General features: G+C 33.4%; 2 protein-coding genes across 2 annotated transcripts; one reads left to right on the top strand and one right to left on the bottom strand.

The window, feature by feature from the left end:
• The first annotated feature begins 37,553 nt into the window (after positions 1 to 37,553).
• Positions 37,554 to 104,485, top strand: LOC123680563 (elongation of very long chain fatty acids protein AAEL008004-like). Its single transcript, XM_045618523.1, has 8 exons — positions 37,554 to 37,791; positions 89,551 to 89,615; positions 89,676 to 89,866; positions 96,327 to 96,407; positions 96,462 to 96,518; positions 98,663 to 98,905; positions 99,609 to 99,788; positions 103,662 to 104,485. Exons 2-8 carry the CDS (start codon positions 89,555 to 89,557, stop codon positions 103,863 to 103,865), a joined length of 1,017 nt encoding a protein of 338 aa, XP_045474479.1. The 5' UTR covers positions 37,554 to 37,791; positions 89,551 to 89,554; the 3' UTR covers positions 103,866 to 104,485.
• LOC123680264 (jerky protein homolog-like) lies at positions 41,351 to 42,991 on the bottom strand. Its single transcript, XM_045618067.1, has one exon. It carries the CDS (start codon positions 42,989 to 42,991, stop codon positions 41,351 to 41,353), a length of 1,641 nt encoding a protein of 546 aa, XP_045474023.1.
• Positions 104,486 to 125,954: the final 21,469 nt, after the last annotated feature.

Here is a 125,954-nt window from a genome sequence, read left to right as displayed (position 1 = left end):
AGAAACCATTGAGCACTTGGTGAATAATTGTCCAAATTATTAATTTCATGGTGGTTTCCAAGCTATCCATTCAGTTTCAGATTTTTTTTTAGAATGATTCGCTAACTTCAAATTGATATAATGAAAACTAATATTTAGTACTGCTTTCTGGTTCTTTTTTTTGTTTTAGGATCCAATTGGAAATTATAGAGTCGTCAACCGTTGGTGAAAAGAGAGGATGGAGAAAATTTTGTTTTGGTTGAACAGGAAGCCCTTCAATATAAAGTATGTCAGCTTATTCTGTGAAAGTTTACACAAACCAGTCACTACACCGATACGGGGAGACAGAGTTTTTGCTAAGGTTTTTATCTGTTCTCTTGTATCATACGTTGAAATGTATGATGCCCCGTTTACATTTCCTCTGCTAATACTGAAATTACATCTACAAATCTGAACAAGATCTACCAACATTGAAGCAGTGGGAAAAGGCGACCTGTCCTTATTTCCAAACATCGTCATCAAGTATCAAATCATTTCAGTCGAACATTTGATTATTCTTGCCCATTAAAGATTCTCTTCAGAAATGGAATATTTCTATTCAAAAAATGAAAAACTTTTTGGGAAATATTCGACTTTCATTTTAATAGTCATTTTCAATGATTTTTTTCATTCCAGCTATTGTGTCATTAGTTGAAATTGAAACACCTGGATAGGAGATCGAATGCAGAATCTGAGAAAAATGAATTTCCATTCAGTTAAAGAGGAGACCGGGGAATTATGGGGTACTTAAGATTCATCTGCGAATAATGCTATACCCTATTACTAAATAAATGTTTCAATAGTTTACATCGATTATGATGTTTCATTGCTATATCAATGAATAATCGAGTAAAATATCATTTCAGGGTACAAAGGTGGGTACTCAGTGGGGCAATGTGGGATATCAGTTATTGAATGAAAAAATATTTTTATCGATCTTAAAAAATGAACAGAAACATATAAAACACAAAATATATTATAACATTAAAATAAATACGCATAATTGTTTATACAATTAGGCGTCACTTCATCACCTTCATCGTCTTCGCCTGCATACGAGCAATGTGCCCAACGACTGAACTTTTTGCACCTAATCCTGTAACGTTACAATTGCCCTTAAAGGTTCTAAGGGTGGTTTGGCTTATTTGGCAACAAAACTCCTACCCAGGTTTTTACAAATTTAATAAAATTAAAATATAGAAAGATCGATCCTTCTCACTCTAAACAAATAATTTTGAAATAAAACTTAACTTAAATCGGTTTTTAATGAATTACTCTGCTATTAGGATTGAACCTCTTTTGATAATTTTTTTCAGCCTTCTGAACACCAGATCTTAATATCAGGAAGCTACAGCACTCCAATTTCCATTCAGCGAAGTTGATGTAATAAAGCCAGGTATTACACATATATTATCTTAGTTTCAGGAACTAAAAGTGGTAACGTACGTACTATTCCTACTTCTATATCTCAAGGAAGTACTTCCATATATTTTTCAATCCCAAGAGAGGTTTCTATCCCACGGGAGGTGCGAGAACCCGACACAATTCCCGCCGATAAATTAAATTCAAAATCTCGAATTAAACTACCTGTAATAATGGCTGAAATCCAAAACAAAGTACGTATTCTTCATGAAGTCTATATAATTATTCAAAATCTTTCAGAAAATTCTGTTTCCTTCTGTAGATATGCGCATGCGCATCCTGATCAATGGCATACGATGAATTGACAAATTAACGCGTCTTTGAAAATTCCAATAGTGTAACATTAATTGGAGCGTGCAAAATCGTTGCAATCCACCCTTTATTGGACTGAGACCATAGGTACATTTTCAATTTGCCTTTAAGTTAGCTCAAGAATGTTAGCTTAGATTGCGGCATAAATACTGAACACTTGTTGTCAACACGAATATTTCCTAAATATATATTCAAATGCCCTTTGTTGTGAACAGAACAACAAAGTAAAGTTTCCGTTACACATTGATTGTTTTTATCTGATAATTTTTGAATGGTTTTTGCAATTTTAATTTAGTTTGCTAGTGACTGGCCTATATATCCTCCAGCCACGTTGATAGACCGTGTATTTTCAAATTTGTGATGTTTCTATCATTATCAGCACAAATGTCGCTGAAGTCAATGAATGCTGAATGGCCTGTGTAATTTTTAGGATTGGGTAACTGTAAGTACCAACAGGCTGAATCGGACATTTTACTTTTTTGTAATTCACGAATAAGTTATGAGGAGTATGAGATGGCCGTAAACATAAATATTGCCTATAAGCAGTAGATTTTCTTGCCCAATTACAACAGAAGTTCTTTCAATATGTGTTTTGGAATCTGGCATTTTTAAATGTTTTTTATGTCGTTTACCAGATCAATTGACATTCTGTTCTTTCCATCTATACACGCACCGGCTGATCCAATAATTGTAGCCACCTGAAAATAAAGCAAATTAAGGTGATATTTTTACTCGTATATATTGCAATCATTATAGTTTGTTAAAATTACCTTTAGCATTAGAAATGATACATTAACTGCTTCCCTAATGAACTTGTCGATTTGATCTCCGCTGAAGACATCTGATTTCTTTGCTTTATAACTAACACTTCCTTTCAAGAAATGACTGAAATGATAGTTCTCTACATGGTCAAGAGGGTGGAGGATTCGACATCTACAGATTGTTGCATCAAGTAAGCAAAAATTACACTCTCTGTAATAGTTAACTGATAATAATAGGACAACTGATAAACGTTTTCGCAACTGGACTTTGATTTTTCAGGCAGTAGTTGCTGCATTGGAAATTTTGTAAGGCACATTTTTAAACTCACTATTGCTGATGATTTCTGTAGTATATTGCGATAAATGCGACCAAATTCCATGCAAACTTACAAAAATCAAAATGTCATCTAATATCAAATAGGTGTCAGTCGTTATTTCGTTGATATTGCATTTATCAAAATCATACCTACCAAGATTTTATGTAGACATCTACCACGGTCTATACAGGGTGTTTCATTGGTAAATTAACATAAGTAACCTGTGGTAGAGCTACCCTAGACGAGTCCAAAAAACCTATATAATGATCTAATGGTCTTCATAGCCGAGATACAAGGTGGTTTATGAATTCACCAATATTTTCAATTCCTTATAACTTTTGAACCACCCAGTATATTCGATTGATATTTGGAACGCGCAATTCACTCCATTAGGTCCATCGATTAATCTCTAAACAAATTAAAAAAATCAGGTCCGTATCAGAAAAATATGGGACTTTTGAAAAGTTCAGATTCAACACCCTGTATAGAGGAATATTGGAATTTCATGATAACATTCGGAGAGAGGAGAAATTTTTCAATGGGGATCAGTAGATTTTATTGTCCCGCACATCATTCAACTCATAGAAAATTTCGGCAAAAAATTAAGTTCAATAGTGGAATTTGACTTACTTCTCTGTAAAATCGTACATTGCCGATAATTGATTGATAGTTTCAATCGATTATCGGTACTTGCAAGTATCATTATTGATTAACTATCAGTGGATACTAAATTAGTATTAGTTTGATAATCGGTAGTATCGATTATCAAATTATTATCAATCGATAATAAATAATCCAGATCCAGGATCCAGACTCAGATGCGGTACCAATATTCGCATTTGCCGCGTTGGTTTGTGCGAGCCTTCATTCTTAGAACAAAACAGTCCATAGGTAAGGTACATCAGTTCAGCGCGTGTCGCAGCAGAGAACAGTTCTTATATCACCGGTGAAGTAGTGAACGAGAGGATTTCTTCTCAGAACTACTTAAAATTCAAACTCTCCTTTTTTCACTGCAACTTATTCTCAAAGTTTGCATACATCTTGCTGTCACAATCATAGCATTTTGTTCATTGAACATACAAACTGTGGTTTATTACTAACGATAAAGTATATATGTGCATTTTATTACATCATATTCTTACATCCAGTATCGAGTCCAGATCAATAAATCGCTGGTTCCACAACAAACGTTTTATGATCTAATCACGAATTTTATTTTTCAAATAACTCTTCTGCAAGCGATAAGAAATTCGTCAGAAATTTCGTGAACGAGTATAAAAATCGGCTTGTGGCGAAAAATGCCCAAATATCAACTCAAGCTATGGAAGCCTAAGTGTTGGAAGAGATGATCGAACAACTAAATGAATTTGTGGCTGAACTAATTTCCAATATCGGTAAAATGAAAGAAGGCATCTTCCCGGCCAGACAGCAGAGCAAACTGCTAAGTGACGAAAACATATCGCCTGATGAGGAAGATAAAGCACCCACAAGAAATTCAAAACCAGCAAACTCCAGGTAAGGATGAAATGACCAATTGTATGTTACAGGAGATGCCAATAAAAGGAGAACTAACCAATATAGATAATGGAGTAATGAGAACAAAACACTATAAAAAAGATGGAAAACTGCAAAAGTTGAGTTCCATAAGCCAGGAAAATTTCCAAGAAACTCTTGGCTAATAAGTCTTATCTCAATAAATGTCGATGCAGAAGCACTGAATCTGATACCACCCTAGCAATTCGAATTCAGAAGAGATCATTGCACAGAACTGACTCTTTTAAGGGTTACTGAATATGTCACTGGAGGATTTCGGAACGAACAATTCATAGCACCATAGCCAAGAGAAGTTGAGAGAGCCTTCGACCGAGTTTGCAGTAGGACTAGCCTACAAACCATACAGTATGAGGATGCCTGGCAATACTACCAAAACCTGAAAAAACAATGAGAAACTACCTGAGACAGGAATTTGAATGAATGATTGACGCAGTATCTACCAATAAAGAAGTAGAAGCAGGAGAGTCTCAAGGCTTAGTTCTTAAAAATTTAGAAGATCTATACATATAGAATTCAAAAAACCCATGAAATCTGTTAGCCCCAAATGAGATGATACGGGAATAGTATTCTCAAATCGACGAACATGCATAATATGCCGAGATTGCAGGAAACAATAGGAGATATAGATGGAAGGATCATTAAATGAACATTTATAGATATGAAAGATGTTCTATATTCTATGGATATTATGTAAGGGCACCACGTTCAATCAACTGAACCAAATTGGATAATTCTTTTTTTTTTGTTCATGACTGTTATGAGAAGGTTTATACAACAAAATATTTTCGAAAAAATCGTACGGAAAACGCAGCAATGAGCAGACTTTAGTCAATTGTAGAAATAAATGGCTAAATGAATTGAAAATGATCAAGTCAATTACAGGACCTCAAATAACATATGAATTGGCAGCAAGGGTCCATGCAGCCAAAAGCCATATCAACAAGATACAAGTGACAGAAAATAAACTGTTATGAGGTATTATCAGCACGTAGCTTTCCGCGTATTAGTCAAACAATCATTTCCCCTTTCTTGCGCTCCTGCGATGACCAAACTTGTACATTCACTTTATCTTCTTTCTCTTCACAAAGCATAATTTTTATACATAGTATATTTATATATACACGTATATTTAAAAAAAATATGAGTGCTTTGTACATTGAACATATCATCAATTTTTTTGTGAAAAACGAAAAGTTACCAAAAATTTCTTTCATTCGCAAATTAAAAATATTGTCATTTACACCATGTAGATTATTGTTTGAAGAAATTATGTGAAAACCCCATAAAAATTAATTACGTTTTGAACTGGTGGTATTCCCTCTTTACACCACATGTACCTCGTAATCTACCAAAGTTTAACTACTTCTTTCCTCTCAGCGTTTTTGAGATCCCACCAATTTTCCGGATGAGTGAAGCAATCTCAAACGTTCCTTTGATTAACCGTCCTTCTGTAACATATGCAAGAATTCAAGTACATTCGTTTTCAAGTCTTCACTTTTAATTTTATAGAAACCGGATTTTCTGCCTTTGAAAAGACTCTTTGTATAATATTTTTATGTGAAAATTAATAGACAAAAAAGTGTTTGTACGGTAAGTTATATCATGCATATATGTATATTAATTATTCAATAAAAGTAAGCAATTTTTTTTTTCGATTCCAAAAAAATTAATAAAAAAGGACTTTCCGCAATGACAAACTCTATAAAATGAATAATAGTGAAAAACTCATATAAATCGATGGCCTCTAGCGTAAAACATAGCTTACTTATTTTTGAATTGACCGCTGAAACGTTATAGACTAGCAATGTACTCGTATATATCGTGGTCCGAAATATACGGATATCTCAACCCGATAGGATTCATAAGCACGAAATACTGTGTAGTTCGTTACAATATTCCTCTTGTATTTTAGAGTTTCTGATCAGCTTGAATTGTTATTTCATATCAACATCATATCAATCATGGAATAATACGCTCTATTAGTGATGACGTCACACACCGCCATTTTAGTTCTTCTGTCAGCGTTCGGAATCCAAACAAACAAATTGTCATTCAAATTATTACGTTGTCGTTGAAGAAATTGGCTTATTACGATAAATAAGATTAATTAAGGAACGATTTTACTATTAATTGATAGACAGAAGGCACGAGATTAATAACAGTAAGTTCGAACTTGAAGTTCAAGTAATGAACACGTCTTTTTACAAAATCAAGGGAATGATACAGGATTCAAACTTACTGGTATTAACCTCGTTCCTTCTTTCTATCAATTAATACCGAAATCGTTGATCAAGTACTCTTATTTATGAAAATAAGCCATTTCCTTCAACAACACCGTACTAATTTGAATGACAATTTATTTGTTTGGATTCCGAACACTGACAGGAGAACCAAAAATGGCTGTGTGTGACGTCACACTAAAAGAGCGTATTGGTTAATTTTTTTTCGATATTCTTTTACCATTCTCTATGGTTCTGCTCTGGTTATGCGATAAACATGAAATTTTGCACGAGAATTCAAATTATGATTTCACATCCAAATATCAATTCTCATCCCGATGGAATCTGCAGTTTTGAAATCAATAAAAAAACAATATTTCTAACGGCTATATTTACTCAACCCCTAGTCGAATTCTGCCGATTATGAAATCAATCGGATTTTTGAACCATTCATGCAAATTTCAATTTTTTTGCGCCTTCACCTTCTGTTCGAAAGTCATCGTGAATAAGGACGGACTTAGGACATAATCGAATTTGTGGAAGTATTCGTCATCAGGGAGTCGAAATATGCGTTATGTGAAAATCATCTGTTTGTTGTAGACCTAGGTTAAATTTTATCTACCTACTGTACTGATTCTAAAAGTGAAACACTAAAAAACGTACTGGAATGCCGCAGGAGCAGATCGTTCACTAATATCACCTGTAATTATGATCCACTCATTCAGATAATTACAGAGTGTTTTTATTTCATTGACATTTAAAATAGTACTTATATGTATGTATTGGGGTAATGCCATCAATAGACTGAATTTTAAGGTGAACCGATTCAAAAATTGAATATGTATCAGTTAGGGGACAATGAAAAAAACGAGGAGTCTTTATAAATATGATTGTTAAAATTCATCCAGCATGGAATTTGATTTCAATTGGTTAATTGCAAAGTCACTTCTGATAAATTAAATTTGTCAACTGCCTCGTTAGCAAAGTACGACGTTTTCAATCATCACCTATGAATGTTTTGAATTTAAGTTGAAGTGAAATCTTGACTTTTCATTATCATATCTTTGAATGGCTAAATTTCGTTTAGTTGAAAAGTTTTGGTAGCAAATGCATGTTTAACCCTTTTATTGAATCACAACGAAATCGAGAAATATTTATAAGAAGCATTTTTATGCACACAAAATGCCATTCCTTCAACACTTAAGAAATTTCAGGATAAAAATGAATTTTTTTTTCTTTTTTGTAAGCAACTATCTTCTCAAGGAAAGGCCTAAGTTCATCAGTTTATATGAACGACCCCCTTTAAATTTCGACAAACCCTGAAATATTTCGCACTTTTTCAGTATTACAAGTACCCTGTATAGTAAAAGTAGGAAAGATATAACATATTATTAGGTAATGTGCCTGCTCGCTCAGTTTTTCTTTCCTTTCAAGATGATATGTTTTTTCTTTTTCTATATCGTCTGGATTTGTTTCTCTTTGGGTGTCCTTTTGTTTTTGAGTAAATGAAATAATCATTTCCCACACAAGGCAGATCCAGTGGCTTGCCTATGGATGTGCCTTCGGGAAATATATATATATATTTTTTCTAATTTTTTTTTGTTGACATTTTGAGGCTTAAAGAAACTCTTGTTAGTTTAATTAGTTCATAATGTTATACAGATTGTAAGAAAGTTTTGTATGTGGATCAAATAAACATTTCAATTATTTATTAATTATTTATTATTATATCATAACATTATATTACAAATATTTTTCATACAACTTAATTTCAAGAATACTTCATCGAATGAAACCCTAAAATAATGATTAAAATTAACTCTAAAATCTTGATGGTGCTCTTTTTTTTTAGATTGACAAAAATTGGAAAAACATGTGTAGGTATGTGTTGTAAATCTTAGGCATTACCGAAATAAGTTTTCACATTTGAAGCAGATATATGTCAGAAAAATTTTAAGTATTGCGGTGGCGTTATTGATTTTTTATGTGTAGAATTTCAAAAATTAAAAAAAAAAGAATGTTAAATGTTACAATTTTGACTGATACCGCGGATTGAAGCTGAATATGCTCTTTTTGAAATCTAAACAATGATTTTAAATTCGGAATACAAAGTGATATTTTTAACCTGAACAATTGGATTGAGGAATAATGAGTCTTGTCCTGGAATATCGAAATAATTAATACCTCTGTGATTCGATCCCACTTTGTGTCAATAAATTCCGTATGGTTCTGATGATGGTCTCAGTATTTCCGTAAATATGGAAATTCACCCTGTAGCTTTCTGAGGAAAGACAGAAATGAATTTTTAATTGTCAATCGTCCGTACTAACCTAGTTTCATCTAACTTCTGATAAGAGTATGTGCAGTTACCCCCGGAACCCCTGTATATACATAGAAAATTTCCTAAACACTCTACGATTGTTACTTTAACGCAGGATGGCTTTGACTATGATCCCTAACAAAAGCTACATGCCCAGGAAGAAAATTTATGTTGTTTTTACCCTAGTAATATTTTGCATGTTTCTCATTAGATCATTCCTCGTTTCTAATGATCGAATAAAAGTTTCTCTGAATACATTTCCCTTTCCGAATAGGGTCTACTCCGGTAAGTAATTGAGTAGATATCTCACTCATAAGAGTTTTAAGGATATTCCTTTATTAATAGGATCCTTGAGCGCTTTTAACAATTTTTATTTACTGAATTTTCAGCGAAATCATTCAAACTATGATAAAAGGTGGATTTATTATCTGCCAGATGCAATTTCTTTTAATAATTTCAAATTGAGATGAGGTAAATTATGCTCCACTATTTGATATGATAACGTTGAGTGAATCATAAGGAGAAAAAATTTCCCTAGATTAATAATAATAATATAATAAACTTTATGGATTATGGATTAACACATACCAATGTCTAAAGGACAAGTCAAAGAGAAGAAATGAGAAAAAAATCAATGCGGATACTATAACTAAGTTGCAAATTAGTTCTTATCAGTTAGATATTCACTAATGGTATAAAAGCTGTGCAATTCACATTTAATCAACTTCTTGAACTTCATAACAGTCAACAGTTCAATAGAAATAGGTTAATGGTTGAAAGTCCAAAATAATGACCTAATAAATAAATATCTAAACATTCAAATTTTGTAGTTACATGAGCAGGAATACACAAATCAGTAATATTTCTAGTAAAATGTTGATGGAATCCTGAAAATTTGACCATGTCGTTTTACATAAATTGAACATTTTTATATGTACAAACCAAGAAGAGTAAAAATTTATATCCCTTAAAAAAAGGGTTGCATGAATCAGGTGAATCAATTCCTCATAACATCACATTATAATTAAGAAAAAAATTAATTAAACTGCTTCAAATATTTACAATGGATTCTATCAATAAAAAGTCTTCAATCCTGCGTAATAACAACTACCTAACTTTTTACAGACTGATTTAACTTGATGATTCCATGTCAGAGAACAGCCCTAGTGTACTATTTCTGGATATGACTTGCTTTCTTGCTCATTCAAACATTCCAATACCAAAGTCTTTCGAATGCGGAAGTTTATACCTTCGGTTTTATTGAAATTTAAAATCAATGCATTCGAGTTACAATACTTCACAAGCTTATAAATAGGTTCAATACATATTGTTGTGAGTTCAACAGGACTCCGTGCTGAGACCGTCATCAACGTGTCATCAGTCAATAAGATAAGATACCAGGATCCATATCATCCGGTAGATTATTATAAACAAAAAAAATGAGAGAGTTTCCAGTACAGAGCCCTGAGAACTTCTAAATTGATTTTCTTTCTCAATCACACTTTTTTCTGGTTTTCTGTATTCTTTTTATTTTTTTTTTGCTTTTTTTCTCACTTCTTCTTTCTCCACTGTCGCTTTTTTTAAATAATTTTTTTCTGCGATATTCATGCCTGCTTGAAGAAAATGCAAATGCATTCAAAATTTTCCCTTTGTTTTCAATTATTTCTGGTTGTTGCTGGATGTCTGAAGAAGACCAGAACAAAGCATCCTTGAAAGGTTGGGGATATTTTTTTTTCCGGATATTCACTTCATTTAGGTTTTTTCTATTGAAACTTGATGAGGATTTATTTTTTTGGTAGACACGGCATTCTTCGGGTGTTCTTCTGTATACTATAACCTTCTGGTCATTTCGGCAATGTTTTTGTGACTGAAAATTTTTTTGAAAGAATGGTCAATGAAAATACAAACAAATCAACACAATCAAACACATTCATAATAGAATGTCAATTGATGTTGGGGGAAATTTCCAATATTCTTTGAACTGACTATAATAACAGAACTTGAATAATAATTAATAGTTTTCTGTAAAATATATAATTAAATCGTATGTATTCAGTCTTAGTTATCGTCATAAGGTCACATTATTGACCGGCATTAAGTTGTAGGTACCTACGTAGTATCGAATTTTTTGTACTCCTATTTGATCATTTGACGAAAAACAGTATGTCAATAATTGGTACATAGAAAATTGGGGGCTTATTGAAAATACCATTAAAATGTTATTCGGTGGAACATTAGAAGTTCTCAAGTTACTGATCATGAGAAAATCAAAAATCATCTTGCGAGGCCCTTTTATCTTCATGTTATTATTTACAAAGCAAGTCGAAATTGTCGATAATTGGGACATTTACCCAATATCTTATAGTTTACTCTCAATGAACTCACCAGAGAAAACACCGAAAGCTCCTAACAAATGGAAAAAAAGAGGCTTTCGACAAAAAGCTCCTTGTCAAGTTTTTTGTGAACAAAGTTATCAAATGAAAAAGCAGCTGTCTGTGGACCTACCTTCTGAAACCATGTTGGCTTTTAGTAACAATCATTAATCACGACAAAATATAAATCATGGTGCCATAAAAAAATCTATTCGAATATTTTGGAGAAACTTCTCTTTGGTTTCCTTACTGGTGTTTTTTGACATGGTAAGAACCTTTGAATATTTCGATAATAATGAGAAAATATTTATACAGTTCAATGACCCCCATAAAATCAATGTGAATTTGTTGTCAAGTTCCCAATCTTTAATCAGCTTTACCTTAGGAGGACTTGCTCTATCCGTCATACATATCACATCAATTCACCTTTTTTGTGACTATTCATTATGAAGACATAAAATTCAATACCCTCTTTTGGGCGCTGTGTATGAATATAAACTTTAATTATTTCTAAAAGTATCTGATCATAATATGGCGGTTGGAATTTTCCACGCAACAACCTGATTAACATCTTCCAGTCTACAGCTAACTTATTATTCGCGTGAAACCATGTTAATGCTCTTCCACTTGAAAGACAATAAACTGAATTGAATAGTTCTTCAGTGTCAACGTCACGAGCTAACTTCAATGTATCAACTCTTTGCAAGAATGCACATAAAGACCTACCATTCTCCTCCGAAAATTTTAAAATTTATTTTGAATTGCAATAGATTACAACTCCAATGCCTGGAATGAAATCCTTGATCCTCCCATTTGAACTAGATTGAATCGGCACTAGCGTAGCTAGGGGAGTTTTGGGGCGACAGCCCCCCCAAAAATACCAAAAATTTAGAGAAAGTCTGTCAATTGAAAGAACATTATGTCTCTAATGGATTTTCGTTTATTAATCTATAACCAAGCATTGCTCGGCATAGACAAATTTCTTGGAGGTTGCTTCTAACCTAACCATAAAATTCGAATTGTATTGCCACCAGGTAGTAGTTCGGAAGTTGAACACCATGATATAAAAATATTATTATTATGCCTGACTTTAGCCTGAAAATTTCTGACTTTCTTTGCAGACGCAGTACCTAAGATAATAGCTTTTTGCATTATATTTCATATATACTCACTAAGTCCTAGTTGCTTGATATTTTTCTTGAGATCTTTGGGTACTATTTCTGTCGTTGAGATGATAATTGTAATCGTTCTCGTTGATATCATTCCCCACTGCTGCTTTATCTGAAATTTTTTCGACCTCCTTTTGACGCATGTTGTTGTTATTGCTACGTCGATGAGTATTGCTGTCTTTACCCACTAGTAGTATATCTGGTCTGTTTACAGTTTATGGCGTTCATTTTCCAGGATGGTCTCTGGTTGGTATGTGTGCTATGGCACTTTTACAGAATGAATTAGTTCTTATTTATTTGGTATCTCTCTTTATATTCATTTCTTGCAAACATCTGACATCCTCCCGTGATATGTTGGATTGTCTCATTCGTTGGACCCCTAATCGTCATCGATCGTTGGTAATAGTTTGATCCTTTATGATATGCTCGCAGCAATTTCTCGTTGGGATCACTTGGTCTTGGATGGCTGAAAAAAAGCCTTCCGTTTCGGAATATATTGCAACTGATGTGAGCCAATAGTTCGAAGCTTCAATGTCGACATGATCCTGGTTCATCTCGTTGAAATGTCGTCCAAGTAGGGGCTTCTCTATACATCTTTGCAGTTTTTCTTGGATTGTCTGGTGGTTGTATGACAATTGCTCCTCGTGCAGTGGTGGAGGTGTTCATAGTTCTGCTTCACACAGTATTTTGTAGACCTCTGATGTGTCTGCTTTGTCTTTGAAGCATTTTCCTAGGCATTCTATTTGCCATGAGCAAGTTCCATGATGTCTAGCAGATCTCTGCCTCCCTTATTCCTCAGCAGTGTCGTCCTCTCAATGCTTCTTTTTGGATGGTGCTTGTGTGATTTTGTCATCAGGGTTCTCAGTCCAGTTTCGTATTATTGAATCAATCATGGTGATTCGTGAAAAAAAAATGAATTCGATATTTCTACTCATTCATTACGGATTTTCATTTCTCCACTATTTCTTGAAGTTTTTGTATTACTCCACAGTTCCAACTTGAGTCGATTTACTTCAGGTTAGCAGTATTCTTGCGATATTTCAATGAAGAATCAATCAATCAATGAAAATATTCGAAATAATTCGAAACGAACAATTTAAAGTGAATTCAATTAACAAGTTATAGCAGGTAGGCCATCTAGCGTTTGCATTTTGTAGTAGGGTAGTACTTCGAGTCTGGTAACAGCTTCGTCATTCGTGATGTGACAGAAATTTAATTTGATATTTGAAAGTTAACGATTCACGCTTGAAAAAAAAACGGGAAATATTAAAAACTTAGTTCCAATGTGGTGAATCTTCTGTCCAAACTTTAATTCAGCAGCAATTAATTCAAGGCAATTTGTGAAACGAGTTCGTGAAACTTGTTCGTGAAACTGCATCGTTATTGGATGAAACAATCCGTTCATGTTCTCGTCCAGTGCGTAAACCTGATGCCAATGCACTCGTAACGGATAACTATTTGGGGACGTTTTTGGTCTAGTCGTCAGGTGGCATCACTGGCATTTTTTAATGTTACGCTAAGTTGCCATTCATAATATTAAGCCCCAAACAATCGACATAGGTATACAGAAAAATCTAGCCGTGGTAGTCAGTCAAATGAAATTTTTTTCATTCGTGAATGCCGAGGTCAACCTTTCTAATAAATATTTGATTTCGAAAAAAATATTCATTAGTTTTTTATTTATAGCCGATCAAAAATGTAAATTTTAACTGGCCCACCTTTAAAATATCTTGACTATTTCCACTGCAAATCAATGAAATCTAATAATTCAGAATACAGTATTTGCCAAAATTAAATGATCAATTAGCTACGTTATCTCTTACCATACGATTAGCCTAAAAAAACAACCGAAAAAAGAATGATGCATTTGAGAAAGCGATAATAAAATGCCAAAACAGTTATCATGTTGAAAAATATGGCAACTGCCAGCCCTTATAATATTATAAGTGGAAAAAATAAAGAACAATATATTAACAACAAATTTTTTTGTAAGTGTGTAGGTATCTTGAGTTTTTAGAACTTGAAAGGCTAGAATAGGGCGAATTTGCAAAAAATGAAAAATTTCTCGTAATGTCTGTTGCACTAGAAGAGAAATATACGTAGAAACAAAAATGTAAGAGTTTATTCAACAATTATCAGTTTTCGATATGAAAAATTTAGTACTATACTGATTCAGATCTCTTTATCTACTATAAGTGAGTATAGTCAAAATGTAGCAGCTACAAATATCAATGAAAATGCAGTTTATTCGGACAATATAGAAAATTTTTTAATATTACAGCCAAAAGTAATTCAACATTAACATCAGGCGGAGTTCCCCAAGGATCAGTGATAGCACCGCTGTTGTTCAACTTATACATGGCGGACATACCAACAATGAAAAGATGCAAGATAGCTCAGTTTGCTGATGACACCGCTATTTTCTATCATAGTAGAATGCGGAAAACAATTACTAGGCTGTTACATATAGACTAGATAAACTGACGGAATACTTCAAGAAATGGAGATTCAAAGTGAATACATCGAAAACAGTTGAAATCTACTATGGAGGAACAAATAGAAAATCAGATAGATAGAATGAAAAAAGAAAGCAAAATATATGGTAGTAATTATAGATAAAAGAATGAATTTTAACAAATAAAAGAAAATAGAAAAAAAGCAAGGCAATTGCAAGGGAGGCTGTACCCGCTGCTCAATCCAAAAAGTAAACTTTCCTCAGAAAACGAGACGAAGATAATAAAAATAGTGCTAATACCAAGCATGACGTATGCAGTAGTACCCTGGTATAATACAAAAGACAATAATAAAGATCAATTGCAAAGTACGCTAAATACAGTAATCAGAACAGCGGTTGGCGCCCCATGGTATATAAGCAACCAACAAATCAGAGAAGAATTGAAAATTGAAACTATTGAGGAAATAGTCAAAAAATTCAACTTTGTCAACAAAGTCAACAAACAATGAAAGGAGACAATAGGGACACTGAAAGAGCATGAGAATAAGAAAGGAATAAAGAAAGATACTACAAATTTGAAAAAAAATGACAGATAAGAGGAAATAACTCTTTAGAAGAACCGAATAGAAGAAAAAAGTGACATGAAGTAGGGAGAAAAATCTCCCAATTATGCAACAGTAGGAAATCGGAAAAATATCGGGAATATATCTAATTCCAGTCCTTATACGAAGAGAAAACCGGATAGAGCGATTAAAAAAATAGTAATTCAGGTAACAAGTCCGGAAAATAGGTTTTTTTTGGACGAATAGACATAGGAGCGAGTCCTGGAAGTCTGTGAGTCCAAAAAAAAACATTTTCGGGCGTGTTGCGTACAATATTTTTTCGGCAACCGTGAAGAATAACACTATCGCTGCTTTCCATATTTTAATGCGATTGTGATAAAAAACATGCATATTTTTGACAACTAATTTCATATGAACTGTCAGCCAATATCTTGGTGGCTATGGTAATGATCAACTGCATTTATTAAAAATATACCTACCAAGATTTTCATATTCACAATTACACGAACGACGTGATTCTTTTCCGGCCTAGTCCGGGAAGTACGTACTTTCCGGACTAGGCCGGGAAATGCTACTTTCTCAGAGAAAAAGCGTCCGGGAAATGAGCACTTTCCGGACTGTTGCCGAAAAAAATATTTATTGAAATGTTTTTTAACAATGACAGAGAAACATTTTAAGGACTTACTATAATGGCTAACATGAGCATGTTTTAAGGCGCCCAATTTCTCTAAATTTGGTTAAATATTAGAAATTACCATTCTGTATTCATTTTCTATTTGAAGGTCCATTTTTGTATTCGAATTTCGAAGCAGCAAGTGCAGAAAATCAAATTTCGCAGATATAAGACGTTGGAAAAGGCAAGAAAATCCTTAAGCGCATTGGCTTTTATAACAGAGAAGTTTGTTAAAGATTTATTAACAAATTTGTACTTTTGTAACATCTATCCGTGGTCTTCTTCTTGTAGTGGTATACTAATAGGTCTCTTTTCAAATGAAGTGTAATTGTGTAATTTGAATTCCTACAGGGTGTGCGAAGAGCAAAAATTTGAGAGCCGCTGCATTATACGATTTGTATCTTATAGATGTTGGTAGCTGTGTCGATATAGCGGAGAAAGAATTAATCAAGAGAGAGCCTTCGATCTTATGCTACTCTTAAACTAAAAAAGTATTTCAATGTGTTGAGAATTCCTTTTTCAGGTATCTATGCTTGTTTACTTATGTACTTTTCAGAGCTTCAAAAGCTCTCAATTAGTTTTTGATTTCCAAATTCAAATTTCATTTTCTGTATGAACTCAAATTTCTTAGAATTCATGTGAAAAATGTTTTTCATAAATTTAACAAAAATTTTTTTACATGTCTTGGCACAGCGAAGAGAAAATTTCATCCGAAATTCTTGAAATGTTTCACGATTGTACCTTTTTTATACCTAACACTAATATAAAAACAATCGAAAAATATGACACGTTTATTTTATTAAAGCTATTAAAATCCTTGGATTTGTACAAATTTACATTCCACAGGTTATCCTTCAAGGACGAGTGTTCAACTCTCAACAGAGGTTCATTGAATTACAGTGAATTTTTTTTGTGATAACTTAATATATTTAACCTTCTGCAATAATTCGACAGGTCAATTTTAAAATTTTGGCACCCTTACATACCAACCAGTTTTTTTTTTCAATTTTGTTTGACGACCGAAGGAGGAATTTGAGTGGCTTTAATCAAGTAACCGTTTGATATTTTTCGATTCTGTTTTCGGTTTCGTGTTAGGAATAAAAAAAGGACAATTGTGAAACAATTCAACAATTTCAGGTGAATTGTAGGCTTTCAAAAAAATTTTTGTTCAATTTATGAAAGAATTTTTTCACAGAAATTAAGTGAATAATGAACATCCCAGGTTTTTCGTCATTTTGAATTTTTTTAAAATATTTTCCGAATTGAGCGTTCAAAAATACTCGGAAATGACCAGAAACTTAAAAGGTTATATACAATAGAATAGAATATTGCTCAGAAATGTCGTGTGTGCTTTGAAAACGAGGTATATGTCATAAGGAAAAAATTATTCTCCTGGTGTCATCTACTCGACCAGGGTCGCTGCCAGGACCGGCATACCGGACATTTTGCTGGGGCGCCAAATTATAAGGACACAAAGACAGTTAATCAAACAAGACATACTTTTTGACACAAAAAAATTGTAGAGGCGCAAAGTCAGTTAATTGAACAGGATAAATTTTTTTACACGAAAATGTTTGCTCAGTGAAAAAACCACTCTTGGTAGTAAAATGAGAAAAATCACCGAGAGTCAATTTTATTAGAATCGAATATTTTTACTAAATGTATACTTACTTATGGAGGATAAATAATGCAGGACGATTATTGATGAAATAGAAAAAAACCTCCTTTGATAATTTTGACAATGTGATTTTAAGTTAAAAATACGATTCCATATAAAATTAAAAAGATGCATAATAAAAAGAGGCTTATTCAGATAAATTATTATTTAGATAAATTTTATTTTGCCGGGGCACCAAAATGTCTGACGGTGGACCTGTATGCGACTATATATTATATTTGTCCAGTTTATGATGTAACTACATGAATACAATTTTAAGACAGCATACTGAATAATTTTACTGTAATGCATTTCAGGTTTGATACTTATGAAACTCCTCTCGAACGAATTCTTATCTTATCCATATATTACCGAATTCCCACTTCTGAGATCTAAACGCACCGATGTCATTCATTTCCTTAAATCAGGTCCAAAGTTTGGAAATGAACCGTTACAACTTTCGTTTCGAAAGAAGAGAAGAAGAGTCGGCAGTAGTTTGATATCGAAGATCGCTCTGATGTTCGCGGTCAGGCTAGAGAACGCTTAACTTCAGAAGAGATAGCTGGAATGTGGAAGACCCTTTTTATACTTTATCCAAAGTGTAAATTTCGAGATTTTTTCGTGGTGTCTGAAACGTCTTAGAGGAACCGATGAGGATTTAGGGAAAAGCTCAATCCTTCGACTTCGATAATGCAGTCTCTCCCGCTAAAGCTCCTCTGGTACGCTTTGCGAAATTATTATAATTTCTTCGTATCAAGTATAATGGTTGAACACGTCCTATAAAAATACTTCCTAAAGCCGTTGAAGTGGCTGACGGATGCTGGGATTGTTTGATCATAAAAAAGGAGTAGCATAATATGGAATTATGCTAATCCGATAAGGTTCCGAAGCAATAGAAACATCTGGCTTCAAAATTGATTGAATAGGGCAAAAAAAATGTTGATACATTTTTTACAAAATTGTTAATAAAAAATTTGTGTTTAACATTTACCATTCCATTTATGTCAGAGTGGAATTCAAGGACTCCGCTCAAACGTTTAGCAATATTTAATAACTGAAAATGGAAATTTCAACCTTGATTATTAGTTCTTGAAATTGTCAGTGCAAAGTGTCTCATATCTCCTAATAACGGGTGTTTTTTTTCGAGGTATATAACTTTAAGTTGACATTACTGTTCAAGATGGCGATCGATTTAACAGCTGTCAAGTGATTTATTCTCAGTTTGGTTTGGCAATTCATCATGAATAGACTCACGCCTGACCAACGCTTGCAAATAGTGCAATTTCATTTAGAAAATAATGGTTCTGTGCGGAATACGTATCGCGCACTACGTCCATTTTATTTTGTTTAGCGATGAAGCACACTTCTGGTTGAATGGCTACGTCAACAAACAGAACTGCCGCATTTGGAGTGGAGCTAATCCTCAAGTGTATGTCGAAACACCGTTACATCCAGAAAAACTGACTGTTTGGTGCGCTTTATGGGCTGGTGGAATCTTCAAAAACGATGATGGCCAGAACGTTACAGTCAATGGTGATCGGTAAAGAGCCATGATTACTAACTTTTTCATTCGTGAATTGAACAACCATGATGTCCAGGAGCTGTGGTTTCAACAAGACGGCGCAACATGTCACATAGCTCGTGCCACAATCGATTTATTGAAAGACACGTTTGGTGACCGCCTAATTTCACGTTTTGGACCTGTGAATTGGCCTCCAAGATCTTGTGATTCAACACCGATAGACTACTTTCTGTGGGGCTAAGTAAAGTCATTGGTCTATGCGGATAAGCCACAAACCCTTGACCATTTGGAAGAAAACATTTGCCGTGTTATTGCCGATATATCGTGAATTGAACAACCATGATGTCCAGGAGCTGTGGTTCCAACAAGACGGCGCAACATGTCACACAGCTCGTGCCACAATCGATTTATTGAAAGACACGTTCTGTGGGGCTATGTAATAAAGTCATTGGTCTATGCGGATAAGCCACAAACCCTTGACCATTTGGAAGACAACATTCGCCGTGTTATTGCCGATATACGGCCACAAATGTTGGAAAAAGTCATCGTAAACTGGACGTCCAGATTGGACTACATCCGAGCCAGCCTTGGCGGTCATATGCCAGAAATCATATTTAAAATGTAATGCCACAACATTATCTTGCGGATAAATAAAATTCATGTCAATCTTATAATCCATCGTTATTTTATTGCAATTTAAAGTTCTATAACTCTAAAAAAAACACCCTTTACATAGGTGTACAGTGCATCCCATTTTGGGTGAGACTGCCAGGTTTCTCGCTTGTTATTTAAGATAGAGCCTTGCGGTTTTCACGTTCCTTTCCACCTTTTTCTTGAAAATCAAGTTGGTCTAATCAGATTTTACATAACTGTTTCCGTTCAAAAGATACAGGGCGATTTTGGAAATTGATACTATTCGGACCCCTCCTTTATCTCCGAAGTTATTAGGAATAATGCTGAGGTAAAAACTACATCTGATTCAGAATTCTGCGAAGAATCCAGTGGCGTACTCAATTTTTTTTTCTCGGGGTATGGTTTTGAAGATTCGATACAAACCTATATTTTTTTAAATGGAACACCCTATATATCATTACTTCGTTGAATTCGATATTTTTTTCCCTTCAAAATGATATATGATACTATATAGGTAGGATGGTCAGAAATGTTAAAAAAATATTAAAACATCAAATAATGATGATTTTTTGTTAATGAGCAATGGATTTTCCATATGAAAAAAGGATAAATTGGATAATTTTCATTTGTGATTTTCATTTATAGTAGACTAGGCAAACAAAAATAATATACTCATCACTAATATGAAAAACAAAACGTAGGTACCTACCTAAGAGCAACAAATAAATAATACAAAAATTCATAAACATTGCATAATTGAAAATCTTACAGATTAAACTGTTCAAATTACTGTCCATTTTTCTCTAATACATAATTGACAAAATTTTTCAATACGCCTGAGTATAAAAGAGCGGTTTTGTAAATCCTGGAAAACTGCCTCTGTTGATGCACGAAGTTATTCGGGACTGTCTTTTACTGTAGTAAATTATATGTATTAGGGAAAATGGACAGTAATTTGAATAGTTTAATCTGTTAGATTTTTAATTATGCAATGTTTATGAATTTTTGTATTATTTATTTGTTGCTATTAGGTAGGTACCTACGTTTTGTTTTTCATGTTAGTGATGAGTGTATTATCTTTGCTTACTCTACTATAAATAAAAATCACAAATGAAAATTATCCAATTGATCCTTTTTTTCATATGGATAATCCATGGCTCATTAACAAAAAATCATCATTATTTGATGTTTTAGTGTTTTTTTAACATTTCTGACCATCCTACCTATATAGTATCATACATCATTTTGAAGGAAAAAAAATATCGAATTCAACGAAGTACTGATATATAGGGTGTTCCATTAAAAAAAATATAGGTTTGTGTTGAATCTTCAAAACCATACCCCGAAAAAAAAAATTGAGTACGCCACTGAATTTTACGCAGAATTCTGATTCAGACGTAGTTTTTACCTCAGCATTATTTCTAATAACTTCGGAGATAAAGGAGGGGTCCGAAAAGTATCAATTTCCAAAATCACCCTGTATCTCTTGAACGGAAACAGTTATGCAAAATCTGATTAGACCAACTTGAGTTTCACGAAAAAGTAGGACAGGAACGTGAAAACCGCAAGGCTCTTTCTTAAATAACAAGCGAGAAACCTGGCAGTCTCACCCAAAATGGGATGCACTGTACAACCGCTGGCCACACAACCTTCGTTTTTGACAAATTATTTCAGACCATCTATCTATGTAGTTGTTTACCTGTGTGTTTTCGTACATCTTTGTAACAGCCTTTACTTGTACAATTCCTACCCGATATTAATGAAATTTTGTTTGAATATTCAGTTTACGATGTATCAGGTGACCCAAATTCGTTGTCTACTGACAACCCTTTGAGCTAGAAAAAATGAATGGTATATTTTTGTGCTCGATTTTCTAGAGAATTATTTCGGTGAAAATCGCAACCTCACAAATTCAATTCATATAAGAATAAATTGGAAAATGGCATGAAATGAAAAGTTCTCATAACTTCTTTACTATTGGTGCTATTAACATGAAACAAAAACTTCCTATAGGTATTTTTTTCAATAGAATTGGTGTAAAAATTTTTTTATTATTGCCATTAGTTTTGGAGTTATATCACAAACATGTGTTTTAACGCCATTTTTCATTTTCTTGTGTTTAATTAAATGTAAATCATAACAATATAATTTCCATAACAAAAAAAAAACACTTTTTTCTTCAAAAATATATAAAATATTATATAAAATCCTTATCAAAATCATCAAAAGTTTCAGTTTCTCACTGTAAATCAACTAATTGCCTATCTATAATAATTTGTGAAATATTCTTCCACCAGGATAAACCATAACAATTTCATTATTTTACATGACCTATAAATTTTTTATCAAACTATAAAAATCATCAAAAAATTCAATTTCAAACTGCAAATCTACCGAATTCCTATCTTTAACTATCTGTGAACTCTATATAATTAAAATATTCGGTGGCGAATAAGATCTCTGGATTTAACTTCGTTAGATTTCTTAGTTTGGTCTCATTTGAAGAACAACATTTATCAATTTGAAAATAATGAAACGTTAAAAAAATCTAACTGTGTTAAATACGGAGACCTTGGTGGCTGAATATTTTAATAATCTAAAGTTCACAAATTATTATAGATAGGCACTTGGTTGATTTGCAGTAGGAAACTGAAACTTTTGTTGTTTTTTTGTTGTTATAGTTTGATAAGGAATTTATATAACGTGTGATATATTTTTAAAAAGAGAAAAAAGCGATTTAATTTGTTATAGAAATTTTATGGTTTGAATTTTAAAAAAACACTAAAATTAGTGCCTGTATAGCCTTTATAGCTTGAAAACAGTTGAATTATGAGGTTGCGGTTTTCACCAAATTAAATCTCTCAGAAATAGAGCCCAAAAATAAACCATTAATTTTTTTCTAGCTGAAAGGGATTCTGAGTTCTGATCACTAGACAACGATTTTGGGACACCAGATACATGTTCCCATACAAAATTCGACATTTCCAAATAAAGACAATGCCTTGAGCAAGTGGACCGACAGATAGAAAATCAAGGTTTTTCAGAATAACCTGAAATGCATTTTGCAAGAGTAAATTTCGAAATTGGAGAAAAACACATTCATGATCCCGAAAGTTATCATCTACTTTCGGCAGACTTGGCAGCAAAACTAATAAAAATAGCTCAATATCGAGCTTCATCTTGTATAACATCCTTTAACTTCAAGATATCTTCAATATTCGGAGCTTGGCCTCACTTTCAACAATAATATTTCCCGATTGTTAATTACCTATTAGTTTTACACTTCCGAACTCGAATGGTTAATTTGGTTGGAGATACGCACCTTGAACCAAAGGTCAAGTGATCTGTTCACACAAGACCAACCTAAACAAAACTGATGAAGAAATAAACGCCACAAGTTTAATTCATCGCAGTGATTATATGAATGAACCGGTAGATGTTATGTCATGATATTCTGTAGTCTGTATTCTTTAAGAATACTATCAATAAAGATTAAAAACATACAGGATGATTCCGGAGGAGACCTTCAGTTTTTAGGACAAGTTCAGACTAGTCAAGACAGTTTAGAAACAATGTTTGGTTTATGGTGTGAGCCCTCAATTGAGACTCTACAGGGTGATTTGTCCGATTTTACTTTAATAAATAACTTGAGTATGGCTCATTCAATTTTGATGAAATTTTCAGGGTAGTACAACATATATAGATAGAAAGATATACGTTTATTTTACATTCAAATGAAAATAAACAATCCACAGAGAAGATACTTACATAATATATTTTTTTGGACATGATAAAAAATAAAATCATTCAACAGAAACTGAATGCATCAATTCCACAAATTATTCATAATAATCTTTTAGCACATACAAAACTGTACGCTGCAAAAATTTGTCATCCTGGAGTCTTCTAAGGGACTCGTGTCTCAGTTTGTTGATTTTTTTAAAATGAATAAGTACTGGGTTGTCGAGATAATTTTTTTCACATGGCAAAAATCTGACATTTTGGTGGTTTCAACTGATAGCAATACTGCATTATTCTAGCCCATAATTCGGGATTATACTCATGTTGTGATGAACCAATAAAATTCATGAGTTTCTCATATAGTTACGGTGTATTGATAAGTGAATATATTTTTGGCGACGTGGTATAAACGTTTTGGGAGTTCGTTTTTTGCAAAAACCTAAATCATGTTTATTAAATAACTTCCTATTAATAACATGATCTCGCTGATACCAACATTCTACATAGCGTACAATTGGCAATGTCTGGAGAAATTGTTCTACATTAATAAAAAAACTCAAGTGATGATTTCACATAACAACTGTCAACAAAGTTATTTGATAATTCTGATATTTCAAATGGAATGGCTAAATGAAAATACATTGTTATACCAACATGATAAATGATTCACATTGTAGGCTAAAGCCAGAATTGTCAAATAACTTTGTTGACAGTTGTTATGTGAAACCATAACTTAGTTTTAATTATGAAGAACAATTTCTCCTGACATTGCCAGTTGCACGCTATGTAGAGTGTTGGTATCAGCAAGATCGTGTTTTTGATAGGACGTTACTTATCAAACAGGATTTAGGTTTTTGCAAAACTTAAGTGGTGGTTTAACTTAACAACTGAACCAAGTAAAAAGTTATTTGACAATTTTGGCACCTACTAATTGAACAATAAATAAAAAGGAAGTTCAAATTTGCTTATCTAGACTCGATATTTTTGTAGAGTGATACATTGTCGAATTCGTAATTATTCATCACCTCATAAGGAAAACCAATATGGCTCCATAAGAAAAAATGGACTATCGCTTCTCTGAAACAATGGAAAACCGAAAAAATCTGACGACACCATTTGAATCTCTATATTGGATAATGGTTGGATAATGGCTACAAACCGAATTTCGTGAAGTTATCTCCAGAAACAAATGAGTTTTACGGAAAACAAAATCTCGATTTTCAGTTTTTTCGAGATATCTCGGGAACCATTGGAGATATTTTGGATCTGTTAACACCAACAACAAATAGTGCTAACCCTGTATAATCGTAACGAATACCAACTCGAGCAAAGACAATATATTTTGATTATACAAACCTCTTCACTCGAACGTACTTCGCAAAACAGGTATTGTAATTTTTTTTAAACATCTTCGGTATTCCGATATAATGGAGTGAGCTATACGAAAGTTATTAGTTGGAAAAATCACCCTGTAGGCCCCAACCATAAACCAAACATTTTTTCGAAACTAGTGTAAATTTCTCCTAAAATCTCTGTAATCAACCTGTATAATTCTGTAGATTCGAAGCGTTTTTTATATTTGGCAAATGGACAGAAGATGTCAATTACATTAGGCATAATTATTGAACATGTTTAAAGGTTTCCATAACCATTCTCATTTAGCGATGGAAAGCTTCGTCCTCTCATAATTTACTCAAATTAAACTGAAACACGAGCCTATTGTATTCAATTTCTGTAGATATATTATCATATATATTGAATGGACGACTGATCGTCCTTATTACACTGCGTAATATATCTTCAGCGTAAATAATATTTTTTTGGCAATCATCCGGGAAGTACCCACTTACCAGACGGTCTTTGACATTTGACATTTTGATTTTTGGAAGTTTACATGGTTTTTCGTCTTATTTATCGGAATAAAGTAAGGAAACCATCAGTGATACTGAGTTTTAAAATATGCCTTACGATATTTCCAATAGAGCAACTGCTTCAGCAAAATTATTTCTTGAAAAATCAAAGTCCAGGTACGAAAACGATTTGTTCATGAAATGGATGGTTATTAAGAAATGGAATGTAATTTCGACTTACTTAGCGCAACAATCTAAAACTGTCAAATCCTCTACCCTGTGGAGAATGTACTCTATGTTAAAAAGTATCATTTTAGTGAAAAAAATGTAAGTATACTTTTAATTTCCCGAAGGGAGAATGTTGGAGAAACCAAAGAAACCAGGTGTCTTGGAAAGTGAGAAAATCAACAAATTCATTAGGGGAGCAGATAATGAAACATACCTATTTAATGCTGAAGGTAATTGTAACAAAATTGCACGATAAAAAAATATCAACTTATTTTGCTTTATTTTCAGGTAGCAACATTTAATGGGTTAGCTGGTGCATATAGACGAGAAAAACAGTAGATATGTCAATTGATTTAATTGATAACCAATATGCAATTTTCATCCAGATAAATGGATTTCGCATTTTGTTGCAAGTATTCTCTGTATTTACCACAAAATTATGATCAATTATATTCTTCTGTTTATCAATAACTAATTATTTTTTGTAATGTTGTTTCTGATTGACTCAAATCAAGGTGCTCTCTAGCCAGTTCAAAAATTATTATCCAGACTGATAAATTGGTTGATTTTGATTTTGGTAAAAATGAAATCATTCAATGATTCTTTGAAGGTCGTTTTTCACAGGTGTTCCTCCACTAATAATCGAAGCTGTAATGATTTGACTTCTTTTTACTACGTAATTCTTCTTAGAGTACCTACTGGGAGAAATACTCAAATTAAATAATAAATGTGTGCTCAAAATTGATTCGATTAATTTCGCAATTTTATGAATGAAAATCAATAACACAAACAGATCTAATTTCAAAATATGTATCTTTTGTCAATGATATTTTCAATATACAGGGTGTACACTTTTGAAACGGCCTAACTTCAAGGTAAGGTTATACAAGTGATTTGCAAGAAAAAATTTCATATAACACATGGTCGAAATGTTGGTGGTTATTCTTCAATTTAACATTTTTTGATTTCACGGAATTTATCACTTTTTTCCATAAAACCAATTATATCTTATTCATTTCAGCATCCTCATCGAATTTGATCATATATTCCGAAAGAGCATTATACAGGGTGAGTCTTTGACTTGTACATATATTTTAACCGAAGATTCTTGAGGTCAAAAGAAACACTTTTTTCATTTACCATTTTTTCCGATTCGGCCCTGTTAAAAAGATATAGCCATTTTAAATTTTCATAATGAGCTAATTCACCCCTGGTAACCGGAACACCGAAGTTTTCGCAATTATAAGATCTACAATTTGAAACTTGGAAATAAGCTACTAAATTGGAAAAACCATCATAAACTCACTTTTCACATTCCATTTGTTGAGAAAGTAGTATTTATAATACAATAAATGAGTTATTCCAATTTCACTGACGATAAAGATTAAATATTTTTCTCTTGATTTTCTATTTCATTTTCGATAATTTTCTGATTTTCTGATATTCATATCCATTCATTTATTATATCGCATTCATAATATATCGTTGTTTATTTCAATTTCGTAGAATTGCAATTTAACCTTACATTCTCAAATAAATAATATTCATCTGTGACAGTTCTAACACAGACTAGTAGTCTGTGGTTTTAAGTTTGAACCCAGCGTTGCCAACCGTACTTGCCTCAATATGAGAAGTCATGAGTGGCGAAAAAGTTTGAATATAGGTATGGTGAAGTGGCAAATATAAAGATTCTGAAGACAGCGAAATAAGTCGTATCTTTCCAATTGTTTTATGAATGAAAAACTATAAATGAGCATATGTTTTCTTTGCAGTGAAAACTTCTCCATTTTGCAGGCTTTCGAACGACATATCAAGTTTTGTGCTATCTACTTTCCATCTGCTGTAATATCATGGCTAAAGAGATGACAATGAAAAAGAAAAAAGTACTCAAACTTTCCTTTGCTCTATTTCGAAACTGCTTATGGTTGGATATTGAAATAATTATTATGGAAATACTTATATCTATTGAACCCAATATTTCATAAATAAATGAATTAAATTCCAGTTATTTTTACCGAATAAAATGATTAAACCAAATAAGTTCAACTGGAAAAGGGAAAACTCACATGCGACTGTTGTTACCCTTTTCCAACATGAGTTAAGAGTAAACGTATGGTTGGGATTGATGAGGGGCGAACTTTTTGGTCCAGTAATTCTTCCAGATCGTCTCAATTCTGAAGAATTCAAAAATATAATCATAGAGAACCTACCAGGCATATATGGCCAAATGCCCCTGGTTACCAGACAAAATGTTTGGTTTCAGATGGATGGTTGCCCGGCCCATAATAGTCGGAATGTAGCGGAATTAATGAACCAACATTTTGGAATGAGGTGGATCGGAAGATACGGTCCAGTGAGATGGCCACCCAGGAATCTCGATCTGACTCCTTCAGATTTTTATGCGTGGAAACTTTAAAAGAGAAAGTGTACATAATTCGCGTTCAGACTCAAGAAGATCTTATTGAAAGAACCCACTCGTGTTGTGAACAAATGCGTCAAAAAGGTAGTGAATTTCGAAGGGTGTTGGATTCAATAAGAAAAAGATGTGGCTAATGTATTGATCAAAGGGGAGGACATTTTGAACAATTACTTTAATGTCTTCATCTGTTTCGTTCATTTTTTTTTTGTATTTAATAATCAAATTTGGTTATCTTTTTAAAATACCAGTATGTATGAAATACTAAGTTATGTAAAAATTAATAATTCCCATGGGGATTATCTCATTATCCAATCGAAAAAATGCTGTGAAATAGGTCAAAGGAAAGTTTGAGTATTTTTGTCTTTTTCATTGTCATCATGTTAGCCATGATATTACAGCAGAAGGAAAGTAGATAGCACAAAACTTGATATGTTGTTCAAAAGCCGGCAAAATTGAGGGGTTTTTACTGCAAAGAAAACACATTCTCATTTATAGTTTTTCATTCATAAAACGATTGGAAAGATACGACTTATTTCGCTCTCTTCAGAATATTTATATTCACCACTTCACCACACTCGTCACTAAAACTCTTTTTCCACTCATGACTTCTCATATTGAGGCAAATTTAATCCTCTTCCGGAATATATGATCAAATTCGATGAGGATGCTGAAATGAATAAGATATAATTGGTTTTATGGAAAAAAGTGATAAATTCCGTGAAATCAAAAAATGTTAAATTGAAGAATAACCACCAACATTTCGACCATGTGTTATATGAAATTTTTGTTGCGAAGAACTTGTATAATCTTCCCTTGAAGTTAGGCAGTTTTTAAAGTGTACACCCTGTATACCAGCTCGAATTCTGCAAATTAAAATATTACTGAATGAGCCATTACCAAATAAATTTCTATTTTCCACAGCCGCCTGGGACGTCAATAATTCCTGAAAGGACTATATGTATATACAATGTTACTTCCCTAGTTGATTTGAGGTGCACATTGAAGACTTTCCAATCTGACCAGATGGTTCGGTTCGATAGGCTGTGCCAAACAGGCCAGTAAGTTTTGGTTCCTTGAACTCTTCTCTGCTTCAAAGTACGCGTACAAAGCTTCCAAACTCGAGCAATAAATAAAATGTACAGGAGGTACAGCAAATAATCCAGGGGAAAATTCAGAAAAATAGTACAATCAACAAAATATACTCGAAACACGAGGCAACCTCACTTGATGGAATCAAGAAAGTAAGAAAAAAGTATGAATCTCATCCGACACATACGAACGCACACATGACAACACATTGACATAAATATTTCATCAATTTTCTTCATTCACCGGCCTTCTCTATGAAATGAGAAACCAGCGAATGAATTCGCCATGCAGAACGTTACAATCTTGATTATATTACTGAACGCTTCCTGTGTAACCAGCGATCTATTGATCTATAAGGAGTAATAATATGTACGTAATCTTTTATCTTTCTTAAAAAAACCACAATTAAAATGTTCTGAGAAGGACAAATTATCTTTGCATTGCATTTGTCCACCAAAGAAACTATCATCAGGATGTAAGAAGCAGTTACTGTTCCAGAAAAAATATGACCCTGTACATTCAAAATTCCACATGATGAAAACTTCAAAATGAATATCTGTTCCAAATTTGAGTTAAACATTTTGTGAGAGATTGATGCTATGATGAAATAAAAAAATCAAACTTTAACACCCCACCCTGTATATTTCGAAAAGAAAGCGTTTGCGGACACATGTTGATACGACTTTTTTTCTTTAAATGATCCGAAGAATCTGTAACTTTTGTTTGTACCTCCAATTGTAGTTTGTACTTTAAATGTACTTTGTACTTTCAATTCAAGTTCAAAACCAGACATGAATAAAAATTGAAAAATTTTTCGAGAATAAAAATTACCTAGTAGAATCGTTTGAAAGGTACCCATATTTTTGACTGTTTTGATTGTTGCCAAATTGTGCTTAGAAATGCTTGAGAATAATGAATCAAACTAAAGATTAATCCATTCAATTCAATTATAATATTTTTATAAGGGTTTTTTTTGTCCATTAATTATTATATCGCTAGAATCTAGTTCACCTATTGTTGGCTGAAAATGAAGTTAACAAATCGACAAAATATTTTCTCAAATAAGATGTTAATGAAACTGTAGATTTGTCAGTTCGATGTCATTGAGTATGATATACTTTTCTCCGAAGTTATTGCCTAATAGTTTCGAAATTATGAATTGTTGAAAATTTTATTTTTAATAAGAAATAAAAAGTCAATAATAAGCCTAATATTTATTATAATATTTCTTGTGAGGTATTGAAAAACTAGTAAACAATAAATCACTCTGCGAAATTCACAGGGATTTCCGAAACAATTCTGAATATTTCAGGACAGGGCAAGGATATGCACAGAATAATCCCAAATTTTCCTACCTATCTGTATTGATCCATTTGATATACCAATAATATGTGCAAGGTCTCTTCTTCTCAATCGTCTTGGTTTAGGAGAAGTTTTCAACAGAAGCTGAGGTTGATGGCCTTCCTGATCAAGGTTCATCTTAGATTACTTCACAACAAACGAAATAATTTATACCTACCTGTCAAAATCGTGTTTTTCTCGAACAATAATTAGGGAACTCAACTAGTGATAATAAAGAATAGTTATTTATAATACAAGTGCAGAAGGCATTGATATTCTTCCACGAGTTCAAAATTCAAAAACGAGCCACGAAGTGGCGAGTTTTGGAATGAACGAGTGGTAGAATGAGCCTTCTGTACGAGTATTATACATTATTTTCTCTAATTCATTGCATTTTCATTGAAATCAATGAAATATTTCCATAAATATAATTTAGTGATTTTTGCATTGAAAAATGTTGGTTGGCAGAACTGATTTCTTTAAGGTAATTTGATGAATTGACAGATAAAGCCGTAGCGGAAAGTTCGGAGTGCCAACATAGAATAATAAAATAAAACCATGAAAACTGTGCGTTTCTGATATATTCTCGCACGATTTTATTCTACAAGATGTGGAAGAATGAACGGAATAACCTAAGAATTAGAGAAACAAAATTATTATTGCAATTTTTTTTATTTGATAGGCATTTTTGAGCGGTCGTTCCCCGAACAGATCACTGTATGATTTAGTCACGATTTTAGAAATTTGAGACAAGAATGGTATCAAACGATAAGTTTCGCGGATGCCGAATGTGGCTCCAAATTCAATTCTATCCGTCCGTCCAGCTGGCTATAAACACAATAATTCTCGAACGAAAAGACGCATTTCGACACTATAAACTCAATGGAGATAAAAATAAATGAATAAAACCAAAGCTATATATTCTATTTCAATGAAATATTCAGATGAAGAATAACAACTTTTTTCATGTAGATCATGTCACTAGAATCAGAGAATATTGTAGAAGATTATCACCCAATATTTTCGTGAACACATGGCGCAGTTAAGCTTTTGAGTGTAGATAAAACATAAAAATATCAAGCTTTGTGATACGATATGGTTGATATTTTTATTGTATGAAGTTTTCATAGTTAGTTTCTTAGGTAGAATACACCATTTCGATCGCAAATAACTCATGATTCGACGATGCTTGTTTTGAAGATACAGGCTGTTTCATTAAATTTATCCATATTTTGTCAGGAAACCATTGCTTTTGAACCGCTAGAGATATTATTTTTTGGTGAACATATTTTATCTGAACATTGCAATCGACTGGTATATCAAAGAAACCTCTAGCTCAAAAAAATTTCATAAGACGGAAAGATAAATGAGTAACACTACTTGGAGACGAAATTTTCGAAACTTAGATGTCAGATTGATACATTTTTATTGAGTTCTGATAGTGTATATTAACAAATCAAATGAAAATAAATATACAGAGTAGGTATTTTAATTGAGTTTTTTCCTTGAAATGAAAATATGAGTTCGATGATTCTTAAACAGAGTGAGCAACAATACCTATAAATTAAAACAAGCAAGAAAACGACAACAAAAAATTATAAACCATTTATCTACCAGGTACGCATTTTCACCTTTTTGCACTTGCATTTATAATAACGAATGTTTAATCCCTAATTAGGCCCAATTCACTAGGAACAGATATGAAATTTGAGAATTACATATTTTTGGAGTGGGAAAAACCCATATATGAATATAAAATTTCGTATAATCGTTTGATGTTTTATTCGAATAGTCATACATGTTTGAATAGTCGGTTATCAATAATTAAAAGTAGAATATTCGACTGAATCCAAATATTTCTAGGATCGTTCATATTTATTATTCTAGTATTGTTTCTCAATACACATAAAGATTTTCAATATGTTATCTCAAGTCATTATTGAAAGGAATTATTTGAGAAATATATTTCACCAATAAGATTGTTTCTCTAATTCTGTGGTTATTCCGTTCATTCTTCCACATCTTGTAGAACAAAATCGTGCGAAAATATATCAGAAACGCACAGTTTTCATGGTTATATTTTATTATTCTATGTTGGTAATCCGAACTTTCCGCCACGGCTTTATCTGTCAATTCATCAATTTGCCTTAAAGAAATCAGTTCTGCCAACCAACATTTTTCAATGCAAAAATCACTAAATTATATTTATAGAAATATTTCATTTATTTCAATTAAAATGCAATGAATTAGAGAATAGTTATTTATAATACAAGTGCAGAAGGCATTGATATTCTTCCACGAGTTCAAAATTCAAAAACGAGCCACGAAGTGGCGAGTTTTTGAATGAACGAGTGGCATTCTCTAATTCATTGCATTTTCATTGAAATTAATGAAATATTTCCATAAATATCATTTAGTGATTTTTGCATTGAAAAATGTTGGTTGGCAGAACTGATTTCTATAAGGCAAATTAATGAATTGACAGATAAAGCCGTGGCGGAAAGTTCGGACTACCAACGTATAATAACAAAATATAACCATAAAAACTGTGCGTTTCTGATATATTCTCGCACGATTTTGTTCTACCAGATGTGGAAGAATGAACAGAATAACCACAGAATTAGAGAAAATAATGTATAATACTTGTACAGAAGGCTCATTCTACCACTCGTTCATTCCAAAACTCGCCACTTCGTGGCTCGTTTTTGAATTTTGAACTCGTGGAAGAATATCAATGCCTTCTGCACTTGCATTATAAATAACTATACTCAATACCTAATTATGTTTTGTTTTCTATTAGGCAAATTTTTTCATTTTTTCGCAATCCTATTTAGCCCTTTTTTCGAGCGCTTGATCTCAAAACACATGTCGGTAATGTTTGTTAACGAACGAAATCCGACTATAGGAGTTTCGTAAATGGGGGCGCTCGAAATTTTGTTATTTTGTTCATTTTAAAACTACAGGTTCGATCAAGCTGAAATTTCCTATTTGGATGTAAAATAACACTAAATGTTGATTGTTCAACCTGAAAAATAGAAAATTCAATAAGAATATTGAAAAGGAAATATTAAATATTTCTAAGAAAACAGATTTGATCGAATTGAGATTTTACGTGCATTTATCAAATTACCATTTCAAGCTTCGTGCAATTTTTTTTTCAGCATAACCTGAACCATAAAAAATTCGAGAAGGATAAAAATTACCTAATATTTCCATGACCACAATAACGTCGGACTGCAGATATTGGGTGTTTATATTATATAACAATGACCATAGAAAATTCGAGAGAAATATTGAAATACTAAATATTCCCGTGTAAACATATTCTATCAGGTTAAGGTTTGGAATGTATATAGATAAAGAATAACCATTTGAATCTTCGTGCAGAATTTTCTGTGAATGCCAGTGACAATAGATCCGACCAATTGGAAATCAAGAAGAATTTCGAAGAAACTGAGGTGAAGTGAAGTCGGAATATTCATTAGATTTGCGAGTATTCGAATTTTTTAATATGAAAAAATTTTTATTCTTGTGTTAATTTTCGAACTTTTCACAACCGAAACTCATATAATTAAAAATTATATAATTTTTCCTCTTACATCCACCGATTTTTATGGGGTGTTCACATAATTTCTATAAACAATAATCTACATTGTGGAAAGTCAGTATTTCCAATTTGTGAATGAGAAAAAATCTGGTTGATTTTCGTTTTTCGCAGAAGATTTGGTGATATATTTTGAAAATATTCGTGAGAAACACCTACCAAAGAATGTCAAAAGAGGTAAAACAATAATTTTGTGAAAAAATAATCCACCGTCGTACAGTGCTAGTTTCTACTTTTCTCTAATTCTGTGGTTATTCCGTTCATTCTTCCACATCTTGTAGAACAAAATCGTGCGAGAATATATCAGAAACGCACAGTTTTCATGGTTATATTTTATTATTCAATGTTGACACTCCGAACTTTCCGCTACGGCTTTATCGGTCAATTCATCAAATTGCCTTAAAGAAATCAGTTCTGCCAACCAACATTTTCCAATGCAAAAATCACTAAATTATATTTATGGAAATATTTCATTAATTTCAATGAAAATGCAATGAATTAGAGAAAATAATGCATAATACTCGTACAGAAGGCTCATTCTACCACTCGTGAGAGAATATCAATGCCTTCTGCACTTGTATTATAAATAACTAATTTGCTTCGAAAAAAAAAAAACTTTATTAAGAGAAGCTAATCCAAATATTCTCTACTTATTTGCTTCGAAAAAGAATAACTGACTATTGAGAGAAGCTAATCCAAATATTCTGAGAAGAGCTTGTAAATGTAATGAGCAAAACGGAGGATAGCTGCTCTGAATTTTATATGCATTGCAAGTCAAGGAAATTAATTATTGTGCAGTAAAGGTGACAAGTAAGCAGGAAATTCATAATTTATCGATGTTAGCTTCTTCTTTATTTTTATTTTAATTAATGGCTAGAGTTATTATTTTTTTTTCATCTTACCACGTAAAAATATTGTCATATTGGGTACAAGGCAAAAATTCAATGGAAATGTTCCTAAAAACGTCCCTGCATTTTTCATTTCCTATTGTTTGGAGAAAATAAATTGTCGGAAGTGAATTCTATTCAAGGTGCAGTACCAATTCAAAGGTTCGATATGTAAATAGCAAAAATCTTCTCCCTATTTTATTCCCCACATTTGACTATGTACAAAATCAAGGAAATCGCAGTTATAACATACATTCGACTTCAATTCAATTTGTTGTGCTCTTCCAAATTTTATGGATTTTGATCTGTGGGGTATTTTATGGACATGTTTTCGTTTCATGAAATTCATGCCTGGATTCGTGATTTGTTTTCTATATCATTCGGTAGGGATATGCAGGTAAACGTTTTCGCAAAAAGTGAATATACATACAACTATACATAGCGGTTGCAATATTATGGCCTTCAAAATTATAGACCGATGAATAAAACAGCCTGTATCTTATCTAATCTTGTCCTCATCATATCGTTGCATAGCTGTAGCACCATATTTAACTACGAAACACTCTGTATATGAAGTAATAATTTCAAGCTTTATACTGAATGTTTTGTTGATCGCGTCAACTGAATAAAGATACTTCAAGCAGAATGTGGAATGAAAAATCTGAATATAAAATACTCTTTCGAATCTATAGAATGTTTCAAAATCTATTTAGGTACTAATATTTTTTGAAGGTTATTAATTGTCCTTTGATCTGAACAATATTGTGAAACAACGCTTAAAATTCTATTGTTTGTCTTCTTTCAAAACTGTGAATATCCCAGGTGTATTTGATAGTACTTATATTACATACCGAGTGGGGAATGATTTTCCAAGAAGTTTGTTTACTATTTTTCTCATATTCTATAACTTAATATAATCAGGTTCTGATGAAAATTATTACTTGTAATGATTTTCATTATGATATTACAATAGTATATTCTAAAACAAGTTGCAGAATGGTTTCCTATTCCAACACGAATGAGAAATTCTAAAACGAGCGACGAAGGAACGAGTTTTCGAAAGCATGAGTGTTGGAATTGACTTCTGCAACGAGTATAAGACGATATTTTCTCTATTTCAATCAAGTTTTATGAAATATTGTGGGTTGGTGTGACTGTTACGAAAATTGACAGATTACGGAATTGGAATTTGAATTTGAATCATACGTTTACAATTTTTAAATAATTTATAATTACGCATTAAATTCGTGAATTATGTCGGACGAAATCGATTCAATATCAACAGAATTAAGAGAAATTGCGAATAATGTCACAAATCATTTGATTAAATCCAAATTATCATACATTGACAATTGACGTGTGTTGAATTTTGTTAGGATTGGAAGTCTCGCTAGACAACCACAAAACGAAAAATACAACTGAAATCAATGCTGTAATGAGTTCATTACATCACTGTTTTCAGAACTGTAATGAACGCATTACCTACGATACTGAAATAGAGAAATTATTTTCAAGCAACTTGTGAATTCGTTGCTAGGAAACATAAAAAGTTAGTGGATTTAATCATAGATTTGATCTGACAAAATGGCTATGATCATGGATAAGATAGGTAGCAATGGTGGAGATAATGTGCAGGTTAGGAAAGTGACACATGCTAGCCGGGAAGTGACATTTGCTAGACGGGAAAGTATGAAGTCTGTAATGATTCGCTTCCCGATTGCTTTGAAGGTTAGAATTCCATAAATTACCTACCGATTGTGAGTAAAATATATTTTTTTAATAATTATTTACAGCACTCAACGCTCGGATTTCTTCGAGAAATTGAGATATTCACAGTTTTGAAATGCGCAGAATCCTAATTCAAATAAAAAAGTTTATGAAAACTATAAAAGATAAATGCATCAAATTTGCTACGAAAATTGGTTTCTTTACATACCACGTTCAAATCCTCAACTTAAGAATCCCATCCATTAATTTTTTAATTGCTTAAAATCGGGCAATCAAATTGGAGAAAATTACGACATAAAACTTGAAATGGAACGATTATATCGAATACAATATTTCAAATCATAAAGTCCTAGCACTATAATATCTCCGGAGGCAATTTGAAGAATTCATTCGGATCGCGATCGAACATTACACCGTGAAAAATAGAAAATTTTTGAGTGAATTTTTTGGCGTTTTTCACTTAAATATCATACTTGGATTCTACGTAATCCAAAACGAAAAATGTTGAATTTTCAGAGAGGGGGGGATTGAAAATTGTAACTGGTCGCAATTTAATAGGTTTTATTTTCGAAATAATAATTGAAAAATTTTGATAAAATTGTGAGAGAAATAATACTTTAAAAATATTTTTCGTGAAAAACACAACAGAATGTTTGGCTAGGTAAAAGATCATTACCACGTGCAGGTATCATTCAATAAAAGAGGGGGCACCTATATATCTATATGCAATTCCAGCGCGGTCGAGATTCAAACATCGATTCGATAAGGCTAGGTGATACCACCATCTAAAATCTGTAAAGCGGTACGGCACCTGTTGACTAAGAAATAATCGAAGGGTATCGAAGTGTCCTAATTAGATGACCGTTTTTGTGGTTCCTGTTTTACTATCTATCGGATCCTGATCATTTTTGTGGCTGTGATATCTATTTGAACTCCGGTAAGTACACTTTTTTTCATAATTTCACTTATTCTGATTTTTTTTATCTCATCGATCAGAACATATGTTCATTTGTACACAGTGCGATATGAATCGAAAATATTTGATGAAGAACTAAATATGTATTTCGCAAAAAGTGAAATTTATGAGTTCGCCTCTATTTTGATACTGTCAGGGAATAAAATCAACAATATTCATAGTTTGACACCGTCTGAATCGGAAATCATCATTAAAATGAATATTTCTTTAATTGGAAAGATGGATTGAATTGAAATTTACAACTTGGTTCCACGCCCACTCTATATTGGATTTCGATAATAATAAACTGAAAATTTATTGATTAACTCTTGAAGTCATTAACTTGGTCTTCCAACAATCGATATTCGAATTGAAATTTAAAATGATTTGCGATATACATATATATTCTTGATTGAATATCACATGAATTCTTCTAACACAACAACAATAATAGGTAATCCCATCTTTGCCATGAATACTTTCATTTCCTATCTGGAAATGAAAATCAAATTGCAGATATAGTGATAATGTGGATTACTTAGCAATAATATTATTTTAAACACCGATAAGTGTAGTATTGTTTCGTTTTAACGAGGTTGTTTCGATCGATGAAGTGTTCTGATCATCAGAAAGAAATGCGTTGCTAAAGACAATCTAAAAATTTCCGGAATGTTGTTTTGTTCTCCTTGAATTTAATTGTGACAGATGCAACGAACGCATGAATTTATGATACAGTATTCAAGATCTCTGAACAATTTTTGAATGGAGTTTTTATAACTTATTTCTTTCGAAATTTGAATGGGAAATTTTTACGATGACTGTTTTTTATTGTCTTCGTTAATACCCATTATATGAAATTTAAACTCCGTAATTGGGGATTTGAGATATGCCACTAATGTGTAGGAATAAGCGGTTTGTGTATTTCTGTCATCAGAAAGATACCAACCTCAATTGTTGCTAATTTGTGAAATTTCTTAGAAAAAATTTCAGATTTTATTCGAAATTTTTAGTGACCTGAAAGTTCATCACATGTTTGTTAGTTTGTAAGGACTTTCTCAAATTAATTAAAACTTTTTTGAAAAACTATAGCATTTCGGTTTAAAGAAAGCATTTGAAGGATCAGAAAGTTATCAGCCACTAGAATTTTTGTAGGTAGTACCGAAATAACTTTTCAGCTGGTCATTAAAAACGGAGTTTAGAATTTTCTGATCAGGAATATCCTTTTGAAATCATTCAAAAATTATCATTCATTTTTTTAGGAAATTATATAACTCACGTTACAAAATTTGAGAAAATTCAGGTATCGATTTGATAAATTCTACTATTTCTTGAAAACAGTGGTAGAAAGTTTATCCTTCTAGGTAGCTATTGAATTCGAATATTTCTCAAAAAACATGAGATATGATATTGAAGACGTTCATTGGTGATGTGATGTTAAAATCTACTTCCATACTACAGCTCTACTGCTACTACAATACAATGAAAAAATACTCTAATTCTGTAACTTTTCAAATGATATAGGTATTCTTCTTTGAAAATAACATTCGTTTCGAAAAGAAGAACCATAGTGTTGAATTTATATGTTCTCCTTATAGATTCATATTCAGAAAATATTTTCTGCTTAGTCAATTCGAGATTTGAATGTGGCGAAAAACAAATTATTATTATAAACTCAACGCACTTTCCAGTCATAAAGAACGCCAAATTTGGAGTAACCAAGGCTTCTATGAAAGAATTTATCATCATACAGGTTCTTCCTTTAATTTAAATGGCACTTACTTTTCTCTTCTTATTCTTTGTAATCAAAAAGGAGACATTTTATTGAGAGTCGTTGTCTTAATATCTAGTGATATTCATCAACCTAATTTCCAAACTGACACAATTTGAATTCAATGTGAAATAACATGGTTTCATTTTCAAATAAGCTGCTCTTGCAATTTGAAAAGATGTTTATTCATCGATTGTTTTCAAACTTATGTTCATCATCAGCATATTACAGTCGGTAATTGAGTAAGGTTTTAGAAAAAATTGTTGTATTCATGTTTCACTTACTATTCTTGAAAAGTTTGGCAGCATGGAAAAAAGTACCATACTTTTCAAAAGAACATGGTTCGAGAATTGGTTCATTGAACTCACGAAATTTTAGAAGATTTTTAATGAATAATCGTGTTTCGAAATGAATCATGCGGTATATTCATCTGCTTCATTCATCACATTTGTTTAATTATCCCAAAATTGCCTCACTTCAAATCCTGAAGTGAGAATCACTATAATCCTTATGAAAAGTAAACATTGCTGAAAGTACCTTATTTAGTTTTTCAAGTTTTTCTTGAACTTATTATCTGTTTTCATATTTAATGCTTCATAATATAAAGATTCAGAGTCATTCAAATTGTGTCAAAATAAATAAGGTCTCTGAGAAAAGTGATTAGTGATAACATCAGAAATTAGACAACGTATTTTATTGGATTATTGGATAACATTAACTGTAAAAATCCAAAATTTCACTTGAACGATTCTGGAAGTTAACAACCATAAAATGGAAAATTATCTTATTATATCAGAAAAAACCTGGGATCTAAAATCACTCCAACATTTTCATATGCACGGAGTATGATAGTTCCTTGCAATTTATTCTAGAGAATGATAAGGAGATTTTGTGGGCGGTGAAATCTTTTTGTTATTGATATCATAACAATTATAAATTAATGAAGAAAACACATACGAAGTAATTCACTCAAATGAGTATAGACACCTACAAATATTTGTATTGGATAACTACGAATTATATTAGAAGTATGATTGCATCGTACCAATATGTCAATTTTATTTTGCATAATGATAATTAATAAGTGGATAGAATTTTCAATTTCAGAATAAAATAATGAGGAAATGTGTAACATATCTTTTACGGTTGAATGCCAAATGTTGGACATACTATTTGAGCAGTTAAGAATCAGGACAAGGCATAACGAATTGAAGATTATTCTAACTCATTATTTTATATGCTGACACTCGAAGAAACTTTCAATAATGATCATTTGGAAAGATTCGTCTTTTATTCTGGTGGTTTTCAAAATAGCCAGTTATTTAATTGGATTATTTTATACTCGTTATGCTGTGACATAATGATGTTATTATAAAATATAGTGCGTTACTAATGCTTTCAAATAACTGAGAAATGAAATTCACTTTTACAATCAAGGATCAATTGAAAAGAATTGGGAGTTATGTAATATTCATAACAGAAACCAAATATGTGCCGGCACATTTTCCTGAATTCGAATATTATAAGCCTTCAACGGAACGTAACTACAGTAGAACTCCAATTATCCGAAGTAATGGGGACCGGGGCCCATTCGGATAATCAAATATTCGGATAATCGGATTTTTTTTAAAAAAATTGCCATTGGAGAGAATAAAAGCTACGTTTTGATATTGCACTATTTTTTTATTATTGAATTAAATGAAAGAAACATGAAATTTTCACATGTTTTAAATATAAATAAAATGTACTTATGTACAAGTTTAGAAATAAAAATCATTGTTTTTTAAACATCTCCGTCAATGTAAGCTGTTTTGCGGTCTTCAACCGTTTTCGGGCAGCCAGGTCACGCATTCGCTTGACGGTGAGCAGTTGCAAGTGGTCACACTCGGGCTGACGCTCCATCCACTTCAAAGCAGTCTCGAGACCGGCAAATGCTTCACTAGCTGATGGTCCAGCGTCTACTTCAACATCAGCAGAAAGTTCTTCTTCCACTTCCACTTCAACATCTTCTCTCACACTTACAACAATTTCATCGTCATTGAGAATTTGAAAACCAGGGTCAGACGTGTCACAAGCCATCCACTCTCCTACATCTTCAGCACTTACTTCTGTACAGCCAGGAATTTTAACAATCATTTTTCTTATTTCCTCTAGTGACAACGCATCTTCATCATCATCATCCTCTCCATATTCTTGTTTCTCATATTCTTCAGATTCTTTTTTTTTGTTCTTCTCAGACGGTAGGCCTTTCAGTTTATTCCACGCACGTCTTAGCGTCACTGGCGTAACCAAACTCCAAGCTTCCGCTACAATGTAACAGCAGTCCTTTAAATTTATTTTGCTATGATTTGCCAAAACCAATTCTTCATCTTCAGCACCTTCGATCAGCAGTTTTCTCAGCAGTTGCCTTCTGTAATGGCGCTTCATTGTTTCAATAACAGACTGGTCCATGGGTTGCAGCAAACTTGTAACATTGGGAGGCAAAAACGTCGTTTTAAACTGCCCATTCTCTCTTTCCAACAGTTCTGCTGTAGGATGAGTGGGTGCGTTATCAACAATTAAAAGCACCTTACTGCCTTCTTTTCCCACCGATTTTTGGTGCTTTTTCACTTCAGGAATAAACACTTCATCATACCATTCGGTAAACAAAGCTGCAGTCATCCAGGCCTTGGGTTGACTTTTGTAGAAGAGTGGAAGTATTTTTACGTTTTTAAATGCTCTTGGATTTCTTGATTTTCCTATCAAAAAAAGTGGCAGTTTATGATTTCCAGTGGAGTTGGCACAGTTAAGCACTGTAACACGTTCTTTACTGACCTTATGTCCAGGGGCACTAGATTCCCTTTTAGAAGCCAAAGTGGTTTTTGGTAATGCTTTCCAAACAAGGCCAGTTTCATCGGCATTATAAACAAACTCTGGATCATAGGATTCTGATGCAGTTTTAAATTTTTCAATAAAATTTTCAGCTGCTGCAGAGTCTGCTGAAAGCTTCTCACCAGCCAAATCTAACTCGCGTACACCATGCCTGAATTTAAAATTCCTTAGCCAGCCGTTACTAGCCTTAAAAGATGAATAACCAAGCTTTTCCGCTAAGATTTTGGCTTTTTCACAAAGGATTGGACCTGAAATCGGATTTCCCATAGAACGTTGCTGCAAAAACCATTTAAACACAGCATCTTCCAAATTTTTGTTGGTTGCTGTCTTCATTGTTTTCCTGGAGGAACTTCCATCTCCATTTTCAAGCACCGAAACAAAGTTTAAAAGTGTTGACTTACTGTTTTTAATGTCAGAAATTGTTGCTTGTCCAACACCATAAATCTCAGACAACTTCTTACCCGTTACACCTTTATCGAGTTGCTCTATAATTTTCAGTTTGTCCGCTAACGATAGCACAACACGTTTTCTTTTCGAAGCCATGGTATAAAAACAATACAGTATTGTACACGCACAAACAAAAGTAAGCCGTAGCGAAAGAGTAGCGTCCTCGAGCAAGGTCAATAGCACACTGGCTAATCAAAACAAACAATGACAGGTGCGCCGTGACTGCAATGTGCCGGAACTTGTCTTAACTTGTTAAGACAAGTCAAGTCAAGACTTGACGCGCAAACACTGGCTTCGCGGCTTTTTTGTGATTCGGATAATCGGCGATTCGGATAGTCGGAGTTCGGATAATTGGAGTTCTACTGTACTTTAAATATTTCTTCATGTATGTATTTCAATTTCATCGGGATTTGTTTATGGATGACTCTTGCTTAAAATCAAATCAACATTTGATCTAACCTCGAAAGGAATATCAGAAATGGAGCAGTTATGAAGTTAATTGAGTTCTAGGGGGCTGAAATTTATTTTATCTAATTCTGTGGCAAATCCGTTTATTCCGCCATACCTTGTAGAATAGAATCGTGCGGGAATATCTCAGATTCTCACAGATTTTATGATTACATTTAAGTATTATATGTTGGTATTCGGAACTCTCCTGTCACGGATTTATCTATTATCTGTCAAATTTGTAATACAGAAAACATAGATACAAGCAACGTTTCTATTTGAATAATCAGAAAAATAAAAAAAATTAAAAGTAACTTCGAATAATTCCATCTTGAATCATAATTATACTCCTAAATATCTTGGAGTTGAACTTGATTCTTCTTTGAATTACAAGGTCCACTTGGTAAATTCACGTATGAAATTAAAGTAGAGGAATAATCGTCTTCAAAAATTAGCTGGTTCTTCATGGGGTGCTGATACCTTCACTCTACGTACGAAAGCTTTGACCTTGTTTTTTTCTGCTGATAAATACTGTTGTTCTGTTTGATTTAGTAGTGCTTATGTTCATAAAATTGATGCTCAGCTTATCGTTTCTATAGGAATTATCAGTGGAACTATTACATCTACACCTTTACATTGGTTACTTGTGCTATCACATATAGTTCCGTCTTATATTCGTAGACAAGTTGCAGTCAAAAAATCTTCTCTTGTTGTATATTACCACCCAGATACTAGAACTGCTAGATTAAGGTCACGTAAACCCTTATGGAATACTACTTTCCTTCAATTTAATGAAAGTGACAAGGAAATTTGGCGTTCGGAATGGAGTTCTAGTGATGTCTTCAACAAAAGTCTAATCATTGATTCTCCAGAGAAAGTTGCAGGTTTCAATCTTCCTAGGAAAATTTGGTGTACTTCAAATCGACTTAGGAGTGATCATGGTATCTTCCTAGGAAAATTTGGTTTACTTTTAATCGACTTAGAACTAGTGATGGTATTTGCAATAGTAGCATCTTCAAATAGCATTCTATTGAAAGCCCATTATGTGAGTGTGGTGTAGAAGAAACCATTGACCACTTGTTGAATTTATAAATTTCATGGTAGTTTCCAAGCTGGCCAATCAATTTGAATTTTTTTTTCAAGGATAGGTTGCTAACTGTTAACCAATATAACGAAAACTGTAACATTTATTACTTCATCCTTTTTTAAAACTCTTTTGGTGAAAAGGAAGGATGCATAATATTTTGTTTGGAAGTAGATGAAGCCTTATTCTGCAAACAAATACACAAACCAATCATTATGGGAAGACAAAGTTTTTGTTGTGCTCTCGTAATATACGTTGAAATGAATGATGCCCTGTTCACATTTCCTCTGCTAAACCTGAGATTCATCGATATATGCTTTTTTGTTTGAAGTTAATCATTTTTCGTATTAGGTATCTCAAATTATTAGGTATTAGGTATCTCAAAAGAAAATATATGCTTATACAAGATGGCCCAACGAAAACTTAACACCTCGATGATTTTCCATCTTTAGAATGAAAATCTGGAAAAATGTTCAGACTCCTACAATTTCTGATTCGAGTGGAAACAACTTTTCTGCTTTTTTCATCCCCTTGACTTCAAATCCCTGATTGAACCCATTGATTTTGAATAGAGATAAAGGGTGTTGCGATAACTATTTTTGAATATCGTATCAAGTACTATCTGACCCTAAAATTTCGCTACAAAAAAACCATCGATAATGAATTACCAACCAAAAAAGTGAAAGAGGCAATGTGGAAATCATCTCGAGAATATTATTCGTATCCGACACATTTCAAAGGTATTTAGTAGATGAACTCTCCCACTATTTTACCTGTCATTTCTTTATTGATGAACATTTTTAAGCGAAATTTCAGGATTAGATAGTAAGTACTTGAATAAGACTTTCAAATGAAGTATTGCAACTTCCCTCAACCCTATTCAAAATCAAAGGGTTGTGCTCGCCCCTGTTATGGGGTTTGTGTTGAGGGGATGAAATAAACGGAAAACTTGTTTCCCTTGGAATCAGAAATTGACGGGTCTGAGCGATTTTTCACATTGTCATTTCAAAGTCGAAAAATCGAAGTGTTGAGTTTTCATTGGACCACCTTGTATATTCGAAGTTAACTCAAAGCGCGAACTGTACCAACAGAAATAACAAACCAGAATAAATGGACATTGAAAACGAGATTTCAATTAAGGAAAACTATTGTGTTCTAAAGCTGGAAACAATTCCTTGAAGTCTAAAATAAATTAGAGGTTATCTCGAGCTCGAGGAGATCAAATTAATCACAAAAGTTGAGCAGCATTGAACATTCAAAGAGAAAGCAAAAGGATTTCTACCCACAAGCAGCTACGACAATTTTTGAGCGCTTGTTCATTGGACAGATCGCTGTATCTATTCGTGATAATGTCTGTAATTATCGAATTTTGAGCCAGGAATGGCCTCAAACGATAAGGTTAGACTAACCGATGACACTTCCGATCTCAAATTCGATTATGTCTATTCGGCCATAAGCATACACGAAAATTCTTAGAAAAAACCTAAAATCTTGAGATTTTCAGGGTGAGTTTGGATTTCGAATGTCACAGTTATGTTTTTTGATGGGCGAAATTCGACTAAGGTTTCCGTGAGTATGACCGTTCGGAATATTCTTCTCCTGATAAATTCAAAACTACAGATTCAATCCAAATGAAATATAGCATTTAGTTGGTTCATATCCATTTTAAACTTCATATGAAATATCAGATTGATTGCGTCACCACTCATCAGAACCAACGAAAAATTCAAGAAGAAGATTCCAGAAAATTATCTAATCTTTCCGTTAGTACAGTGTATCCCAAATTCAATGCTCACTGAAAGAATCTCGAGAACTATACGACTTAAAGAAAAAAATTTCAAGGACTCCGATCTCTTTCTTTGAAATAATAAGATATGAGAAAGTTGATTAAAGATAACTTGAATCTTTTTCGTGTTACAATTAGAGGGTGTTTCTGAAAAATGAGCGTTTCAAATATTTCGCTATATCTTGGATTCTTTCCAAGATTTGAGTGTTTTTAAATGGGACACCATATATTTTTGAACGCAGTTTTTTAAACCGTAGATTTGTCAAAAAGTATCGAGTTATCATTCTTCCAAAAATGTCATCCATTTCAAAGATATTAAGTTTTTCGACTTGATTTTTTGATAGGACACTCTGTATCTCCTTGCATTCTCGAAAAACTAAATTTTGCTATTCCAAGACCAGCCTCTAGAGTTAGAAATACATTTTATATGCCGACACCTCGAACGAATACATTGAAGTATTCACCTCTTTATAATTTGTGTGATGCCTGTAATACTATAAGTTCTCACTTGGATATTTTTAATTGTTCCATTTTAAATACCAGATCACATTATTTTGACTGACTGAGCATTTGTTATCGTTTTTTTTTCTCAGAATATGTAATATTAGTGTATACTTTATTTTTCATATGTTCCTTGTTCTGTAGTTGGGTTTAAACCTGTAGAACATTGTATATATTAAATAAATAAATAAATAAATCTCGAGAACAAAACAAATTTGCTTTCTGATATCTCATTATTTCGAAAAAAAAAGAACGGGAGTCCCTGAAGATTTTTTGTTCTAATTGAGTAAATGGCTGATGAAAGGATTAACAAAAATTTACACGAAGACAGGCGAACGGTTCAGAATTTTTGTATTTTTCAATACAATTTTTCCTCATCCAGTGTATTTTTCTCCAAAAAATTAATAAACTTAATTTGTAGAGGAAGGTCGCCTAATTTTGGATAGCTTTTTTTATAAAACTTCTTTTGTGTGAAAAAGAGATATTTTATTATTTTTTTTGTGCCTTAAATATGTTATCAACTCAATTAAAACAGTATACGCTCACAAAAATATTTATATCAACTCAAAAGAACATAATAAATGGACCAAAGTAAAATATAGCACTTTTTCAAATGAAAAAAAAGGGTTCCCAAAATTGGATACCCTATCCAAAATTAGGAACCTATTTTTCCGAGAACGTTTTCTCACTACCAGCACAGTCTTCGTGTGCCCTTCGGAAACAAACTGAGCACTGTATCCAGCCTTTTCCATGTTGATCCTCAGAAAAGTTTCCAGTGCAGAAAATACACGTCTGAGTCATCGTCATAAACAAGATTTTGTGAGGATTCACTTTCTTCTTCAACCTTTTGACTCTTCTTCATCTTTTTAGTTTTAACAATCGTCTTGCTTTTAGTTTTTCCAAAGGATTATAGTTTTGGCGACTTTCCTTTTTTTAAGGGATTCTTTTCTACAGTCTTTCTATAAGAAAATCCTAATTTTGGATATCCAATTTTAGGAAGCATCTCCTATCCAAAATTAGGCAACCACTGGACTCTAGGTTAGGTGATTAAAATCAAAATGTCCATAAGAGTAATTCTTATTTCAAATACACAGGCTTATTCTACCACTATTCTTATATATCCTCGTAAACTTACACTATCCTACGCTAAGTACTTACCTTTTTATAACTGTTTATTCGAGGTGAAACAAAAAACTCGTTGTTACAAATAAACACATAATATTATTATGCCACCTAGTATTGAATAGTAGTAGTATGTGCTTCACACGGGATCATTTTATGTTAGGGGTGCTTCGTTCTGTGTATTCAATCAAAGGAAATTGTAAACGGATATTGAGATTATGCAGTATCCAAAATTAGGCAACTATCCAAAATAAAGCGACTTTCCTCTATATTCATCCCACTAACCTGTAATTGAAAACATAAGAATTTGAAACGAAAGTAATATTAACAGAGGTAGCAATACCATCAAATTGGGTCATAGATCTTCTTTCTTACTCTTCTGTGAAATGGATATGCAAACCATCATTTAAAATTAAAATAACAAATTTCAAGAATCTAATTCTATCTTTTGGTTGATTGTACCTCTGATCAATATAATATTATGATTTCATTAAATTATAAATTTCTTCTTCTTGAGGGAGGCATTTTGCTATGAATATAGAAATTATTATATCATTATCTTTTTCAAACCTTAAACCTATGTTACCTATGTGAAACGAACCAAAAATATCCTAGTAGAGCCAAAAGTTCCGAGGTAAATATATCAACCAAATAGCTTTTAAGCAACCAATAATCATAAATTTAATGATAATATAGTAAATGATCTACAACTACAGTAATCTATAATAAACAGAAAAACGAGTAATATCCTAGCATCTAATAGTCATACAATTCAAGTCTTTGAGAAAATTCCTAAAGAACGATAGATCACACTAAACCAATATTAGTTTTAAAAGGACAGTACCCGAAGTTTTGGGCCTGGCGCACAGATGACACTTTTTTTTTCATTAGTACCCATTTTTTCAAAAAGCTTGTCAAAATTTTGGAACACAGACACTGGATCGAGATATTAAAGGTTGTGACGCTAGATGTGTTGTTGTTTAGGATATGGAGTCTCGGTATTGATAAAACACTATTTTTTGTATGGGAAGGCAATACTGTACAAGCAGATCAAATACTCGATAAGTGTTATTCAGACTGCATTCTGTAACGGTTAAAAGGAAAAATGGCATGCGTGGTATATCCTAAAATCAATTCAAAAAATATCCACTCATCTAACTTATCGTTGTGACCTTCACAGAACTTCTAGAAAAAGAAAATAACCTATATGTCAATTACATCATGATATCAACAACGTATAGTATAATGGTATAATTCTGATTACAATAATCTTCGCTCAAAAATTTAAGAATTACGATTTCTTGAAATATTAATTCTCCCTTATTTCTCTGTGAGGTGAGGAAATTAATCATTGTGTAAAAATAACTGTGTTTTTCTCTCTCGTTGAAACATTGAACGTTGAAATAATGAAAATGGTTTTTTGCTTCACTACCTGATGAAAAATAAACCTGTACTTTTTGAATCCCATAAAATTAGATATTTCAATTATGATTATCGTCTTTCAAGGTAACGACTCTTCATTAATTATTATAATTGTAAGTTTTACTTTAAGACAAATGAGGTAACAACTGACATCTTAAAAAACGCCGTTGGTAATATTTCACTTCCTCAAATGGAAAAATACTTTAATAATAAAAATATTATGCGCAAAAGTCTGGAGATTAATTCTCAAACCAGTTCTCACAAGAAGGATATATTCTATTGATATTTGAGCGCTAGCTTTCAGAGTTGTTCAGCACAGTGAACTCGATTCATTTTCGATCTAATGGGAAATGTGCAAAAAATTTGCAAGAGTGGGATTTGCCCAGGTTTGGCCTCGAGGTATAGACCAGAATTGTTTGAGAGACCTAACCCCAACGATCTGCAATAATTATTTTAATGGAGGAAAATTCCAACTGAATCAAATTAATAAAACTCCACAATTTTATACTATGATTATTTTTTTCATACTATCTAATGAAGTATTTAAGCCATTGAAACAAATTATGGAATAACAAATGATTTCCATTAGGAACTTGAACTAGCCCGTGTGACATCGCGTTATGCAATAAACTCTTGGTGGACATCAGTTACAGTTAAAGTCAGGTACTGTTAGTACTCTGGAATAAATATTAAAAAAAATTATTCAGAATAGTATATTCTAAAACACGTTGCAGAATGGGGTCCTATTCCAACACGAAAGCGAAATGAGTGTTGGACTTGTCTTCTGCAACGAGTATTGGACGATATTTTCTCCTACATCCTAGTGATTTTTGTATTGAATTCTGGTGGTTGGTGTGACTGTTAAGAAAATTTACAGATTACGGAATTGAATTTGAATCGAACGTTTCGAATTTTGAAATAATTTATAATTACGCATTAAATTCGTGAATTATGTCTGACGAAATCGATTTAACACCACCAGATTCAAGAGAAATTGCGAATAATGTTGCAAATCATTTCACTATATCCAAATTATATTATATTGAAAATTAACGTGAGTTGAAATTTGATAGGATTGGAAGTCAGTGTAGACAACTACAAAACGAAAAATATAACTGAAAACAATACTATAAGTAGTTCATTACAGCACTGTTTTTAGTACTGTAATGAACTCATTACGGTACTGAAATAGAGAAATATTATATACAGTACCATCGTGTCGATACATTGTTTCAATTTCGTCATTTCGTTTTTGCCTTGATAATATTTTTCGTGTTCTAAGGGTCGTCGGTAGGGTGAAATAATGAAGTGATAGTTTCAGACGCCTCTATTTGAGTGGCAACAATTCGGCCCAGTTTGCTGGCACCTTTTCATATTTCATGATTGATTCTTAAAAACAATAACATTGAGCTTGTTTCGCTCCGCTGCGTTCGTCAACATTCCCTGCAATAAAAATTTCCAAATCGCCTTTACTGAGCCACTTGTATAATAAACAACACATGGTACCCCAACCAATAAAAACAAAATTCTCTATTATCCTCATTAAAAGAGGGATAAAATCATTATGTATTTCACAATACTACCTTCGCTTTCGAATTATTTGGAAGCCGATGTTTACGCATTCAACATATGGAAAATTCCTACGATTTTACGTTCGAAACTACTTACAGGTGAATGCCAGTTTACAGCAGAACATAAGTGTGTAATCCCAATTAGTTTTCGCAGCAATACTGAAACTTTGCATGCCCTACCCGCTACCGCCCTTTGTATTTTGTGGTGTGATAGGTAATCATTCTTCTAGCGTATAATATTTTACTGGTGTGTATGTATTTGTTTTGGTGTTTTATTTATTCAACAACTTTGTACTACTTGGTGTGATATTATACAGGGTGATTCATCGCGAAAGACTAAGTTTATGCAGAACTAATCATAAATTTGTGCTGAAAATTTACATGTTGGGGTCGGGACAGTGATCTTCCTCTCTAAAATATTTTCAGATCTCCACAATTCCAGCTATACCGGAACCATACTTCTACTTTCTTATTTAAAATAGTACACCCAGTATATTATTGCATCAGTAGATAGCTTATTTGATGACAATTTCAGAAATGTGCCATAACTTCGGTAAACACTCAACGATTCATGAATTAATGCGATTATTATGAAAAAAATGGTGGTGACGAGGACTCACATTTTTTTGAATATTTCTGCACAATTTTTTTTTTGTTGAAAAAACCTCTCTCTGTTTCTAATTCAAACATGCAAATGAAGCAGTTATGAGGGAGGTCATGCTATTGATGTTTTTTCAGCAGCGGCGAAGTGAGTACAGCGTTTGAATGGCTATAATTTTGGAAATTTTTGACAAAAAAAACTGTAATAGTTTATTAATTCGTCCTCGAAAATTTCAAATGGTCAAAAAAGCGGTCGACAGAATGAAAGAAAAAATATCACGGTGGACTTGAAACCAAGGTCGTCTGGGCCAGAGGTTCATGGTTCTTCGTAGAAAATCCTCATTATGAGCATAACACTGATTATAATAGATTCAAAATTTTAGAATTCGGATAGGTACTATAAGTACCTACTTGGACTTTTGTTAGGAGATTTTTTATTCAGGACCTATATCTGTTTTTAATTTCAATCAATTCAAGATTAATTGACGTTTCTGTAAAATCTATTTTTAAAACTTATTTCCTTGATATTTTGCTTTAAAAATTCACTTTTCGAATTTTCGACCTGAGAGTCTCACTGCTGTACCTATTTATTGTACCGGGTGTAACAGGATCTTGATACACCCTCTCCGTTAGTTTCAAAGGTAATAGATTGAAATTTGGGATATCCCATATAGCAAATAAAGTTCCTCGTAATCGTTTTTGGGGTAAAACTTAATTTTTTCCAATGGAACCATATTGGTACGGTAGTACCATTTATTAGTACTATTAATAAGGAATTTATCGATACCTGGCAATTAAATGTGCGGTCATTACAATCAAAATTACAGCTAAAAGAAAATACAATTATGTTGTTCTACTTCAATACTAAAAAATTACTAAGGTGGCTTGGCTTTGAAATACAAAAAATTAACACAAAACATTACAACAATCGTCCGATAAGCTGTCCATTAACTTCAATGCACTTATGAACTCGCATAGCTGTTTATATTAGTAATAACTTTGTTTAGAGTATCTGTTTTGTTGTACTTATATTATATTTGTTTTATCTGAACTCATTGGTAGTTGTTTTTTGGAGTTTATGGTTTTTATATTATACCCCCACGAACAATTATATACTTTTGGGGGTTGTAATTTGTTTATTGATGCGTATACCTTACGAATTAATTGTTTTTCGGAAACTGTTTTTTGTTATATTTTTTCTGCTTCAATAAACTTATTTATTTATTTATATATTTATTAGTAGTAGAACAAAAAAGTTGTGTTTTCTTATTTTCTTTAAGCTGTAATTTTGATTGTATTGATCGCACATTTTATCACCAGGCATGGATAAATTCCTTATTAATAGTACTACGGTACCAATAAGGTTTCATTTGAAAAAATTAAGTTTTACCCCAAAAACGATTACGATAAACTTTATTTGCTCATAAAAAACGCAATTTACTATCATGGTACACTTAAATGGAAAACTGAAAATTAAATTATAAAATTTGAAATGTCACGTATGTGATATCATTGCATTCAAAAAATTATGCAGATTTCGGAAATGTAATAATATACAGGGTGTTCCATTTAAAAATTTAATGTTGGTATCACTTCCGGCGGAATCGGAAGTGAAAAAAATCAATTATAGATCAAAAAGTGTCCCTTATTATGTATATGGGATATACCAAATTTCAATCTATTATCTTTAAAACTAACGGAGCTACGGGGGGTGTACCATGATCCTGTTACACCCGGTAGATCTTCGTGCCATATTTCATAAAAATATTCAGAAACTGCATGTGAATCCTTCTCTTTTTTTTCCTTTCATTATCATGTGAGTGCTAGTAATTCATTCGTAATTTACACAGATCACAAAACTGTATATCTATTCTTTTTGAAACACCAAATCAAGTCAGAAAATCTTTTCGGCAAAAAAGATGTGAAATTCATTATGTTATCCAATTTTTGAAGGATGTTCCACTTCAAATCAAAGAGATACTCAACTTCCGGTGTAAGGGGAAATAGCATAACGATGAAGTACACTTGCCAAAAAAATCTCATGCCAATTTTCAGAATTATATTCAATTCGATTCTTCAGAAACGCTCAACGATTAACATTTCATAAATAACAATATCATCGTAGAAGGATATGATTAGCATTACAAAATGAATTGGTAGAAACTGAAAACGAGTAAGTTTTGATTTTCATTTCCTCTATTAAGCTGAGAAAAATGGACTACGAGTTAGAGGCGAAAATTATTAAGGTTCTTGCAATCATATATAGAATATAATTTAGTGGATACCGTGATTCAGGTGGAGTTTTATTAACCATTGATGAAAATAATTAAATCCAATGGTTATTGGCAAAAAAATCATAGAGATATTGAGATATCGGTACGGAAATCAGAAACGGTATGTATTACAAAATAACTGAAGACAAAGTGGATAGGTACCCGAGGAATGAAAGAAGTGTATAACCATAAATAGTAGTGTTCAAGAAGAGCAACGGTGAATCCGCAAAAAAAAATTGAGACAATGTTAAGCTCAATTAAGAAATTGCTCTCGAAAATGCAGAAACCAATTGAATACTTGACCATATTGCCGGAAGAACAAGGATTCAGGAAAAACAACTCAACCGTAGACGCTATATGTTGTAGTCGGACAGATCATATAAAAAGCCATAGAGTATGACAAGCCAGCATTCATGTATTCCAACGATCTCACCAAAACTTTCGAAATAACACTTAAGGATGTTGTCCATGATCTGAAAATGAAACGAGTACCTGGATCTATTGTGGAAATTGTACAACAGAATAGGTGATACCCTGAGAGAAGTGAAATAAATAAGCATGAATAACTGAATAAAATCAATATTTATAAGACCTGCATGGAACATGTGCTAAAATACGCCATAGAAACTCGAGCAGATAACTAAAGAACAAAAAAAATCTTTGAACTAAAACAGGCTACACCCTGAGAGATATGAAGCGAAGCACTGACATAAGGAAGCAATGTGAGATCGAGGACGAGGTTAGTTGAGGACGAAAACTGCGACTAGAACGGAATTACCACACGTAAACAGAATGGATGTAAGCACAGTAGCAAGAATAGTATGGGATGGACGACTACAGACTCGACGACCTCCAGGAAGAACTCCCAAAAGATTATTATTTTTGGACATCAATCTCACAAAATACTGAATTGAAACCTATAGACCTACAACCTAAATTAAGAGGAAGAAGAAGAAAAGAAACTATTGGCGAAAATTTTTCGATATACTTCTTGAATTATCTATGTTTCTGATAAAACACAAAATTTTTGAAAAGATTTTACATACGCGTCTAGCATGAACTCAATCGTATGTAATTACGGAAATATTTGGTATTTTCTGTTCCCTCTTTCTTCAAGAATTTTCTATGGTTCTGATTATGGGATCAGCTTAAAATTATGCTCAAATCTTGAAATTGGTATTTTCTATAAACGCCCAAAATTTGAGAATGAGGCATAGTGATGAAGAAGAGACAGGCAGTTATGCCTGATTTGAAGTATGAAGAAGAAGATATAAACATCAAAAATTTGAATTCCATCGGTTTTAAGGTTAAAAATTGGATAATTTCATTTGAATATTCTTCTTGAATTTTCTATGTTGAGCCATCATCACAAAACTCTGCAAAAAGAATAACGAGCATTGAAAGTCTGAAAACCTTCTTTCTCCAATGTAGACAGTTACAGGATAACTGGTGAAATTATGGTTCAGAGGACCTCAAACTGAAAGGAATTAGGGGTTTAAATATCTCCATAAGATGATGGTTTCATCGTTTCAGAGATACAGGGTGATTTTCGAAAAAAAAAGTAAAATTATGACATACTATGAATTCGATAATATCAACATAACATGACTATTATTATTTCAAGACCGTGCTTTCATTTAATTAACGTGTCAATTGAAAAATAATAATCTCAATTAAATATAATAAATATATATTAGTGAAAATAAAAAAAATTCCAGGAAAAATTAGGTAATAGCGGAAAATATTAACAAACGATATTCATGGCATACCAAGAGTATATTGTTTTTTACATTCACTTAATGAAATCAATATTTTTATGGATTTCATTACGCATATTAGTTTTAATTCAATTTTATTGCTATATAATATACATGTTTTTCTATAATTTTGTAGGTTTCAATCTGATTCTGCGTAATTATAACTCAATTGAGATAATGAAATGACTGACACTTTTTTTAGGTTTTCCAAATTTTGTGTTAATATTGCATTAATGAAAATATTTCATCGAAAAACACTTGAGGATACTTTTAGCTAGTCTGAATAAAAAAGGTTCTTGGCTCAATTTCTAGTTGATTTTTATACATATAACAATTGATATTTGTTACCTAACGCGTAAATTTAATTTTTTGAGTCTGGCCTTGAATTTTCAATATTTTTTTTGAACTGACCAAGGTGGAGCGTCTCAATAATCATATCGAATATCATCAAAATAATTTGTCTATTTTCAAAAATCTAGTAGATCATTATTTCACCATTTTTTCGGAAATCATACCATATCTCCCATCTTATAAGGGCACATTTCAACCACCATCCTCATATCCAGAAACTGATATTTTTCATCGCATTTCAGCGCTGGTTATAGTAGTGATTTCTCAACCTTCTGTATACCATATAATGGTGTTTTTTCAAAAGTTTGGATAGTCCATTCCCTTTACTTTACCAGCCTATCTTCCTACTTGGTCTTTCGAAATAACTCACAATAATTCCACTGGGAATTCCAAAAGTTTTTTATTAGAAGAAGAAACTAATAGGAGTTTTCAATAACAAGTTTTTATAAAATTTTTATGAGTCAACAGGATATAAGGAATCCATTAATTATGATGAGCATACCCACTTCTTTTCAGATAAAAGGTCGTAGGTCATTTGAATAACAAGATGTAAGGTAACTGGCAGTTCTCAATTCGAACCAGTATTAGGCTTGGTCGACAATTAACAAGGTACTTTTTCATAAGAGAAATCTTGACTTCATAAATTGTGACAAGGTTCCAAAAGGGCGAGACCAATAAAGATCGATTTATATTTTTTGTGAACCGGTCTGTTTATTGCTTGTGGGTAATTGAATATACCTACCTCATCTTTCGTATCTCGAATAACAGCTATTGAGAGTAAATTTCGGGGGATGTTGTTCAAAAAGAGATCCATGTAGAGTGCCCAAATGGACAAATGGGGAAGTCTTATTTCTATACTGGCTAGGAGAACACTGATATCGGTATTTGGGGGAAAATTTTCATCAGAAAACATCGGCGAAAATCACTACTCCATAGATATCCCCGTAGCATAGTTACTGGGTGTTTTTCGAAAATTTTCATTTTCAAAATATTGCTGTAACTTTTCTTCTGTTGAAAATTTTTCATTTCTGTAAAAATATTCTTGGGCAATTTTTTACGTACAATTCGATACCGTTAATTGAATTTTCTGCAAACTGATATTTTATGAGATAGCAACGAAATTTATTCTCAAATGGGACATCACCTAATTTCTACATATTTCGATGAAGTTCAAAATAACTATTTAAAAAATATAGCTGGCAATTGAATGTTTCCACATAAAATTTTTCACACAAAAAAAGTTACAGCAATAATTTGAAAATGAATATTTTCGAAAAACACTCAGTAACTATGTAAATGTAACGATGATAGCTATGGAGTTGCGATTTTCGTTAATGAATTTTTCATAAAAATCCGCCCTCAGACACCAACAACACTTTTCGACTAACTAGTATAGAAATAAGACTTCCCCTTCCAAAGTATCCAATTTGGCCCACCCTGTGAAGCTACATGTATATTATTGCGATATTATTTAATTGAATACATATTAAAATTAATCTGCTGTAAATTGTGATTTTTAAATGTTTTGGACGTTATTGAAAATTAGAGGAATCGGTTCATAAAAATCCTATACTTTGCTTTTATAATGGATGTTTTTTTTTGAAGCTTGCGAATTTTGGTGTACAGACATATTGTTGGAATGAATTTCCTTAATTTTTTTAAATATGATCTCCAGCATCTGCCGCGGCTACGAGAAATCAGAAATGAGATTCGTAACTTAACAAAATTCTTCGGTAAAAATGCTCATCTTCGAACGGTTTCAGAAGGGTCCTATCAGCAAAAATGTGACGATGGTCATTTGGCTCTAATTCTTGAACGAGCTGCATTTTATGAGTACGTGAGCCAAGATCTTTACAAAAAATTTGCTACGTAGGACAAATGCCAACAAGTTGAGAACGGCGATGTATGGACATTTCGGTGTCTTCTTCGCGAGCAGAAAGTTTTAAGAATATTTCGAGAAAACTAAATAAAATCTCTTGAACCATTCATATAGTGAAGGAATCAATTATTTATCAAAAGAAAATCATACACTTCGAAAAACTATAGGAAATCCAGCTGGGATTAACATGAAGAGAAAAGTGCATATGCAACATTCATCATCGAGGAAGTGGGTAGGCAATAAGGAAACAGGAGATTCAAATGAAACTTGAAAATCCCACACAGTACCGAAGAAAATTAACCATACGAATACTAACAAAGAAGGCCAATCCGGGGAGACCATAAAACCAGCATTTCCTACAGTAAGGGAAAGAATATTTGATTTATTAATCGCATTATGTTATATACATACCAAAATTCGGTTCTGTGTGTGGTATGCAAGGCTGCAATTCGCGTATAAATTCCTTGATGATAGTGCTTTCCTAATTCTTTCTCTAAATATAAGAAGCATTAGGAGAATTTTCATGAACTTGATGTTTTTCTTAGTCAGATTTGGACCTATCGGAAACCTTCGTTGTGTTTTATTGTAGAAGTTATCGATTATTAAATAATATCAGGTGTGTGAATAAGTCTTTCCCGTTTTTTTTCAAATTTTGAGCCTTTATTGTGAAAAAATGGTTACAAATTAATTATTGAAAGTATTGGCCATCGCTAGCTACAACTTTTCCCCATCTTTCTGGCAACATACGAATCCCGTTGCGAAAAAATTCGACCGGTTTGGCCTCTATCCAGTCATCCACCCATTTTTTGGCTTCCTCGTAGGAATGGAAGTGCTGGTCAGCCAGGCCATGCGTCATCGATCTGAAGAGATGGTAATCAGACGGAGCAATGTCTGGACTATACGGCGGGTGGGGTAGGACTTCCCATTTGAGCGTTTCTAAGTATGTTTTCACCGGCTGTGCAACATGTGGGCGAGCATTGTCATGTTGCAAAATAACTTTGTCGTGCCTGTCGGAGTATTGTGGCCGTTTTTCTCGCAGTGCGCGGCTCAAACGCATCAATTGTCGTCGATAGACCTCGCCTGTGATCCTTTCATTCGGTTTCAGAAGCTCATAGTAAACCACACCTAGCTGGTCCCACCATATACAGAGCATGAGCTTGGCGCCATGAATATTTGGCTTGGCCGTCGATGATGATGCATAGCCGGGTAGTCCCCATGATTTTCTTCGCTTCGGATTATCGTAACGGATCCAGTTTTCATCGCCAGTCACGATACGATGCAGAAAACCCTTTCTTTTATGTCGCTGAAGCAGCTGTTCGCAAGTGAAAAAACGCCGTTCGACGTCTCTCAGCTTCAGTTCGTACGGCACCCAATTTCCTTGCTTTTGGATCATTCCCATGGCTTTCAAACGCTTGGAAATGGTTGTTCGGTCAACTCCCAATGCTTCAACAAGTTCTTCTTGCGTTTGACACGAATCTTCATCAAGCAAAGTCGCCAATTCTTGATCTTCAAAGATTTGCGGCCGCCCGGAACGCTCCTTGTCTTCCACGTCGAAATCGCCACTTTTGAAGCGTCGAAACCATCCGCGAACACTTGAATCATCGACACAACCTTCTCCATAAGCTTCCTGAAGCAACCGATGCGCCTCGGCAGCAGATTTCTTCAAATTGAACCAATAAAGTGAAACTTCCCGCAAATGACGTCGACTCGGCTCAAATTTCGACATTTTCACGATTTCAAAAATTTATGATGCGAAAAAATTTCAACTAATGTGTTAGTGTGGAATTGTTGACAGATGAATAAGCTTTGATTATGACATATGTAACCATTAAATACTCGCACAGTATTGGTGGCGCCATCTCTTACAAAAAACGGGAAAGACTTATTCACACACCTGATAGGTATACAAACAACGAAGTTAGTTATAATAGGAATGATGACGTTGTTGTTTTTGTTAAGAGCAAATTGAATTCAACCACATATTTATATAATTATGTATATTTATACATAAAGATTACTGCAGGGCAATAGAGGCTGAAATCACATTTGGGAAGGTCACAACTATGGTCACTTCGATGCACAGACCTTCACCACGAGAGCAGAAGATTTTGTCAAACACCTTGAAGAATACCTGGAACAAAAAAAAAATTATAAATACCGATCATATGTTATTGTAAGTGATGTTGATTTGGATATAGAAGCTGAAAGAGACGTAATTTCAAACTATCAAAATAATTCCATATCAATGATTAATAAAAATAAATGCTAATTCAGTTTTTCATGGGTTGGAGGTCAATAGGAGACAAAAAAAAAATAATACGGTTTTCAGCAATTACGATAAATTTATTATCATCATCTGGGCTTCGGAAAGTGAGGTACGAATTGTAAACAATCTTGGAATAATTCCACACGAATATTTTGAATGTATAAATTATTCAAATTGAAAACAATTTTACAAGTATAACAAAGTATACTTCTGAATCAACGGGAATTTATTCATGAATCTTCGATGTGTTTGAAATATAGGGTGTTTTTTTTCGAGGTATATAACTTGGCATTACTGTTCAAGATGGCGACCGGTTCAACAGCTGTCAAGTGATTTATTCTCAGTTAGGTTTGGCAATTCATCATGAATAGACTCATGCCTGAACAACGCTTGCAAATAGTGCAATTTTATTTCGAGAATAATGGTTCTGTGCGGAATACGTATCGCGCACTACGTCCATTATATTTTGTTAAGCGATGAAGCGCACTGAAACTGCCATATTTGGAGTGAAGCTAATCCGCAAGTGTATGTCGAAACACCGTTACATCCAGAAAAACTTGACTGTTTGGTGCGCTTTATGGACTGGTGGAATCATTGGTCCGTACTTCTTCAAAAACGATGATGGCCAGAACGTTACAGTCAATGGTGATCGGTATAGAGCCATGATTACTAACTTTTTCATTCCTGAATTGAACAAACATGATGTCCAGGAGCTGTGGTTCCAACAAGACGGCGCAACATGTCACACAGTTCGTACCACATTCGATTTATTGAAAGACACGTTTGGTGACCACCTAATTTCAAGTTTTGGACCTGCGAATTGGCCTCCAAGATCTTGTGATTTAACACCGCTAGACTACTTTCTGTGGGGCTATGTAAAGTCATTGGTCAATGCGGATAAGCCACAAACCCTTGACCATTTGGAAGACAACATTCGCCGTGTTATTGCCGATATACGGCTACAAATGTTGGAAAAAGTCATCGAAAATTGGACGTCCAGATTGGACTACATCCGAGCCAGCCGTTGCGGTCATATGCCAGAAATCATATTTAAAATGTAATGCCACAAGATTATCTTGCGGATAAATAAAATTCATGTCAATCGAATAATCTATCGGTGTTTTATTGCAATTTGAAGTTCTATAGCTCTAAAAAAACACCCTTTAATTCAAAGTGTTTATCTAGAAGGATAACTTAAAAGAAGTTAAGATATGGAACTCACATATTCCAAGTTAAAAAATAATTAATTGGGAAAAAAATGGTACAAATATTGAACCTTTCCGATATCCATGAATGACAACTACTTTGATATCTGTATAAATGTCAACAGGTGGTGAGATATATCAAACGGATGATGAAAAAAATATTGATTTTTCGTATTAGGAGGACATGACTTAAATAATATACAAGAGTACATGGTGAATCAAAACATTCATTGATCATATGTCGTTGAAAATCTCTAAAAAAAATATACATAAAGAATGCATTTCCGTAATTCTAAAAGCAGGTAGATATAACAGATAACAAAGTTACTATATTAGGAATTCCGGTTGTGCAAGAAAGGAGAGTGAACAGGGACAGTTCGACAAGAAGCTATGTTAATTACCACGGACTTAGACGAAACAGCATAGAACATAACCGGTCATTATATGGATTGTTTGACCGAAATAAACAGTTCCATGATAGAAGAAAACACACAACGACGATAAACTTCAAAAGAGGTAAACGTAAAAGGAAGAAATGAATGATATATTGGTTATACATTATCGTCAAAATTATGGAACAAATTCTTTTTCTCAGAAGAAAAATATTTGGTAAAAAAATCCCGAAATTGGTCAATTTTTGTTTCACTTTTACCAAATTTTTATGCATTTTTGAAAGATTTTTGTTGCACCCTGTGCCATCTCCATCAACCCTCTAAATTTTTTGAATGGGAAAAGTGGGTCATGTGGTACTTTTTCGGCAAGGTCTTTTTATCTTCTTTACAGGCGTGCAGAAATTTTCAAGAAAAAGATTTTTTTTTTTGAAAATTTAGTTAGTTCGAAGAGGTTTTCAGTATGTGCACTTTGTCATTACTCATTCACTTTTTAAGACGATGATACCTGATGAAATTTGTCACCGAATTAAAGTCGACCATTACAGTTTTGTTCATGCAAAACTTTCAACCCCTACGAACTCTTTAATGGAGTGAGGGGGTTGAAAGTTGTTCATGAACAAATATATAATGGTTGACTTTCATTCAGTGACAAATTTCATCAGGTACCATCGTCTCAAAGTGAATGGGCCATGACAAAGTGCACATACTGAAAATTTCTTTGAACTAACTAATTTTCCAAAAAAAAATTTTTTTCTTGATAATTTCTGCACGCCTTTAAAGAAGATACAAAGATCTTTCCAAAAAAGTACCACATGACTCAATTTCCCTATTCAAAAAATTTAGAGGGTTGATGGGGATGGCACAGGGTGCAACAAAAATCCTTCAAAAATGCATAAAAATTCGGTGAAAATGAAACAAAAAGTGACCTGTTTCAGGATTTTGTTGCCAAATATTTTTCTCCTGAACTCGAATTCATCAAAACTCAAGATTTTCAAATTAGAACCTATATTCTTTATTATTTCAGTCGATACTACGTCCAAAAATAGTGGGGATTACTTAAGCAAACCCTATACCTAAAATGAATACTTTAAGAGTTATCGAGGAAGAACTTTAAATAAGGAAAAACCGCTATTTATAACTACTTCTGTGTGGAGAGTCTGCGATTTCCGAAAAACACAGAAAGAAAATAAAATTCGATGTTTTCATAACTAAATTTGACATATCAAGAATTGTAATGAATTATTCGTAATCGAAAATTGTATTGGTTTATGGATTTCTCAAGAATCCCAACGAAAAATTAATTAAAATTCATGAAATGTAAAATTTAGTTATCCAAACATCGAATTTAAGTTTCTTTCTGTGTTTTCCGGAAGTGACAGACTACTCCACACAGTTATAAATTGCGGTTTTTCCTCATTTGAAGTTCTTCCTCAATAAATAATAAGTATTCATTTTAGGTATAGGGTTTGCTTAAGTAACCCCCACTATTTTTGGACGTAGTATCGACTGAAATAATAAAGAATATAGGTTCTAATCTGAAAATCTTGAGTTTTGATGAATTTGAGTTGTTCAAGTTATAAATAGGGGTTTTTCCTCATTTGAAGTTCTTCCCCGATAACTCTTGAAGTATTCATTTTAGGTATAGGGTTTTCTTAAGTAACCCCCACTATTTTTATACGTAGAATCGACTGAAATAATTAAAAATATAGGTTCTAATTTGAAAATCTTGAGTTTTGATGAATTTGAGTTGTCCAAGTTCATGATCCTCTTATAAACACCCTATACATTTTTGGTCCAAGCCGAAAACAGTCTTATAATACTACGTATTTCCGGAATCGAAAAAGAAAAAATTTTCCAAAAAAAGCTTTTTCTGCTGAAATATTCAAAAAATGTGAGTCCTCATCGCCAACTTTTTTTTCATAAGAATCCGAATAACTCATGAACCGTTGAACTTTTACCCAAGGTATGGCATATTGCCAAAATTGTCATCAAAAAAGCTATCTAATGATGGAATAATATACTGGGTGTGCCATTTGAAATAAGGAAGTAGAAGTCTGTTTTCGGTATAACCGGAAGTTGTAGAGATCTGAAAATATTTTAGAGAGAAAGATCATTGTCTCAAACCCCAATATGCAAATTTTCAGCTCAAAATTATGATTAGTTTTCCATAAACGTCTAATAGGCCATCCCGATGAATCACCCTGTATATTCAACTTATTTAACAATTTTCAACAACAGAGAGAGATATTCAATTTTTACATGGAGTGATTCATAGGATTCTTAGAAAAAACTGTCGAAATTGTTTTGGCATATCAGAAAAAATAGTGAACTGGAGTTTTATGCATAACTACCCCTAAAACATTGTTTCTGAAAGAAATATCATCAGCATGAGATTTGCCGTGAAAATTTGAGTCTATATAACTAAATTTCCATCAAAATCAATCGAAACGTTCAAACTTCATCGCAGAAAATTTATGATTAAAATTAAGTCTTCGATTGGCTGTAACTCGAAGAGGAAACATTTTCGTACAAATCTTCATAGAAACTTTTTTCTTATGTTGATGAATACTGAAGTTTTCCCCATAATTATAAAACACCCTGTATAATAATGAATTACACATATTGAGTGAAATAATTACCAATAAACAAATCATAATTATGGACCTTTCAGAAACATTTATTGAAAAAAAATAGGAAAGCACTTACGTAAAGTCAGGAGCGTCAATTTCGACCTTGGAGACCACATATACATACAAGTGCACAGATTTGACGTCAGTGCTTTCCTCATTTTTTTTCAAACAAAATTCAATTTGGACTTATATTTTTTCATTGGTTGAATCCAACCCATTCAAATCGGATATTCAAATACATAAATGAGAGTTACTCATTTTCTGAAAGAAGTGCGCCATAATTGAATAAAAAAATTCTGTTTCTCCATCATACGTTTTATTGAAATTATGTCGGAAACTGAAAAAACTATTAGCATATAAAGTGGCTTCAGTATCAGATGCTACTTCGCACTGGTCATATGAGCTCTAGATTACCATCTATGAATAATTAAAAAAAAATACACATACACTACATAATATTATTGGAATTTTCATTGATATGACGGGTGATTCACTGCGATGGCTTATTGATCGTTTATGGAGAACTAAGCTGCTGAAAATTTGCATGTTGGGGTTTAAAATTTCAAACGGCACACCCAGTATATTTGGCATAGCTTATTTGATGACAATTTCAACAATGTGCCGTAACTTGGGTGACAACTCAACGGTTCATCAGTTAGGTAATGGGATTCTTATGAAAAAAATGGTGGCGACAAGGACTAACATTTTTTTTGAACATTTCTGAAGGAAAAGTTTTTTTGAAAAAATCTTTTTAATTTTCCTGCAAATACTAAGTATTTTAAGACTTGTTTGCGATTTAAACCAAAAATGTACCGGGTTTTTCACCATAATTTGACTCCCCTTTAACTTTGTTACTAAAAGAGGTACAAAAAAATGTTTTCCACAAAAGTTTCACGAAATCGACTAGTGTTTTTCAAAATGATTTCACAAAACGAAATATATACAGAGTGGGCAACATATTGATAGCAACTTCATTTTTTTAAATGGAACACCCTGTATATTTTTCTATATTTGACTAGCCCTTTTTCCCCTGATTTCGAATATATAACATATGTTTGGCCTATCTTTCTTATTCTGAGTACCACAGAGTTTCAAATTTTAAGAACCACCTGGCAAGCTAAGTAATCAGTTTTCAAGTGGAAGGCTGTCCTTATTTGAGTTATCTCGTTGGAAACGATATACAACATACGTTTGTCATTGAGTAAAACTACTCATCGAATATGCATTATACAGAAGCGGAAAAATTTGAAATATTTTCGCTTTTTGTGGAGAACAATAAAAATAAGAAAGCTAGAAGGAGAGAATATATGGAGTTGCACCCGAATGATCCTATTCCAATTTGTAGTGAAAAACGTATATCATATCGCTGCCAACCAGATAACTCGAAAAAAGGGCATTTTGAGTTATCGCAGCCTTCCACTTGAAAACTGATAACTTAGTTTGCCAGGTGGTTCTTAAAATTTGAAACTCTGTGGTACTCAGAATAAGAGAGATAGGCCAAACATATGTTATATATTCGAAATCAGGGGAAAAAGAGCTAGTCAAATATAGAAAAATATACAGGGTGTTTTATTTGAAAAACTGAAGTTGCTATCAATATGTTGCCCACTCTATATATATATTTCGTTTTGTGAAATCATTTTAAAAAACACTAGTCGATTTCGTGAAACTTTGGTAAAAAAAATTTTTCTTTACCTCTTTTATTAACAAAGTTGAAGGGAGGGTCAAATTATAGTGAAAAACCCGGTACAAGGTGTTTATGAGAAGATCATGAACTTGGAAAACTCAAATTCATCAAAACTCAAGATTTTCAAATTATACCTCTTATATTGTTCATTATTGAAAAATATATACAGGGTGTTTCATTTTATACTGGACAAACATATACAGGATGTTCCATTTTATACCGGACAAACATATATAATCATGTAGATGACAGATGAGAATCATTTTTGCCCTTGACATATACTTCGTTTTCGAAGCATAAGCGAGATACAGGGTGTGCAACTTTGAAGTTACAATTTTCGGTCAAATCATATGCATTGTAATGTTCGAAATTGTCACTTGCTTCAGTTATAACAGCTATTTTTTGTTTAACTAGTTGATTTTTGATTTTTAACGTTTTCTTTCTTCTCTCATATTATATTAAGCCAGAATAGCTTTTTTTCCGGGGGGTCCGTTAAGATTTTTGTCCGACAAAGCTTTCTGCCACCTTTTTTCTTTCTTGGCAATGCCTTCGAATAAGGTCGAACTTCTTCGGGGCTTTTCAATAAAACAGATGACTAATATATTTCCGGTTCTTTTTCAGGGTTTTACTCTATACTTCCTTATACGGTCTGTTCGTAACTTCTGCTCCTACGAAATATATAGGGAGGTTTGATACGTGTATCATCCCTCTCGGCACAGACTGTATCAAACTTCCCTAGAAGACAAATTTATAAAATTCACGACCTGTATATATTATGATATTCGATTGATGATCTGTACTACTGGCGTCTATGTTCTAAATGAGTGCGTACTAGAATAAAGTAATGAATTTCGTTAGTTTTTGTTGATAAAGTGATAAGGCCCTACGTTTGTTATGTAAATTCTTACATCAAATATGTAGAAAATACTTTTTCACCTTTAAAAACTTTTGTTCGTAACGCGATCGTTGCTAGATTTCAACTGACAACTTCCATACTAATAGAGGCACAGCACGCGATTACGCCTTCTTTGAACAACTGAGGCGGGAAATTTGAACGTGTATCAAACCTCCCTTTGTATCAACCCTCCTCAGTCTCCCCTTTTCATAATTTTTCGAAAAAAAAATAGTGTTTCAATGAGAACCAGTGAATTTTACCATACAGAATGCTCAATGATTGTCATAAAGACTTTGAATTAAAAGAGGTTTTGCAAATAACTTTGAAATAATTTGAGTGACTAATATTTGAAAAATGCATACCATTCTCAATATACCGGAAGCCGTCAATATTTTCAAAGTGATATTTAATTATAGTATTTCTTATTTTTCATGCAGAAACCAAAGACAACAGAAGAAAAACAGGTTGTAAATTGAGAAAACGAAGTTGTCAACTGCTTAGGAAGAACCAATCAACCTATGTCTTGATTGGTTCAAAATATTTCGACGAATCTAGGACAAACAGAATATCGTTTTCATACACGGCATGGTCACGTGACATGAAACTCAATCTTTCTCTCTCTAATGTTGGGGTCAATGCTCCGTATTGCACGACCACTCAAAATGCCATCAATACTATATTAGAGCATTTTTTCAACCATTAGAATAATAAAAAAAACCATATTCCTTTCATTGAAAGCGCTCTGCTGATTTAAGTTCAAAATATTGATAGGAAAGAATTTTAATATTATTGAAATATAAAATAGTTCATTAAGATTAAGAATCTTAACACTGCCCGATTCATAATTACATTATATTCGAAAATCATAGCTAATATCTATGACTAGCATTTATTAGCATTATTTATTTCAAATAATTTGTGATACGAAAAGATATAGTTGATGAATGCGTAGAAGATTTATTCAATTCTATCATTACCATTTGTTTCAACGATTATTTATTAGCAATAGTACACAAAAAAAAATGAAATACAAATTTTAATTTTCGAATAGACTACAATGCATTCAACATTATCGAATTACGTTTATTTCCACTGTGACGATGGTGATTTTTTTAAATAAAGAATTTGAATGGAATTCCTGAGAATTTTCAAGACGCAAGACAATATTCGAATTGTTCGATGTAAATTTCCTTTGAGTATGAATTCAAATTACTTGAATGAATAGGAAATTTCCGACAACTCAACTGACCAATTACTCATGGTGCGTTTCTGTGAATAATTCTTGTGGAAAAAGTTTAAAGCCTATGCTAGATTTTGGTATCTGGTGATATCAATCTATTTTTAGGTATACAACCAGAAGAAACTCAGTAGAAATTCTACTGGGACAACTAGATCATTCTCTTTAGAAACAGAATGATCATTTTGTTAACTCTTCAGGGCCGCTGCCAGACATTTTGACGCTCCGGCAAAATATACTTTCGCCGCCCTGTTTTGCCTAATTTATCTGGCTGTATACAGAGTTAGTTAATTATAGGCAATAGTAACTACCGATGTACCTATCGAATTTTGTTGGAGTATTAAATTGATATGTTTTGTAATTTACCAGAAAATTATTTTGGCAGCTAAAGACTCTATAGGCAAACAATTTATTACTACGTTTTTCTCAGTCTTTCGATATAATAATAATTGATGAATTTGTAGTCAGAGGTTTATTAGGCCAATTGAAAAGTCCTCGGTCTGATTCACAGATGGCGATGCTAGTATTAAATCCATATGATTTTTAGTTAGTACCAACCTTCAAACGATACGTGTCAAAAAAAAAATCCTACCAATAGTTTGTGAGATATTGCGTTGTGAGTGTAGCTACTTGAGTTATTTGAAAGAAGATGAAAAAAAAAGAATTTCGTGTGCTGATAAAATATTGCTTTCTGAAGTGATAAAATACAGTTGAACCGAAATCTTGGCTTGATGAAGGATTTACGGGGTCTGCACCAAGAAAATCAATCATCATTGATTCGAATGCTAAGTTTAAACGTGATGAAATGAGCACTGAAGACGGCGAACGCAGTGGACGCCCAAAAGAGGCTGTCACCAACGAAATACTCAAAAAAGTTCACAAAATAATTTTGAATGACCATAAAGTAAAGTTGATAGCAGACATTGTGAAGATATCTGATATCTGAACGTGTACATCATATCATTCACGTGAGAAAACTGTGTGAAAAATGGGTGCCGCGCGAATCCAATCGACAGTCAGTTGAGTGGACTGCACACGATGAACCAAAGCTAGGAAAAACACAACAGTCGGCTGGCAAGGTTATGGCATCGGCATTCTGAGATGCGCAAGGTATAATATTCATTGATTACCTCCAAAAGGTCCAGACCATTAGCAGACCATCAAATCATTCACATGAGAAAGCTGTGTGAAAAATTGGTGCCGCGCGAGTCCAATCGACAGTCAGCTGAGTGGACTGCACACGATGAATAGTGACGGCCTGGTGCCTATTAGATTTCAATGAAATTTGCGCTTGAAAATTTGTAATTTTCCATAAAGAGTGGAATTTTCATCAAGAAATTTTTGTGTGAAAAAATATGTCCTGTTTTACTGACTTTGTGCTCCTACAGTTTGACGCCCAGGTAAATTATTGTCCGCTATGCCGGTCCTGGCGACTGCCCTGAACTCATTTGCATCTCAAGTAAGGTAAGGCTTTCCTTCAGTCGCTTGTGGTAATACTGAAAGGTTCGACACCTGTAGATAGACGCAGCATGAACAGTCTAAGGAGAATTGACGAGCTGCAAATCGACAGTTCGGATCTTAGGCTCTTACAAGTTTAAAAAACTAACAGTAATCGGTCATGGCCTTTACGAAACGTAGCTCAAAACGAGAAATCGATACCGGATCGGTTGAGAGATCAATCCAGTATTGAATTATCGCGTGGAGTTGATTATTCTCTCAGATGAGGCAATCTTGTTTTTCTACCCTTTACTCATAACGACAAAATATCTACTTTCGTAGAATTCTAAGAGACGCTTCTCAAGGCTCAATATTGCCAGTTGCTACTGATTTTATTTTCAATATCTTCAAATTTCAAATGAAAAAAGCAGAACTATGCTGTTTTATTTGTACAACTTTGCTTCCGCCGTTTTTCAATAGACCTAAAAATCAAACTGGAAGCTGCCAACACAATTGCTATGGTAAGAAAAGATGATAATAGCAAGGAACTTTGCGAGATGTTGAAAACTTCATTGAGAAAGGCTATAACTGACTCAGTGAAAACAACAAATTAAAAAAAAATGAATGAAGCAGTGAATAAATAATAAACAATTCGGAAGCTCACAAAAGAGCAAACTAAAAAAAGAAATAATTCTGACTTACCGGATGAAGGAATTACATCAGAACAAATGAACGAATACTATACTTCAGTAGGTAGGGAAATATCGGAAAAAGTGAAACCCTCCTTGCAGGCATCGGCTGAATTGCTTCAGAAGAGTAAATTGAGTAGTCCATACTCCCCGTATCTCTATGAGGCTGATGAAGAGCACCAAAGCCAAAGACTACTATGGAATGAGTGTGTCGTTGCTAAAATGTATAATCCTATATATAAACATCCATATTGTGTAAAATCATCAATGACCCAGGGTGTTTTCTAGATAAGCTGAAAAAAGCAACGGTAACTCCTATACATAAGAAAGGAGATACGATAGACCAATCGAACTACAGACCTTTCTCAGTCCTACCAGTTATATCGATTATAGAAATTCTATTGAGGAAACGCCTTCTAAATTTCTTGGAGAAGAAGTCGATGCTTCATGTAGCTCAACATGGCTTCAGGCAGCAAAGATCAACTGTGACTGCAATGATTGATACCTGGATGCTGTTCTGGAATCATTCAATAACTCTGAGGAGGTTGAAATGACATCTATAGACCTGAGCAAGGCATTCGACTGCGTCAGCTATGAAATACTGCTGGATAAACTGAATTTTTATGGAATCAGAGGAATCACACATAAACATAAACGATTGACATGATAAAGTGATTTTACAGCATGACAATGCTCGACCCCATGTTGCAAAAGTGGTAAAGACATACTTGGAATCGTTGAAATGGGAAATCCTTCCCTACCCTACCCGCCGTATTCTCCAGACGTTGCTACCTCAGACTATCACTTATTTAGACCAATGGCACACGGCCTGGCTGACCAGCACTTCAAAAGATGACCAGTTTTTAAAACGCGGAATTCGTACGCTGCCCGAAAGATGGAAGGAATTAGTGGCCAGCGATGGACAATACTTGTCAATTGTACTGTAATATTTCATTCAGGATGTTACATGTATTGGATGCTCGAGAGTCCATCTGAATACCAGGTTATTTCGCAGTGTGAACCTTATGATTAAGAAGAGTTCTTTCTAAAAAGTAGAAATGCTCGTAGGTGAGGTCACTATTGAAGTTGTTATGTTAATATACGTTGACCTATTCTCTTTCTCCTTGGTAATTTTAAGTTTTTTATTGTACCACGGTGATTCTATTCATTTATCTATTCGTTGTAAAGCTACATTAACTCCTACGTTCAGTTTCCTATAATAGATACAACACGATGTAGGTATCATCAATAAGTTACCAATAGGCCTATCAGACAGGCCAATAGACTTTTTGGTACCCCCGCTCATCGTTTTAATGTTCTGATTAACATTTTACCCTTGTTTTTCACTAAAATCAATCCCCACCTGTGTTCTCCTCTATAAAATTACCGTTTTCTTAAAAGCGATGTAAGTGGCTGAGGATAATTTTTATGCTAGTGTTGCAACCAAGAAATTTAATATTTGAAACCATAGTTTCCATCAACTCTACGCAATTCTTTACTTCATAGTACCCAAAACAATTTCCATCTCGATTAAAAGCTTTTACTAATTCAGTAATCGGTACTAACTTGATAAGCAAAGGCGGAAGTTATATTTTTTGTCTTGTAACCAAAGCTTCGTTGATTACGTTTTGATTCCTTAGAATCATAACATCTCTCAAGGCTGTTGTCTCAAAGGTATAAAAACAATGATACTTTGTATAATCACTCCTGTCCAAGGAGAAAAGAGGATTTTGAATCAATACAAATTGGCCATTGATGTCTTTCGTCTTAATTTTTTTTTCAAAAATAGTGCGATGGTTTTGTATCTATGCCTCCTTCATAGTGGTAGAATGACCAAAAGAAATTGAGCCATATTTGTTACCGTTAAGTAAAAGAACACATGTTAAACTATCTATGATTCCAGTTATCGGGTGTCCCAAATTCGTTGTCTAGTGAGAGAATCTCAGAATCCTTTTGAGAAGAAAATTAATAACACATTTTTGGGTTCGATATTTGAGAGAATTAATTCGGTGAAAACCGTAACTTTATAAGATCAACTGTTTTCAAGCTTTAAGAGAAAATTGTCATAACTTCTTTATTACTGGTGCTATTTACAAGAACCAATAACGTCATACAGGAACTTTTTCCAGTCGAATCAATTGATATTGCCTTTTGTTTTTCATTTTAATTAGTTATGAATATTAGCTTAACTAAAATTGACTCATAAGGGGGTTACCCACACTTCGAAAAAGCAAAATCTTTCATTTTTTCATAAATTTTTTTAATCTGTTACTTATAAGTTTTTTCATTTCTTCTAATTAATAGGGGGTCATGTAACCAATAACTCCTCATATCATTACGCCTATGGTTTTGTAGTTTTAATACGAACTCGTGTTTTTTGAATAAAGTATTCTGCGACTATGATAGAAATGATCTTTTTTTGAACGATCCAGCTGTCTGGATTACGGTACTTACGATATCTGACAGTTACCAGAACGTAGGATCGTGTTTATTGGTTGCTAGTCCAAAAGATAAGTGACTTTACCAACTTCTCAATTATTTATGACGTCTCCATAATAACACATTCAATTTCACGAAAATAAAGAACGGAAAATAAGAATATTTCAATATACTCATTAGAAAAATTACTTCGAATCATAAAATATGATTGGAAATACATGGTGTACCTATTAGTGGCATTGATATTCACTGAAACTTATTTAGAGATTTCTATATAATGATATCACATTACTGTTTACAAGGAAATATGGAAAATGTTACTATAATTTCAAAAACTGGTGTGACAATAAACAAGTCTTCAAACTATCTAAGGATATATTGCTGGCATGTTTAATGTGAAAATCGAGAATTGTAGAAAGTTCGATCTTATGAAGCACCTATTCCATGTTGAAATACATACTCAACTTACGAGATGGAATCTATGTCGAAAACATCCACGTTTGTACAGTTATTGCAAAAAAGTATAATTTCTGGTCATAGGTAAATTGAATCAAATATAGGATGTAGGAATTTCCGGTTTTTCCACTATAAGTGATCACAATATCGATAAAGTACTAAAAAAAATTAAGTGTGTAAAAACAATTAAACTGTGGAAATTTAATTGATTCTTACTTGAAAGCTGGAAACTTTTATTTCAAAAAAGAGAATAGACTCACAAAACTAATAATATCTCAGACATAAATAGTATAATATGACCCAAACTTTTTTCTGAAAATTTATGTGAATCAGGTGTTTATTACTTCAATGATTTCGACGTACAAATTACGTACATTTATTTTTTGTTTTATTAGCTTTCTGGAAAGGTATAAATGTTATTAACTCTTACCTAGGATCAGGTAGATAAAGTTGTGTATCTATTCCTTTCGAAATTGTATGAACATGAAATGCAAAGAATTTTGAGAATTATTCATTCAAAACATGTCTACACAAAAAAATAAGACTACTCACTAGGCTATTCGAGAAGCAAACAAAATCAGAGCTTGTTATTTGACAAAATTGACTTATTGACATTTTTTAAAAGTCATTTTTAAAAAATTGCAGTGTCATTCCGACCATCTGTGATCCGTAAATATGCAGAAGACTTGAAAACTTTATTGGAATTCAATAAAAAATAATTCATACAATTATTTTTTTTTCAAGATATCATCCTTAGTTCAAACCATTAAATTTTTCGAAAGAGTGGTCTTCGTCAAAAGGTACCACAGATAATTTTGAAATGAATTTCATGGAGATTATAAGTATGTTATGAAAATTGGCATTCCCAAAAAAACAGGGTGGTATCGTGTTTCACTACTTTTGGACCAGCCTGTAGAGTCAGAAGTAAATCAAGTTTATGCGCTGAGATCTGTCTATTCCGCGAAAATTCGAATCATTCTCCTAGCCCAAAATTTACAAGAGTTATCGACCGATTGAACACTATTGACTCATTATACAGGGTGTTTTCAAATGAGATGTGAACCTTGAATGAGGTGTCAGTATCACTCATTTACTGTATATTGTCCATATTTATTGATAACCGAAAATCAACAGTTTCCGAGTTATTGTGTTTGTCAAAAAATTTCTCACCTTACTTCATTTTTCGTCAATTATTTTTGCGTTTGCCAAGTTGGATTCGTATTTTAGATTATTTCCATCAGAAAGGAAGAGATATGTAAAAAAAATAAAACTATGCTGTATTAGACGTTGAACGAGAAAAATTATGATTTGAAATTTGGTATATGAAGAAAAGAATAATAAAATTCCCAAAATAAATTCGCCTGCTTCTTTCGAATTCCATAATTTATGTACTTATGACAAAATTATTTCAAAAACTTGCCAAACACTTTCTTTATTTCCTGAAAAAGTTTTCGTTTGAATGCTGGTCCTAAAGTTTTGTTTCAGCAAATTTTGATTTGAAGGGAGAAAGAAGCAAAGAAAGGAAAGTAATGAATGAAATACTTTTTTATTGCAGTTAAACTCAAAATTTCAGTAGAAAATGTATTCATGATTTATGTTTGTGATGACCTCCACCATTTCTCTTACAAGCACGTGACTTCTTTCTTATTGCTTCCGTTGTTACTTTCCGCCTGAAATTTACTCTCAATCTTCTCGCTGCTTCGTCTATTCTAACGGAGTTAGATCCGGACTTCTCGCTGGCCACGAAAATAATCCAAATTTATAATAAATTTGGTCAAAGTATAAAAAAATTGATGGAAAATGAAGTAAGGTGAGAAATCTTTTAAAAATCACAAGAACTCGTAAACTGTTGATTTTTAGTTATCACTAAATATAGCTCAAACGACAGCAAATGAGTCATACTAACACGTCCTCCAAGGTTCACGTCTAGTTTCGAAACACCCTGTAAAGAGCATAAATGAATTCATTGATCATATCCAATCCTATAGAGTCACAACTTGTAGTTTTGTGTAAATCTACCTTGAGTGAGTAATTAACGAACAGTCCAATGCAAGTGTGTCAGTGGTTCCAATTCACTCGTTCAAAATGCATCAAATATGAAATAATTCAATATCGTGAAATGCACACAAGTAGTGAAAGAGATTGAAAGTGAATTCTCAGTTATCGAATTCATACCTGTCTACCACATTGCAACTTATAAACTCGGATGTGTAGTAATAGACGCCTGTGGCTTCTAATCAACTCAATATTCTTCATGCCTTTGTCCACTTTTCTCTTTCGACCGTGATATTTCTCTTGTAATTTCCCTGAATGATTACAAAGATTGAGATTTTATTGCATGTAACCAGCAGATATGTTGTGAATTCGTTGAGAATGAAATATGAGCGAATCTCCGTTCATAAATCGATCATCGTTAGTCGAAGATCATCCATTAGGATACAACTCGATAATGACAATGACAAGACACTAAAAAGATCATCAGATATGTTGTAAAACAAGAATTTAGACGACTCGGATTCACTATATCCGATGAAGGTCATTTCTGATCATCTTTTGATTGTCGAATAATTTCAACAATATGCTAGAAGGAATTTGGAATAGTAGCCCACCTTTTTCAAATTGGCAAATAAAATTCTGAAGATGAATATTCAATAATTTTATACTTCGAAGTTTTTTCGTCCCCAAACTAATCCTGTCAGCTTTAAACACGATAAATTATGAACGTATAATTTTTTTTCAACTTGAACTTTTTGAAAACTTCCAATACGAAAAAAAATGAATATAGCATTTATGTAAATGAGAAATGGGAATTACAAGCAGTTTCCGTCGCCTAGATCAGAGAAGATCAAGAAGAATAAAAAACAATAACCGAATATTTCCTTGACCATAAATCCGACAGAGTTGAGATTTAGGATGTACCTAAATCTATCTACCTCGATATAAATATAATATAAGAATTTCTCTTCGTCGGAATTCAAAACCATAGAAAATTCAAAGATAATATTTAAATTGAAAATTACCCAATATTTCCGGCATATTAGAGATCTGGTTAAGTTTTTGAATGTATATTACTATATTGAATAAAATTTCAAGCTTCGATACCACCCTGTTTTTTGAATGGGAATGTCAATTTTTTCATATCATATTCATAATCACTATGATGCCCCACTTGTAATCACTTATCTGTGATACTTTCTGAAGTAGAGCACTTTTTTCGAAAAAAATTAGGTTCAAACTAAAGATCACATCTTGAAAACCGTTCGAGATATAAATGATTTTTTATCCGATTCCCGAAGAGTTTTCAAATGTTCTGCAAATTACTCTAGAGGTACTGCGGAAAAAACTGCAATTTAAAAAAAATGATTTTTAAAAATGTCAAGCGAGCACTATTGATCGACTCACCCTGTATATAAAATAACAATTTCAAACTTCGTATCGAGAGCCGAACGAATTCTGCTTGAATTTCCTATGGTTCTGACACATTCTCAGACAAAATTTCGTACAGAGTTTGCTCAAGAAATACAGGCTGTTTTATGTATTTTATCGGAACCTTTGAATCGGCATAATTTTTGAACGCCTTGTAAAAATTTCAGGAATTGAGTATAGGACAATGTCCCATATTTGCTCTATTGACTTGTCGATAACTTTGGTCCGGACTGAGAAATTAATGTTTTTCATGATTCATGTTGTGAAACATCAATGGTAAATATTTCGTAAAATGAATACTTCTGTAATTTTTTATGTTTATTTTGAATAAACATTATTATTATCCTGTACATCGAATTTTAAAAGAGCATATTTATTCTCGAAAACTGCATTGAAAACTTTATCAAAGAACCCTAGTTTACTTCGTATCAATATTTTATGTAAGGCAACTGTCCCAATAGTTTAGGGCTTCGTTTTTTTTTAATTATTGGAAGATTTAATACTTGAATATCGATCTGTAGGGGTGAAATAATTAGTTCTTGGAGGGTAAAAATACAAATTTCAAGTGAATTGATTTTATAGAAGCGAATGAAAAACATGGAAAAATCTATTAGGCCATATATTGGGTAGTGGGTGTACCCAATATGGCCTATATCGTTCAAAATAAGAAATTTTCTGTACTGAAAATAAGTGAACTAGTGAACTAAAGAATTTATTACTCACATTTCGGGCATATTGATTTTCGTCAACCCAACACAATCACAATCATTAACATAGGTTTCACAGACAATAGATATACGTATGTCCTTTTTCTCATCTTAATTGCAGATTGAACAAAACCAGAAATCATTTTTTAGCGATTTTTTGATTTCCTCCCAATTGTTTTGAATTTTTTCGAGACGATACAACTTTGGTGGCATTTTCGTTACTGAATCAGAATATGGCCTACATAAAGGCCATGAAAATTTCAAAAAATGAGCCTAAGACAAAATCCAATATTCACTTCCAGTGACTTGTGACACACTTCGTAGCAATATTTTCTGTACAATTGAATATCGGAACAAGACGTTCCGAAACGTTGGCAAAATCATAATTGATTATTCACTCATTCTGTCCAAATTCCTGTGATAAATTGCTCAATTGGTTTGTATATTTGATAGGAGACTGAAGAAAATTCGTGGCTGAGATAAGATCAATTTCTGAGGATGTAACAAGACTCTTCTGCTTATCTGGGCCTGTTCTTTTCGAAAAAAGCATTTTGTTAGGGCAATATTTCCCCAATTTACGTAACTTTTTTGACCTGATCTAATAATCATGATTTAAGATATTCATTCAATCAAAAAAGAAGTTATATGAACTATCAATTAAACATCAACGACTCGACTAAATTCATGTTCTTATTCAAAATTCAATTATTCACTGTTAATTATTCAAGATAGCTGCGACTTGCAATGTTGGTGAAAATAATTCTCTGCAAGGAAATTCCTCTAAATTTACTTGCTGTAATCGAATAAGGGCAAAACTGCCTTGAAATGTCGTTTGTGGTTTTTGTGTTTTAATGTTTTCCATAACGTGGGGAATCAATATTGGAAAGTTTTGTGACCAGGAGTTTGCGGTTTCTTCTGCAGGTTACAAGAACGGTGATGACATTGTTACCACCAGAATATGTTGAATTAAACCTTCAACAGTAAATGCATAGTCATCTCAAGATTTGCAATTAGGTATAATTTCTGAATTGGAAAGTATATACTTATTCTTTTGAGAAAGAGCAATACAAATTGTTCATTTCAAAAAAAGAGGCGTGTGTCGAATCTCAGTATTAGCTGAAGTACAACATTTCATCAGAAGATCATGAACTTGGTCAACTCAAATGCATCATGATTTTCAAATTAAAACCTATATTATTTATAATTTGAGTCAATTTTACGTATAAAATGAAGGGAGGCTACTTAATCAAACCCTATACCTAAAATAAATACTTCAAGAGTTATCGAGGAAGAACTTTAAATAAGGAAAACCCGCAATTTCTCACTATGTAACTTCCGGAAAACAAAAAAAAAACCAACATTCAATGTATCCATAACTCAATTTGATATTTCATGAATTGTAATTAATTGTTCATTTCTTTGTGTGTTTCCCGCATCGCGACTATTCAATCTCAATTGTTTTTCGGAAGTCACACTACTTCACACAGTTGGTAATTTTTGGTTTTTCTCATTTAAAGTTCTTCCTTGATTACTCTTAAATTATTAATTTGAACATCGTTTGCTCAAGTAACTCTTTTATAATTGACTGAAATAATAAAAATATAAGTTCTAATTTGAAAATCTTGAGTTTCGATGGATTTGAGTTGTCCAAGATCATGATCTTCTCCTAAACACCCTGTACATTTTGGTCCAAACCATCTTATAATAATACCTGTTTGCAGAATCGAGAATGAAGAATGTTTTCTCCCAAAAAACTTTTTGGAAGGAATATCAAAAAAAAATGCGAGTCCTCGTTGCCACTATTTTTTCATAAGAATCCCACCAACTCATAAACCGTAGAGTATGGCATATTGCTGAAATTTCCATCAAAAAAGCTATATAATGATGCAATAATATACAGGTGTTCCATTTGAAATAAGGAAGTAGTAGCCTGTTTCCGGTATAATCAGAAAATGTAGAGATCTGAAAATATTTAGAGAAGAAAGATCATTACCTCAAATCTTATGAAACAAATTATCTATACAAAATAATGAATGGTTTTCCATAAACGTCCAAAAGGCCATCACGGTGAATCACCCTGTATATTCACCAACCGATTTCTACTTGGTTATTTCGGATACCTCTTATATATAAGTAATGATTAATATTATTGCAAGGACCAAAATTATATGCTTCGTCTTTGAAATAAAATGTTAGAAATTTAAGCACTGCAAAATAATTAAAAATATAACGAGTTTGCGATAAATATAATTTCTTCCTCTGCTCTAATAGAAGACCTCTATTTCACGCTGGATGTCATATAGCTATTAAGAACTGCATTTCTTCATCATTTTTAACGTTCAAAACAAATGAAGCAGATATTCAGGTTTCAATATGGTTGACTCAATTTTGCATCATGGCTCTTTTTAGTAGGATTCTTCGAGATATTCTCTCAAAATTAATGCATCCTTGTATAAAATTTCCTGTTTTTTATAAAAGGTGAAATCTAAAACTGACAGCATTTCCACCTTCTGTTCGAAACTGTTGTAGTGGCTAGCCGGAATCTGTTAAGTACAGTCTTTCTAGCAAACAAGGCTTGCTCTATTCACGCATGGAATGTACATTACGAAACAAAAACAGAAGTCTGAAATTTCTTCAGGCTATGTCTAAGAACACTTGTTATTAACTAATATAGCATGTACCAAATTACCCTCGAAACCTTTTCACTTAAACTATTCCTAAATTCATAATTAACATTTTATTGAATTAATATCTTCATCGATAGGCAATTTGTTTATAATACTTTCAACATAGGTTGGTTCTGTGATTGAAGTATGTTAGAGCGTTTCTGAAATACCAATTTGAAGTGTCGTTCGAAGTAGATGTCGAAATTATTTTCAACTTAGAATACATACCTCGCTAATAATGAGAAAATCAATATTTGTTCAAGAATTCAATTTATGAAAAAAGTTGTATTTCAAGAATAGATTTATTGCAGCAATTATTCATTATTGAATCATCAATATTACTCAAATTGGGATTTTCAAATTAGAACCTATAGGTATTTGTTATTATTTCAGTCAATTATACTTATAAAAAGAGGAGACTAAGATGTCTAAAAACATGGTGAATGCACTCGTCAAATTTTGAATGCAATGACATTCGACCAAATTGAAAATATTAGTTTTAGTTCGTGGTGGCGCCGCAATGTCATACTTGTCATTTCCGTTGATTTTGATTGGTTACATTAATTAAAACCCGATACTGACCAATCAAAAGCGACGTGTAACCGAGTATGATCGTGCAAAGTCGTGAAACAAAACACGAAACGTTTACTGGAATCAATTCAAATATTTGTAATAGAGAGAGTTTATTGGTATTTCAATTACACCAATTACTTCCATAGATCATAACTATAATGAAAGATATACATATAGGTATATAATGGCACAAAACTCGTAAATAATAAATAACAAGAATCTTAATTTGTTGATAGCGCTACCTACAGTTGACATAACGAAGCTTAACTAATATTCTCAAAATTGGCAAAACAAAAGCTAATCAGTTCATACACCTGGTTTTTAGACATCTTAGAGGAGACCTTACTTAAGGAAACCCTATACCTAAAATGAATAATGTGAGAGTTATCGAGGAAGAACATCAAATGAGGAAAACCCGCAATTTCTAACTGAGTGGAGTAGTTTGTGACTTCCGGAAAACATAGAATGAAACTAATATTAGATGTTTCGATAACTAAATTTGACATTTCATGAGTTGTAATTAATTCTTCTTCGTGCATTTTCTGAGGATCTGTTTATGTGACTAACATGACATTGAAGTTGAAAGAGGTATTTTAAATTTGTAGGAAATCTATCGATTCCTTCGAAAATATTCTAAGTCTGAGAACTGAAGAAAACGGTGTAAAAACTTGGAATGATCAAAGCAACACCCCTAAGGGATCCGTAGAAAGGCTTTGCTAACGGCCTGAATGCCCATAAAACTCGGCATTTCAGGGCGAATAATTCAATCGAGTTCAGACTAATCTACGAGAAACTACATCTACAACATATGTGCAACACTTGCACCGATAACGAGAAGAGTTAAGATTTTCACATCTGTTCCCGAGACCGACGAAAAAGTACCTGCAACGACCCAATGACCAGCGACCCTAAGAATCGATTAGACAAATTATCATCTTCTTCACACATTTTTAGTGGGTTGGAAATAAATTGAATAAGTTTTTTATTCCCGTTCTTTTATTTTCCTAAATTGACCTTAGCCGTGAACTACTTTAGTCACAGTATAAGGACCACAACCCACAAATTTAATGATCGTCTTTATTGGGCGAAAGTTTAGCATACGCTTCTCTTAAACTTTAACCAACAAACACAATATTTCATTTCGATCGTATCTGCGATTGTGAAATTATCAGGAGAACAATATTTTAAACGGCCATATTTATAGAAACCTCAGATTGATTTTACCCATAAACTTACTCAACGGACGGACATCCGGCTAGACGGACGATCAGATTCAAATATGAGGACGAATTCTTCATCAATTGTTCACACCTTATCATTTGGGGCCCCTCCTGGATCGAAATTCGAAAATCACAGACTTTGTGATGAAATGAAAAACCGATTCTTCTTCTTCTTCAACCACGACAGTGGCTACTATGGGTCTGAAAAATCGATCTGTTATGTGAACTAACGCCCAAAATCATTTGAAATTTCATGGAATATCATATAATTTTTCATTCAGTTTATTCATAGTGATGATAAATTTGTGTTGGAACCACAAGAAATTGACGTGTGATGATAAAAGGCAAGAAATATAAAATGCGAGAAGAAAAGAGTTGTCAAATTATTTAATGTCTGTTGACTGCAGGTTCCCAATTTAATTTGTAGAGGCAAGAGTTCACAGAACCGAATAGCCTATCTATGTAAATATTTCCTCGGTGAACAAGTTTTCTGAATTGTGGAAATAATAAATTAGGCAATACGTTTATATTGAAACAAAGAATATCTGAAATAGGATATCCACATTGTATATTGCTCAATTATAATGCAGTCCAATGAAAACCAGTTAATAATTCAAAGATTTAATGTTTTTTTTTTATGTTATCACTAATTTAGTATGCCCGCATTTTATCTCGAAATCTATATAGGTAGAAAAAGTAATGTAGAATAAAAAAATTTTTGATATTTATCGTCTGGAAATTATTCTATGAGAACTATTTAGATGTATAGTAGTTTGATATCAAATTAGTTATATCTCGCGTCATCGATTCAAAAATATGAAACTTCAGGACTCTAATTCTGAAAATTAACTAACGAACAACAATTGAAAGTGAAATATTTATTGTTACCATATTATTGGTTACAATATTTTCATATCGGAATAAATCAATTTTTGAAAATTGCATTTGGATTTAATTAGATATGCTTCTTCAGATACGATCCTCGAAAAATGTCGATATATCCATTTTTGTACTGTTAATATTCAATTTTCTATTATTTTTAAAGTCACTTTGCAGAACTGAAATATATCAGATAAACAAGGTTTGTCCAAATTTCAATTAACCCTGTACGTGATTGGAAATTTATGTTCGATTAATTCTATAAATCCCTTTGCTTTATGAAGAATTGAAATTTGGTTCTCATGCCATTTGACTAATTTTTCCCACTTTCTTCTACACTTATGGTCGGAGTAATCTTGAATTCCATCGTATCGGTTTTTTACTGCTTGCTGCAGTTATTTCTTCATTTTTGATGGAGGTGCTGTCTCCTCAGTCTTCCTGACTGGTACTTCCAATATTATCCTAATTTCACTGTTGAGTGTCCCTTTTTTCGAACTTTTGTGTCATGTCTTTCATTCTTTTGAAAATGATATTCTCTTCTCTATTTGGTTTATTTTACTTCACTCCATTTTTGCTTCGTTATTCATTTACTTGAATTAGGTTGTTTTATCTGATTTTTTTCTCTTCCTGCATTCGGTTGCTTCTACTATTTGGACCACTGCCCAAAAAATGTAAGTAACTAATTTCCAAATGCAGTACATCTGTAGGTAATATTTTAAATTGAATTAAGTTCAATAAATAATTTGAACTTATTTCAAAACTTATTGAACTCACAAAAAATAAGCATCATTAAAGGAATCCCCAATTTGCACACAAACATACATAGATAGATAGATAGATAGATATGTTTATTCTCATTGAAATAAACAAAAACAAGTCACAGAGATAATTACATATATAACTTTCTGTACGTGACTAAAATAAACTTCATTCTACAGAAACTAAATACACTTTAACCAACTCCAAAAGGATAAAAATCTAATACACATTATTATATTCTGTATCAAAAAAAGAAACAAAAAGCATCATCCTAGGACTGTTGCTCCATCCTGTCCGTGCCATACGTCGCCCATTGGTGATTCTTCCATTCCATCTTCGTCTTTACTTTGTCGCTAATCTAGAAATACTGTGATATGTTATTTTTATATTTTGCACCGAAAAAATAAAAGAAACGTCATCTTAGGATTGTTGCCTCGTCTTGTCCGTGCTATATGTCGCATATTGGTGATTTTTCCATTCCAGTCTTATTTTGTCGCTAATCTATAAATTTTGTTAATTTTTTTTTTTTTTATTTTTTATCTTCTTGATTTGGTGGGTTTTGTTCATATTTTCGTGGCCTATTTCAGTTCCGGTTGATAATATCTGCTATGAAATTCCTTCTTCCATTAATCATCCATTGTTTGATGCTGATCTTGAAGGTTTTATAGATTTTTATATCTTTCAGTTGTTTAGGGAGTGAGGAGTAAAATTTTGGGGCCAGCGACAACGGTTAGTGCTCAATATTTATGGAACCCAAAAAAATGAGGTTGATGAATATCATACACAAATTTCTTAGCAGGTTTTGGTAATTAACAAAAATAATTTATTCTACAAAATCATGTATTGTCAATAATAGATGCATGATAGTGACTTGCGTTTTTGGCTACAATTTGTCTCACAGTTTCAAGACAAAATTTCGTACTGATAATGTAATCAAAATCATGAAAAATTCAAAGAATATCGAAAAAAATGAGAGATACTCTTCAGTCAGTGATTTCCTCTTTTCAAATTCTTCGATCAAAAAGTACTCAAGCGTTCAGTTGAATTATTTCTGAAGTGCAGAGTTTTCTGATAGCAATTTCCTCTTGAATATTTTATAAACTTTCATTGAATAACTTATTGAATTTTACAGATCGATGTAGTTATATCCATATTCATAGTTTTAAAACACAAGAATTGAAGCTTTTGATGTCTATAGGTAATACCACAAGTACGATACTTGAATACTTCAATATACATTTCAAACTAATTTTGAGCACCATAAACAGAATTTTGTGTATTTTTTCAGGATAATAATGCTTCACATTTTTATATCCAGATATCCGTATCTCTACAAATCAAGGTAATTCTTATTTCGAAATGAAGACAACAGTGAAATTAAATCAGAAGCTGCTGAGCTCTAGTTCATTTATGTGACAAATGCACATTATTGGTGATATTAGAGATGTATAAAGGTATACATGATCTGAGGGAGCAACTCGCGCATAAAATAATAAGCGCTCAAAAACTTGACATCAATGCTTTCTCTTTTTTTTTGATATTCTGTTTCATATTTCTATGGTTCTGACTCCACTATCAAAAAAGAATTTGCACGAAGCTTGAAATTGATGTTCGCAAAATTTCATAACCACGGAAATATTGTGTATTTCTTCTCCAATATTCTTCTTGAATTTTCTTGACTTTGATGATATGATCAGCTGGAGATTTCTCACGAAGCTTGACATTGTTTGTTTATATCCTCTTCTCAATTCAATCAGTATTGTGGTCACGTAATTATTAAGGTGATTTTTTTCTATATCCTTCTTGAATTTTCTATGGCTCTGGGGACGCGATCAACATAAAATTTTGTTCGAAGTTTGAAGTAATTATTCTAAATAAACAAACGAAATCTCAACTCGTTCAGATCGTTAATATCACGGAAATAGTGGGTTTTTTATTTATTTATCTTCATGAATTTCCTATTGTTCTCATGATGTGATCGGTTCGAAATTTGGCTCATCGCTTGAAATTGCTTTTTAATATGAGCATCCAGTATCTCGAACCCATCGATTTTGTGATCATGAAAATTTTGGAATAGTTATATATTTATCAATAGCGCGAAATACACATCGCCAATAAATTTACGCAGCACAAAAAATTAGGCAAAAATTTAAGATAGGTACATTTTCGTAAGTAATTGCACAAGTGCATCAAAATAACCGATAATTTTGCATGACAGCGTGTTGTCATGCAAACTGCATGAGTTCATTTTCAATTCCTCCAAAAATGAAAATGACCGAATGCAGTTTTTCAAAGAAAACACGCTGGAATGCGAAATTATCCGGTCATTTTGATGCACGAGTGTAATTCGGGGGAATATTTCCCGAATAAACTGTTACATCACTTGTCAAACTGATGTAGAATGGAATTGCCATAGATTCGAACTGTGTAAGATGCATAGAAACTATGCATCTATGAACAGGACAATTATCGCAGTGCAGTTTCGCTTCCTACAATGCAATTATTACTGTAATTTTCGATAATTGTCCTCCAGATACATAGAATTCTTGACAGGAGGGAAATATTCGCTGTAATTTTCGATAATTGTTCTCCATATACATAGAATTTTTGACAGGAGGGAAATATTCGTTAAAACTACTTGTCCGATTTGGACCCTTTACTTTTTTAGATGGCAGGTTATTTTCTTCTGATCGTTAGTGTGTAAACCGTATCTGCATAAAACTTCTATTTTAGAAATGCTATGGGTGTCGCAATGATAGCCTGGGTTTTTTTAATAAAATCTGTAACACTCTGTAGACTGTTACATTACCAAGTTGAAATTAAACTTCAGTCTTAGCTTTTTTCAACATTAACAGAATAAGAAGAAATAAGTTAAACGATAGTATCAATAGCGAGAATTTCCATAGAATAAGTTCTTGGCAACATAGCCTGTTACTAAGTCTAGATATCTAGATATACCCTACTGATAATGTTAATTAAATTCAATAAAATCATATCATGCTATTAAATGGTATTCATTGAATAATAAGAAAGATAATGAAGTTTTTTAAATCCTTCTTGAATCTGCTATATCTATAATTATGCGATCAACTGTTATTTTACTCCCAAATACCAATTTTTTTCATCTTATCGAATTTGCACTTTTGAAATTAACATCTAACGAAATTTCGAAGGGCCACATTAACGGAACTCCTAGTATGTGAGGAACTTCAACACACGGCATTCGGGATCCGAAAGAACCTTGTAAATCTATAGTTTTTGAGTCTCTCCGTTTGAGATTGAACGCTCAAAAATTTGAACCACGTTATAGTGGTTTTCGACAATAACTGAAACTATCAACGATTGGAAAACGTCGTTATTACGTTATTAGTGCCTGTTATCGATGGGGTTCAAGGTAATGAGTACTGAACTCGTAAGCCTGAAAACGTATGCGATAGTCTTCACGAACTAGGTGGTGAGGTGACTACCGTACTATAGCTCGTTCCAATTTCACGCTACTAGTACATCTAAACAACGGAATGGAATTTGAGAAAGGATTCCTCATGACTGAGTCGAACCTAATATTTTGAGAACATGTCCGGCTCAAAATTCGAAAATTACAGACTGTGACGATATGATAGAGCGATCACTTTGGAGAATGAATTTTTTGGGTATGTGTCTGACATTCTTGTCATTCTCAGATTAATAAACATAGATAGATGGAGCATATGTAATTTTCAGTAAGCAAATTTTGTCACCAACATGTACTATCGAATTTGACATGAAGCGCGCGGAAATGAAAACGATACGATATTCCACTCAATTCGCGAGTTTCTCCACAAAGAACGCACTTCTTATGTCCCATAATGAATCAACGTTTCATAGTAACTCAAAATATATTGAAATAAATACCTACATATATCAGAAATTCAGAAAACAAAGTTCAAGCGCGCCAAACGATGACATTAGGAGAGCAAAAATTGACAAACCTTGGATTTCAGCAGGTAGATACAGAAAATAATAAATATTCTGCTTATTATAAATTGGGCAATTAGGAAAAATATCGCATTCCAAATATTCAAATTTGCATATTTAATCGGGAATCACTCAAATAAATATATTTCATTCATAATGATATCTAGAGTAAAATTGAGGATTTGAAAATATATCACAATTTGACAACGTAATCAAACCGTGTTGGAGACATGAAAAATAGCGTATACATCCTCTTTATATGTTTATTACTCTATGGTGTCATTCAACAACACTTTATTATCAATAGAGGAGCTGCAAAAAAAACATTCAACAGAAAATCATTTGTTCAAGTATAATCCGACCTAAGAATTTGAAATGGATTGATCCACCAAAACAGTTTTTGCAGTATTTTGCCTTTTCGAAATTCTTTCATGTTTATTTATCTTAAAATGAAAACCCTTGAATTTTCATTGAATGAGTGAATATTTTGAATAGTTCGATCCATCGATTCCATAGGTCGCGATATTATTTCCATCTTCCTGAAATGGACCAATTACAGAGACAACATTTGTTCAGACTTTTTAATTCATAATAGTTTTTTCTGAAATTTTTCTTCATTCTTCCGGATAAAAGATAAAAACAACTGAGTTAATAAGTCAATGGTTCATAAATTGAGTTGTATTGAATACAGTAGCATCAAACAAGAAACATTTTTACGAAAAGATTTAAAGAACATCAGTCATCCTTCAAGTAGCAATGAATAATTTTCAAGTTTTCAATTTTCTTATTCGATATAAATCATGTTTCCTCATAATGAGAAAGTTTAGGCATCCTGCGTCTCGTCCTGTGCCTAGAACTAAAAATCCAAAGATATCTTGAAATCTAATGAAATTTAAAAAGTAGCAATAATTTGACTATAAAACTCTTAAATAAACAAACCGACCTATGTTAATTCTTACTACAAACCTCCCACAGACTGAAAGAAATCATTGAACGCGATATGTACTTATTATAAGTAGGAGGTAGCATTTTGAAAATTTCAGTACGATACTCGGGTTATAATAGTTAGAAATATCAGAAATAGAAAACTAAGAGTTTTGTTCATTCCATTCATTGTGAGGATCTGATATTTTCGACGTATAATTCTTGTAAAAACGTATCCTAAATAAACCTGATAATTTGGTGATTATTATGGATAATGCATTCTTATATTACTTCCGCAACATAAATGAAATACTGAATAGTTCAACATCGCATATAAATCAACATTTGATCGTTCCATTTAACATATTGGTGCCATATAATATTATATAAGTTTTCATGCAAAAATTCGTTTAGAATGAAGAAAGAATAACATAATTGGAAGTAACTTTCCATGAGTTTTCTTTCATTTTTCGATTGTATTCGAGTTGTTAACACTCAATAATTAAAAATTGAGATATTTCGAATTAAGTTGATTAATATTCTGGTAATATTATACAGGGTTAGATCTATTTAGATATATCGAAAACCGTTAGAGATACAGAGTGGCTAAAATTACAAAAAAGTTGCATTATTTGGGGATGAGTGTGTTGGTGTGAACTGATCCAAAATATCCCCAATGGTTCCCGAGAAATGAAAAAACCGAAATCGAGATGTCGTCAGATTTTTTCTGTTTTCCATCGATTCAGAGACGCGATAGTCATTTTTCTCTTATGGATGCCATATTCGTTTTCCTCATGAGGTGATCAAAAAAAATACGAATTCAACAATATATCACACTCTACAAAAATATCGAGTCTAGGTACGCAAATTTGAAAAGTTGTTAGGTATGTGAAATAATCACTTGACTATCGCGTCTCTGAAACCTTGGAAAACAGAAAAAATCTGAAGACACCATAAGTATCTCTATATTGAATAATAGCTATAGGTCAACCAAATTTCGTGAAGTTATCTCCAAAAATAAATGTTATACAGAAAAGAAAATCGATTTTTAGTTTTTTCGAGATATTTCGGGAACCATTGGAGATATTTCGGATCTGTTCACACCAATACACTCATTCCTAAATAATGCATTTTTTTGTCTTTCTAACTGTTTTCGATATCCGTGAAGTGGCCCTCTAAATAGTTTTAACCCTGTAGGTATAACGTTTTTATACTTTGATCCAGTAATTTTGGAAAGGCTATACCTACCTTCACCTAAGTACTATGCATTCATTCAAAGTTGATGTTGATAAGAGACTCGAAGACTCTGAAGAATTTAATGATGTTCAGTTAGATTTTGACATAGGTTAAACAATGAATCTTAAATATTTGAACATATAAAACATGTTGATTTTCGACTTATTCAAAACTTTATGTTCCAGCAAAATGGCTACTATAGTAAGATTTATAATGGATCAGTATCACGATCTCATGGAAAACAAGAGCGGTGAGTTAATTCTTTCAGAAAATTGTTGGCAACAATGCCCTTAATATTTTATTTTTTCAGATCCCAGAGTGAGAGATTGGCCTTTGATGAGTTCTCCGTTTCCCACCATTTTGATCTGTATCACATATGCTTACTCAATGAAGGTTTTGGGTCCCAGATTAATGGAGAACAGAAAACCTTTTCAGCTCAATAAAGTTCTCATTATCTACAATATCCTACAAGTTTGTATTAGTACATGGCTGTTTTATGAGGTAAGCTCATATCCCATCTTATATTTTATGAAGGGTTTTCCAAAAAGAACAATTCATTTCGAATATAGAAAGTTGTGACTTTTGAAGCTAACATCTTTCGACATTTGTAAAAACTAAGCCATCACTGAAAATGGAACGATACAACAACGCACAAGAATGGTGAAAATTTTGCAATCACAGTTCGTAAAACTAAAGCATCTTTGGGCCGGTCAACAAGAGTGAAACTGGTGAAAAAATTTGAGCTGTTGGTTAATCTAGTGATGTGCAGAATCGAAACTGTGTGCGTCCCTCACGAACTGAGAATATAATATCTGCTGTAGTATAGTGTTGATGGAACCACGGTTTGGCGATCTTGGAAATAAGACATTATACCGTATTTTGCTCAAAGATTCAGGTCTTTAGGCTTTCCAAGTTTAGTTTATACAAGAACTCAAGCCGGTAGATCACCAAAAACGTCGTATCTTCGTTGATTGGGGAAATTCATCAAAATGATCCAGATTTTAATCGAATTATCATCTTCAGCGATGAGGCCCATTTTCACCATGGAGGGTACGTTAATAATCATAACTTTCGAAGTGGAGCTTATAAAATCCCTAAATTATTATTGCAAAGTCTCTCCATCCTCAACGTGTCCCTGTTTGGTGCGGTTTTTGGGTTGGTGAAGTGATTGTGCCTCATTTATTCGAAAATGAGGCGTGTGCAACTGTTAAGATGAATATATTACGCAACCAAGCAATGATTGATGATTTAATATGGTCGGAGTTGGTAGATATTGATGAAGGTGACGTTTATTCTCAACGAGACGGTGCTACGTGTCACACCAGCAATGAAAAAACGCATTTTGCAAGTACAGGATGTCCCAAAATCCAAATTCGGTGCTCACTAAAAGCATCGAAAGAAATGCTTGTATTTGGTGCAACGTGAAAGATAAGGTCTATGATGCCAATGTTCCACATTTGACTTTAGAGAAAGAATTCGTGAAGTTATCACGGACATGGAGTTAATGTGCGAATTATGTCTTGGAAAATTTCATGAAAAGGATATGATGCTGAAACCATAGATGCCATTTGGATGATATCGTTTTCCATCGTTAACTACATACATACCTTCTTCTTTACAATAAAATGAATATTCATTGATTTCTCTTGAGATAAATTCGTTTTTTATAGCAAAATGAAACGTCTTGTTGAAAAACTCTTTACCTATTATTTTTTATAGTTGAGTGATTCAAAACAAGTTTGTATGTAATATGTATATTACTCACTTTGAATTCTTGTTGAAAAGCTGCCAACGGTGTAATGGCAAATCTTTAATTACCAAGTTAATCAGTTAGAATGTAATAAACAGTATCCAGATGCTCATGATTTGATGACAATCATTCTTCAAGGAATGATTAATTCATTTGAAATTATTGGAGATTATGGTTGAAACACTGCAAATCGTATATACACAATGATTTATCATATTCTTCCTATATCTCAACACCTAATAAATGTCAATCTATAACATTTCCAATGAACCTCAGATCTTATTTTTGTTTAAGGTCCGGAATGTACATTCCCTACGCCTCTACTTTGATTTCTCTTATTTTCTACTGTTGTCTGATCGAAAGACTTTCCTCCCTACTTCATGTCCATTTTTTCTTCTATTTAGTTCTTTGGAAGAGATATTTCCTCTTATCTCTCATTGTTATTTTGATTTGTAGTATCTTTCTTAATTCCTTTTTCTCGTGCTCTTCCGCGTCTCTTTTGTCTTCTTTCTTTGTTTGTTGACTATTTCCTGAATAGTTTCAATTTTCAGTTCTTCTCTGATTTGTTGGTTGTGTATATCATAGTATAAGTATATTCCTTATACTATGGTTATATAACATGGGGCGCCAACCACTGTTCTGATTACTGAATTTAGCGTACTTTGCAACTGATCCTTATTATTGTCTTTCGTATTATACCAGGTAACTCCTGCATACGTAATGCTTGATATTACAATACAATACAATTTATTTGCATAAATTACATGAATCAAACAATTTTATTTAACATTAGTAAAAAAATATGCAAAAGCGCACTATGCAGCGACTATATAAGCCGATCACAACAGATGCCACGGCACACATTGTGTAACACAGACGCATCGGAATACCATCTGAAAATCCAAATTATGAAAATCATGGTGCAAGGTTAGCACTATTTTATTATCTTCAGCTTGTTTTCTAGAGAAAGGTGACTTTTAGGGTTGAGCAACGGGTTTACTTTCCCGTGCAATTGCCTTGCCTTTTTTCTGTTTTCTTCTATGTTTGTTAAAATTCATTTTTTGATCTAGTAATACTCCCAGATATTTTGCTTCCTTTTTCCATTCTATCGTCTGTTTTCCAATGTTGACGTTGTCCCCTTTCTCTTTCTTTACTTAATGAACATCGGGAAGAGGAACTTGAAGTTGGTATTCTACCTCTTCGGAATCTAACCCATATCAGCGAGACTAAGTATTAGCTCGAGACGCAATAAGTCATGAGATTTGAATAAAGAGATTGTAATATTGTTGATATAAGCACCATTTTCTGTCAGTTTTATTGTACAATTCAGAACTCCAAAACTAATTGAACTAGACTCTTGTGGTGAAAATTTTTTCATTCAATTCAATTATGGGATCACATTCAAATTTTCATAATTCTGCGAACTCAATTTCTGTAAATATGAATTTAATTCCTTCATTTTTTGCCTTGAAAATCCATGGATCACAATCTCGTGCAAGGTGGATGAACGATTTTTAACAAATTTTTTGCAAATAGTCCAGATTCCAAACCTGGATTTTATACAGTCCAAAGCTAAAACTAGAAATTAATATTTAATTAATTTTTTTAATTGAAAATAATAAACTGAAATTTTAAAAATTCAATGAAAATAATAAAACTGAGACTGCAGTAAAAATAAAGTTTTCATTATACTCGTGATTTTTATAATATAAGGTGTCAACTAAATGACAAAGACAAAAGATTCGACCAGGTTTGAATTTTAAGTCAATAGACAGGTTGAGTCTTGGAGTTGTACATTTCTACCATATATTTCTCTCATCGAATGAATTACTTTTCTATTTACCATTTTTCCAGACCCGGCTCAGGTGAAAAGACAGAGGCTGTTGAAATTTCAGAAAAAAAATTGTTGTTTCCTTCTATTTCCTTTCTTTTCCTGAGGGTTTCAGTACAAACTTCATTATTACTAAGAGCCACATTCTTCAATTAAATATTTTTTTCTATTTCAAATGGTTTTCAAGTTTAAGCCTCGCCCAACCATAATAATATTATATTAGCAAAAGAAAGCGATTAGAGATAATTCAAAGTCAACATCAGAATATTTAATTATTTCAGAAAATAAAATTATTCTTCATCGTTTTTTACAAAACACACCATTTTGAAGGTTGCATGATGTAAATTCCATAAAAAAATTCGACAAAAACTCCTTGATTATGGATCCACCCCTGATCAAGGAAATGCCTTGAACACGTCCAACGCAATTTGTCGCGTTTTTAATTTGTATAATAAAATTTATAATCAATTTTCTCATTACAAATTGCAAAATATGCAAAATAAAATACATATTATTTCAGACTGCTGCAAAATTAATGATTCTAAATTGGAATTTGATAGTAAAATGTTAGCTAGCTTTCTATCACTTGATATAGAACAATAAAACTTCGTCACATTGATCTGAAATACCTCGTTTGCGGACACAAAATTTCAACTCTCTCTGAAATTTTCACAATATATGTTTTGGAATATGCAGAATCTGAAAGATTCTGAAAAAAACTGTTCGTCTGCTTCGAAACATTCTTCGAAAACTATTAAAATTATTAACATGACAATTGATACAAAAATCGATTGCATTATCGCATCATATAAAAAAAATGATTTATATTTTTTTCTTTTCAACATTTAATAATGAAATAAAATACAGTTATGAGTCCTTCTTCGACGTTGCACGGATGCACGTTCGAGTCCGGAGGAAATATATTGTTTTTATTTTATAAATACATTTTTTTTTAAATTTGCATATTTATGATGTGAGATATAAATAAATAATGAACCTTAGAGAAAATTTGCAGTGTTTTTCTTCCTGAACAATTCCATGAATTATTCATTGGAAATGATTCATTCTTCGACGTATTTCTTCAATTATTCCAATAAAAAGAAGAATATATTTAGTTTGTTATTTTTTCGAAATATCCATTTTGTTTTCAACTTATGATACATCAAAATAAAGAGAAATTAACTATCTACTTATACAGGATGTCCCGGTAAGAATACGACAAACCGATACCATGAATGAAGGTCATCATAGAGGATTCGTATCAAAAGGTTTCAATTGCCTTCGTTTGGGATATACAGGGTGAAATTTCACAGTTCAATAACTCTTCAACTAATCGACCGAATAATTTCAAATTTTGAAGTTTTGTCATCCTTTACTATCCTCTTCCTTCAATATTTCTGAAATCGAGTAAATCAGATCCGGACTAGGAAAATAACAGACTTTTCCTATTTTCGTGAATATTGGATCACTCTGTACGAGAACATTATGAATTTTTTTCGTTTTCGTAACCACAAAGAATTAATTCATAATGAAAATTCTAAATCTTTGCTTGGCACGGTCATACAGGTTAACAATAAACATTTGCTTATGAGTGAAATTTTTTTTAGTTCAATAACTCTTCAACTAATCGAACAAATATTTTCAATTTTTGAAGTTTTGTCACACTTTACTATCTCCTTCCTTCAATATTTCTGAAATCGAATAATTCAGATCCGGAATAGGAAAATTTCAGACTTTTTCTATTTTCGTGAATATTCGATCACCCTGTAGATTGATATCATGATTTTTTTTGTTTGTTTTTGTAACCACAAAGAATTGATTTATAAAAAAAATTATAACTCTTCGCTTGGCTCCGTCATACAGGGTGGTAAATACACATTTCCTCATGAAAGAAATTCAATAGTTCAAGATATCTTGAATTTATCAGTTGGATTATTTCGAAAATTGCACTTTTTTCACCCTTTACCAATGCCTTAAATTTTTCTCAAATCATTTAAGAAAACTTTTAATCCACAAACTGGATAAAGAATAGAACATAAACAGCAAATCAATTGAAAATATTTGAACTTGACAACAATGAATCAAAAACAAAATATTTAAAATATTTTCAGTTCAGCCGGAATTGTTCAAAATAGTATCCCTTCATTTCAATACATTTTTGAACATGTTGAAATAGTTGTTCCACAGATCTCGCTGTCGTATTCGGTTGAGATTTAATAATATCGCAAACATCAATAAATCTTTGTAGCAACTGCTCCCTACTGTACCGCATAGACCTTTCCATAATAAATGATCCAAGCGTGTCAGATAAAGAGATCGAGGAGGCCAAACCACATTTCCACTATGCCAATCATCTGTTTTCAAAAGTCTCAGTCCAATATTCGCGCACTTTTTTTGGTTAGTGCGAATTCGCTCCATTATGTTGCAACCACAATATTTTCATTGGAATGTTTTCTAGCATTTTTATTTCGAATTAATTCTTTGTGGTTACGAAAACGGAAAAAATCATAGTGTTCACGTACAGAGTGATCCAATATTCACGAAAATAGGAAAAGTCTGATATTTTCCTAGTCCGGATCTGGTTTACTCGATTTCAGAAATATTGAAGAAGAGGATAGAAAAGAGTGACAAAACTTCAAAATTTGAAATTATTCGGTCGATTAGTTGGAGAGTTATTGAACTGTGAAATTTCACTCATACGCTGCACATCAACCTGTATATCCCAAACGAAGACACTCGGGCGATTGAAACCTTTTGATACGAGTCCTCCATCCAATCCGAACGTAGTTCCGATTATAGAATCATTTTTAGTACGTCCAAACTCATTTTCATAAAAAAATGCTGAACTTTATATAAAAATATATATTTCTGCCCATCATAGACATGAATTGAATGATATGATCGCCTCTTTAGTGGACACTTCCTGAACAGTTCATCTTCCTTGTCAGAGCTTTCATTTTCCTGAGTGTCTTCAGCAATTATCTCATCATCTTCTGAGTCTCAATTTTTTTTTGTCATCACCTCGTGTCCAGTTTTGATTTTCTGTTTCATCTATTGGATCGTAGTACGATTTACTTTGTTCCACTGAATCAAAACCTTGATCTATTTCTTCTCCTGATACTTTCAAAGGAATCAAATTTTCTGCATTTCATTCTTCCGTTCGGATTGTTGGCTGTTCGGATTTAACATATCATTTTACCAATTGGGCCGTTCGGATTATAGGGTACTTCGGATTATCCGTACATTACTATATTTTGTTTGTTTGTTATTCTTTTCGGGAATATCCATTTTGTTTTCAACTCATAATAAATCAAAATAAAGATCAATTAACTGTTTAGTTATATAGAGCTTGCTTCTGACACTTTTTCTTTTTTTCATAGAGCTGTGTGGCAGGATGGATGAACCACTATAGTTTTAGATGTCAAACTGTCGATTATTCGAATGATCCACTAGCGCTGAGAGTAAGTAGTTTTGAAATAACATAAACATTTTTTATTAAAATTGCTTGTTTTCAGATGGCACGAGGATGTTGGTGGTATTATATGTCGAAATTCTCTGAATTTTTCGATACGGTAAGTTGACAATTTAAACTTTATTCAGAATTGTGCCCTGGTTTCCTTATCTCTCCTGTAATAATTTTCGAGGACATACATTATAATTCCCCTATTGACGTTTTTACATAATATCCATAAAACAATCCCAACAATACAAAATTTCTGTAGTTAAGTAGAATATGCTTGGAATGATTAGAAGCAAACTATAGATACATACAAATACTACACTTTTTCCAGTTGTAAATCAGAAAGTGTAAAATGTAATTCAGAAAAGCAAATTGAATTTCAAAAGATGAAAATCGTACCTAATTGAGTAATATGTATTTCAGAATAGCAATATGTAATTCAGAAACGGTAAATTGTATTCATGAATAGCAATACATGATTCAGAAAACGAAAAATTGATTTCAGAAAATAAAAATTGGAATTCAGATTTGATAATTTGAAATTCACAAATGAACTGCGTCCAAATTTATATTTTTTTCTTAACCCAAGCTATTCATACAAACCCAAGTAGGTCGTAGATACTGTAAACAAAGTTGACGACATCTTTAGAATCCTTGCTTGTTACTCCGTGAGTATCCAGTACTGACTTTTCAATATGACTGGATCTTAGGTCAGTCAATCCCGAACATTTACACATTATGTGTTCGCCTTTTGTTTCTTCCTTTCCACAAAGCCTGGAAATCTCATGTGCTGACTATCGTATGCGGTACAAAGGGTATTTGCACCGACAGTGTCCTCTCAGCAGTCCACTATCACCCGAAGTTCAGCTCGTGGTAGCTTCAAGAGCTTCCTGTTATAGGTCGGGGAAAGCACCACACATTTCTTTGCCTTAGCAAGATCAGGAGTGTTCTCCCAGAGAGTTATTCTATTGTTCAACTCTTTGAACTCTTCCAGAACCACAGAAAGGACCAAGACCACCATGTGTTTACTTTTATGCTCTTTTTGCAAATTAATCGGCTTTTTCGTTCCCTCCAATACCACAATGCCCCGGTGGTCATATCTATGTATTACCTGTGTTGTATATTGTACTGGTACATCACATTCGGTACTGTTCTGAATTATTCATTACATTATATGAAATTGAATTGATAACGTCTGAAATACAATTTCCCTTTTTTGAAATACAATTTGCTTAGTCTGAAATTCAATTCACTATTCTGAATTACAACTTTGATCTCCTGAATTCCAAATTCCTTATCTGATTTTCAATTTCATTTTCCTGAAATTAAATTAACTTTTCTGAAATACAATTTTTCTTTTCTGAATTACACTTTTCTATTCTGAAATACATGTTTCCTTATCTGAAATTGAACTTTGATTTTCTGTACTACAATTGGAAAAGGTGTAGTAATATTAATGCAAAGTGCAATCTGAAAACGAAAAACAGACTGGTTTTATTACATTCCCTCTATTTCGGAGAATATTCCAAATCCAAAGATTCTTGAATAAAAAAACAACAAACGAAATGAGAATGAGGTTGTTATGTTGATCATACGAGCACTATCTTCAGAAGGGAATATTAAAAATTGTGGTTTTAATTCAAAAAATATACAATGTATTAATTTGAAAATGATGTACCTTCCTTAATATCTCTGCCCCCATATAAAATCCATCCCATGTAATAAAATGCAAAAAGAGATTTTGTTCGTAGGTGACATATTACACGGTTGATTGCAAAATCAATTTTAATCATCCCTGTGAGGGTGATGACAGTAACCCCTAAAATCTTAACCATTTCATATTTACTGTAGTTTTTAGCCGTGATTTGGCTTTTGGCTGCGTAGAACAATGCTGCCGATGCATATGTTGAGATTTTGCAATAGACTTTAGATATCATTCTCAATTTCGTATTTTGGTTTATTTGGCTCTTTCTTGAAGTGGATAAAATCTGCTCGGTACTGATGATAATAGGTATTTGAGAGGTTACGTATTTAACCGAAAGTGGAATTCAGTAAAGATTATGAGAATAACTGATGACAAAATGAAAACGAATATGGAGCCCGAACAAAAATTTGATCGCTATTAGACTGGTCTTGAGCTTTATTCAGTTATTTCAATAAAATTGCCTAATTTTGATCCATATTACAATGAGGGGAAATAACTACAGAAAAATAATGCATGTTTGACTGAAATATTACAACTTACTCTTTTTTCAGATATTCTTTGTTCTTCGGAAAAAGAACCGCCAAATATCTACTCTCCATATAATACATCATGGAGTAATGCCAGTATCAGTGTGGTTCGGAGTTAAATTCACTCCTGGTGGTCATTCCTCATTCTTTGGGTTCCTCAACACCTTCGTCCATATCATCATGTACAGCTATTACCTTTTAGCTGCTTTAGGTCCCCAGTACCAAAAATATCTTTGGTGGAAACGGTACCTCACTTCTATCCAAATGGTAAGTCCTTTTACACTATACAGGATAGGCAAATTTAGATATTTCAGCACTTCTCCTTTTAAACCAGAGGAGGTAGACAAAATCTAATACTCGATACTAAAACATCGAAATATGCCCACCCTTTACAGACTTCACACATTATTCATTATATGAAATTAATTTCACGGCAAGCAGAAAATTTTTCAATTCTGGAAAAAATACCCCCTCGAATGGGACTCGAACCCGCAACCTCCAAATAACTAGTCCGATGCACAAACCACAAATCTACCGAGGAAGCTGAATCAAGCTGAAGTCGCTATAATGTCGACGATGCGAGAGCAAAGGTTGATAGAGTCGCGATTATCACTGACGATATTATGTTCTTTCCAAAGAATTTCAACATTCCTCAACCCTTGCGAATTATATATATAGTTCGTAAGGTATACCAACACTAGGAAGATTAGTGGTTCCTCGTTGCGGAGAATCTTCCTCGGTGGCTTAGTGGTTTGGACATCGGACTAGTTATTCGGAAGTTGCGGGTTCGAGTTCCGCTCGAGGGGGTACTTTTTCCAGAATTGAAAAATGGTCTGAATGCCGTGAAATAATTTTATATATTAACAACAGACGAACTATTCGTTATTTGAATGGTAAATTCTTTTTGAAATTGATTGAATTATAATTGTGATTCTGTCCTAAATCCATAACATTCATTTATGTTTTCCAGGTCCAATTCGTACTAGTCATTATCCACGCCTTCCAATTGGTCTTTATAGAATGTGATTATCCTAAAGCTTTCGTGTGGTGGATCGGAGGACATGCTGTTATGTTTTACGTACTCTTCTCCAAGTTCTACAAAGAAACCTATAAAGATGATGAAAAGAAGAAACAAAAAGTGAAAGTTGAGGTAGGTTTATACAATGAGGAATGCATTTACGTAAAGTCAGGAGCTTCTGAGTCATCGTCATTCATGCCCTCTTGAATACCACATAACTGTTCATAGATATATGTGGACTCCAAGGGCATAATTGTCACATTAATGCTTACTTTATTTCTGTTATACAGGGTGAGTTATAATTGCTCGATCGGTCGATAACTCTTGGTAGTTTTGGGCAAGGAGAATGATTCATATTTTGACGGAATTGATAGTACTCACAGTATTAGCTCAAATTATTTCTAACTCTACAGGCTGGTCCGAAAGTGGTGAAACACGATACCATCCTGTTTTTTTAAATGAGAATGTCCACTTTTTTTATCCTACAATCTCCATGAAATCCTGATTTCGGAATACCCCTCTTGTCATCATTTATCTGTGGTACTTTTTGATGTACGCCACTTTTGTCGACAAATTTTATGGATATTATTGCCAGGGGGTGCCAACTTACCTTTTATTCGTCGCCTTAAGGGGTCAATGATTGTGATTGAACATGATACAACTGCAGTGTTTTGAATTCAGCTTTATCTGTGAGTTCATCTTCATCAGTTTTTCTATTTCAACTTCAAACTTTGAACTTCAATGTTTTTTGCATTCAGGCCGTTAGCCTGCTTCATCTCAGTGTTATTCACCTCTGGTGAAATAATGAGTTCTACGTTAGCAGGTGGCAATATGCTATTAAGAAGTATTTGTGTAACTACTAATTACACAGTTTCTGTGGCATTCGATATTTGGCTTAACACGCACTGCCTGAGCAAATGCCAACATTGGTTTCTTGTGTTTCCTCGGGGCTTTTTCGCCATATTTTTAGGTCTTCCTTATAAGGTGGTTTGCGTGATATTTCGCTTTGTTGAAGTTCTACCCACTTAGTTCTATTAAATGGTCATATAGAAATGGTATTTGCAGATCTTCATGTGACCGTACGTTGCTGAAGAACCATGGTACATTTACATCTTGTCTCAGGATAGTATTCTGCACAAATTGAAATTTCTGCAGATGAAACTTTGGGGCGTATCCAGAAGGTTGGCAGGCGTAAGTCTTTATCGGACAAATAATAGACTTATAGGGAAGAAGCTTTAGGCATTTTGTTGATTTTGCAGAGAAGTGTTTGTTACGATGACGTCGTTGTTTGTCTTTCTCTTCGACACAGATGATGTAACGTGTTGTTTTCAAGTGAGCTCCTTATCAAATATCACTTCGAGATACTGGACCTCGTTTTATTCTTCAATTCTCCCACTGAACATTACGATGGGCCCGTGTGTACCTGGGTATCTTTCTTCATCTGGCTGAAGATAATCGCCTCGCTCTTTCCAGGGTTCACTTCGATTCTCCTTCGAGCAAACTATGATTGAATTTTGGAGATGGCATCTTGCAAGCAGTGGGAAACCAGCCGCAAGCAGCTTATATATATATATATATATATATATATATATATATATATATATATATATATATATATATAGCGGTCCTTTGTTTCACATCCTAAAACACAGTCCTTGTGAAATTTTTGTGGTTTTTTCTATATCATCCAATCGCAATCTTCTGTGTCTTCCTCTGGGACTATTGACATCTTACTACATCAAGTAGAATATTGCCAAGTTTACTTCTTCAAAATTGTCGTCTACTTGCAGTCTACTTGAAAGTTCAACATTGATGATCTTATTCTTCCAATATTCTGCTCTGGCGTCCGATTCCGTCTGTTCCGCCGTCGAGTTTTTGAGGAATTCGAAATTGTTCGTTGTGCATATATGTGATACTTATATCACAAATGGGCGTTTAGCTTTTGATACCTACAAACAATAGTGGAATAGTTGATCATCGCTAAAGCACACATTAATTTCCATAAAATCAAGATGCATTTCAATAGAGACCATTAATTATCTATTATCAGTTTTTCAAAACCAATAATGATAATATTAACAAGCTTTCATTGAGTACTCGTCTTGAAATAAGGCCATCCAATTCAAACAACTATAGATTATGTACATCTATATTTAGGTGCTAACAATTGGCTCCTTCATCAGAATGCTGAAAATTATCTCATGTGAAACAAACTGAATTACTATTAAAAACAATGTTAAAACTTGAAAAAGCCGATGACACCAACCTTTTGAGAAATTAGTTACTTACATCTAACTTAGTTGTTTATAAAACAGCAAGACCATTAAAATGGATTCAGTTCTAACGTAAACTCAAGAAAACAAATACGAGATACATGAAACATGTGCACAAATCTAATTCGTACCGTAGGTTAAAAATTGGCGGACTGTCATATTGCAGATTATTGAAACATAACAATCAATACAGAGGCAAAGGCTTTGCCAATTCTTCCTGGCAATTAAATGGAGCTGTTTAAATTTAATTTTTTTTGGTAAAACATAGATAGTATAGCAAGGAGTAAATGATTGAAATTAAAAAAAAACGATAGGCTTACAATTTTTTTTAATAAATTTGTTAATAATATGTTTGTCCACCGCGATTATCTATATACTACCCAACACGTCTCGGCATTGATGCAATAGATGGTCTTTATCTTCTGGAGAGATACTATCCCAAGCTACCTATCTTCATGTCTCAGAGCCACCAAAGTCCGTGGGTGCTGGGGTAAATTTCCAAGCCTTCTACCCATGATGTCCCAAACATGCTCTGTGGACGAAAGATCGGGGGATCTGGGCGGCCATGGCAAAATATTCACATGGGTCGCTTCGAAAAAATTTAACTAACTCTGGCAACATGAGGTCGGGCATTTCCTTGCTGAAATATTGGATTCTCGAGCAGTTTGAGGTGAGAGAGAACACATGGCTCCACTATTTCTTGAAGGTAACGCAGCGCTGTTTTGTTACCTCGAATAAAGACTAAAGGTGACCTACTTGCATGAGCAATAGCACCCCATTCCATAACGCCTACTGTCCGGTGTACATGACGCTCAACATCAAACTTAGGTTCAGGTCTTTCTCCCCGACGTCGTCTAACCCTTCTTCAGCCATCATGTGCACCCAAGGAGAATCGAGATTCATCAGACAAGACGACCTGTTGCCATTCCACATTCCTATGTTGACGTTCTCTGCACCACTGTCATCGTTTCCGGCGATGCTCAACCGTTAAATGTAACAAAAGATGTGGTCGATAATGCTGCAGTCCAAAAGACCTTATCCGTCGGTAAACCGTTCGGACAGTTACAGGATGGTCTTGTTCTCCTAACCACTAATCAGCCAAAGAGTGGGTTGTCGCAAATCGGTCTGTGATGGCCATAAGTCTTAGACGTCGATCATGAACTTCATTTGTTCCCCTTCGACGTCCGGTGCCTACTCTTCTTCGATTTTGGGCATTATCAAACCACACTTGACAACATATAATAATAGTAGTTGGATTTCTGTTCGTACGGTTAGCGATTTCTCGAAATGACAATCCCGCCTCGCGTAGAACAAATATTCGACCTCTTTCATATTCAGTTAGCTAGCGATAAATTCCGCGTACACTTGCTCTAGGCATTTTAACAACAACTGAACATCGACTTTGGATCTCTTCGAACAGCTAGTTTATTGTAAAATTTAAAAAACTTGCGAAAAACGACTACAATATTCAAGTAACAAAAATTGCTTACATGAAAAAACCTTCACGATTTTTTCTCCTAATTCAATCATTTACTCCTTGCTATTGTGTCTATGTTTCACCAAAAAAAAAAATTAAAAAAAAATTAAAACAGCTCCTTCTGGGTGTTGCAGTTTCTTTGTCAGTCAGTATAATATTATTGCACTACTGACTACATGATTATTGTTTAGTGTGAAGTTTAAATATGAAATATTTATTCTCTTTTCAATTGACAACCTTATTCATTGCTTGCAGGATAAAATGGTGGACGACGATTATGAAGAGTTACACGAAGATGATGAGAGAAATTACAATATAGGAATTTGCTTCGCCACCCAAACATCACTCTATGACGATGATGAGAGCTTAAAGAAAATCAAAAAGGGTTACAAAACTTCTGATGATAATACTCTCAGAAATAGGGCGTTTATAAATACTATCACCACCGCAGATTCATAGTTCTTATCGAAAATTGTTCAATACTCCATTCCCACATGTGTGTTTGCTATTTGTTTTTATCAATTTAGCGACGTTATAAAGCCTCTTCGGCTTTGAGTTATATCATGGTCGAAGACTTGAACTAATGCAATGAGAGAATTAGAAGCCAAAGAATTATTTGATAGAACAGTAATAGTTTTCATCGGCATGAAGCTTCACTAACTAATCGAACAGACCCTGAATAATTTAAATGTATTTTACCCCCAGGGAACTGCTGTTCGAATGAAAAATTCTCCTGCAAAAATAATGGCTGTTATCATTATAAAGAGAATGATATACAACAAAATTGTCCACTGGAAATTTTATTTTTCTTATTCTGTTAATGTTTTCTGTACTAAGAAATAACTCACCTCACAAAAATTGGAACCCCAAGTAAATTTTAAATTAAGACGCAAAAAAATAACTATTAAATTTGATTAATCGGACATCACAAATAGTGTATATATAACAGGGGTCAAAACAATAACTTCAAATTTAGGAATGGTGATTAAGTGTGTTAGACTTATGTATATATAGAGTTTATATTATATTTAAATTAGTACCTATAATAAGACTCAATAAATTGAATTATAAATATAAAATCGTCGTTTTTGTGCATACCTTTTCCAAGCTAAATAATAATATCGAAGAAAAAATATAGGTAAGAAATGTCTACAGCTATTGCATTCTTAAATAAAAATTGACAATAGCACTCACTTGGCGTTAAAAACTATGGAGCAATTCATGCGACTATTGCGCATGTGTGGTAGGTAGTTGAAAACCATACAGGGTGGTTCAGATTTTAGTTAAATAACTTTTGGCGTCAGATAGAACATCTTTTTCAATGGAAAAAAAGTTGGTATAAACATATATCCTAACAAGTTTGTTTTCGTCATACAGGGTGTTAAAAATGAAGGAAGAAAACAGTTTTTCATTTATATTTCTAGTATTATTACATTCATTGCTTCGATTTTTAGGTATTGAAGTCTCTTGCCAAAATTGTCCAGTGGCGTAGGTATAGCGGTTCGATGATCCTTTTCCTATTGAGAAACAACGCCAATGTCTTTTTTCGACAAAATTGATTCATTTCTGAAATCAACAGGGTTTTACTAGAGAAAGGACTCTCTCAGTTATTTTCATAACGAAACAGTTTTTGAGATAAAGTGCAAAGCAAACATTATCAAATTTCTCCATAGATAGCCATAGATAGTTAGATAGACTTTATGAGATTAGATAGACTTGATTTTGACATTTCCATAGTATAATTATCAATGATGATTCCATCTGAAAGCGTTATAATAAACTGCAATAATTTTTGTACTTTCATTTATCACTAAATGGGAAATTTGAAAAATTAATTTTTGTAGATTTTTGTGGATAGTGTTTGTTTGTACTCGATTATCTTGAAAACGGTATATTCTGCAAAAATTCAAGAGACCTCTTTCTGAGTAAGACTCTGATGATTTCAGATATGCAATTATTTTCTCAAAAAAAAAAAAAAACAGTGACGTAGATTTTCAATAGGAAAAAGATTACCGCATCCCTGTATCTACGCCACTGGATGATTTTGGCAGGAACTTATTGTCTGATTCAGAACACTACATTTTCTAGACTTCAATACCTAACAATTAAAACAATGCATACAGGGTGATTCACCGCGATGCCCCACAATTTTTTGCTGAAAATTTGCATGTTGGGTGCGTGTTAAGATATATGAACTTTTTTCATAAATAAAGTTGTTTTTTCCGATGCCAAAATTATTGAACTAAAATCTGGACCACTCCATATATAAAGGGTTTTCCAATAAAATGTTTCATTTTGATTTTAGTCAATACTTTCGATTATATCAAAGTCCACTATAGGAGTTCACAACTTCTATTGAAAACTTGCTCCTAGAAATCTGTAGGTAGGGTGTGCAACACGTCTTTCACTCTTTCTCAATCTATAGTGATCCAGACCATGACGGGTTGTCTAACGTCATCTCCATTTCGATTATACAGAGGAAATATCATTACTGTATTCTGGAGTGAAGGACCTCATGAGTCGAGGATGAAAGTTCAAAATGGATTTAGCATGACAATCGTAACTAGGAAAATTTTCCATATACAATAAATTAATAATAAGTACATAGCCTCCGACAAAATTAAGGTTAACACAATTTGCAAAAGGTTCTCCGTCGAGAAAACCACAAAACATAGTGGATGTAATTATGGATCGACATAGGCGACATGCAAACTATGATGCTAACAATGAAAGTGCTCAAGAAACTTTAGACACACTCAAACAAAACTAGACTGAGAAGATACAACGATAGCTATAAACGAAAACATGACAATATGATTTTTGAAAACTCCGAAAAAAATTTTTATAGGATGCTGAATGAACAAACGTCAACAGAATCGGGGAGTTCTCGCAGCGCCGAAGATATAAAGAGTTTTTGGACCGATCAACTGTCAACACCGACCCCTTGTAACTTCCGAGCGAGTAGAAAAAAAAATCATATGTGACCAGTCAGAAGAACTACAGGAAATACTGAAGAGCACTCACAACTGGAAATCTTCAGGCCCAGATGGACTAGACTAGAATCCATATATAACATAATACACAATTCAAGGGACATGCCAACGTTTTTGACAACAGGTATCACTTACCTCATACCGAAATATTTTCAAAACACTATGGATCCATCAAAATACAGACCTACATGTCAACCAACAATATACAAAATCATCACATCATGTTCAGCATCTCGTATCTCCAAACATTGCGATATAAATAATATCATGACTACACAGCAGAAAGGATATTCCAAGAACGCACTAGGTCGAAAGAACAGCTGGTAATAAATTCCACCGATCATATGCAATCAAGCCTTCAAGAAAGGTAGAAAACTTTTGATGACATATTTTGATTATAAGAAGTCTTTCGATCCACTTCCACATGGCTGGCAGGCTGGCTGATGAAAATTTTGGAAATTTACAAGATCGATCCAATTATAACAAATTTTCTGAAGTTTGCAATGGGCAATTGGAAAACGAACATCGAGCTTTCTACGGCAAACATAACAACCATGCAGATTCCAATTTAGAGGGGAATTTTCCACGGAGATGAAAAGGGTTTCAACATTAGAGGCAATAATAATACTACCACCCACAATCATTTGCTGTACAGTGCATCCCATTTTGGGTGAGACAACCAGGTTTCTCGTTTGTTATTTAAGATAGAGCCTTGCGGTTTTCACGTTCCTGTCCTACTTTTTCGTGAAACTCAAGTTGGTCTAATCAGAACTGTTTCCGTTCAAAAGATACAGGGTGATTTTGGAAATTGATACTTTTCGGACTCCTCCTTTATCTCCGACATTATTAGAAATAATGCTGAGCTGAAAACTACATCTGAATCAGAATTCTGCGTAGAATCCAGTGGCGTACTCAATATTTTTTTTCGGGGTATGGTTTTGAAGATTCAACACAAACCTATATTTTTTTCAATGGAACACCCTATATATCATTACTTCGTTGAATTAGTTATTTTTTTCCCTTCAAAATGATATACGATACTATGTAGGTAGGATGTTCAGAAATGTTAAAAAAAACACTAAAACGTCAAATAATGATAAGTTTTTGTGAATGGGCCATGAATTTTCTATGTTTCAATAAGAGGATTATTACTTTCGATTTTTAAAAGTAGTAGGTCATTGATGACACAAACATCCTTGTTGTTATTATGGCTACTATGCATTTGGGAGCATTGTTTTATCAAGTACGCATTGGAGGAAAAAAACCAATCTGATCTAGCTGTCATCGCTATAAATTATTGTTATCATTATTGATTCTTCTTTTCTATGGGAAATCCATTGCCCATTAACAAAAAATCATCATTATTTGATGTTTTAGTGTTTTTTTAACATTTCTGAACATCCTACTTACATAGTGTCATATATCATTTTGAAGGGAAAAAAATAACGAATTCAACGAAGTAATGATACACATGGTGTTCCATTAAAAAAAAACATAAGTTTGTGTTGAATATTCAAAACCATACCTCGAAAAAAAATATTGAGTACGCCACTAGATTCTACGCAGAGTTCTGTTTAGACGTAGTTTTTACCTCAGCATTATTTCTAATAACTTCGGAGATAAAGAAGGGGTCCGAAAAGTATCAATTTCCAAAATCACCCTGTATCTTTTGAACGGAAACAGCTATGCAGAATCTGATTAGACCAACTTGAGTAATACGAAAAAGTAGGACAGGAACGTGAAAACCGCAAGGCTCTATCTTAAATAACAAGCGAGAAACCTGGCTGTCTCACCCAAAATGGGATGCACTGTACATGAATGATTCGAAACTCATAACAGGCAATAAGAACCACCTAGAAATTATTGTCAAACTAGTGGAAAGTTTTTCGAAAGATATAGGTATGGAATGCGGATTGGACAAGTGTCGTACTCTCAGCGTAGTGCGAGGAAGAATTCAAGATAAACCGATTACTCTTGCAAATGGACAGGAAAAAGAAGCAATGAAATCGGATGATCTTCACACATACCTCGAAATGAAACAGAACCGACGAATCAACCACCCAAGAATGAAGCAATGAAGGGTATTTATGGAAATCACATAATCGGCCCTTTTTTCATACCAGCTAATTTCACTGGCCAAATTGATTTACATCTATTGGAAAACCTTATTTATCCAGCCCTCTTGCAAGAATTGGAGAATGCAGCAAACCATTTAACGATCATTTTCCAACAAGATAGCGCACCACCTCATTTAGTTCAACCGATGCGTCAGTTCTTAGATGAGAAGTTTCCTCATGCCTGGGTTAGAAGAAGGGGGCATATTGAGTGGCCATCTCAGTGGCCACCCAGATCACCTGATCTGGCTCCACTGGTTTTTTTTTCTTAGGTCACCTGAAATACAAGATTCACGCTACCCAGCTTGAGACACTTGATGATTTGAGAACTCTGATCATCAATAAATGCCGTCAAATTACACCAGAAATCTTGAGTAACGTACGTCAAAGTTTTCAGCAAAACATACATTACTGCATGGAAGTGAATGGTGCACATTTCCAGCATTCAGTAAAGTAAGCACAAAAGTAAGTAATCTTTCACTCTTTGACCTGTAATTTTTTATCGATGGTAATTTAGAAGCGAAATTTCAGGATTAGATAGTACTGGATAAGATCTTTGAAATGAAGTATCGCAACACCTTTCACCCCTTTTCAAAATCTAGGTATTGTACTCCCCTTTTACGGGGTTGCAGCTACTGGGATGCGAAGAGCAGTACAAATTGATGGGTACGAGCGATTTTCCACATTTTCATTTCAAAGCCGAAAAATCGAGGTTTTAAGTTTTCGTTGGTCCACATTGTATATTCCACATTCCTCTGCGTCAGTGGACTGGGAAAGTAAAACGGGTGGATGCGCCTTGTACCTTGTACCCGAAACTGATACTGGATTTGAGTATTGTGCTGGATTCAAAGCTCATCTTCGATGAACATATAAATGGTTTGGTGTGCGCGAATGATAGAGTTCTTGGGTGGATTATGAGGCAATGCCGTCAATTCAAAAATAGTGAGGCAAATTTTAGCGCTGTACTATGCCTTTGTTCACAACAAACTCAACTTTGCTTCTTCGGTTTGGTGTCCTCATTATAATGTATATACCGAAAGGTTGGAAAGGGTACAAGCTAAGTTTCCTAGGTTTCTAAGTTATAGGATGGGATTTCACCTGATACCTGGAAATCCGGATAACTACTGTTTTCTTTTGAGACATTTTCGAATTATCAGCTCAAAGGACAGAAGAAAAATGAATTATTTAATTTTTATCTATAAAATACGGTCGAATGAAATCTATCGTCCTCAAATTCTAGATTAAATTGATTTTTATGTTCTTGTTAGACATCTGAGGAGACCTCCTGTATTTTACCTGACCACCTATAGAACCAACCAATATCGAGAATGTTAGATCTATGAAATTCTTATGTGCATAACTGCATAGTGTTGAATGTTGATTTATTTTCGGAGGGTAGTTTGAGTTCTTCAAAAAGACTGGATATTTGGGTAGTTCCAAACATTGTTCATGATCATTGTTTCATTTATTTCTGATTTTTAGCATTGTCTATTTTGTATTATTAGTGGGTGCTTCTTTTGGGTGTTCACACCTGTTAGAGTTCATCTGTGTAAATAAATAAAAATAAATAAAGAATAGATCATACTTGTTCTTCAAAAATAGCAAGGGTTTGAGAATATAAGTATTCCCTGACTTTTAAAATGTGCGAGACAAGATGTTCTCTCAGTGAAACCAAGCATGGTTCTGAGGATTTTTTTTTGACCATAAAAATGTTCCCAACATCCGATGCTATGATTCCATACGACATGACCGAATGAAAATTATAGAAGTACACTGTCCTCAGCAATTCAGAGTCGGACTGCAACTCCAAAACACGGAGAGTGTATAGAGAGTTCAATTTACTCAATGAGAACACCCAGGACACAATTACTATCGGACATCTCCACAGCTTATCCAGAGGGAACAACATTTTCAGGTTTGTTAATTCTTGAATGCAAAGAAGTGAAAACATCACATTACGTTTCACTTGAATTGATGGATATTTTATTCGAATAACACCAATTAGCGATGTCATAAAAGCCTCTTCCAGCCATCACAACCACCACCGAAATACCAGAAGCCAACATCAGTAAATTGGTATCGTCCACAAACATGACGACCTCTGGATCCAACCGCACATCAAAATCTGCTGAAAGATTATCACGCAATCCGTATTCCCCACTCGCAGGTGTGCCCCTAACAGGTAGCACACCCTCATCAGGCCGAAGTTCATTGCTCAACAAAATGTTCTCTGGTAAGTCGTTGATATAAATAAAAAGGGATTGAGGTCGTTGATATAAATATAAAATAAAAAGGGACCGAAAATACCTCCCTGAGGTGATGACAAGTATTCAACATGCAGATTTCCAGGGAAACCCTCTGTCGACCAGGGCCGTACCTACCCAAATATGCGCTCCTTCTTGTGTTTACTTAAGGTGACTCAAATTCAAAATTCTTTTAGTTGATCTAAGCATTCATAATTTTGAGATTTATATAAAAATGTCTTAATATTCCATAAAAAATCAAAATATTTCAGATAGTTTGAAAGCAGTACAGGTGTATTTTATTGCCTGTTTGAATCGTGAAATAAATTCAAATAGCGAACAAAACTTTTTGAAAACGCTAATAATTAGCAATGAGAAGAAAGAACTCGGTAAATTACAGAGAAAACACAAATAATTCAAGTTTAAGTTGTTTTCTAATAATGTTACTTTATTGCGTATTACTGTTTGCCTTCATTACAGTTCAAGTCGTAATAAACTGCTCCACATGAGTTAGGGATATTGACTTAAATTGAAAAATTTAAATTTAAATGAGATTTTTGATTTTTCATATTAATATGATTTCAAGTTGCAGGAAATACAATTAATTTTAGCCTGTAGGTCTGCAGCGTATACAGGGTGGTTAAGAAAAATCGAGTGAAATGACGAAATTTTAATCTCAGAGAATTCAAACATTTATAGACTATCAATACAATGTATGGCCTCCACGGGCATCAATAACAGCTTGACATCTTCTTTGCATACTACACAAGAGGTTGTTGAACATTTCTTGAGGAATTTGGTTCCATAAACGGGGCAGAAGCTCTCTCAGATCATTTAAGGATTCTGGGGTAGGTTGATGATTATCTAATCTTCTTTGGAGCATATCCCATGCATGTTCTATGCAATTCAAATTTGGTGACTGCGGAGATATTGGTAAATGTGGAATACCAAGCTCCTCGAGCGCATTCTCAACTATGGCTGCACGGTGCGGTCTAGCGTTATCGTCTAGTCTAGAAATTGAAAGATTTCACCAATAGCAGAGTGAAAATTTGGCACAACATTGTCAACGACATGCTCCCTATAGTGTAAGGCGTTCGAAATTTCAACAATCACCCATGTATGCTGGAATCAAACTTTTCAATCCCCTACCAAAAAGAAATAAGCATCATGAATATTTAAGTTTTAAAAAAATTATCAAGGATTTATTACTAGAGCAGTGTTTCTATAGCAAAGAAGAATATTTTTGTTTCAGGTTGATTTGAATATTTAGTTTGATTTTTTTTCCTGTTTACTTAATTTCTGACCTGTCCTATATAAATGTAAATTTGTCTCATGGGATGCAATAAATGATTATTTAAATTAAATTAAATATTATTAATTAAATGATTATGATTATTCCCAGAACAAATGTGTAGATCTGTGCGCCCGTTGAAACATACCATAACACTACCCCCTCGGGATGGATGGACTTCTTGGACAAAGCGACGATTACGGGGTATGCGTGGGATTTTCCATATCCTTTTTCATCGAGAATCTTAAAATCGTCCATATCTAGATTCATCAGTGAAAAGGACACTACTCCCATGATCGTTCCAATAATATGCTGCCTTGCCCATTACAGTCTTTGACGCTTATGGTCACGTGTTAATGGAACTCCTTTTAATGGATGTCTGGACTCTCTCGTCTCTCTCAAACATCGTCTGATGGTTTCGATGGAAACTTGGACCCCATCTGCATTTTGAAGAGTATTTCGTAGCATTCTACACGTAGATGTAGGGTTCCTTCTCGGTGATGAAACGATCCTGAGCAGGTGTTGTTTTTCGTCGCCCACCAAACCTTGGTCTTTCCAACACGGAACCTGTCTCCCTGAACTTATTCCAAAGTCGAGATATCACACTTTGGCTGACTTGGAGCCTTTCCGCTACAACAACCTGAGTTAGGCCACCCTGTAGCATTCCGATAGCCCTATTAGCCTCAGCGTTTGTTTATTTACGTCTTGGCATTTTCAGAAAACTCGTTTCAAATCGAAGCCGTTGATAAACTGACCCCATTTCAAAATAAGAACATTCATGAAGCATTTGCAAAGAACCAAACTTCAGAAAAAAGGCGACCAGATTGACGAAATGTCTCATACTGATTTCTATTGGATCGATTCAAGTTGTTATTGAGTTTTAAATGATTTTACAGCTATTTTCTCGAAGATTACATACCTTTCAAAACGATTGAATACGATATCCCTAACTCTTGTGGAGCAGTATATTATAAGTACAAATTGAAACAACCGCTATACGAATCATGGAACAAAATAAAGATTTATTAACGATTCATTATAAAAAAAATTGAGTTCATTCATTAATATTTGTATCGACACGAAAATTATAACAGCCCATTCTAAATTCATTAGTATTAATATCTAATAACGAGTTTATAATTTTTTGGAAAATTTTGAAGGTGATCCCTTTCTCGAGGGATAATGATGAAATCATCAGTAAGGCATTCAGTGTTCTTCTCTCCCGAGAGAACCTAGCCTTCGATGTCGTTTCTCTGGATAGCAAAATAATCACTATAATTTATATTTATCGACTAATACATAGGCGTGCAACTTTGCTTCTGCCGTTTTTTTCCAAAACTCGAGTCTTTATTGTAAAAAACTGATTATGCATTTATGATTCAAAGTTTTTTCCATCGGTGGCCACTATTTTCTCCCATTTTTGGGCAGCGTACGAATCCCGCGTTGATAAAACCGGTCATCTTTTGAAGCGATCCACGAATCGATCCAATTTTTACTTCATCATAAGACCGGAAGTGCTGGTCAACCGGGTTGTGTGCCATTGATGAAAACAAAGTGATAGTCCGAGGGAGCAACGTCTGAAGAATACTGCGGGTGAGGTAGGGTAGAACTTCCTATTTCAACGTTTCCAAGTATTTCTCGACCACTTTCGCAACATGGGGTTGCTATAAAATCACTTTGTCATGTCTCTCCTCGTATTGCGGTCGTTTGCGTTATTTCGATGTTTTAGCACTACAACTTTCAAACCAGAGGAGATAGACAAAATCTGATTTTTCTATGGTTTCAACTGTTGATGTGCACAAAAAAAGCTTTCTATAACAAGAGCAGTGTCCTTCTGTCAATCTGATTACTTCTATGCTTCTCACTCATTTCTACAAAATTCGAATCTAAATTAATGAAACAATAGATTCGAATTCTGTAGAAATGAGTGAAAAGCATAAAAATAATCAGATTGACGAAAGGACACTGCTCTTGTTATAGAAAGCTCAATTTTTTTGTGCTTATCAACAATTGAAACCATAGAAATATTGGGACGGCTAGATAAAAAAAGGTTTTTGACCATTTTCTATTATTTATTTTGATGCAAACCCTACGATGTTATATATTTTCGAAATCAGGAAAAATTAAGTTTTCAAAAAATGGCACAGAAATCTAGTGTTCCCATTCAAAAAAACATAACTTTAGCTTCGTAATTAAAAACCTTTTTGAAAAGACGAGCACGCCACTGGATTCTACGTAAAAGAGTGCCTATATAATGTTTTAATTTCAGAGCTCTATCATCAGTATTAACGGAGATATAAATGTTTTTCGATATCGCCATTTTTCCAATTTTCGCTTATAACTCGAAAACAAAAGAAGGTGGCCAAAAATGAATACTACCCTTGTTAGTTTCTCAGATAAGAGAACGAGAATGGGGTATCAGATTTTGTCTATCTCCTCTGGTTTGAAAGTTGTAGTGCTAAAACATCGAAATTTGCCCACCCTGTACAGGGTCTTCCTTAATAGAAGGAACAAAGTATAATGAAAGATTCCTTAGTTGATTTTAAGAAAATAAATATGGGCCCGAAGAATCTTTGTTTTCGATATACAGGGTGTTTCTTGTAGTACTTCTTTTTTGTGATGATACCAGTTTATCAAATACAAGACTCCTAAAACTGTAGAACTGAACCCAAGTTTCTTTTTCAAATTTTTTGAATGGCCCGCCAAAAAATGTTCTGGAGGAAAGAAGCGAGCATTGTACCAGAAAAAATATCACCCTGTAGGTTTACATTCAAAATTAGAATATCGATATATGATAAAAACTTCATATTGGAATATTATTGGCAAATTTGAAAAGAATTGAAAAAAATTAAACTTCAACTCCATTTTGTGTCTCGAAAACATAGGATCTGTGGAATCTGTCGCTTTCGTTTGTACCTCCAATTTAGAGACACCCTGTAGATGTAATCCTTCATTTAAATGTAAAATAACAATTTCAAATCTCATGTAATATTTTATACAGGGTGTCCGGGGAATAACTGTACATACTCTTACCAGAGATAGAGTTGGACTAGCTGATTACTGATTGACTGTAAAAAATTAATTTCTGGATTTCCCTAGAAAGATACAGGGTGATTTTCCAACTTCATGGAAATACTTAGACCATCATAAAATCCAAACTAATTGACGAATAGTATTGAAACTTGGGAGATTATTGGTACATGCTAAGGTCGAGTCAGAACGATATCAATTATTTCATTATTCCAGGGCCGGACTCATTAATCTTCATTTAAAGTGTTCAGGGTAAAAAAAACACTTTGTATTTCGAATTACAAATAATTGATTCGCTTTTTAGAAAGAAGCTAAATTATGCTTCAATTTGCGGTATCGCTTAAAGTTGTCACATCAACAATTATTTTTTTATGAATTTTTGAATTTGGATAAAGTTCGAAAAATTGAATTTTTCACCATGAAGAGAACTGAAAATCGCATGTTCTCACTTCCAAACCAAAATGAGGTCCAGCTCCATCATGCTGGAAATAAATTCCTCTAATATTTATTCCTTGTAGCATGCCGGGTAAAATATTTTGTAAGAAATCTAGATAAATCGCACTTGTAAGGCGACCGTCAAAAAAATGAGGCCCAATCAAATGTTTGTTTATCACAGCACACCAAACATTTACTGAAAATTTATGTTGTGAATTTCTCAGTCTTATACTGTGTGGATTATTTTCGGCCCAAATATGCGAGTTATAAATATTGAACACACCGTCTCTGGTGAATTGAGCCTCATCACTGAATATTGTTCTGTACAAAGTGACTCTGTGATTTGCTATCCAATGTGATAAACAAACATTTGATTGGGCCCCTTTTTTTTGACGGTCGCCTTACAAGTGCGATTTAACTAGATTTCTTACAAAATATTTTACCCGGCATGCTACAAGGAATAAATATTAGAGGAATTTATTTCCAGCATGATGGAGCTGGACCTCATTTTGGTTTGGAAGTGAGAACATGCGATTTTCAGTTCTCTTCATGGTGAAAAATTCAATTTTTCGAACTTTATCCAAATTCAAAAATTCATAAAAAAATAATTGTTGATGTGACAACTTTAAGCGATACCGCAAATTGAAGCATAATTTAGCTTCTTTCTAAAAAGCGAATCAATTATTTGTAATTCGAAATACAAAGTGTTTTTTTTTACCCTGAACACTTTAAATGAAGATTAATGAGTCCGGCCCTGGAATAATGAAATAATTGATATCGTTCTGACTCGACCTTAGCATGTACCAATAATCTCCCAAGTTTCAATACTATTCGTCAATAAGTTTGGATTTTATGATGGTCTAAGTATTTCCATGAGGTTGGAAAATCACCCTGTATCTTTCTAGGGAAATCCAGAAATTAATTTTTTACAGGCAATCAGTAATCAGCTAGTCCAACTCTATCTCTGGTAAGAGTATGTACAGTTATTCCCCGGACACCCTGTATACAGGGTTTTCCAATAAGAGATTTCACTTTGATATTAAAAAAACGAGTATATTTTAAGAGAAATCGATGGATGTTTGTTTCACTGTGAAGAAGAAGGAATGCCATAAACAATGGTAAAATATCATCCAAATAACCGCCATGGCTACGGTTGCAGCACCATATCCATCTCATGAAATTTTCCATGATTAATTCGCACATTTGCGACCAGTGGCGACTCTAAGGGCGGGAGGGTGGTCTGGCCTTTTCAAAATTTGACATACTAAGGCTAAAAGATCAGCAGAATTTTAATTTCGCTTTACTTTGGCCCTACCAAAAAAAATCCGGCCTCCTCTTGGCCACCCCTGATTTTGAAAGCTGGCCCTTATCCTTTTCATTGAATTTTCAAAATTTTCCAGGACCATTTCGCATCTCCGAGAAATAACTCAGCCAGGAAAATGTTACTGTAAAATTTGCGATTGTTATGTTGCTTGTGTAGCACATATCGCCGTCTTATTGAAAAAAAGGGATCACAGAATAAAAGGCCATAAATATTCAAAAAACCCCTCTACAAAGACATTGTGGATAATAAACACACATCAATTTCGAAGAAACAAAAATATTATATAAAGAAAAAACTAAAAACCAGACAATTCCTCGAAATGATTCACATTAAATGAAATCAGAATTCGATCAATGATAGGACAAACATAAAAGGAGTAAACATCACTATCAACACTCATACAAAAAATAATACACATCAAAGAAAACGAAGAAACCACAGTTTTGAACATTTGATACTTATGACATTCAATAATTCAACAATATAAGCTGACTATCTCCATATTCGGAACAAATAAAGAGTTGTTATTTATTACAGTACTCAAAGAGGTAATGGATCTCTATCTGTTTGGTTTTTTTTGTGGTATATATTTGTGATTTATTATTATTATTATTTTAGACATTGAAAAAGGGTTCTACTCGAAAACTTTGTATAATTGTGACTGTGATAAGAATAAAAATAAAAAGTTTTTAGTAAACAATCATCCCAAATAATCAAATCTGAACAAATTAAATTATTAAAATATAAATAAGTATAAAACACTTTTTGTCTTCCACATTCTTCTGTTCTGAGCTTCCTTCTTCCACTTTTTTACAACTTGGTCCGTTATATCGTTCAACAAATTAAATAGTGATAAACAGGTTGTACGATACACCGAGACAACAAGTGAAAGGTAACTTCTGGTTCCAAAATAACTAACCAGTTCGAAATACAAAAAATGAATCTTTTATTCCAATTTCATTCAACCCCAGTATTCCCTCAATTTTTATTTTTTTAATCAGTCATGGGAAAAACAAATATGGAAAAAATAACAGCATCGATATTCACAATGAGTCATGAAAAAATTGGGTGTCCTAGAAATATTCCCAACCGATTGAAATACCGGTTGGTTCATGGAAGATTTTCCAAAAGAAACTTGAGGTCGCAATTGTTGGTGATGATGAACCCACTCATCATTGCTAAGGTCAAGGAATTTTGTAATTTCGGATTTTATGATAGGTATAACGAATTTTTAGCGGTCGTTCCCTGAAAAGATTGCTCTATCAGGGTCGCATCTAGAGCGTGGCAAAGGTGGCACTTGCCACAGGCGCTAGGTCTGCAGGAGGGCCCAAAAAAAAACAGAAGAAAACAAATAATTGGAGCACTAGGCGAAGTAATTCGAGATCACAACTAGGTTTTCATGTATACGCCTCGCAACGAGCGATGCCGAGGAATCTGGAAACATTTAAAATATTGCTAGCCTTCCCTAGTATTTGGGTACTAAGCCTAAAATAATCACAAGATCAGCAAAACAAATATATATATTATATTATGAACAAAAAATACTATAAGAAAATACAGGGTTAGAACTATTTAGGGGGGCACGAATTACAAAGAAATTGTATTATTTAGGGATGAGTGTTTTGGTCTCAACAGATCCAAAATAGCTCCAATGGTTCCCAAGATATCTATAAAAAACTAAAAATCAAAATTTCCTTTTTTTCGGTTTAACTCATTTGTTTCTGGAGATAACTTCGCGAAATTCGGTTTGTAGCCATTATTCAATATAGAGATTCTAATGGTGTCATCAGATTTTTCTGTTATTCATTGCTTCAGAGACGCGATAGTCAATTTTTTTTCATGAAGGCCATATTGGTTCTCCTCATGAGGAGATAACGAAAAAAATTACAAATTCAGCAATGTATCACACCCTACAACAATATCGAATCTAGCTACGCTGAACTTTCTTTTCATTTTTTTTGTTTGAGTAGTAGCCTGGTTCCAAAATTATCAAGTAACTTGATACTTCGTTCAGTTGTTATGTGAAATTGACTATCGCGTCTCTGAAGCAATGAATAACAGAAAAAATCTGATGATACCATTAGAATCTCTATATTGAATAATGAAACAAATGAGTTATACAGAAAAATGAAATCTCGAGTTTTAGTTTTTTCGAGAAATCTCGGAAACCATTGGAGATATTTTGGATCTGTTAACACTAACATAGTCATCCCTAAATAACACATAACAATTTGTTTATAATTCGAGACACACTGTATCTCTAACGGTTTTCGATATGCCTGTAGTGCCCCTCTAAATAGTTATAACCCTGTATAATGGTTGAAAAAATTATCTTCGAAAATGGGAGGCGCTGTCTAATATATTACCACAGGCGCAATAGTACCTAGATACGGCTCTGTGTTCCATAATTTTTCCACGTTTCCTTTAATTTTAGCCAGAAATGGTCTTAAACAATAAGGTTGAAGAAATAGGTCCACAAATTGGATTCTGGACCCTATTCTTGGCAAGTGATCTTTTACATCGTAAAAAAATTCTTGTCAAGAACAAGAATCCTGACTGTCCAGCGTAAAACCGGTACATCTCGAACAAAAAGATCTAGAATCTTGAAATTTTCTGGTTAGGTTTGTAACTTGAATACCGCGAAGTACTTCAATGGGAAAAATGGAATAGGAATTCCGTAAATATGGTCTTCCAAACTAGTACGATTATGATGGAATTGAGAGTTATAAATATTCATTCAGGGCTCGAATAATACAGACATCTTGATGGAATGAAACAGTGTTGTTTCGGGAACAAGCAATGAAAAAGTTTACCTTCCAATTTCGATCTTCATGAGTATGCATAATAATAAAACTTTAAAGTTTTTCCTCAAAATCTGGAGAGAAACATTTCATTTGATTTCGACGTGGATATCCAATTTAATCGCAAGACAGCTCTTTCTGTTTAAAGTTGTGTGAATATTTGTGCTAATTCATAACGCCTCATTCTATGAAGAAGCACGATATAAGAATTGTTCTCGAAATGAGTGTCTTTTATATGTAAGAAGTAAGAAGTGAAATGGATTATTTAATTCAAGAGAACAGAAAACAAAATTTTGGATATACCTGGTACACTCATTGAACTGAGAGGAATCAGTTCAATGAGTGTACCAGGTATATCCAAAATTTTTGGGTAATGGCATCTAACGGAATTGGCATTGGCGCAAAGTTGTGTACCACCTTAAATGATTATTAAGGTATACTCTGTACTTTTTCTCTAAAAGAACGTTATCTATTTATTGTCTAATAAGTCCTCAATTTGTCTAAGATTGTAAGACCGGAATGCAATAACTGCTCGCCCATACCAATGATGTTCTCTTCAATTTTTTTATATGTACCTACACGACCTACACGAAGATTATTTTTATTTTTCAAAATTTTTTTAGAAACTCAGTATCTGAGACAGATCAATTTCTGAAGAACGGTAGCAAAACATGCCTATTTCACACTTTTTGGGTCATTTGTTTTTAACTTTGAGTATAGGTAGTTCTGAATGCATATGAAAATGGTAGCCTAAATTGAATTCAAGAAAGTGATATTTCGAATCTTCCGAAGGTACAGAAAGCTTTGTGATCAGTTTTGAGATATATAGGAAAATATTTTTGGTCTCCGATTCCGAAATTTCTATGTGCAAAATTTATTCCATTCTGAACAACATTGGCAAAACCTTGTAATAACCTCAACTTTTTATATTAATATGTTCAGGGGGGCGAACAACAAGGAAGCATATGAAACCATGGACAGGAATGAGTTTTTTTTATATTTTTATTGAATTTTTTAAGGTTCTGGTTACTCGATCAATATTGAATACACTTACGAACAGGAAAAACGGTCACTTGATCATTACTGTTCGAATTTCTTTTAAGAAATTTTCACGAAAATCATAAGATTTCTGAAATGGTAGGGAAAAGAGTATTGCTCCAAGAAAAATCAAACTTTTTATTATATTATAATATACAGGGTGTTTCACGAATTATTGTACAGACTTTCAGGGCAGATGCAGGACATTTTGGTGAGTCTGAATCAGTGTTCGAAACATGTCCTAACTATATTTTGAAAAAAAAATTTGAAATTGAGAAAATTATCATAACTGAAAAGTTCAGTATCAGTATGAGGTCCGACCGATCAGCTGCTCGAATACTGCATATGGATTCATCAGAATAAAGTACCTGAGCCCACCGAGCTTCTTACCAGTTTATGTGATATCGTGCAAATTGAAGACGCCAATTCGATGCTCTCTGAGAACTTCTGGACCTGTCGCAGGTCTGTATGGCTGTAATTTTGATTCTGAGTGACGTCCACGGTCCATTCACTTACGTTTATCTGACGTGCCTCTATCAATCGATTTCGTACTTCAAAACAACAGTAAAGTGGCGATTTCGAACAGGGCCGTCGCTAGCCAAACTGCCGCCCTAGGCAGAGACTCAATTTGCCATATTAGGCAGATGCCCAAGTTGCCGCCCTAAAAACTTTACGATAAAAAAATCATTTGTGAATTTCGTTCAAATATTTAGTTCATTCTTCCAGGAACCCAGAATTCTCGTAAAAAGTAGATAATGCCGCCCTCCATTATTTGCCGCCCCTCTAGAGTGGGCCCTGCAGTTTCAGGTTCTTCTGCTCATTTTTGACTTTATTAAAAGCTTGAACATTTTGTTTTTTTTTTCTTTAAATTATCGAGTAAAACAACCGGATTATGCGGATGAACCATTGTTTTAAATTCGAATGCGCCCACGCCCAACACTAGTTAATTTTATATAAAAAATGAAAAATATTATAATATAATGGAATGTGGTATGAAATAATAAAAATTTTTATATTTCTTAAGAAGGATGAGTTGGAAATAGTGAAATGGAATTGTTTCTCGTATATTTGTCATTCCATTCTGAGGAATCAACATTCTGATCGGAGAATTAAAATAATCCAGTAGCTTCAAGTGGCAATAAAATTCGGCAACGTTCAGCAAAGAGAACGCTGACAAGCCTGATGCGTGCATGTGTTTTTTTTAGCGTCAATAACTCGTAAATAGCACTATGAGGCGATTACGGGACATCTGGATATTTATAAGTATAATGCGGTACATTTGATGGTTTTGGTGTTAATTAAATCTCTCAGTATTCCTTCTGTTGTTGCTGACCAAATTCAATCTCATTCGGTACTAGTGGAAACCATCATTCCTCAAAAAACAAACTTTAACACCCTGTATCTCGAAAACAAAGCATTTGTTTATGATCCTGAGAGTCTGTTATTTCTGTTTGTACCTTGTACCTCCAATTTAGGAAGCGAAATGGAGTAGGACTAGGTGAGTAGGTACGGATTGCGTATAAATAATTAAATTTTTTTCAAACATTCAATAACAACGCAATATTTCGACTGATAAGATCATCAGTTCTTCTTTTCCTCAGCCGAAAAAAAAAAGTGTTGCTATGTCAACGATGAATTAGGTACCTTTCCGTCCGTCGGACGTAAAAGTGTAGCCTAGCGATGATAGCTATCAATTGTTATACTTCATGTCTGTCAAAATTAATTTAGCATGTCAACCGTAAATAGGCAAATTTTCCATTGATCAATTAATTTCACGATCGTTATCGTTAATATAAATCTTATTTAATGTTGGACCTCCTTGATTTTTTTATATATTTAAAATGTTTGAAAAAAAATAACATATTATATTCGAACGAGAAGTGGTTTTTCCAGGTTCGCCTTCAATTAGTAGCTTCACCCATCCTAAATCGGTAGTACCGATTATCAAATTATCAATCGATAATTAATAGGTAAACTAGTAGGATCCAGGCTCAGATTCGGTACGAATATTCACATCTGCAGCTTTGGTTTGTGGGAGTCTTAAAACGGATTATGGATTCTTGCCAAAAAGAAAGTCTGGAGCGGAATTCAAAAGGTTTTCCTAGAATCAATGGTGACCACTTGGAGTATGTTTGAAGAGCGAAGAATTATCATATTTTTGTATTTTCCTATATTTTGGATATTTGAATGAGGGGAGCTTGAATCCGTTTCTCACCACCCCCCTTCGAAAAAGCTCTTAACTACGGTGCTGCGAAGATCAGACTCATTATTCCTCATTTGAAGTGTTCAATTTGAAAATATCACTTTTTATTTCGAATTTCAAATCTTTGTTTCTGTTTACAAGAACAGCTTAAATCCAGCTCGAAAAATTTGATTTATTCACATAACCTGAGTATACCAGATTTGTTGTAATTGATTATGAAACGTAAAATTGATTTGAAATTCGATATACAAAGTGATATTTTTAACAATGATAATGAAGAATAATGATGAATAATATACAATTGGCTAACACCTGCACTTGGCAATGAATGAAGAAAATACAAAAAGAAAAAGAATTACGATTTCCAAGTGTATAATATCATACGATATTAATAATCTATCTGGTTAAAGTATCACCAAAAATGCCATCAACATAACCATTGTCAAACAGAAGATTTAAACGCTATTTCATAGGAATCATAATCGAAAGTAAACCAAGAAGAATGCATTTCATCAAGGGAGAGTATCGATATACCGGTTTCACCCTTATTAGGGATCATCAGTACCTAGGGTTGCCAGATGTCCGGTTTTCGACCGGACAGTCCGGTTTTTTTCATGTTTGTCCGTTCGAAAAAATCTGGGTAAACCGGACAGAAGATTGTCCGGTTTTTAAATTTCGCGCAATATCTGGCGCGACCGCGCAATATCTGGCGCGACCGCGCAATATCTGGCGCGACCGCGCAATATCTAGCGCAACCGCGTGACAGCCAACAGTATTGTTTGTAGTTACGTAGATAGATATTGCGCATGTCAATGTTATGGGAAATCTATGGACTGACGAAAGAAATCGTCTCGACGTAAACACTGTAAAATATGAATTGTGTGTTTATGTCAATATAAATGCTAGTTGCACGGAATTTAAGGATGCCATGTCAAGCAATAAATCTTTGTTGAAAGCAGTCTCGTCAAATGCTAAGTATATAAAGAAGTAGACTGTAAGCTTTTCGTAATTTTTTGTTATTTGTAATATGAACTAATAAAAAATGAAAATTTGTCCGGTTTTTTCCTCATATACATCTGGCAACCCTATCAGTACCGCATAACTCAACCCAAGATGACAACAAACGAAAAGCAGGCACTTTATTGAACGCTGGCAGACGCTACGCAGTATGATTACTGCGGTGCGTCACCCAGCGGACAAAAACCTAACAGAATAATGAGTCCGATCCTGCAATATTTAAATAATTAACTCGATCTTAGCATGTGTCAATAACATCCCAAGTTTCAATAAATTCCGCCAATAAGTTTGGTTCTGATGATAGTCCCAGTATTTCTATGAATATGAAAAATAATCTTGTAGCTTTCTGAGGAAAGGCTGGAATTAATTTTTTGCATTCAATTCGTACTCATCTAGTCCCACTCAACCTCTGATTAGAGTATTTACAGTTATTCCCAGGATATCCTGTATGCACGCAAAATATAATATCAACCCGAACGCAGTAGCGTACCCAATGGGAGGATAAGGGGAATATTTCCCCCCCAAGGGGAATATGTATGTATGTATGTATGTATATTGTCTTTATTTCCAGCTGAACTTACATCAATTAAAGAAAAACAAACAAAAATACAATTGATATACGTGTTGAGCAAGAAATATGGCGAAGTCCAGAAGAGTCCCCTAGGAGATTCCCTGATCCACTCAACCATTGAATCGACGGTGCTTCAATCTGAATAATAGGAAAAAATTAATAAAAAGAGAAAGAGAAAAAAAATTGATACCACATTCTTATCCATGTACAAGCAAAACATTCCTTCTGTATCCGGGATAGAGAGGCATTCATCGCAATTAAGTTGTGTTTGCATTGACAATAATTTCCTTATAACATTTCCTGAAAGCTGCTCTAGATAGTTTCATCAAAGATTCAGGGTGACTATTGAAGAATCTTGCAATATTGAAAGAGAAACCTCTTTCAAAGATCGAGGTTTTATGATATGGTGGAGGGATTTTTCCTCTGAACCTAATATTAATATTATACACGTGCGTTCGGAAGATGATTTTCTTATAAAGGTAAGGTGGGCGTTGGAAAAAAACAATGTCTCTGTAAAAACATGCACAATGCAGTTTTCTCCTTTCTTCCATACTCAACCATCCTGCCTCCCTGAGTCGTGGTGAAACTGATTCAAACTTCCTCAGTAAATCAGTCTCAGACATGCATTTTGAATCATTTGAATTCTTTTCTTATCATAGTAAGAGAGACAGTTCCCATAAACAACATCGCAGTGATTGAACATAGACAAAACCAACGAGTCGCAAAGTAAAATTTTGAGTTTACGTGAAATGAATTTTCGGATCTTATAAATGTATTTTATTTTAATATATACTCTCTTTATGCACTCTGTGACATGAGAACCAAATCTGAGGAAGCTATCAAACGTCACACCCAGATTGCGAGCTGTTTCTTTTACTGGCAGTTTGACACCATCTACTTCAACACTCACCAAGTTTTTCACCCTTACAACCTGTGACATAGGTCCCAAAACCAAAAGAGACGACTTATTCGCGTTCAGCAAGAGAGAGTGCTCAAGAGCCATTATTCTCAGTGACTCTATTTCTTCACTCAATACCTTGGAGCTTTCAACAGCACCACGACTAACAAATGATAGGTATACCTGTGTATCATCAGCGTAATATTGAGCTGAGCATTTATTTAATGCCCTTGGCAGACGAGACGTATAGATCGCATAAAGAAGCGCCGATGGAATAGAACCCTGAGGTACCCCACGGATTAGTTCAATAGCGGCAGATATTTGTGAGCCAACTTTCACACACTGGGTTCTTTGTGATAAAGAATTTTCGAAAAATCGCACCGCTCCATCACCAAGTCTGACAAAGTGTAAAATTGTTAGAAGTAGTTCTAACGTATCTATTGCTACTGATATTTTGGTAGGTATTTCTTCCAACAATTTGTATTCTATTTTAATGGTTAAGTATGTATCTACCTATTTCACTTTAAATGCAGAGTTTCTTTTGGTAGTGGTAGTGAAATTATCAAGAATCCAACAAGCCATATTAACGG

Source organism: Harmonia axyridis, chromosome 5 (genome assembly GCF_914767665.1).
Source record: "Harmonia axyridis chromosome 5, icHarAxyr1.1, whole genome shotgun sequence".
Classification (NCBI taxonomy): Eukaryota; Metazoa; Arthropoda; class Insecta; order Coleoptera; family Coccinellidae; genus Harmonia; species Harmonia axyridis.
Note: the sequence above shows the minus strand (reverse complement) of the source record. Positions and strands in the feature narration are given on the sequence as shown.

Coding starts and splice junctions, on each gene's coding strand:
- LOC123680264 (XM_045618067.1), bottom strand. CDS start 42,991: ATGGCTTCGAAAAGAAAACGTGTTGTGCTATCGTTAGCGGACAAACTG.
- LOC123680563 (XM_045618523.1), top strand. CDS start 89,555: ATGGCTACTATAGTAAGATTTATAATGGATCAGTATCACGATCTCATG. Junction 89,616..89,675: donor TCTCATGGAAAACAAGAGCG/GTGAGTTAATTC, acceptor TTATTTTTTCAG/ATCCCAGAGTGAGAGATTGG. Junction 96,408..96,461: donor ATGATCCACTAGCGCTGAGA/GTAAGTAGTTTT, acceptor GCTTGTTTTCAG/ATGGCACGAGGATGTTGGTG.